Source organism: Xenopus laevis, chromosome 4S (assembly GCF_017654675.1).
Source record: "Xenopus laevis strain J_2021 chromosome 4S, Xenopus_laevis_v10.1, whole genome shotgun sequence".
In the NCBI taxonomy this organism is placed as follows: domain Eukaryota; kingdom Metazoa; phylum Chordata; class Amphibia; order Anura; family Pipidae; genus Xenopus; species Xenopus laevis.
This window is the reverse complement of record NC_054378.1, coordinates 101,148,116-101,292,294: the sequence shown is the minus strand read 5'-3', so window position 1 is coordinate 101,292,294 and position 144,179 is coordinate 101,148,116. Positions and strand designations below refer to the sequence as shown.

General features: G+C 39.7%; 4 protein-coding genes across 6 annotated transcripts in view; 3 read left to right on the top strand and 1 right to left on the bottom strand.

The window, feature by feature from the left end:
- Nucleotides 1-20,640, bottom strand: part of eif3l.S (eukaryotic translation initiation factor 3 subunit L S homeolog) — a 24,192-nt gene extending 3,552 nt beyond the window's left edge. Inside the window, exons 1-11 of one of the 3 annotated variants that reach the window (XM_018261246.2) lie at nucleotides 20,469-20,640; nucleotides 17,759-17,807; nucleotides 16,587-16,797; nucleotides 9,166-9,245; nucleotides 8,491-8,552; nucleotides 4,488-4,557; nucleotides 4,281-4,354; nucleotides 2,970-3,141; nucleotides 1,824-1,978; nucleotides 1,527-1,697; nucleotides 98-231 (exon numbers count right to left, since the gene is read on the bottom strand). In XM_018261246.2, coding sequence (XP_018116735.1) covers nucleotides 98-231; nucleotides 1,527-1,697; nucleotides 1,824-1,978; nucleotides 2,970-3,141; nucleotides 4,281-4,354; nucleotides 4,488-4,557; nucleotides 8,491-8,552; nucleotides 9,166-9,245; nucleotides 16,587-16,797; nucleotides 17,759-17,807; nucleotides 20,469-20,495 — 1,205 coding nt within the window. In that variant the 5' untranslated portion in view covers nucleotides 20,496-20,640. Of the gene's footprint in view, nucleotides 1-97; nucleotides 232-1,526; nucleotides 1,698-1,823; nucleotides 1,979-2,969; nucleotides 3,142-4,280; nucleotides 4,355-4,487; nucleotides 4,558-8,490; nucleotides 8,553-9,165; nucleotides 9,246-16,586; nucleotides 16,798-17,758; nucleotides 17,859-19,178; nucleotides 19,226-20,468 lie in introns of those variants that run through there. The other 2 variants (XM_041561651.1, XM_018261245.2) reach the window with 2 other exon arrangements.
- A 3,655-nt stretch (nucleotides 20,641-24,295) lies between these two features.
- On the top strand, nucleotides 24,296-37,511 carry ankrd54.S (ankyrin repeat domain 54 S homeolog). The gene is made up of 9 exons (XM_018261244.2): nucleotides 24,296-24,503; nucleotides 27,058-27,170; nucleotides 29,383-29,430; nucleotides 29,812-29,910; nucleotides 31,399-31,470; nucleotides 33,517-33,564; nucleotides 34,171-34,295; nucleotides 34,794-34,901; nucleotides 35,973-37,511. The coding sequence occupies exons 1-9, from the start codon at nucleotides 24,409-24,411 to the stop codon at nucleotides 36,045-36,047; spliced, it is 783 nt and encodes a 260-aa protein (XP_018116733.1). The 5' UTR covers nucleotides 24,296-24,408; the 3' UTR covers nucleotides 36,048-37,511.
- A 7,258-nt stretch (nucleotides 37,512-44,769) lies between these two features.
- hmgxb4.S (HMG box domain containing 4 S homeolog) lies at nucleotides 44,770-56,174 on the top strand. Its single transcript, NM_001089277.2, is given in 11 exon segments — nucleotides 44,770-44,839; nucleotides 45,333-45,410; nucleotides 46,695-46,843; nucleotides 47,357-47,429; nucleotides 47,817-48,643; nucleotides 49,140-49,221; nucleotides 49,522-49,586; nucleotides 51,892-51,997; nucleotides 52,824-52,993; nucleotides 53,749-53,871; nucleotides 56,014-56,174. Coding segments are annotated over 10 exon segments (1,662 nt in total). The 5' UTR covers nucleotides 44,770-44,839; nucleotides 45,333-45,388; the 3' UTR covers nucleotides 56,059-56,174.
- A 5,879-nt stretch (nucleotides 56,175-62,053) lies between these two features.
- On the top strand, nucleotides 62,054-120,391 carry tom1.S (target of myb1 membrane trafficking protein S homeolog; the record flags this gene model as incomplete). Its single annotated transcript, NM_001093257.1, is given in 16 exon segments — nucleotides 62,054-62,176; nucleotides 78,169-78,253; nucleotides 79,121-79,199; nucleotides 83,887-84,036; nucleotides 84,399-84,533; nucleotides 86,215-86,385; nucleotides 86,895-87,011; nucleotides 87,493-87,626; nucleotides 88,685-88,733; nucleotides 89,852-89,925; nucleotides 89,928-89,948; nucleotides 112,248-112,368; nucleotides 115,779-115,854; nucleotides 116,302-116,361; nucleotides 118,000-118,039; nucleotides 118,956-120,391. Coding segments are annotated over 12 exon segments (1,131 nt in total). The 3' UTR covers nucleotides 112,312-112,368; nucleotides 115,779-115,854; nucleotides 116,302-116,361; nucleotides 118,000-118,039; nucleotides 118,956-120,391.
- Nucleotides 120,392-144,179: the final 23,788 nt, after the last annotated feature.

The window sequence follows — 144,179 nt, the reverse complement described above, 5'->3', positions numbered from 1 at the left end:
CACTCTCTAGAAACCAGGGTTTACAAAAGATTAAACAGGACAAGCAAAAAGGATTTCAAAGATTTCAACAGAGTACAATGACCATCAAACTACTCACCCTTTCTGCATACGAAGCATCTTGTCCCCATATTTCTCTCTAAGCTGTGTGTGGATGCTCTCGTCAATTCTCATGGGGTACATGGTGAGGGCGATAGCTAGAAGGCCATGCATCTGCTCATTCTGTTTGTTAATCTGTCTCAACAGAAGATAGATTAACTAGCATGTAAAGGGCAACAAACTGAGGGCAGAAGGAGCGAAGAATACTGCAGACTATAAATGTATTCAGCTATGGGAAAGATGAATTAGCCGTAAAAAGATACTTTCATTTCCATGATAACCATGGCCAAAATCTAAAAAAAATTTGATATTGATCTCCCCCCGCACACACACTTAAATCTGAAAATAAAGAAACATACAAAAAAATTGAATACTGATCTAATACCATATATTTACAAGAAGCCCTCTGATTGGGTAAGATCACAATTGGCTCTTATGTGTGCAGCAAATCATCTCAGTGTATGGCATGTCCATTCAGTCAACTTGGGCAGCTGCACTCAATAATGGTTCTTGATAACTGGAACCATTTACAGCAGGGGTCCCCAACCTTTTTTACCTGTGAGCCACATCCAAATGTAAAAAGAGTTGAGGAGCAACACAAGCTTTAAAAAGCCCTAGGGGTGCCAAAGAAGGGCCGTGATTGGCTGTTTGGTAGCCCCTATGTGGAGTGGCAGCCTACAAGAGGCTCTACTTGGCACTATACTTCATTTTTATACAATTAAAACTTGCTTCCAAGCCTGGAATTAAAAAAAAAAAAGCACCTGCATTGAGGCCACGGAGAGCAACATCCAAGGGGTTGGAGAGCAACATGTTACTCACGAGCTACTGGTTGGGGATCACTGATTTACAGTAATGCTTGAATGTCAGTTCAGTGGCATTTATTATATAGTGTAACATAGTTGTAGACTGGTTAAGTCTGAATCCATCTAGGGCACAATCTGAAGAGAGTTTGTGATTAACACCGTCAAATACATAAGGAACATACAGTTACTCTGGTTTCAAAATTCCAAAGCTGGCTGTACTGTGTGTGTGTATGAATGTGATAAGGATTCAGATTGTAAGCTCAACTAAGGCAGGGGCTGAGGTGAATGGTATATAATCTGTGAAATATTTTGAAAAATCTTTGCTGTATATAAAATGATAATAATGCAAACAATAAAAAGTTCTGAGGCTCTATCTAGAAGCCGATCTATACTAGTAATAATTTAAAGGGGCAGTTTGGCATCAACACTTACCTTTGGCTTTCGTTTCGTTGCCAATTATACATGACTTTCACATTCAAATTTAGACACCATGCCTCAAATGTAACAGTAAAAATGATTATATTTTTCTTGGGGTGCAGGGTATTATAAAAAGGGGATAAACAATAATTAGATTAGCTTTAAAAATGAGAAGAGGCAGCCAGCGAGTAAATAATGAAAAACACCTACCATTTCATATTTGTATGTGGTCCTTTGAAACATGCTCTTTGTCCTCTGGATATAGAGCAGAATGTTAGCAAACACACGGATGGCATCCTGATACCGCCTCATCATGAGGTATGCAAAGCCCACATAGTAATATGTAGTGACCTGGCACTCAGGAACACGAGAATACATGCTCTGTCAAAGCAGCAGGGAAAAAAAACATAGAAAAGAAACGCAGGTTATTACAGGTGATGTACATATGAAGAGGAGTCTGGGAGCTCCAATTAAAGGCAGAAACTTTTGTGTATTCAGGTATATTACCTTTTTGTTAAGCTCAATATTCTCCAGCACCTTGATAGCTTGGTAATAATCCCCTAGCAGGGAGTGGAGGCGCAGGAGTCCAACAAGGCTAAAGTAACCCAACATCTTATAAAGAGAGTGTCGTCCATATTCCCCAGCAACACTTTCAGGGTCCCCTGCAAACAAAGAGCTAATCAGAAACATGTTCTGTGCAATTACATTGAGTCTTCACTGGGGAGATTCACTACTTCAGAATCAACCACTTTGATCAAATGAAACTATGAGTGTTCTCTAAAAGGAACTATAACTTTCTTTACACAGATTCACTTACAGTACATAGAGCATTTTTAAAAAACGCAGAAGCAAAGCGCTAAAAAAAAAGTAGGTTTTACACAATTTTTACAAATAAACAGAACTCCGTTATTTTTTTAAATGAGATTAATAAATAAGGCTTGCACTGAATATAATGGAAAGTAACTGAAAACATTAAGAAAAATCTATCATTATTACTTATTGGGCAAACCAAAATTGGGGGTTGGGTTGTTCATACAGAGGTCATGATCTGTAGTTCATTACAGGGTGGGTAGTAAAGGTGAAAACAAAACAATGCTATGAATACTTCTTAACAAATATGGATTTTTCATTAAAAAAATTGGCAGAATGGCCAATACATCATATTGAAAAAAGTATATGATGTATTAAAATGTTTAAAAAAACGATGAAAAGGCATTGAAAACTGAAAAAAACTAAACGTTGTCAAAAAGTAGCCCCTTGCTGAATTGCTATATTTTTTAATAAATAAGCTTGAAAAAAAAATAATTTTTTGCAGTTTGCAACCACCACATTGGTTCCTGCAATGTCATCCAGCTTCCACACTTGTCCATTCTGCACATTGACCATGCCTTCAATGTGCCCGAGATGCTTGTGTCATTATAAAATAAAGAAGAATACATTTTATGCGTAGAAATTGTGATGGACGCTATGCACATGTGCTCAATCTAACAGCAGGAGTGCTTGCAAGATTAGCAAAATTGCAATTGAGCTGCAATGAAAATCATGTATATTTTAGCAGCTAGGTGAGCGATTATGCACTATTTTTGGCCTCACTAACAGCCCACGATTGTTGCGGAGGGTATAATTTTTACCAAACAGAGCACTTTTGCTTACCTCCACTGGTATAGACCTCCAGCTGGCGGTTGATGTTGGACTTATCAACCAATGAATGTAGAACATTGAGTACACTGTGAACATTCCAGATCTTGGGGTTGGAGCGCAGGAATTCAATTTCCTCCTCTGTTTTTTTAGCTGTTTTACAACGATACTGACTGAATGACTGGAACTGAAAGAATGAACAGGAATATAAGACAAACGTGCTTAAAGGGAGGGTTCACCATCAAACAACTAGTTGCTTTCAGATAGATCACCAGAGATAATGACTTTTTCCAATGACTTTCCATTTTCTATGTGTGACCGTTTTTCTAATATTGAAGTGTAAACTGTAATTTTTCACCTTCTAAAGCAGCTCTGGGGGGGGGGGCTCGCCGACCCTGTACACTGTTTTAAATGGATACATTTAGTTGATACATTTCTTATCTTGGTCCCTGCTGAGCAGAATCTCTGGGTCTCTTTACAGGCAGCTGTTAGAATTGATACAATAGTTGTTAAATCTTCAGTGAGGCTGTTTAGAAATGTATCAACTCAATGTTGCAAAATTGTAATTCAGAGTCTGCGCCTGAATTACTGAGCTGCTAGACTCAAACACCAGAGACACGTATATTCAACTATTAACTTAAATTTTATAAAAACAGTAAAAAATACATAACGGGGAGAAATCTAAAAACAACTGAATTGAAAAAAGTGTTTGGAAGGTGAACAACCCCTTTAAAGGGGAACAGTCACCCAAAAATCCTATTTTATCACATTAGTCAAGCAAAATGAACTTTAATAATTACACTATATAAATTATTTGAATCTTGTTTCCTTCAGTCTGGGAATTTATAATTATAGCAAGCAGGCAGGAGCCATTTTGTGGACACTGTTATTAAGACAAGCCTTGTATCATCTCAGAACCTTGTTTGTGCACCAAATGGGGGACATGATGTCCATCCCCATGCCCTGGCTACACAATTAAATGGTAAAGAGAACGGGGAAATGTGGGGAGAGCAGCGATTTCCAGGAAGTGCTGAATGGAAAGTGAAAGAAATTGTCTGCCCCACCTCTATGCCCAGGGCATAGAGGAGTGACAGACAATATTTGATTGACAGCTGAGATGTGTAAATGAGCTCACAACAGCTATGAATGCTTTAATAAAATATAAAAATTGGATTTCATGTTTAATTTGAAAAGGACTTTTATTATACAGATTTTTGTGTCTGGATGACAGGTCCACTAATCTCATTACACTATAGAACAGAACACATGTATTGTGTGGTCATCTGGATGTTTTCAAATTAGACATACTAGGAAGAAAATACAGACCTGGTATATGAATTCGTCTATAATGTCCCACAGCCATTGGTTTGGAAGCTCTAAAGGAGCAGGTCCATCAGCATCTGTGATTACAATACACATTAAAACCCTGCTTCACTGTTACATTCAACCCATAAATCAAGCAGACACTCTCTCCTATCAAACACAGCAAACAACCATCAGAATTTTGCACAACACACACCCATATACACTTACTGAGTATGTAGTTGAAGAGATTGCAGTAATTATAATAAGATTCAAAGCGCTGTTCCAGTGTTGGCCCACCCTGAAGAAATAAATTAGCTTTTTACTACAGTGTAAAGTCACAAAGAATGTTGTTTAGCAGAAAGAATAACAAAAGCACCACAACAGTTAGTAAGATACCTAAACAATCCATGCTCTTGCAAGGGGTGGCACCTCTATCTAATGAATTCATGTTTGTTTTGCTTTATATTTGCTGTTTATTTTTTAACAATGTATGTTATTTGCAGCTACAGGTTCACAGTTCTGTCTGCTGTATTGCACAACTAAAACAAAGAAATTCTAATTAAAGGGGAAGTAAAGTCTAAAATAGAATAAGGCAAGAAATGCTGTATTATGTATACTAAACATAAACTTACTGCACCTCAAGCCTATTTAAACAAAATGATTTATGCTTTCAAAGCTGGCCCCAGGGGGTCACCATCTTGTAACTTTGTTAAACATTTACAAGACTAAGACTGTGCACAAGCTCAGTGTGGTCTGGGCTGCTTAGAGATCCTCATAAATTATCAAAAGAGCACAAGTCAAATAATTTCTGCCAGAAGACGATCCAGCAAGACTGATTGATAATTAGAATATGCAGACTGCACAGGGTCCTGTGTTGTCATGTACTCTAATGTTGATTTTATAGTTTTTGTATTGTTTAATACAAACTTTCTCCAACTCTGCAGAACCAGTGGCTGCAGCAAAATAATCCCCCAAATAGAATCTCTAAATCTGGCTCCATGATCTTTATCCCTACAGCTGGAGTTGGAAACCGTAAAGGGGATGTAAAGGCAAAAATAAAATACAATACAAATCTCTACACAATCGCCGACTGCTCTACAGGGAAACAAACAAAGCTGCTTCAGTTCTGCATGGCTTGGAAGACAAGGGCTCCCCCTACTGTTCATAAGTATGATTGTTTCCCTGCAGAGCAGTTAGGGACCGTCTGACAATTTCTATCCACAACAGTAAATAAAGGGAGAATTTCACTGCATAGTCAGGTTTTTTTTTATAAAAACGGTAGACATTTTTTTAAAATAAGTATATTGGAGATAGGTTTATTTTTCATTAAAGAAAGTAAAAATGGGATTTTATTTTTTTGCCTTTACATGCCCTTTAACTAGATATTTTATAAACAAGGGGTATTGTAAATAAAAGAAATTTTTGTACTCAACGTTAAATATTTTTCTCTTGTCCTATATTGGGGGACACAGGCACCGTGGGGGATGAAGATCCTGCAGCTGGAGAATGGACACTAACTTGGTAAACGACTCCTCCTCCTGCTCTGGCCTTCATCCCCTGCCTCCTCCTGCAATCTCCAGTTTCGACCAAAGAAGGAGCATAATGACCCAAACCAGAAGAGGAGTACCTCAACCCCCTCAGAACATTTGAAAAAACTGTATATGACTCCCAACGTAGAGTAGACGAAGAACAACATAGTTGTAAAATCAGTGTCGATACAGGGAGGGAAGGCCTGTGTCCCCCAATAAAGGACAAGAGAAAAAGATTTAACAGTGAGTACTGTAGGGATGTCCCAAAGCAACCCATGAGGGTGGGACACTGAGCCCCCAGTTGGTGTTTAACGGATTACAGCCTGTATCACCTTCCTCCCAAAGCTGGCTTCAGCTGAGGCCTGTGTCTGTAGCCTCTAGAAGCGTGTGAAAGTGTGAAGGGACACCCAGGTGGCCGCTATGCAAACTTTTTCTGCCGATGCTTGATGCCGAACTGCCCATAATGTGCTAAATGAGCGAGTAGAGTGAGCTCTCACTAAGTGGTGGCTGTTTTCCATTAACTGCATAGGCTCTAATGATGGTAGCACGAATCCACTTGGCTAACGTAGTTTTGGCTGCTTTGAAGCCGCACTTAGGCCCGTTAGGAATGATGAATAGGGCATCCGTTTTCCGGACATCCTTGGTAGCTTGTAAATAGGAATCTTTTACTCTAACTACATCCAAGTTGTGTAGTTTACACTCGCCAGGATTCTTGGGTTCCTGACACAAGGAAGGCCCCACTTTATCCTGGTTAAGGTGAAATTCTGAAACTTTTTTTGGTAAAAAGTCCAGAGTAGGTCTGAGAGCTTCCCTTGGAATGGAAGGCTGACCAGGGAACGTTTAGATGTTAGATCGGCTGACCAAGTCTTCAGCCACAGGAAACGATGAGCCGCCACAGACTGCGCTGAGGCCTGGGCCACCATCTTTGCTGCATCAATTGCAGCGTCCCCAATGTAGTTGGTAGCGTCTGCTATTTTGGAAAGAATATTGTCGGTAGTCGGGTCTCCTCTGACCCTATGTGCTGCTTGTTCCACCCAGACATCCATGTCCTTTGCAACCCATGCAATCTCGAAGATTGGTCTAAAAGTGGAACCGGACGCTGGGAAGGATGACTTGCAGAACCCCTGAGTCGGGTTACCGGAGTGGTTCTGGAGGGGAGATGCCGGATAGGAGAGTAAGTAGTAGTAGGAGCCGTAGAGGAAGGGTGGGAAGGCACTCACCAGCGTCGCGTCGGAGATACCACGGAGGGGGAAGTGGAAATGCGTTCCAGGGTGAGACGCAAGGGAAATGGCGCCAGAGGGCTTGAGCCAGGATTTCACGGGAGGTAAGGGGGTTGAATGGTGGAATTCTACTCAAAGTTGCCAGCTGTTCTGTGCCATTTCACGAATTCTCCCTGTCACATACACAAAGATATCTGTGAAAAGCCCCACATATATAGATGTCTGTATAAGGGTATACACACTTTGGGTGTATAGCTCTGCTGCAGGCCTCTGGGGAGCGGGAAGACATCGCAGGGAGACAGGAGCAAGCCTGCAGACCTCCGTAGAGCAGGAAGGCTATAGGGTAGAGAAGGTTTCAGCTGGAGAGGCTCTTGAATAAAGTCAGTGGCCCCTTAGTGTGGCGTGATCATAACTCGGAGTCCTGATCTTTTGCTCAAGCCACTACAAGATGTGTCTTCTCCTTCTGAGGACACTAAACGAAACTGGAGATTGTAGAAGGAGGCAGGGGATGAAGCCCAGAACAGGAGTCAAGTTTAACAAGTTAGTGTCCATTCTCCAGCTTCAGGATCTTCATCCCTCACGGTACCTGTGTCCCCCAATTAGGCAAGAGAAATAACATTCTCAGTCATTTTCAAAGGGGAGGTCTTCCCAATATTTTTTTTTGCGCGATAAAACAAAATGTCATTCTCAGCAACGTTTTAGTATACATCAATGTAAAGTTCAATGAATTTGAACCCCCACACAGGCGAATAAGTGGATGAATGGGTATTGAGGGGCTGACCCAAAAGCTTGTTTTGACCTGTGCATGGCCTGTACACTTCATTTTAAATGTTTCTGTTTTATGTCAGTGAAGGGATGTGTGGATTGGATGGCAAAGTAACTGCATTGTGTGTGTATGCAAATTTTGTGCCTATGTTTAACCATTCATGCAGGAAAGAGAAAGACTGCTGAATTATGAAGGCATCTGATGGAAATGGAGGTCATGAACCAATTAACATAAAGAAGGACATGTTATTTAGACTCATTTTTATCCACAGTTCTGCTATCTACAAATGGAAACTTTACCCACTTTTGCATAGCTGCATATATTTTTCACGCCTTTTACCCTGCTGTGATTGCACATCACGGAACAATTTGAGAACATGCAAGGCATTATGGGAATTAGCTGGGGGGATTGGACTAGTACTATATGGTTTCAACAGTATGTGAGGACAGGAGAAGTGGTACAGAGGATAATAATGGGCAGATGCACACATTTTCACAAAAAAATTAGAATGTTAAGGTGGGAAGAACTGCATTTTCGTTCAGTGTGCAGAATTTTGCATTCAGTATATGGTTTGAAATCCTCTTTAGAGGTTTGTTACTATATTACTTCATGATTTCTCCGAGGCCTTTGTAAATATCTCCAGTAATACATCCAGCAACACATTATTGCCAAAACAAACAGAAGCAATCAACACTACTTTCCACAACGATACTTACAGTGACTTTAGCATAAATATGCCTGTAATATAGTTCTTTATATAAAATCAGGAACACTGCATCTGAAAGATGACCAGTAAGGTTTGGTTAGTGTATTTAAATTTACTTTAACAATGAAAGTGCTAACATAAATAACAAAAGGGTGTCTTGTTGATTTAAATATAACGTTCATCTAATCAACACGTTCTCAAATCTTAATAACATTTACAGATAGGATTCCTTGCTATAGCAGTGGCTTAGCTTAGCACATAAGCTAGTTGGCACACAGTGATCTTAGCACTAAAAATTAATAAGTCCAAATAGAAAAATAAATATGTAACTTTTTTTAAATGAACTTGCCAACAAAGGAAATGCACTATAAACTTTGATGCATCACTAGTATCAGAGGGAAATTATTTCCCTAAACTTTATTTAAAATATATAACATAAAGCAGCCCACATTCAAAAACACTTTCATATAAATAAAGCCTTTTGAGTAAAAATATATTTCTATATATGTCAATGGATAAAGCCATAATTTGATAAGATTCTTTCATCTTTTGGTTAAGTTTTAAATCAGGAGAAATAGTTTTCCTTTATGGTGGAGCACAATAATTAAGCACCATAACATGCACAATCTCTATGGATGCTGGACTGTAAAGCACCCTTCAGCACCTGCTGTGCAAAACTACTTACCATTTCCAACTTGAGGTGCAATGGCTTCTGCTTCAGGCCAAGGGGAATTCTTGAAAAAGCGCTCTGTGAGTTTGGTCCAACTGTGGGATGAAAGATGATTTAGGTGTAACAGATTTAGAAAGGAACAAAGTTAATATGATCAAATGTATCTAATAACTAAACCTAACAATTCACCAAAAAGGAGATTTTGTGTACTCAATGTTAAATCACTTTCTCTTCAGTCGCTTGGGGGACACAGGGACAGTGGTTATAGCTGGCACCACAAGGAGGCAGGACACAATAAAAAAAAATAGAAACTTGATCCCTACTCCTCCTGCTATACCCCTCCTCTGTAGGCAGAGACACTCAGTTCGTACCAAAGGAGAAACAGGAGGTTATTAATAATCAACAGAAAAACTGATAACTAATTACAAGAAGAACAGATGGTTGAGTCAACCAAGTCTCAAGCCAAGAAAAGGCCTCTTATCCAGGGAGGGAAGCCCTGTGTCCCCCAAACGACTGAAGAGAAAGAGATTTAACGTTGAGTACACAAAATCTCCTTTTCTCTAGGTCTGCTTGGGGGACACAGGGACAGTAGGGACGTACCAAAGCTGTCCCCTGAATCAAGGGTGGGAAGTAGAGGCCTACGTGGAACCAGCCACTGCAGCCTGAAGTACCTTCCTGCCGTAGCCAGTGTCAGATGCTGCAAAGGTGCCAAACTGGTAAAATTTGGCAAAAGTATGGATTAAAGACAACGTTGCAGCCTTGCACAATTGTTCCACTGAGACTTGGTTTCGAAAAGCCCAGGACACACTCATTCCTCTGGTGGAATGTGCCCTGATTGAGTCTGGAGGAACCTGACCCTGTGATTAATAGGATCTCTGGATGGCCTGTTTTATCGAGCAGGATATGGTGGTCTAAGTAGCTGGTGTGCCTCTGAGAGGGCCTGAGGGAAGGATGAACAAGGAGTCCGATTGACGGATGTCCTCAACCCAGTGCAGGTAAAACTTGATGGGGTTAAGGGTGTGCAGTGCCGCTTCCTTCGCATTGGAAAGGGATGGGCAGAAGGTAGGAATCGTAATTTCCTGGTTGGGGTGGAAAGTGGAAACCACCTTGGGAAGAAAAGAGGGAGAAGTATAAAGTACTGCCCTGTCGTTGTGGAAGGTCAACAGAGGAGTCCTATAGGAGAGGGGAGATCTCAGATACTCTCCGTGCTGAGACAATAGCCAGCAGAAAAACGGTTTTCCATGTGAGCCACTAAAGTGGAATAGAATCCATGGGCTCAAATGGAGCACGTTGCAGGGCACGTAGGACTAGGGTTAAGTCCCAATTGGGCACCGGTGAACGTACTTGGGGCATTATGTGGGCCACTCCCTGAAGAAAAATCTTAACATCGGGGAGCAAGGCGAGACATCTTTGGAACAGGATGGAAAGTGCCAAAAACTGACATTTCAGCAACCCGAGGGACATGTCCAGGGACAGTCCCTCCTGTATAAGTCCAGAAGGTGTGGAGTGGAAAACTTCAGTGAATTGAAACTATTACATTGGCACCACCGATGGTAAGTGGACAAGACCGGATGGTACGTCTTGGTGGAGAATGGTTTGCGGGCTGCACGCATGGTAGAATGACTGCGTTAGAGAACCCCTTCCGTCTCAGGATTGCGGTTTCAGTAGCCACACCATCAAATTGAGGTTGGCAGAACAAGGGTGAAGGATTGGACCCTGAGAGAGAAGGTCCTGGATGAGAGACAGAGTCCAAGGTTCCGCTACTGAGAGATGTACTAGATCCAAGACCCAGGATCGACAGGACCATCTTGGAGCTATGAGGATGAGAGTAGTGTGTTCTCTCTGAAGCTTCTTGATTGTTCTTGGAATGAACACAAGATGGAAGTCCCAGGGAGAGGTGAGGGCGTCTGCCGCCAGCGCCAGAGGGTCCCTGGACCTTGCAAAGAAGAAATTAACTTTTCGATTGTGACGTGATCGACCTCTGGAGTCCCCCATCTTTGAGTGATCTTATGCAAGATGTCGTCCTTTAGAGGACCGGGATCTAGGGATTGTCTGCTGAGATAATCTGCTTCCCAGTTTAAGAGACCTGGAATGAAGATGGCTGACAGGCGAGTCAGATTGCCCGTATCTCAAGAAGGTTGATGTGAAGACGTCGTTCCGATACAGACCAGCGACCCTGCGCTGACTGACCCTCCAGCACGGTTCCCCAACCGGAGAGGCTTGCATCTGCGCTGAGCAGTCGCCATTGTGGATCCCCTAGGGGTCTGCCCCATGTCAGGTGACCGGTTTGCATCCACCAGAGAAGAGAGACGCGAGTCCTGCGGGATAGACGAAATTCCAGGAGAAGGGATTTGCGCCTCCAGGCCGCAAGAATATTCCACTGAAGCTCCCTGAGGTGATGCTGGGTGAAGGGAACTGCTTATATCATCGAAATCATAACTCCCAACACCTTCATGTAGAATCACGCAGTGTGGGGACTTCGAGTGGAGAAGCTGCACGAGGGTCCGTAGATGCTGGACTCTGTCGCTGGGACAGTTTGTATCTGGGTGTTGAACTGCATCCCGAGGAAGACCATGGATTGGCTCGGGGTTAATAAGGACTTGTCCAGGTTGATAAACCAACCCAACTCCTGTAACCGAACCATGGTGAAGTGCAACGCCTGCTGAGCCTCTGCGAAGGAAGGTGCCTTGATCAGGAGATCTACAAGATAAGGAGTTATGGAGATCCCCCTGGTGCGGTTTAGAGCAGTGGCCACCGATATGATCTTGGCCAAAGTCAGGCCAAAGGGAAGGGCCGATTTTGGAAGTTAAATCGCAAGAAACTTTGATGGGGACGGAAAATTGGGACATGAAGGTAGGCGTCCTTTATGTCCAGAGAAACCAGGAATTGGCCTGGGGACATGGCCGCGATGACAGAACCTTTGCGGTCGAATGAATGTATTGAGTTCCTTGAGGTCCAGGATTGGCTGAACAGATCCATCCTTCTTAGGAACTACAAACAAGTTAGAGTAATAGTCTCGGAATCCCTTTCTAGGTCGGAACAGGGATGATGACCTCTGAACGGAAAATATTGTCGATCGCGTCGTGCAGCGCCTGTGGCTTTTGATGCCCCTGAGGATATCTGGACACGAAGAAGCAGCATCCTTGGATAGCCGAGAGACAGGTGCGTCCACTGAAGGTGGGGAGGTCAACTTTTCCGTTAGATCCTGTGGAAAAGGATATAGTTTTAGAAAACGGCGGTTAGACTTTAAACGTCTCTCTGGCTTGTCCCATTCCTGTTGGATAATTTGCTCGAGTTGAGCATGAGAGGGAAAGGAAGGTGAGGACCTGCCGCGGCGCTTAAACAAGGAGGTGGAAGTACTGGAACTAGATTCAGGCTTCTGTAAGTGAAGGGTCTCTAATACTGAGGAGATGAGGGCATCAATGGCCTTGGAGGAGAGTTTGGGGGAATCCTCTTCCTCTTGGTCGGAACCGTGAGATAGTTCACCATCAGACAGGACTGGATCCTCCTCAGAGTCAGGCGGCAGGGGAGAAGAAGTGATGGACTCCGCCTCACACTCATCCTCGGAAGGAGAGGGGGCACTAGGTTTTGGAGGCTTAGGCCGAGGATTATCTCGCCGCAAAGGCAGTTTATCAAGGGAGAGAGACAATTTAGGAATGCCGGCGGCAAGCTGAGATGCCCATTCTGGGGGAGGCTGGGGGTCCAGGGGGGTGGAGTCCCGGGCTGGCCTGATGGGTCCCCATGGGAGGCTTGGCTTACTTGAGAATGGAGTTCTGAAGTTTCCAAAACGGCCTCAGGTGGCTTGCACGTGGAACACAGAGGGTCCTTGTGACCAGATGGCAGGCGTTTGCGGCATTCGGCACAAGCTAAATACTTAAAGTGGACCTGTCACCCAGACACAAAAATCTGTATAATAAAAGTCCTTTTCAAATTAAACATGAAATCCAATTTCTATTTTTTATTAAAGCATTCATAGCTGTTGTAAGTTCATTTAAATATCTCAGCTGTCAATCAAATATTGTCTGCCCCTCCTCTATGCCCGTGTCTACACACATACATACATACATACATACATACACTGAAAATGCCGCCCCAGGGTACTGCAAAGCCTTGGAGGAGTGTAAAAGCCTGATAAGGCAGTAATTACAAAGCCTGCTGCCCTGTGGCAATAACTAAAAAAACCCACTTTGTCAGAAGTACTGCCCTTTTGTGTTCTAAGAAAAAACAGGGGGGGGGCTGCGCTGCAGAGAAGCTGGGGAAGAACTCTGCCCAGCGTGGCGAGTCTGCTAGTAATGGAGACTGGAGCATTGCCGGAAGAGGAACCTTCTCCACAATCAATGGGATGTAGGTGCCTGGGCGCGCAATTGAAAGTGCAAAGAATAGACCCACCACTAGCAATGACGCATGGTGCCGAAGCACGCCTTAGAAAAATGTCTCCTAAGGCACCGGGTGCGTGTACAGTAAGCGCAAAATCTGCCTCAGCTGTTGCCTCCCTGGGTAGAGTGAAGTCACTCGTAAAATAGTGGTGGGCAACCGCAAGCCCACAATAACTCTCTTGCGCTGCTGACAGTGAGGACAGTAGGAAACATTGCCATTCCCATTGCCTGCCTGTGTGTTTGGTGGAGGCTGTTTAACATACTGCCTGGGTCTGAACTAGTGACCTGCAGGTTGCAACAGGTCTCCTATACTGCTGTGCTATAAAGGCAGATGGATTGTGAAAAGGGGAAGGGTGCTCAGAGTGAATAGGCTGGCTATTAAGGATATATGCTTACCTTAAATGAGCCAAGGCAGGAGTTCCCAGAGTGCTAGCGTAGGGATCCTAGAGGCATATAAGGAGGAATCAGCCACAGGATGAAACTGGCTACCTCAGCCCTGTGTCCCGGCCAGTGCATCCTCACTCTGGACGACAGAGGGAGGAAATCAATGCTGGATGGTCAGTGGTATAGCAGGAGGAGGAGGGATCAAGTTTCTATTTTTTTTTATTGTGTCCTGCCTCCTAGTGGTGCCAGCTATACCCACTGTCCCTGTCTCCCCCAAGTAGACCTAGAGAAAGTAGCCTTTCCACGATACGGCAACTATTAAATCATACAGAACACAAACATGAACCTGATACTAACAATGAGTGGCACTGGCACTAATTAAACACATGTTTAATTACACATGCATTCAGTTTAAAGGAACAGTTGAGTGTACAAATAAAAACTGGGTAAATAAATTGTATGTGCAATATAAAAAATGTTTCTAATATAGTTAGTAAGCCAAAAATGTAATGTATAAAGGCTGGAGTGACTGGATGTCTAAAATAATAGCCAGAACACTACTTCCTGCTTTTCAGCTCTCCAACTCAGTTAGTCAGTGACTTGAAGGGGAGCCACATGGGACATAACTGTTCAGTGAGTTTGCAATTGATCCTCAGCATACAGCTCAGATTCAAAAGCAACAGTTATGATCCATGTGTCCCCCCCCTCAAGTCACTGATTGGTTACCAGGCAGTAACCTATCAGTGGAAACCAACAGAGCTGCAAAGCAGGAAGTAGTGTTGTGTTCTGTTAGACAGCGTCACTCCAGCCTTTATACATTACATTTTTGCCTAACTGACTATAATGGATACATTTTTAAATGTTGCAGTCTATAATACCCAGTTTTTTATTTTTACCCTGAACAACTCCTTTAAAGAAATGTTGCAAAAACAAAAACCACAGTTGCCATGATATAAGAACTGCTTATTGTGAAGTCTGCAAAGTATTAGGCCAGGGGTGTCCAAACTACGGCCCGCGGGCCAAATGCGGCCCGATATCCATTTTTAATTGGCCCGCAGCGTGCAAAAATCCCTCCCCCCTCTCAGCATCCAGAAAAAAAAGTTTCCTACCACGGCGTCATTGAGGGGCGGAACCTACAGTGCTTCAGTGTAGACTCGAGGAAGCTTGTCCTAAACTCCGCCCTCCCCGTGACTGGAGTTTAGTGTAGTGCGGGGAGGGAGGCGGTGCCGGTAAACAACTGAAAGCATGGCTGGATTTCGTGCATCGGATGAACTGTGAGTAACTACTAGGTGCTTGGCTTGGGGGAGGGGTGGATTTAGTGAGGCTGCAGCCGGGCAAGGGAGTCAGTTACAGATCGAGTGTGTGAGTTACTGTGTGTGTGTATCTGTCTGTATGTGTTTCACTGTGTGTGTGTCACTGTATGTATGTGTTTCACTGTGTGTGTGTGTGTGTCTCACTGTATGTGTGTGTGTCACTGTGTGTATCTGTCTGTATGTATGTCACTGTGTGTGTGTGTGTGTCTCACTGTGTGTATCTGTCTGTATGTATGTTACTGTGTGTGTATGTGTGTGTGTGTCATTGTTTGTGTCATTGTGTGTGTCACTGTATGTATGTGTTTCACTGTATGTGTGTGTATCTGTCTGTATGTGTGTGTGTGTCTGTCACTATATGTATGTGTTTCACTGTGTGTGTGTGTGTGTGTGTCACTGTATGTGTGTGTGTGTGTGTATCTGTCTGTATGTGTGCCACTGTGTGTGTGTCACTGTATGTATGTGTTTCACTGTGTGTGTGTGTGTCACTGTGTGTATCTGTCTGTATGTATGTCACTGTGTGTGTGTCATTGTTTGTGTCATTGTGTGTGTCACTGTATGTATGTGTTTCACTGTATGTGTGTGTATCTATCTGTCTGTATGTGTGTGTGTGTGTCTGTCACTATATGTATGTGTTTCACTATGTGTGTGTGTGTGTCACTGTATGTGTGTGTGTGTGTGTGTATCTGTCTGTATGTGTGTCACTGTGTGTATGTCACTGTGTGTGTATGTGTGTCACTGTGTGTGTGTATCTGTCTGTATGTGTGTCACTGTATGTATGTGTGTCACTGTGTGTGTGTGTCACTGTGTGTGTATGTGTGTCACTGTGTGTGTGTATCTGTCTGTATGTGTGTCACTGTGTGTGTATGTGTGTCACTGTGTGTGTGTATCTGTCTGTATGTGTGTCACTGTGTGTGTATGTGTGTCACTGTGTGTGTGTCACTGTATGTATGTGTGTCACTGTGTGTGTGTGTGTATCTGTCTGTGTGTTTGTATGTGTGTGTTACTTATTTAAAATTTGTAAAATGAACATGGTAATCAGGGGGTGTGGTCACAAAATGGGCATGTCCACAGTGAGTGGCCCGGCTGTTTGTATATATTACCGCATATGGCCCTTGGTGAAAAAAGTTTGGACACCCCTGTATTAGGCTATATAACTGCTATCATGAAACTTGAAATGCAGATCAACTGCAGAGGCCAATTTGTGACCCCTGGTGTAACTGGGTATGTTTTGTGACTGTATAAAGTAACTTCAGAATGACTTGGCAATCTCTTCTTCAAAGGACATGTTTATTGTTTTGAAGATCTTACATTTTAAAGTGTTTCAAATTTAACGTATTGGTGACAGATAAGCTACAATATTCACCTGTTTTCATAGATGTCCTGTATTTCATAAACCTTCTGATCAATTAAGTCGCTGGACACTCTGCTGGCCTGCAGCTCGTACACTTTTTGGTCAATGAGGTCAGACACAGTCTTGTGAAAGTACTGAATGAAATTTTTAATTACTTCGGGGATAACTTGATAAGTCTGCTGCTCATACTGTCGCTCATAAGCCAGGTCTTGCTTAGGATCACCTATAGGCAGAGGCATACATTTTCAGAAAACAACAAGTATTTTGTCACTGCAGCAACCTACCCCCTGTACAGAATGCTCATATTTGTGTGTTTCTACCCTTATTTGGATTTTTTTTTAAAAAAAGTTTTTATTTATGCATTTGTAACATAAAGCAACATTAAAAATACAACATTAAAAATACAACATTGGTTCTAAAACGTCTTGCATTCTTGTTTCCAAATATCTCTGATACACCTGTATTAACCAGACATTAACAGTTTATTTCTTTTTGCAAACTAGTAGATAAGGACTCGAGTTCCCTCCTTACTCTTAAAGGAGCAACCAAATGGTATTAAGTTTATAGCTTCAACCCACTCACCCCAGACTTTGTCATATTTGTGCGGACAGCCTCTTGCCATATAGGGGAGTTGTATCAGTGGGAGGTGAGCCCTAATTAGATTGAGCCAACTGATAAGCTTTGGAGATGAGTGGGCCATCCATTGAAGAATAGTTTTTTTATTTGGATTTTTAGTATAAATTAATAGGGCACATTTACAGTGCAAGTGCAAAGGTTAGCTTAGCCTCAAAATTGAGCACACATCGATGCTATGTACAAAAGGTTTCTCCTGGAGGGTTTGATTTATGTACTGTTACTGGTATGCCAGAAGTGATGCAATAATGTCTCTCCAAAATGCTGGCCACAGCTTACAATCAATTTGTTACACTCAAAAGTAGGTGCCCACAACATTATAAATGTTCAAGATGACAATAGTATTCTGGGGGAAGGGGGTAAAACATAACACATCGTAGGTAACATGGTTATTTGTATCCAAAAAGTGCATCTTATAATGCACTCACTTATAAGTAAGCCATGTTGTCTGTAAATACCAAAAATAAACAAAAAAGGAAGTAAAAACTGTCATTGCAGTAAAAAGAGATCATAGAAAAAAGAAAAAAAAAATTCACAAACAATGTACCTACCGGTATGCATATCATAATCTGCCTTGTAACTGTATGGATCTTGAGAACCCTGTAAAGAAATAAAATAGTTAGCAGGATATAGCATAAATATGCAAGCTTTATTATTTTTTCATAGTCCGAAGTTTTAAATGAAAGAAGTGTTAGGCTGGAGCACTTTCACACATGCAAGTTATGACATTCAGACCAACATATTCAAATAAACTAGGATAGCAGGAAAGCCAAAGCATATTCTGTAAAGCCCTGCAGCTGCTGCTCTTCCCTGTGTTCATTTATGAACTGTTATACTGCTGGAAAAATAATGACCGGTAAAAGCAGTTCCCAATACAATAGCTTTGTTTTGGTCCATTTAATATCCTCACCCCAATGCAGTGGCTGGCTGCTCAGATATATTAATGAGAATCACACTCTCACTTGTATAGTAAGAACGACTCCATTATACATAAAAAGTCAATAGAAATGAAGCAGCACTCGATTCATTGAAAATATGTGCGTATTAAAATTGATACATCACCATAGCGACGTTTCGGGCCAGCTAAGTGCCCTTTCTCAAGCCAAGCAAAAGAAGGCATTACCCAAATGGAATTTAAAGCCCTTGTTTTGCTGTACAGTGCTTTGCCCTCAAGGAGTGCTATACAAATAAAAATATACATACATACATTATGTTCTAAATCTAAAGGGAAAGGAATTTGTTCATCCACATACTGGAAAAACAATCCAGTTATGTGGACACTACACATGTGTCTCTAAGTATGCAGCATATGTACTGACCTGTTCTCGTGGTCTCATCTATGTGTGTGTAAGACCATGTAGATAATGAAGTCACGTATTTCTCAACATTGCTCAACTATTAAAAGGGACCCTTCATGAAAATGTTTTTTTTTCAAAATCCTATTTTATCACATCAGTCAAGCAAAATGAACTTAATTACACTATATAAATTATTTGAATATTGTTTCCTTCAGTCTGGGAATTCATAATTATAGCAAGCAGGAGGCATTTTGTGGACACTGTTATTAAAGGAATTGTTCAGTGTAAAAATAAAAACTGGGTATATAGATAGGCTGTGCAAATTAAAAAAAATGTTTCTAATATAGTTAGTTAGGCAAAAATGTAATGTATAAAGGCTGGAGTGACTGAATGTCTAAGTAAAATAACACTACTTCCTGCTTTTCATCTCTCTTGGTTTACACTGACTAGTTACCAGGCAGTAACCAATGAGAGACTTGGGGGGGGGGCGCACATGGGTCATACCTGTTGCTTTTGAATCTGAGCTGAATGCTGAGGATCAATTACAAGGAGAGTGACTGAATGTCTATGTAAAATAACACTACATCCTGCTTTTCATCTCTCTTGGTTTACACTGACTAGTTACCAGGCAGTAACCAATGAGAGACTTGGGGGGGGCACACATGGGTCATACCTGTTGCTTTTGAATCTGAGCTGAATGCTGAGGATCACTTACAAGGAGAGCTGAAAAGAAGGAAGTAGTGTTCTGGCTATTAGATTAGACATCCAATCACTCCAGACTTTGTACATTACATATTTGGCTAACTAACTATATTAGAAACATTTTTTATGTTGCACAGCCTATTTACACAGTTTTTATTTTCACACTGAACTGTCGATTTAAGATATATCTGAGTTGCATGAATCTTGTTTGTGCACCACAATGGGGGACCTGTTGTCCATCCCCATGCACTGATTACACAATTAAATAGTGAAGAGAACGGGGGGAATATGGGGAGGGCAGTGACATCTAGGAAGTGCTGAATGGAAAGTGAAAGTAATTGTCTGCCCCACCGCTATGTCTAAAGCTGGCCATAGACGCAAAGATATGATCGTACGAATCAAGGATTCGTACTATTTTCGGACCGTGTGTGGAGAGTCCCGACATTTTTCGTCCGGCGGAGATTGGTCGTTTGGTCAATCGGACAGGTTAGAAAATTTCTGTCGGCTGCAGATACAATCTCTTCGTGTATTGCCGATCGTATCATTTTCAGTGGGAGACTGTCAGCAGCTTTTGTCGGACATAACTTTTGTACGATTGAGGTCAGGGGCAGAACATTGGCTGATCTGTTATTTTACTACTTTATTTGATCTGAATGGTAAGACTTTGATCTGAATGGTTAGTGGCAGGTCGAGAGATGGGGAAGTCCGATGGTATGATGATTCGTACGATCGGATCTTTGCGTCTATGGCCAACTTAAGGCATAGAGGAGGGGCAGGCAATATTTGATTAACAGCTGAGATTTTTAAATGCGCTTACAACAGCTATGAATGCTTTAATAAGAAATTAAAATTGGATTTCATGTTTAATTGGAAAATGACTTTTATTATACAGGCCCACTTTAATTTAGGCAATACAACATTACCTGTAGCAAAACATTTTGAAGAGAAAGGTCATACATCAGACCAATTGAAATTGACGGTATTGGAAACTGTTCCTGCTTTAAAAAGAGGAGGCAACTGGGAACTTAAGTTAAAGAAAAAGAGAAGCATGGTGGATCAACAAACTGAAATCACTATATGTGTTGGGTCTCAATAGGGATTATGATCTAGTTCTGTTTATTAAGTAATGAAATACATTCTGTATTGTTATGCTGAGTGCTGACCAATGCCTTCCCTAGCTATGGAGCACTGCAGCGCACACAACAGAACAAGCGTTCACTGTTCATAGCGGAAACATGTCCTAAAAGCCAACAATACTCACTTCGTATTCATCGTTGGCGTAGGACATGGTTATATCGTGCGAATAGGACACCGACCACCGTCACGCACAGAGCGCACACTACACAGTCAGACCGGAAAGGAAAGGGGGAGGACTTCCGGCGCCTTTCTAACACGTCATGGTGTGCTGAAAAGGGTTGTCAATAGATGGCGATGAAGAACCTTACGGTTCCATAAGTAGAACATGAAAATTGGGAAGGGGCTGATAGTATTTATGTATCAATAAAGAGACGTTTAGTCTGCCCTGTAATTATAACAGCAGCCACCTTACTGTATAATCTGCGTGGAAAGGGTGTTGTAATTGCTATTTGTAGTTACTCGCCATCATAAAACTGTCCTTCACTAGATCTCCCCGTAGGCACCTAAGTTTGGCGCCCTGCAGCCACTGGCCACCTGTGTGGGACTTAGGGGCAGATAGATCAAGGGTCGAAGTGAATTCAAGGGAATTTTCAAAGTAAAAAAATTAGAAATTCAACTTAATTTTTTGGATACTTCGACCATCGAATAGGATACTACGACTTCAAATTTACTTCGACTTTGATTCGAAGTAAAAATCGTTCGAATATTCGACCATTCAATAATCGAAGTATTGTATCTTTAAAAAAACTTTGACTTCAATACTTCAATACCAAATTAAACCTGCCGAAGTGCTATGTTAGCCTATGGGGACCTTCTAGACCATTTTTTTCTTCATATATCGAAGTAAAATTGTTCGATCGTATGCAAAATTGTTTTTTTACTTTGATTGTTCCATGGCCAAATTTTGTGCAAAATACTTAGATATTCGAAGTATTTTAATTAGATGGTCGAATTTCGAAGTATTTTTTACTTCGAAATTCGACCCTTGATAAATCTGCCCCTTAGTCTAAATACCAACAGCACTCTGTAGTAATGAAGTAATTCCTTCAGCTTCCAGTGAAGTAGTACAGCTAATAGACTGGGGCTACATTTGTGCCCTTTAAAGGAATTGTTGAGTATAAAAATAAGAACTGGGTAAATAGATATGCTATAAAGTTAGTTAGCCAGAAGTGTCAGCTATAAAGGCTGGAGTGACTGGATGTCTAACATACTAACATAATGGCCAGAACACTACTTCCTGCTTTGCAGCTCTTTTGGTTTCCACTGATTGGTTACCAGGCAGTAACCAATCAGTGACTTGGGGGGGGCACATGGGTCACTTTTGAATCTGATCTACATGTTAAGTTTTCCATGTGGCCCCCTTTAAGTCGCTGACTAACTCAGAGTTAGAGAGCTGAAAAGCAAGAAGTTAGATATCCAGCCTTTATAGATAACATTTTGGCTTACTAGTTATATTAGAAACATTTTTTTGTTTTACACTGCTTATTTACCCAGTTTTTATTTGGATTTCTCCAAAAAACAAATAGGAATACTAAGAAAAAGTGAAACCTCAAGATTCACTGTAGTTCGGTAAAAAGTTGTCCGTGCCCATTTTTTTTATATTTAAGACATGCCCATTAATCAGGACTTTTCCTTTACTGTTTAAATAGTCTAAGTCAACAGTGGCAAAGGGCCCACAATCACTGCTTTTATCTGCAATTCATTTATATTGTTTGAATTATATTTTGCAGAAAAAAACTGGGTTTCCTGTTTAATTACAGCAAAACAGTACCAGTGTTCTGCGCATGTGTGTGATATAGGATTAGCCCGTGCATCTCCTGACCCTACATCACACGCATGCACCAATCACCAAGTCAGGACACTTGCATATGCGTGTGCCCCAACATGGATGTGAACACTGAACTCGCTCTGGGTTGGGGGATGTTTCCAAAACATTTATTTCCCCTTATTTATAGTGTTTTTGGTTGATAGGTGCCCTTTAAAGGAGAAGGAAAGGTTAAACCACTGGGGGTGCAAAATGCACTCCCGTTAAGTATAATTACTTACCTGATACCCCAGGCTGGTGCTCCTGTTAGCAGAAAACTGCACCGGGCCAGGGTATTTCTGTTCCAGTACCACTGAGTGATCCTCTTTTTCCTTCTTCAATTACCCCAGGCTGATGCATGCACAACAGAGTGAAAAAGCTTGCTTTTTGCTTACAGTTAGGCTTTTTCAATCTATTGCACATGCTCACCCAGTGCAAAACAGGAAAAAGATCTCTCTGTGGTCTGACTCAGAAATACCACAGGCTGGTGCAGTTTTCTAACATGAGCACCACCATGGAGTATCACATATGTGATTTTAATCACTGGGGTGAGCCTAGGGTTGCCACCTTTTCTGGAAAAAAATACCAGCCTTCCTATATTTTTGCCCTTTTTTCCTATTAATAACATTAGTATCTGACATCATTTTTACCGACCAGGCCGGTAAAATACTGGCCAGGTGGCAACCCTAGGTGAGCCTCACATTTGGCACCTCCGGCCAGGTGGCAACGCTAGATATGTGTTGGGAAAATCAGCTGCACAGAGTTGGTTTATAACCAGTTCATATTCAGTTCATGGGCCTGAGAACAAAATAGTTTTGGGCCCCCTAAGGGCTCTTACACATGGGCATTTTTTCATGTGTTTATTATGCGTTTGGCGCACGTTAAAACCCAGGTTTAAGAGCGGAAAAAACGCATTCACTAATTAATTCTATTATATTCTGCCAGGCTGTCCTCATGAGCGTTCTGAGTTCTGTTTTACTCTGTTTGTGTTTGAGTGCGTTTGTTTAGACACAGCATCCTGCATTTTCTTGCACTTGATGCATGTTCGGCTATCAATAGAATAGAGGGTTGTGTTTGGAACGGAAAAAAACAAGCTTAGCTGTGGCAAAAAAATGTGTTTAAACACAATATATGGGTTTTACGAGCTCAGCGTGCGTTTGAAAAACACAGAAGCAAACAACCATGTGTACGAGCCCTTAACCTGAGGAATAAATAAATATTTCTATGATATAATATATAGTGAATAAAGTACCCCCTCTTGTAAAAATAAGGATAATATAAGTTACCGAGGAGTTTCATGATCATATAAAAACACGAGGCCGAAGGAACTCATGGAACTCCGAGGTAACTTCTAATATCCACATATTTTGCAACTGGGGATACTTTATTTATTATAATACACAAATTTCAGTGAGTCATGTGACAGAAATGACATCAGAACTCACTGTTTATAACTGATGACATCAGAACTCATCGTTTATAAGGATATCATTTACAAGATATTCATAGCTTTTGTGTATTATTTATTGATTATATTGTGTTGCAAGGCAAAGTAATTTTTTTTTCTCCAGTTGTCTTGGTATTATGTTTCAATAAAAAACTTGGGAAGAGGTCCCTGACTTGAAGAGCTTGCAATCTATATACCTCCTGGGCTGGGCCTCAGCAGTCACAACATTCCTTTAGTTACTTCCCTGTTCGTATTGCAAAAATGGTCTTAACTACTCCCCTTCTCCTGTGTCCATTTAGAAGCAGGGTTCATAACCTAGCATCTGAATGACTATTCTAAAAGTAAAAACGGAATACTATAATGGTATCAAAGGCTCCTCGTTTCACTAAAATCCCATTTTTGTTCCACAAATGTTTTCTTTGCCTTTAGAATTGAACAAGCAGCAGTAACGATCATGTGGAAACCATTATTATCAACTTGACACTGTCGGGAAATTTGTAGTCACGGTTTGTCAAAAAACAATTTCCCATAATGCACCAGGGCTGAATCGTTTAGGATTACATTATAGCCTGAAACGTTCCATATTACGATTCCCCATCAGTTACTGGTAGAAACAACTGTCTATCAAGATCTTTCGACCAATGAAAGGGAAGTTATGCCTTTTGCGGCTTGCTGTCAAAGTCTGTTCACGTAGGCTGGCCGGAAAAGTCAGATGATTGGTCAAGATTTACGCCTCTAAATCTTCGATTGGCTGCCGCCTTCCATTGCTATGGTTACTGTGGCCTGCTGGTCCTTTAGGAGCCTGTGAAGCAAATGGAGCTTGAGGAGCAGAGCAGCAAGGTTGTACCGACTGAGCGATGTCATGCGCCCACGGCAGGGGACTTCTGTGTTTCCGAGGTACCCGAGCTTTTAAAGAGGACCTGTCACCTTGAGATATGAGTAATATATATCTTTCCCTCCTTAGTTAAACCCTATAGTCAACTGTTTTTGTTTATATCTAAAATGGATTAGAAAATATCCTACATGTAAAAAGTGTTTCATAGGTGCTGCCATCTTGAAACAGGACCCCTCTGTTTAGTGTGTGTGGGCTGTGCCAAACTGCCAAATCTCATGCATGCTTAACCCTTTCCCTGCCAGCTGTTTTGCCCTAGATGCGAATATCTACTGCCAAGCAGTTTTTACCAAGGGCCTTTCCTGGGGGGGGGTCTTTTAGTTTACCAAGGAAAGCAATATATTGTTTTTTTCAGGACAACCTGAACTTTCAAAATATGCAAGAATTTTGGTGTAATTCTACTTCTGTAAAAAAATATAGGCTTCTAAGTGTCTAATAAGATGGAAATAATCATGTTTATCTAGTTTTGTGGGGAGCAAAAATAGAAAAAAGTAAGTTCACCCCAGAAAAGCATATATTTTTTTGGAAACTACACATTACACATTACTGCGTTAATATCAAGGGGTTAATCAGTGCAGCATTAACAGCATTATATGACCTTTAATATGGTGCAGAGAGGGATTTTCTGAGAAACTTTGCAATTGTTTTTTTCATTTTTTTATTTGCAGTTTGAGTTTAGCTTTTTATTCAGCAGCTCTCCAGTTTGCAATTTTAGCAGTCTGGTTGCTAGTGTCCAAATTACCCTAGCAACTATGAATTGATTTGAATGAAAGATTATAATCTGAATCGCAAAGAGTCTGATTAAAAAAAAAGTACCAATAACATGTTTATCCTTACAAGGCAATGCTCTTTATATGGGTGCAGTGACCCCACATTTAAAAGCTGGAACTGGGGACTGTTCCTGCTGAATTGTGCTTAGTACAGGGAATACCTATATACCATAGTTTTATGGGATCTCTCTGTACAGACTATGAGCAAACTTAGGGGCTGTTCCTGCTGAATTGTGCTTAGTACAGGGAATACCTATGCAGCCATAGTTTTATGGGATCTCTCTGTACAGGCTATGAGCAAACTTAGGGGACTGTTCCTGCTGAATTGTGCTTAGTACAGGGAATGGCCCAGTGTCCTGCTCTGATGTCTGCTATGTGCCACCAGGTTATACTGATAAACAGGAGAATTGTTTTTAACAGGTCTTTGGTATATGAAAATCATGAATGACACAATGAATTTTACTAGAGCTCTTACATGCATTTGCCTATTTATAGAATCAATTCAGAATGAAATGCAATTAATTGGTTGAAATAATTTATTGTATATGAATGTATATTGATTAAATTGATAGTTATGTGATTTATACATGAAATCCAGACCCCTCTTTTGCTCAAATTTTTGTGCAAAAAAAGCAGCCACAGTGTCATCTCAGTTCTGAGCTCAGCCACAGCTCCTTCATTCTATTAACAGCACTACTCTGCAGCAGAACAGCTTCAATCCCCTCTCTCTCCTACACCCCTCTGGAGCGCACTCTGACAGACAGAGAGAAAAGACAAGTTTTGGAGAATTGGAGCACAGACTGACTAGGTTTACCTAGTTATTAGGTTTACCATGTGGTCGTAGTGGGCGGCGGCACACTGCAGGCTGCAGCAGGCATTCTCTCCCTCTCTGTGTCTCCCCAGCCCCCACACAGTCCGACTCCAGCCAGCAAAGCCACGGGGGAGGAGGCGTACATGACATCCACACTCTGTCTCTCCCCACACACCCAGTCACTTAACTTTATTTGCACTTGATCCTTACAACAAGCAGCACAAAATGCTGTGACAAGCAGCACAAAAAAATGAGGATGGAAATCTGACGGAGTGCGGAGAGCTTGGCTGTTATTGTGAGAGGCAGATAATGTGAGGCAATAGGTGAACTTCCACTCACAACCCCCTGCCTCCTCCTGATCTCCGTCCCTCCCGGTCAGTGCCCCTAACCTCTTATGTGTGTGAATGGGCTCCCGATCGGACACAGTGCACAAGCAGAAAGAGTGAAGGGTCATGATGCCACACCCCCACACCACTGAGACGTTTGTGTTAAATATTCCTGCGTCCCCTCAATAACAGCAGGCAGCAGTGTCAGGGCGCCACAACCGATTGCCTTTTGGGAAGCAGCTGTCCGAGGTAAATCATTTGAAGCTGTGCTGGCGTTTTAATGTGTGCGGTGCAGCTGTGAGACGGAAGTCAGTGCTGCTTCTGAACGGAGTGGGGGGGGGCTCACAGACACACGGAGAGAGGGAGAGAGAGAGACAGACATAAGGACGGACGCACCGGCATCTTCCTCTGTGTTTCACTTCCGGAACACACACCCCCCTGCTCCGGCGTGCACAGTCCAACCTTCACCAAATCTCACGAGATCTACATATTTTCCCGTGAGGCTATGCGCACCGACTTTCACAAAGTCGGATCTTGTGAAGTCGCGTGCGCATTGTTAAAAACCCTGCATTCATTTCATTATTACAAAAAAGAATCAATGTATGTAATACCATTAACTCTTTCCTTACAAAACCACTACAACTGAAAAACTGACAGGTTTCCTTTAAGAGCTATATGGGAGGAACCAGAGAGGCCATGGAGAAACCTTGGAGGTCGCGTTAAAACTCATCGGCAGCACCGTCACAGACTCTGTCCTCTGGGGAGAGAGAACTATGGTAATATGTTGTACCTGAACCCCGTATAGTGGGAAAGTACAGGAGTATTTGTTACCCAAATAACTTTAGGATATAGGGCAGTTTTGAAATAAATACAATTGTACCGCTAGTGAATAAATGATGACCTTTCAGCCTTTTCTGCCTGACTGACAGCAGCAGCCCTGAGATTATTGTTACTGAGGTTCATACAATCAACCTGACTAATCTCTGTTCTGCTTCTAATAGAATTATCAACAAATAACTGTACAACCATTGCAGTTGTTTAATTCACGTGTACTGGAAATCAGAATAACATCAGAATGACATTTTCTTTTAGTATGAGCAGTGATGCCCTTTAAAGGAGACATATAGGATAAGTTAAAAAAAAACAAAAAAACTAATTTTGTAGGCAATTATAAGTAATATATGGTGTTGCTTTTACATGGTGCTAAACATTATTATCTTTAAAAATAGCCCCTTTATTGGAGCTCCCTATAGATGTTCTCTGGTCCCTGTCTGTGTTTCAAATGAGGGGTGGGCGTGTCCTAACTGTCCCTGCCAGAAGCACAGTAGAAGGGGAACAGCCAATCACAGCCCTGCAGTCACACACCGCACAGACAGGCTTCAGTTCCCTATCAGGTCCTGCTAGCTGCTGATTGGTTCCTGTCCTACAGTACAGTGAGCTGAGAGCAGCTGACTCCCCTGCACAGCCTGGGAATTCAGAGTTGAAAGTGGAAGGGAGGGATTATTTGGGTTTTTGCAGAAATATTAAATAAATCAGCCTGAAACAGCACAATTCTTCTATATCTAAATGATTATAATGCACTGGTACATTCTTTTTTTTTTTTTTTACACAAAATGTCTCCTTTATGAAGTCCTAGCATGGAAATTGCTGAACTGATATGTCTACCTGGTTTTCTGTGTCTAGCTGCTTTCTGGGTAAACTACACTGACATTTAGGGAAAGCAAATTGTGTTTAACATTGGAAGTATTAAGGGATTGGTGGATATTGTGTACATGAATGAGTCCCTGTGACCCAGTATTTGTTTAGAGAATTTGTGGGGCTGAAAGAAGGCCATAAAGATTTCTATTATCACCGTTCTGCCAGATGGGAGTATAGAAGGGGGATGTATAGGTGAATGGGGAGTATAGATGTTTTCTGTGAAACAGTACTAGGAATCATTTGGTAAAGTCTGCTGATACAAAGGAAAATGAGTATAATTATAATGAATATGAAACATTTATTTGTGGTTCACTGCACTGTTTATCTTGTATTTCCTTAGTAGACGCTCATTCAGATTAGAGTAGTAGTGTGTACAGGTCTTTCATTATACAAGAAATACTTGTTAGACATCTATGAAATGCCTCACAGTTTGGGCGGAGCCCTGCAAATGGACCGTATCCCACGCCCAGAGTCATTTTCTGAACTGCTTAAGGAGAACTAAACCCTAAAAATTAATGCCTAAAAAATGCCATATTTTATATACTGAACTTATTGCACCAGCCTAAAGTTCCAGCTTGTCAATAGCAGCAATGATCCAGGACTTCAAATTTGTCACAGGGGGTCACCATCTCGGAAAGTGTCTGTGACACTCACATGCTCAGTGGGCTCTGAGCAGCTGTTGAGAAGCTAAACTTAGGGGTAATCAGAAATTATCAAGCAGAAAATGAGGTTGTCCTGTAATATAAGCTGATGCTACAGGGCTGGTTATTAAATTCTGATGCTAATTGCACTTGTTTGTGTGCTGCCATGTAGTAGTTATCTGTATTAATCAGCCTTATATTGTGACATTTCTATTCTATGTGTACTGTATATTGTGAGTAGGTCCCTAAGCTCAGTAAGTAACATCACAGAGCATGTGCAGTAAATCAGGAGAAAAGAAGATGGGGAGCTACTGGGGCATCTTTGAAGACACATATCTTTAATGCTAAAGGGCTGTTGTTGCCTTGGGCTGGTACAGAAGCACAAAACACAATGCACAACATTTCTAGCTACTTCTTTAGTTATAGTTCTCCTTTAAGAATTTCATCTGAAACAGATAAGCATGTTCCTGTACTTTGCATGTCCATTACTCAGCTGGGAATCCTGGTAGCTTTGGTTACACGGAGGAGGTGTTGCTAAAGAGCGTTTAGACTGCTTGCCATTGCATTAGTGTACATGAGACCAGACAGCAAGTTCTGACCATGTGCCAATAATAAAACTCATTCACTAAACTTCATTTTGTATTTTCAGCTTTAAGGAAGTTAAGGGAAGCAGCCAATGGAAATGATTTGGATACAGGTGTGTATTTTACAAGCTTGATGAATTATTGTACATTGAAATAAAGGAATAATAAAGTACATTACTTACATTCGTGTAATTTTTAAAGATAGTTTACTATGACATAAGAATATCCACGGATTGGATTATTTGGACAAAATGGAGTCTATGGGAGACGACCTTTTCGTAATTCTGAGCTTTCTGAATAACGGGTTTCCAGATAACGGATCCTATACTTGTACACTGAATGCCCTCCTGTAGCATCACCTAAATTGCTTGTGATTTGTTTCTTAACATACAGAATGACCTCATATTGTCAAAGTAGATCCAGACTGGATGAAATTTTAATGAGTATACATATCTTCCCATGCAATTAAAATTGACCCCTTTGCTCTCTTTCAGTACAACAATTGCTAGATGAGGGGGCAGATCCATGTGCAGCTGATGACAAGGGACGGACAGCAATTCACTTTGCATCATGCAATGGAAATGACCAAATTGGTAATAAGATGGATGGGGAACAGTAAAAAAATCATGTTTGCTTGCTATTGGCAAATCTCCATTACTGATATTTAATTTGAGGGCATAGTACTTTTACTGACATAAAAAATATCATGTGAATATAAAGTATAGCAAGGAGTTCTCTAGACAATGGGCCTCATTTTTTTTTTTTTTTTTGTGAGCCACAAATGTAAAAAAGTGATGGGGAGCAACACAAGCATGAAAAAAGTTCCTGAGCCATATAAGGGCTGAGATTGGACATGGTAGCCCCTATGTGGTGTGGCACTGATAGCTCTGTCTAGACTATGACAGTTAGATTTAGGGATACACTGAATCCAGGATTCCGTTTGGGATTTGATCAAGATTCAGCCTTTTTCAGCAGGATTTGGCCGAATCCAAGTGCTTGGCTGAACCGAGTCCAAATCCAAAAAAATCACATTAATTTTGCATTGTATTTACCAACTATTCTACAGCTATAGGCCAGGTTGTTTTAAGTTTTCTAATTGTTTTGGTTTATGTAGTTTGACTTTGATTTAGAATTACCAAAAGATGTGGTTTATATTTTTTTAGCTTTGGCAGTGATAAAATGCCTTGTATGTTGTGTACTAAACTTCTTTCAGTTAACATGGAAAATACATTAGTATACAGTAGAAACCCCATTTTAAGTTTTTTTCAGGGGACCAGAAAAAATGGTGTAAACTCCAGGAAAATGTAAAATCAGGGAAATGTATTATGCATAATGTATTAAATGTATTATGCATAATATATTGGTGGGACCACAAAACAACAATGTAAAATGAGGGAAAACTTAAAATCAGGGGATGTAAAATGGGGGTTCTACTGTATTAAAGAAACCCTAACACCAACAGTGCCTTAAAGTAATTAACATATAATATAGTGTTAGAATGCACTGGAAAAAGCTGTGTGTTTATACAGGTTACATAACAAATAAAAGATAAAACACCATTGTATTGGAAATGGCTTTTCTGATATCTGCTATGTAACCTGTGCCTTTTTTCCAGCTTGAAGAGCTGCCCCGATGGCTTCGCAGCAGCTTGTTTATATAAGTAAACACGCTAGTTTTACCAGTGCAGAGTAATACATTATATTTTAATTACTTTGATACACTTTCAGTTTTTGTTGTTACAGTTGCTTGAAAAACAGAGGAGTCGGAGGTAACATAAAATGAGGAGTTGGAGTCTAAGGTTTTATGTACCCACTCCACAGCCCTAAAGAAGGCATTTTAGCCCTGTTTGACATCACACAGAATGTATCAAACTAGCCCCTGCATTATTGTTGGTAGTTATTGCTGCATTACAAATAGTATTTATATATATATATATATATAATAGTATAAACCGTAAATAAAATAAAGTGGAAAGCCCTGGTCAACGACAAAACTTGTGTTTTTGTTTATATAACCCAATAAAAGCCTTTTTTTTTTTTTTATATATATATTTTTTTTTTTGGTTTTTCTTCACTTTTTAGTAAGATTACTTCTAGACCATGGTGCTGATCCAAATCAAAGAGATGGACTGGGAAACACACCATTGCATTTGGGTAAATTATGGTATTTAATAAATAAATAAATAAATGACTTCTACTAATTATGAAGATATTAGATTAACTTCATTGTATGTATGTATGTATGTATATCTTTATTTTTAAAGCTGCTAAGGAACCACATATCCGTACAATATATAAAAGTAGACACAGGCAAGACAAGTCACATAATAAAAAAAATAAATATACACAGCACACAAAGCTAATATAAGGACACAGAGTTTAGTTCTATGTGTTAAGCAACACAGTAGGAAGGAGGTCCCTGCCCCATAGAGCTTACATTCTACTCGTTAATACACATCAGAGTGCTGGTACAATTTCCATTTTGGAGACGGGGTGTAATCAACCTCCCTTCTGAGTCAAAGCCAAGACATGTTTTTGAGTAAAAAAAAAACCTAAAACAAAGTAGTAATTATATGAGCACAGGCTGAAACTTGATGAGTCTGAATTTTTTTCACTTAAAGCTACTGTATCCTTGTAGGATGAAGGGGGTTCCTAAGAGGTAGGTCAGTGTCTCACTTATCCCAATCAAAAACTGAACTTCAGCTATTGATTGTTTAGCCATATACAAATTCTTGTCTTATAGAAGACAGTAGTTTTTTGTATTGTCAGTTATGCTAACCATACATTATAAAAGCTGCTTATTTAGTGAGGTCAGCAAGTACTGGGCTGAGCTTATCATTTGGGCCAACAACTGGGTCATAATTGCTGCTTTGCAGGTCATTGGACTGAGGACTGCATCAATGCGCAGATGCAATCCTCGATCAAACCTGCTGATCAACAAGTGCCCAATTTTCCTCCAGATAGTAGTTTGGTAGGCCTGTTAGAGGGCCCCATACACAGACAGATAAGCTGAATTGGCAGCCTAAATTTGGCCATCTTTAGCAACAGCAAAATGCAGCTTAGAACTACACTCCTTAGTTTAAGGTTTGACACGCGCAAATATTTGTAGTTTTAAAAAAAGGGGTGGTTCACCTTTAAGTTAACTTTTGGTATGTTATAGAATGGCCAACTTTAAATAACTTGCCTTCTTCTTCTGACTCTCTCCAGCTTTCAAATGGGGGTCACTGACACCATATAAAAGCAAACGCTCTGTAAGGCTACAAATATATTGATATTGTTACTGTAATTACTCCTCGTTCTATTCATACCCTCCCCAAATTCATATTCCAGTTTCCCAATTGCAAACGGGAGATCTTTAGAATAAAAAGCTAACCACTCAAAACCCACAAATAATAAAAATTAAAAACTGCAAATTATCCCAGAAAATCATTTTTTTTACATCACACTAAAAGGTAACTTAAGGGTGAACCACCCTTTTAATGATAAGCATTTATGTTCTTTATATTTGTCCAGAAGTTTTAAAATGTAGGCTAACACATCTTTATTTGCCTCCCAGAAGAACACCGTACTCACGGCTGGAGGGAAGAAGTTTCTTTCCTTCAGCCTAAGGGCGTCATTCTCCTTTAAGTTAACTATTAGTATGATATAGAATGGCCAATTCTAAGCAACTTTCCAACTGGCCTTCATTTACATTTTTTTTTTTAGTTTTTGAATATTTGCCTTTCTAGTTTCTAAATAGGGGTCACTTACCCCATTTAAAATATAAATGCCCTGTTAGGCTACAATTTTATTGCTATTTAATTAATAATAAAAATTATTATTTATATTTCCATCCATGCGCTCTCCTGTTCATTATCCTGGTTGCTAGGGTAATGTGGACCCTAGCAACCATATAGCTGTTGAAATTCCAAACTGTAGAGCTGCTGAATAAAAAGCTAAATAACACAAACCACAAATATTTAAAAAAAATAAATAAAACCAATTGTAAATTGTCTTAGAATATCACACTCTACATCACAATAAAATTTAAAGGTGAACAACCCCTTTAATTGCAGTTGAGTGCTGCCAGTGATTTGATTTTAACCTGATGCTCCAACTCTCATCAGGCAAAAAAGCTTAAATTGCCCCTATTCAGTATTCCTAAATGATTTGTAGTTTAATCAAGTTGTTTGGTAATTATACTTGTCTCTTTTATTCTAGCTGCCTGTACCAGCCACGTTCCAGTAATCACAATGCTGCTGCGTGGGGGTAAGTTGTCTTTTATCAAACTAATGGCTAAATTACAGTTTTATGTGAATTTATAATTTATTAAATCAATCTGCAAATTTACTGTGGTTGTTTAATAAATCAGTATCACAAGCAAATTAATAGTATAACAATTTAAAAACTGCTAATATCTAAAAAAAGAAAACTATTGTAAATTGCATATCTGCTCGGAAAACAACTCTGAGTAACTTTACAACAATTAATTTTAACCTAAAAGTGCAACAGAAAATAGTATATAAATACTGCACGTTATGTTTTGAGATTCTGCGACAACCACAGCCCACTATCAGTGAAGGTAAACATACTAATAATTCCCCTTTAGTTAGAATATTTAAGTATTTTTAAAGTTACTAATCAATAGTATTTTATTTAATATGCTTTACTTCTCTGCATACACATATATAAAGCAGGCTGGGGATTAGACCACAAGCACCATTATAATTAGCTCAAACGATGCAGAATCATGCAGAAATGTATTTCAGAGTACTGCAGAGAAGTACTGCTGTACAAGCATCTGCACTCATTTCTATTTATGCTTTCAAAAACAGGACTTGTTTTAATGACTTAAAATGTTCTTTTGCTTGCAAGGTGCCAGAGTAGATGCTTTAGATCGCGCAGGTCGCACCCCCCTTCATTTGGCCAAATCGAAGCTTAACATCTTGCAGGATGGAAAGTCGCAGACATTGGAATCGCTGCGACTAGAGGTGAAACAGGTGAGAATATAGTAGTTATGGGTACTGAAAATTAACTCAGGTATCGGGTTGGTGATCCCTTGGTTGAATTAAAAACAAAAACAGAATAGCAGTAGTCCATGTGTCTGTTGTATGGTTTTAATTACAGATATCCAAACTTAAGACCAAGGTGTTGCAAAAAAACTGCTACAGGTATGAGATCTGTTATTCGGAAACCCATTATCCAGAAAGCTCCAAATTACAGAAAGGCCGTCTCCCAAAGACTCCATTTTAATCAGATAATCCAAATAGATCCATTTTAATCAGATAATAACTCTGTAATAAAACAGTAGCTTGTAGATCCCAACTAAGACATAATTAATTCTTAGTGGAAGCAAAACCAGACTATTGGGTTTATTTAATGTTTACATGATTTTCTGGTAGACTTAAGGTATGAAGATCCATATTACCACAAAATCTGTTATCCGAAAACCCCAGGTCCGATTTGGCATAACATTAATTTACCTTTCCAATCCCTAGATCATCCAAATGTTGCGGGAATACTTGGACAAACTTGGACAGCAGGAGCAAACAGAACAGTTAGACCAGATCTGTTCTAGACTGCAGCGAACTAGCACCAAGGAACAGGTAATAGTAAGAGAGATAATAAACTGAAAAATATATTCTGAAAAACACTAAAATAAATTTTTTACTTTCATTTTAACTGATGGAATGAATGTGTATACTAATACTTGGATATAAAAAGAACAGCAATGCCTCTTTGTACCTGTCAGGGGGCCTATCGGCTCCCACCAGGGAGTAGTCAGGACCAAGGAGGAAGCTATAGGTTTAAGGATCCAAATACACAGTACAGAAGGGTTCAGGCAGAGACGAAATCCAAAAACAGGCTAGAATTCAAAGGCAGGCAGCACAGGTTCAAAACAGGGTTCAGGCAAGGGTCAAGGTCCAGAAAAACTAATATAATATACTAAAGTACCCAGGAACACTTAGCACGTCGTTCCTATACTTGGGCAGGAATTTGGTGTACTGGGCGCTCTTTTATTACAAATTTGGCGCCAATTCGGTGCAGGCGTTGTGACGCAGCGCGCAGCGTCTGACACAGCGTGATGTCGTCATGTCGCCGATACCCACGTGGCGGCCATGGGTGCCGCCATTTTAGGAGCGACGCGGGAGGGAGAGGATGTGCTCCAGGCGGCGACCGTGACCGTACCTTGTATTTTTATTAATTAAACACTTCTGTATGGTCCAAAATTTGTTCAGGGTACCTAAGGTTACTGATGTTAAACACTGTTGAATCAGTTTATTTAAAAAGTGCTAACATAGTGCTAGCATTGTTCATCACAGACATCAGTCGCTGCCCCATTGCAGCTAGCTTTGTCATTGTCTTATTCAAAGCCAGTTAACCTTACTGTATGTTTCTGGAATGTTAGAGGAAATGGGGAGTATTCCGACTATGCCGACAGAGCTACTGGGTGAATATAATGTTTGCAGAAAGTAGCATTATCAACTGTGAGACAATGCTGCCCACCTATTGTTATTTCTGAAAGTAGCATTTTGAGTTAAATGATGATCTATGCATATATTAATTATTATTGAACTAAAAACACCCCCTATACAGCTTTTTTTACATCTGTTTAATAGCACAAATATGTTTGCAGCTGTCATTCATAGTACATAACTTACTTACCCCTCTTTCAGGTGGATGAAGTAACAGAGATGTTAGCTAGCTTCACATCACTCAGCCTCCAGATACAGAAAATGGAGAACAGGTAGCCAGACCTCAGTTAAGAACTGTGATGTCTTTCAGTGACATGGACAACCTGGAAAGATGCAGTACCAACATATTGCGCTAGCTGTCTTTTTTTTAATGTAAAAGGTAATTAAAGGTACAAAGACTGATAGTGTTTTACCCATATCTAGTCATTTTTCATTTTAGAAGTGCTTATCCGCTGTCATTAAAATAAAAATTGTATGTGCCTGAAAACAATGTTTAATGGATGGGAGTAATGCTGCTGCAAAAAAATCAGATTTACTGCAGTTTTCAATAATATATAATACTCTATTAAATCAATCTCAAGCAACATGGTTTGCAGTGCCTCTAAAGTATTATACAATACTGCAATGAAAGGGGAACACCACAAAAACATAACTTTTTGAAAAGTAAACATAATTTCAAGCAACTTTGCAATATACATCAGTTAAAAAATATGCAGATTTTCATGATTTTAATGGTTTCTGGCAGTTCCCTGAGCCTAGGCCCCCCTGCTGATCTGTCTGACTACTTTGCTGAGCTGGTTGACTACTGTTACTTTGTATCAGCAGCCAGCTGTCCTCAGCCTGCATCCTCCAAACCCCACAATTCCCTGCACACATGATTTCAATAAGGAAAGGAACATCATGGTGCAATGCATTGTGGGTTATGTAGTTCCTGCATGCTGTCTGTAAGCTGTGGAGAAGTTGTTACAAAGTGTTTAGTCCCTCCTTCCCTGCCAGGATTTCAAATGATGCAGAAAGAGAAGAATTGTTAAACAGCTGGATTGCAGCATAGAAAATGGCATTTATTCATACTTTTTGAAGAAACAGGTAACTGTGGTGGATATATTAGGGGTTTCTGTGTTATGCGGGCCTCTTTATCAAATTTTGGTTTGGAAGCCGGAGTTCCCCTTAAAAAAAAAGAACCCTGCAAAACCTTTAAGGTAATTTCACAAGCAGAACACCCATGACTGTCTCCTGGAGCTCCCACCGATTAGTAAATGTACAAAAGTGTAGATTGCTCTGTGAGTGCTCATGCTAGCCCTTTGTTGTGTTTCCCATTAAAGCATAGGTGGCAGAGGATGGATACTGGAATTGTTCATCTGAGTTATCTGAAATACATTGCCTGTGTGTGTGGCATTAGCCTTAAAATAATCATTATAAGAAAATCGGTGGATTCTGGCAAATGCGAGAGGGGCTGCTATAAGATGTCATAGATGGTCACTATTTAGTCGGCTACTGGGAGCTGTTTGAGCCTCTGTGTACTTGAAATGCCAGATCATATTTTAAATCCCAATCTAGTCCTGCCTGTTATGCTATTTGCCTTGTTTATTATGCAGGTAGTGCTAATATATACATTTTTAATGTTTGCTTGATCTGCACTTTCAAAAATCCTTTGTTTCAGGTGTCATTTAAAGGAATTGTTCAGTGTGAAAATAAAAACTGTATAAATAGATAGGCTGTGCAAAATAAAAAATGTTTCTAATATAGTTAGTTAGGCAAAAATGTAATGTATAAAGGCTGGAGTGACTGAATGTCTAACATAACAGAACACTACTTCCTGCTTTTCAGCTCTCTTGGTTTACACTGACTGGTTACCCTGGCTACCAGGCAGTAACCAATCAGAGACTTGAGGGGGGGGGGCACATGGGTCATATCTGTTGCTTTTGAATCTGAGCTGAATGCCAAGGACCAATTGCAAACTCACTGAACAGATACTGTATGTACCCCCCTTCAAGTCACTGATTAGCTCAGAGTTATAGAGCTGAAAAGCAGGATACATTATATATTACATTTTTGGCTAACTAACTATATTAGAAACATTTTTTATTTATCTATTTACCCAGTTTTTATTTTGACACTGAACTATTCCTTTAAGGAAAAGCAGAAAGACCTAAATGCATAGTACGCTTGAAACCCAGTGCTGTGCAATTTACCACCAGCAAACTAGGGATGTTACTATTAGGGGTTCAACTAAATCTGAAGCAAATTTAAATCTTCATCACTGACGGAAATTGCATGCTGCAAATTTATCAAATTTTGTAGTGTTTGGATTCAGTTTAGCCAGGCCGTTGGATTCGGTTCTGACTCGGTGAACACCAGTTTGTGGGACTATACCAGAAACTGAAGCAGTTTTTATGGCCTGCCGGATAATGTTTTTCACAGCAAGATAATCATCTGGGCATTGTGAAATATGTACTATGTGTGTATTTGAATGGGGGAGGGTAACTCACAATGATTGTTGCCAACTGACAAAGGGTAATTTTCAGATATTTTGTGTACAGTGACATTTGCTCACACATATCTGCTATCATTTGTTTGCATTTTAATGTACACAGTATTTTTTAAATAAAAAAAATAAAAACCAGTAGAGTTTGCGGTTTCTTTTTGATCAGAAATGTACTTGGTTTATTTAATGCTCATGTAACTTTGTGCTGCTTCGTGTTTCTAACACTTATAATACGCCCAGATTTTCAAACACAGAAAATGTAGCACTGTGCAGGGAACAGGAGAAGCAAGCCCATCCAGTGAGCTTTCTTGTGGCCTGTAAAATTACTCATGTTGTGGGGGACACAGAAACAGTGAGGTTAAGAGCCACTCCTATAAAGAGGCAGGATACTTCAGTGGTGTCACAATTGCAAATCCTCCCTCTCCACTTTCACACCCTTACTTAGCCAGCAGTGCTTCAGTTTTTTCAGTGACCTTGTCACAGGAGGTTATAACTGTATTCTAGAAAGGCCCTGCACAAGGACAAGGATGTTCGGTGGTTAGCACTACAATAGGGGTGAGACCTGAGCCAGCATCATCCCTGTGCTCTAAGAGTCAGCCTCTGCACCAGTTTTTAGCGGTCACACTCCCCGAGTACATTATCCTGGCTTGATGACGAGGTGTATGTTCTGGAGCTCAGTCACATCAGAAAAGGTGGAGCAAGGTGTGATCGCTCAGATTTCCCAGCTAGTCGCCTATGTTTTAGAGACCATTGCCTTTACAGTAGAAGCTGACATGAATACAGCTAGATTAGTAGCTCTCTCCTCTGCCCACAGCTCATAGATCCCTCTGGTTGAAGCTGTGGTTCTCTGACCTCAGCTCCAAGAATTCCCTGATATCGATCCCCAGTCATGACTCCCATAATTACAAGAGTGTCTCACCAACTTTCGGCCGAAACATGTTGTGCAGTAAATGTCTGCAAATAAAGAGATGACCTTTTAACTAAAGAAACAAGTGCTCTCCGGCTATCCCTTTACAAGAAGTCTCTTCTTGTGATGATTCCTCTTCATAGGATGAAGAGGGGGATCATCATGATATAGCTGTTGTCTTTTATCTAAAGCATTTAAATTCATTAAATAAGGCTATTAGACATACCATGAATATTGAACATAAGGAACAGCCTCCATCTTCCTTAACTCTCTTTTCTAAAAAGAAAAAAATAGTTTTTCCTCTCCATAACAAAATCAAAGATCTTATTCATTTAGAGTGGAATAAGATATCTAGGAGAATACCAGTGGAAAAGAAGGTTGAGAAAATGTATCCTTTCTCTGGTGAGATTTGGGATTCTCCTCCGGCAGTTGATGCTCCAGTTGCTAGACTTTAAAAAAAAAAGACTTTACCAATTGATGACATTGCGGCCCTTAAGCATCCTATGGATCGCCATATGGAAACAGAACTTAAAAAGTCATACATGTCCTCCGGAGCAGCTTGTAACACTGCTGTAGCTCTAGTCTCGGTAACCAAAGCCAAAGGGCAGAGAATTTAGAAGTATCTGTGAAAGATAAGATGCCTAGCTAGAAAATTTTAGAATCCTTAGAGATTGTTGCTTAGTATCTAACTTGTGTCTTGAAGCAGCCTTGGATCTCACACGACTTTCAGCTCAGTTTTTAGATTTTGCAATTTCAGTGCTTTGGGTTTGTTCTTTGTTTGCAGATACATCATCTAAAAATATGCTACTTAAAATTCCTTATGAGGGAAAAAGATAGTTTGGGAAACCTTTAGATGACAAAATATCCAAGTCTACTTGAACAGTACATTTCTACCAAGACTTTTTTGAGATCCTTCCAAGAAGTAATTTGAGTCCTTCAATAGGAGATGGGTTGATACTAGAACCTACCGCTCTGTGATTGGTGATGATGTAAGTTGTCTTAATAATTGATCACACCCCTATATGGGCATGTTCAGGCATGTGCTCATTAGCCTATGAGTAAGTGCCCTAATATTATGTCCTAATAAACATTTTTGTACTTTTTATTACTTTTTGATAAACTATTTTTGAAGGGACTCACAATTATTGGTTTTCTTATGAATATGCACCCATGGACAGGGGTGAACTGTGAGTATACCCTCCTCTCCATATTTCATTGTCTTATATACACTATTGATATTAAATTTATAGTGGTAGTGCTTATATTGGCTTTAGGCAACCTTTTGTTATAGCTTCCATAGATCTTAAGGATGCATATCTTCATGTGCCCATAGCCTTGGAACATCAAAAGTATCTGAGGCTTGCCCTCCTCAATCAACATTTTCAATTTCATTGTCTTCCATCTGGATTAACCAGCTCCCCCAGAACTTTTTCTTGATTGCTTGGATATATACCGATTAGTGCTTTTCTCATGTTGAAGGGGAGGAAGGCCAGGAAAAGAAAATCTCAGTAAGTATGAATGTTATTTTCTATTTTTTGACCACAGCATGGGAAGGTCAGTTCCCTGGAATATTGGGGGCAGACTTTGTTTTCTTTGCAGAGACCTAGGCCCATCATACCGCTGACACCTTGGTTCTCAAAAACAATCTCCTCCATACTCGAATACTGAAGTCTTCCTCCATGCTTTCATGTCATGATAGAAACAAGTGCTATTGTCCCCATTCCATCATCACAATTCCACAGGTTCTACTCAAACTTTTTTCTTGTTCCCAAGAAAGATATATTGACAGGCACTGGATGTCAAGCAAAGAAGAGGATCACTTACCAAAGTTTCAATTAGTTCAGTCATTCATTCCTTGGAACTCAGGGAGTTCTTGGCATCTTTGAATATCAGAGATGCCGATCTCTATGTCCCAACCGCCTTCCAGCATCACCAGTTTCTGAGATTTACTAATCAGAACTATCACTATCGAAATGTCGCCCTGCCCTTTGGCTTGTCTTCCAAACCACAGGTGTTCACAAAAATTATTGCTGTCTTGGTAGTCTCTCTCTGTGTCTGTGGTTTATCTCTCACTCCATATTTTGATAACCTTCTAATCAAGCCTCACTCCAAGGAAACAACCAAACATCACCTATGTTTAACCATTTAGGCTCTGCAGTATTTCGGCTGGACAATAAACACCCAAAAGCCCTCTCTCCCCGTCAGCACATAACGTTCCTCGGATTATGGTTCAATACACCAACAGAAAGTGTTTGTGCCAGAAGAGAAACAATGCAAATTTTAGGGAGGAGACTCCTATCATGAGCTTGGCGGAAAACATCGCTCTGCATCTGTCCGCCATCAACATCCATGGAGTGTCCAACTGGGGGGCAGACTTCCACACTTCTGTCACCTTTAGATTCTTCAGAAAGATGGGATACCTTATTTGTGCTCCCCTGAGGACCCCCAAAATCTCTCTGCTATCTGGCAACCACTGCAAGACCATTTTAACCGGACCGTGGGAGCTTCCTGAGCTCACAGAAATATGGCATCTGCTGATCAGGTTTGCAAGGTGGCTACTTGGGCCTCCTTACACACTGCATCAGTGCAGTGTCCACCCTACTGGTGTGAGGGGCCCTTTATTCCATTGTTTTGTGTACCCAATACAATTGGAGAGAACTTTAATGGTGAGTGCACTCACATCTGCTCTGATGTTTCTCTGCACTGGCATGTACTACATCGGCCAGTGCACAGATAATAAGAGAAATGCATTTTTGCATATTGGCTTCTCTCTACATGGAAAATGCAGACAGAGAGAAGCCAAGGCACAACCCAATATTTTTGTTATACCTTCTACTCTAAATTTGCAGCTCTCTGTGAGTTTTGCCTTACATTAACTTTCATTCACCCCAACCCCGTTTTCAACTTGCATCCATTTTTTCCCTTCTTCTGTGATTCTGTGTGGGAGCCACCAACACCACTGTAAAAAAAGAGCCTTTAAAATTACGATTGCTGTTGATACATTAGATTTAGACTAAAGTAGCCCGTGCATTATCCATAAATTGTAAAGATATTTTCCTCGTCTTTACATAGAACACTGTATCAAGGCTGTGAATACTTTGACTCCTCTTTTCCATGTTGAGTGAAAGAAGTTCAGCAATTTTAATGTTTAATTACAATTTAAAGTTAAAAGGAGTTGGTACATTTTTGGCAACTCCGACTCCAGATACCCAAAATTGCTTCTGACTCCGACTCTACAGCTCTGCATATGCACGTGTCATAGTTATGGATAGCTTATGAACTGCTTCTTCTGTTATCTTCTTTTAACAGGACTTAACATTATTTATTTTCAGTCAGCGAACTATTCAATCTGTGTCATTGATTCTTCGAGACAAACTCTTACCTGTGTTTAAGCATGAAAGGTTTAACGGTCAGTGGTGTAGCAGCTTACTTGCCCTACTGCTACAATAAGCCTTATGGCAGTTCCTACAGGATACAATGGGGTACAGGCCTAGTTACAAGACTGATTATGGTCAGGTCTGGGAGTCAAAATAGGCCCTGGCATTCCAAATATTCAGAGGCCCAACTAGTCCTCCACCAGCCTACTAAATAGTGATTGTCTATGGGACTTTACAGCAAACCCTCTGGCATTTGCAGTCCAGGCCTGCTTACTGTGTTTATATCTTTGTAATGCATGTCTGTTTTTTTTAATCTTCGTATTGTTTGTCAGAACCCACAGGTAGGCAGTCCAGGTCTGCTTACGGTGTTTATATCTTCGTAATGCATATCTGTTTTTTTATCTTCGTAATGTTACCAGAATCCACAGGTAGTCAGTCCTGGTCTGCTTACAGTGTTTATATCTTCATAATGCATGTCTGTTTTTTTATCTTCGTAATGTTTGGCAGAACCCACAGATAGCCAGTCCAGGCCTGCTTACGGTGGTTATATCTTCATAATGCATGTCTGCATTTTTATATCTAGTATAGGTAAATCTAAAAACAATTGGACTTGCTGAGTAATTACTCAGCAAGTCCAGTTGTTTTTAGATTTACCTATACTAGATATACCATGACCCGGATGAATAAAAATCTTCATAGTCATCTGTTTTTTTATCTTCATAATGTTTGCCAGAACCCAAAGATAGCCAGTCCCGGTCTGCTTACGGTGTTTATATCTTCGTAATGCATGTCTGTTTTTTTATCTTCGTAATGTTTGCCAGAACCCAAAGATAGCCAGTCCCGGTCTGCTTACGGTGTTTATAGCGTCGTAATACATGTCTGTTTTTTTATCTTCGTAATGTTTGCCAGAACCCAAAGATAGCCAGCCCCGGTCTGCTTACGGTGTTTATATCTTTGTAATGCATGTCTTTTTTTTTATCTTCGTAATGTTTGCCAGAACCCAAAGATAGCCAGTCCCGGTCTGCTTACGGTGTTTATATCGTCGTAATGCATGTCTGTTTTTTTATCTTCGTAATGTTACCAGAATCCACAGGTAGTCAGTCCCGGCCTGCTTACAGTGTTTATATCTTCATAATGCATGTCTGTTTTTTTTATCTCCGTAATGTTTGCCAGAACCCACAGATAGCCAGTCCAGGCCTGCCTACGGTGGTTATCTCTTCATAATGCATGTCTTCTTTTTTATATCTAGTATAGATAAATCTAAAAACAATTGGACTTGCTGAGTAATTACTCAGCAAGTCCAGTTGTTTTTAGATTTACCTATACTAGATATACCATGACCCGGATGAATAAAAATCTTCATAGTCATCTGTTTTTTTATCTTCGTAATGTTTGCCAGAACCCAAAGATAGCCAGTCCCGGTCTGCTTACGGTGTTTATATCTTCGTAATGCATGTCTGTTTTTTTATCTTCGTAATGTTTGCCAGAACCCAAAGATAGCCAGCCCCGGTCTGCTTACGGTGTTTATATCTTCGTAATGCATGTCTTTTTTTTTATCTTCGTAATGTTTGCCAGAACCCAAAGATAGCCAGTCCCGGTCTGCTTACGGTGTTTATATCGTCGTAATGCATGTCTGTTTTTTTATCTTCGTAATGTTTGCCAGAACCCAAAGATAGCCAGTCCCGGTCTGCTTACGGTGTTTATATCGTTGTTATGCATGTCTGTTTTTTTTTATCTTCATAATGCACGTCTGTGAGAAATTACAATGTTACTGACATATTGTTTAATAAATAACAAAAAAAACAACAAATATCGCTTTTCCCGAGTTTGAGCAAAAACTTTTCTATTTTTTTGAAAAATTGGGAGAAAAAGGCTGGTTTTCGTCCTGGTTCCATGACACAAGTCAGATCTCTGAGCACAAAATATCAATGACTTCTGAGGAAACTGTGAGAGCTGATGAAGCGGAAAGCATGACCAGAAACCAACGCGAAAAAGAAGTCTTGCTTTTACTTTATTCTAAACAGACTGTTAGATGAGTTACCACAACTCTCATCTGTGTAACTATGAATTATTACACCGTCTCGTCACTCCCACAAGGCGGCTACGTTTTACGTCACTACGCTTACGTGTTAGTCAGGACGCCAGTCTCGCGTGATGAGAATTCCAGCGTTGGGATTTTCTGTAAAACGGGAGGAAAGCGTTTAACAGTTTTGCAGGAAGTGCAAGTAGGGGACCAGGACTGCAGGCTGAGTGTGCAGGGGAATTAACATGCAGGGACTCTAGCAACACAGTCATCCAAGTAAGTGCAGCGCAGCCGCCCCCTAGAGACCCAAAACCCACTAGTCTAGGGACTGTCCCTCCAATAATAAATTCACAGTATAATTTCACGGTGTTAAATAGTCAAGACAATTTCCAGCGAGCTTTACTTCATAGAGATGGTATGATCTTTTCATTTTGAACAGCTAGTGTCCCCAGATCATTTTCCTCTTAAAAAAACATCATTTTCCTCTTAAAAACAACCTAAATCTTTCACTGTTTGTCAAGAGCTTTCTAGATATTTCAGATAATTTATGTCCCTTTTGTAATGTAAGTGTTACTACATATGTTTATAAAGAAGAGCATGTTGCTTGTATTTAGTTTCCAGTAAACAATGGCTTGATATATTAATAAACAAAACAGATCAGATCCTCCTCACACCACTTACTTGGTTATTCAGGGTGCAATTGCCGGCGTATAGGTGTGCTCCTTCCATACAATATTGATGGTATATTAATATACTATTTCTCCGACAGGTTGTGTCCACAAAGTGACGTTTACATTCTTGTGAGAAACTGAGGAAGGCTTAGCCATGTCCTACCGTGATTTAAGAGGTACGAGTGAATTTTATCTCTGTGAAGTTTTTTTTAGCCCATGCGATATGAAAGACACCAGGGTTGACCAAGTACAGTTATGCACAGGGGTACAGAACTTATTTTAGGACATCCTGCGGTGAAATACCCTTCCTTCCTGCGATGTCCTATGCCTTCTGAATGGTGCATCGGGTGCGTTTACTGTCACTCATCGACCAAAACTGCAGTCAAACCTCTGTCCTCGCTTCTCAGCCATCAGTCATGCTAACTCCACCCTCAGCCTTCAGCCCTCAGCCTTCAATCCTCAGTCCTGAGGGCGGAAGGAAGAGGACTGAGGGCAGAGTTAGCATGACTGACGGCTGAGAAGGGAGGGCAGAGGTTTGACTGCAGATTTGGACGATGAGTGACAGTAAAAGCACCCGATGCGCCATTCAGAAGCCATAGGACATTTTAACAAGAAATGTGTAGCCTTACAGAGCCTATGTTTTTTAGATGGGGTCAGTGACCCCCAATTTGAAAGCTGGAAAGAGTCAAAGGAAAAGGCAAATAATTAAAAAAAAAAAGAAATGACCAATTGAAAAGTTCTTTCGAATTGGCCATTGTATTGCATACTAAAAGTTGGTGAACCACCCTTTAAGTGTGCAGGGGATTACACCATAGCAGACTCCGCAGTCCGCCATAATCCTGATTGAACAACCTGGGGTTCCTCGTAGCCTTTTAGTTGGGTAACAGGTTGTCTGCCCATTGCATAAACGTAAAGGGTTGTTCACCTTCCAAACACTTTTTACAGTTCAGTTGTCTTCAGTTTATTCCCCAGAAATAAAGACTTTATTCAATTACTTTCCTTTATTTATTTATTTTTTACAGTTTTTCCAAAATCTAAGTTTAAAGTTGAATGTTTGTGTCTCTGGCGTTTTCTGGCAGCTCAGTAATTCAGGTGCAGACTCTGAACTGTTACAATTTTGCAACATTTAGTTGATACATTTCTGGAGTATTTGCAACTGTTTTATCAACTCGATTCTGCGTAGAAACACAAGAAATGTATCAACTAAATGTATCAATTAAGAACTGTTTACAGGGTCAGCAATCCCCCTCCAAGAGCTGCTTTAGAAGGTGAAAAATGCAACTTTACACTTCAATATTAGAAAAACCAAAAAGAAAATAGAAAGTAATTGGAAAAAGTCGTTATTTCTGGTGATCTATCTGAAAACAACTAGTTGTTAGAAGATGAACAACCCCTTTAAATATACAATCTGTTGGCAAAATTTTAAGCATGTGCTAACTAACTGCTTTTCTGGTTATTAGAATGCATAGATTCGGAGCGTGGAACGGAGGATGTAGGTTTGGCTGCTGGCAGAAGCCAAAGGGAAAAGAAGCGATCATATAAAGATCTGCTGCGTGAGGAGGAGGAAATCGCTGAACAAGTCCGGAAGTCCTCCAAAAAGAGATCCAAGGTACCGAATTCAAAGACAGTAAAATTACCTTTCGTTCATTGTAGGGTAGTGAAGCAAGGTCTTAGAGTTGTATGGTACTTTTTATCACAATTATTTGTTCTGTGGTATCAAATATCGGTGGTCCCCAACCCCATGAGCATCATGCTGCTCACCAACCCCTTGGATGTTGCTCCCAGTGGCTTCAAAGTAGGTGCTTATTTTTGAACTCCTGGCTTAGAGGCAAGTTTTGGTTGCATAATAACCAGGTTTTCTGCCACACAGAGCCTCCTGTAGGCTGTTCACATAGGGTCTACCAATAAACGCTCAAAATCTTTATTTGGCATCCCCAGGAGCTTTTCTCATGCTTGTGTTGCTCCCAAATTTTTTTTTACATTTGATTGTGGCTCTTGGGTAAAACAAAGGTTGGGGACCTCTGATATAGATGATGGCTATGAAACTATCTTTTGGGATCCTTGGTGATTGTGACTTTAGGTTTGCCTGATTGACATTCTGTGCAATTATTTTTTTTTTCAGGAATTAGATTTATTTTCGGGAAACGAATTGCACAAAAAGAAGAAAAAGCATTCTTCAGACGACTATCATGCAGGTGGGACTTTTGTCTTCTTACAAAATACAGTGCAAGGCAGTATGATCTTATTAGCCTTCCTATCAAGTATTTTCCTCTTTCCCAGATTCCCAGCACATTCTACCTACATTTACCAAATGCTATCCACTCTTTCTATATCCCTAGCTCCTCTCAACCTTATTGGATCTGTTATCCATTATCATTTGCTGTCTTTGCATTGGATGTCTCCAGTCTGGTATATATTTGTACCATACCACTAAATGTGATCTAATTGCTCTCAATATATAATGTAATTCAAAGATTTCATATCAGTATTTTTCTTTTCTGCCTGTTTTAACCTTCTTACATAGTCACTCTGTTCTTTCTATTTCTATAGGTTAACTGATGATTGTCTGCTTTGTACTTCAGATCACTCTACAGATTCTGCAAAGAAGAAAAAGAAAACTTCACTTCCTAGTCCTTCTTCTTCAGACACGGCTATGGATCTTCTGAAAGCCATTACCTCTCCCCAAGCAGATACCTCCACCACACACCCCTCCAAGAAGCCAGAAAAAATCCTGGCGACTCCCATCAGCTTTTCATCCCCCAGTCAGCCACCTCATAAAGACTATCACAAAAAAAGTGGAGAAGTATCTGGGGATGATTCTTCCCATCGATCAAAGAAATCAAAACCTCTTACTCTGCGGGAGCCAGATGGCTTAAGAATGAAACTAATTATGTCTCCCAATGAAAAGAGTGAAGAAGAGGCAGTCTCACCACAAGGGGGTCCAGGACATAGTGATAGTGCATCTTCTAAGAAAAACAGTAAGAAATTGGGAAGAGAAGAAATTGAGAGCAGGTCCAGCCACAAGAAACACAAAAAGCAATCCTATACACCACGGTCTGGTGGTACGCCTGATTCAGCATCATCCACTGGTGGAGAGCTGGACGCTGGGGAACTGGTCATTGATGACTCTCTTCGCGATATGAAGAAAAAGAAGAAATCAAAGAAAAGCAAAAAGAAAAAAGATAAACACAAAGATGAGAAACACAAGAAACATAGCAAAAGTAAACGAGAGCATGAGGTGGAGCAAAGTCAAACACAAATTGCCTCTCCTGGGCTGCCTTCACCTCCTCCTCCCCCTGCTACAACACCACCAACTTCACCACCATCCATACCTCTTCAACCACAAGCACTCGTTACTCACACAGAAGAGCAATCCGATAAGAAGAAGAAAAAAGAGGACCCAGAGAAGGTGAGCTTGAATAGCCACAGTCATTCCAAATAACCCTCTATTACTGGATTATTTAAAATGCTGTTTATATAAGGAACAGAATGGCCATTGGTTAGTAACAGCACAAAGCACATAGCATCATTGGGATGTTTGGAATTTTTTTTTCTTTTGAAACAAAATTTAGCAAGCTTTGCGGTGCACTTACCTGTCTAGCTTGAGGCGGATACTTTTTTAGCCCTTTTTTACTTTTTTAGAAATCTGGTCTCCTTCTGCATGTCAGGACATTGAAATATGAAGGGGAACTGACCTTTCTCTCCGTGTTTTCCCTGGCAGATAGTAAAAATCTCAAGTTATTTTAATTTATTTGGCCAGCGAGCACCCATACAGGAGAAGGAATCAACAGTTTCAGAAACGGCTAAAATTGAAATCTGAGTTGTCACTAGGGCTATTTTAGGGTGAGAAAACAATATACATTTTCTTAATCACTTATTATTATTGTTTGCTTATCTACCACCAGCCCAAGAAGAAGAATATGTCTGCTTACCAGGTCTTTTCCAAAGAATATCGAGTCAGCATCATTGCAGAGCACCCAGGAATTGGTAAGAAGCAGGGGCTTATGTGTTTTTTTATTGGTTTCAATAGCTAGAATGAAGCATTTTGTGTCTGAGCATTTATAGTTTTGTTTGTAGTCTTACGTGATTTACCCAAGAGCCCAACCTGAAGGTCAGCTGGGGTGAGCTTTAAGCTTTTGACTGAGGAATATATATTATATAGATATATATAATCACATAGGTTATGGAAGGGTATACAGTAAAATGTGAATACATGCATCTTTGTATATTTGTTTTTTTAACTGTACTTATCTCTTTTACTGTACTTACTTTTCTTCCTGTTAACAGACTTTGGGGAGCTAAGTAAGAAACTTGCTGAGGTTTGGAAGCAGCTTCCTGAAAAAGATAAACTTGTGAGTTCCCTTTCTGGATATAGTAAGGTTTATACAGAGTCTATAAATATTTCAGTCGAGTGCCTGTGACTGTGAGGTACCTATATTCTGGTTTAGTTCAGAAAGACAAACCCATACTAGAGTCAGGCTATACCAGAATTGAGAAGGGTTCATTAAGCAAAACATTGTGGCATTAGAAGGCTTCAGTGTGTCGTGGTAGGGGATTTAAGCTATGATGAGGAAAATAAACGGAGTATTGCCCGCTACCTTTCTAGCTCAAAGGGGTGAGTTTTTCCTCGGTTTTGCTTGCTTGTGCACCAGGGTACTTCATAACCTTAAGCGTGGTGACAGGTGAACTTGTGTTTTTATCTTAAAGGTCAATAAAAGCAGCTTTGTTCTTCTGGGCAAAGTTGGTAGCTTGTTGGCCCACGTATGGGACTAGCCCTGACTGACCAATATCTGTCTGAAATTGGGCAAATATCCTTTGGCCTGCCAACTTGCATATGTGGCAATAATAATCTGATTGTTGGCCAGGGGGAGAGGCAAGGGCCAGACCATCAGATCACCCTGATATTGCCCACCTCAAGGTAGGATTTAGATGTATGACCACCTTATCAGTGTCCGATGCTGTTATTGCTGCAAGAAATGGCTATATTAAAATGTAAATGCTAGCCACTTTTGAGTAATTTTTTTTAGTGGCATATTTAGTTTATTTAGAATGACTGGCCGTTGCCTTTCAAAGCACTGAATGTGGAGCTTGGAGGTCAGAGTAACTGGACAGCCGTTTTGTTCACACTGCACAGTTAGTTTCTAGCAATGTGTATGTTGGCTACAGTCACTTGAACAGAGACTGTGGTAATGTAGGTGGTGGGTAATTCAGGTGGAATTTTATTTTATATTTTTTCATATATGTAGTAATAAGTCAAATCAACTGGACTTGCTGTGTGTTTCTTGAAGATGTTTTCAACTGGCTTTCTCAATCCAGAATGACTTGTAAAAAATTTTTTCCTGGAATGTTGCTCCATTCAGCATAATCTGTTTATCATAATCGGCAACGATCTCATGAAGTTAGGTGTTTATTGTATTAGCATGATTGCTAATACAGTTTGGTTTCTCCCACATACAAATCGGAGCTCTCCACACTGCACTGCTTACACAATGTTACTCTTCTTGTGCTTTGGGGTTGGTTCTTTTGGGTGAACCAGTTGCTGCCTCAGTGTGTTGCTGGGTTTAAAGAAATTGTTCAGTATAAAAATAAAAACTGTGTAAATAGGCTGTACAAAATAAAAAATTTGTCTAATATAGTTAGTTAGCCAAAAATGTAATGTATAAAGGCTGGAGTGATTTGATGTATAACCTGTCAGTCAGTACTCTACTTCCTGCTTTTCAGCTCTCTTGGTTTACACTGACTGGTTACCAGGCAGTAACCAATCAGAGACTTGGGGGGGGCACATGGGTCATATCTGTTGCTTTTGAATCTGAGCTGAATGCTGAGGATCAATTACAAACTCACTGAACAGAAATGTACCATGTGGCCCCCCTTCAAGTCGCTGACTGACTCAGAGTTATAGAGCTGAAAAGCAGGAAGTTGGATTCTGGCTGTTTTATTAGACATCTGTTCACTCCAGCCTTTATATATTACATTTTTGGCTAACTAACTATATTAGAAACATTTTTTTATTTTGCACAGCCTATCTATTTACCCAGTTTTTATTGTCACACTGAGCTGTTCCTTTAAAGACCCAACCCTAAAGCACAAGTAGAGTAACATTGTGTATGCAGTGCAGTGAGTTCTCTGATTTGTATGTGGGAGAAGCCAAACTACAGTTACACCAGTATACAGTACAGAAGAGCCAGCGCCTCTGGTCAGGATTCAGCCATGTACCTACATCTAAAAGTAAAAGGACACACGTTTGAAGACTGCCAAGTCCAGATTCTAGACAGGGAGAACGACTGTTTCAAAAGAGGTGTTAAAGAAGCAATATATCTAAAAACTGAAAACCCGGCGGGGTTGCAACATCTATTGTCTGCCACCCTGGAAGTTTAATAACACCTCAAATGCTCAAATCATGCCGATAAAATCAACACCTAACTTCATGAACTCCTTGCTGATTATGATAAACAAATTATGCTGATTAGCGCAACATTCTAGGGTATTTATTCCAGAAAGATTTTTTTTTTACAAGTCATTCTGAATTGAGAAAGCCAGTCGGGTGAAACGTCTTCAAGAAAGTCCAGTTGATTTGACTTATTTCTACAGATATAATGACCTGGATGAATGAGAATCTTCACAAACATTTTATTTTTTTTCACTTGCAAACTTTAGGTTTGGAAACAAAAGGCTCAATATCTCCAGCACAAGCAGAACAAAGCAGAGGCCACTACTGTGAAACGTAAATCCAGCTCCTCTGAGTCTGCTCCAAAGAGCAAAGGTATTGTCCAATAGATGTCTAGAACTACCAATTTACATTACATTTTTTTTTACTGTGCTTTGTGTTTTTTGTAAAACCATAGTTGTTAAAGTTACAGAACCTTAGCATAGTTTTATTGTACTTTCACCCAGTATGTGGAGAAATCTCTGCCACTTCACAGTGCTCGATGCTAAGACGAGGACACCTAACACACAGGCTTCCAATGCAGTTAGTGTAGCCAGCACACACAGAAAGGAGCTAGGAGCTATATTTTTTAACATTGAGACTAAGTGGAGGTTTACATAACCAAAAAGTACACTTCATTGTGTGGATCACAACATGCTTTGGGATACCTCCTTTCATCAAGAAACCTGTTGTGATCCACACAATAAAGGTGTTCTGCAGGTTGATGCGTTGTCAGCACTTTATCATTAATTTTTGATTACAAAAACACATTGACAGTGAGTGCAGGAAAATTATGATGATTAAGATACAGGTCCCAAACTTCATTGAGGTTTACATAACTCCCCCATTGTGAAAATGGAAAGCATGAACACTATAATGCCTTGTTAGTATTTACATTCTTTTGACATACAAATGGTTTAATGATTAAAGGGATAGTTCTACTGTTGCCATCTGTTTTACAGCATAGCATACAGAAATAGCACAAATCATTTTATGACAGACTGTTGCTAATACTGGTTAAGCAAATTTACATTTCAGTATGACTTTTTATTTTTAAGATGATTTCTTTTTTTCTTTTTTTTTTAATGTTTTGATGTTTTTTAGAATAAGGCTGTTTGTCTTATTTAAAGTGTGTAATCCTTTATATATTCAAATTTTTCAGGCTCATCTTCTGGTCTTGTCTCCCCAAACAAAAAGTCACCAACCAGTGTTGCCTCCTTCTCCACCTCTCCAGCCAAGGTCCCTGACACAGAGCCAATTGATGTAGCTGCACACTTGCAGCTGCTAGGTGAATCTCTGAGCCTGATTGGACACCGTCTTCAGGAGACAGAGGTTAGCATTTCAGTTATATAGCTAGTAGTATGGTTAGCTTTCCAGGCTTTTTTAAGCCAACAACTAAAGTCCGCTTATAGATGCTAGTATGTGTAGGATTATTAGAGGTTTTAAAATACTGGATTAGAGGATGCATTTGCTTTCTATAAAAAAGGATATTTATTGGTTATTCAGGCACATCCTGAAGTCAAATTTGGCTGCAACACCTATTTGTTAGCACAATGTTTTTATATATCCATAACTAAAGTAGGGTTTGTGAAGGTAGGCCAGAGTCCTCGCATTTCTTAAATGTTGGTTTACTGAATGTTGCCCCAGTGTCTTTATTGGGGCTGCTTCCACCTTAGATAACAACCCCAGGCAGCAGCATTTGATTTTTAAGGATGAAATCTGCTAGTGGTGAAAGGTTGTTGCCATGTAAGATAGCAGCAAAGGGCATGGGTGATTTTGAGCATGAATACTTTTTATTTTTGTGGGTGAAAAGAATACTTGGCATGCCATTAGCCTAAAGCAGGCCATAAGCCTACTGATTTCAGCACATGCATGTGGGCTGGTGTTTACACATGTATTGACAATTGTAAGGTCTCTGTCTTTTTGGCCCATGTGTAAATCAGTCTGATACTAAAAAGTAAACGCTATGAATTGATAGTTTGAAAAAATTACTTTTAATTTAACGTAACATTTCGTACAAATTTTCTTTGACTTATCATACCTTATCATGTTACCTGCCTAACCATTATGCCTTATATATTGTAAAGGGAATGGTTGCTGTGTCTGGCAGTCTGTCTGTGCTACTGGATTCCATCCTATGTGCCCTGGGCCCATTAGTATGTCTCACAAGTCATGTGCCTCAGCTGAATGCCTGCCCCAAGCAAATCCTGGTGAGTATAAGAATGAGGGGAAATTGTGTTTAAATTGCAGGATTTGGAAACACACATACAGGTATGGCATCTGTCTTCTGGAAACCCATTATTCAGAATGCTGGGAATTATGTGAAGATCGTCTCCCATAGATTTCCCTTTTCTCTGCAATAATAATAATAATAATAAAACAGTACCTTGCTTTTTATCCCAACTAAAATATCATTAATCCTTATTGAAGGCAAAACAATCCTATTGGTTTTATTTTTTTAGTAGACTTAATGTATGGACATCCACATTACAAAAGACCCCTTTATCTTGAAAACTGCAGTCTCCGAGCATTCTGGATACCGGGTCCCATACCTGTATTACAACTGCCTACCTGTTCTATTGCATCACTTGAAAGTAAAACTTTAAGATTTCAAGTATTACAGAAACTGCGTGCAGAGAGATTTGTTTGTGTGTTTTGTTTTAAGGGCACTTGACTGTATTACTAGTCCATTAGCTAAGAGTTTGCCAAGTATTTTTGACATTACAGTGATGAAATTGGGAGCTGAGTGACTGCATTCCAAAGATCTTAGAGAGTTTACCAAGAAAGAGTAAATAATGATTACAGGAAATATCACTCCACCAAACACACACAAGACTAGATGAAGATATAAGTCAATGTAAAAGTACAGTAAGGATAAAGGACTGTATGAAACTTTTATCGTAACAAACACCTTTTATTAAAAAAATAGAACACTTTTAATGCCTGTGTATTTTTTTTGTTTGCTGTCACATTAAGCCTTATGTCACACAACTTTTTCATTTTTTTCTTTTTTAAGTTTTTAATTAACATTTTTTAAGTAAACATTACATAGCAAAACAAGGGTTAGAAACGGAAGGAAAGAAGAAAGACGAGAGGAAGGGGTGAGCCCAGTTATTTGAAATATAACTGGTTCGGATTAGCTGATCAGGCCCTGGAGTATTATGTTCTAATCAAGGGCCCTAGATCCCTTCAAATTTTCCAGGCCACCCTGTGCTGTATATACTAATTTTTGCTTGGCCAGAAAATCTAACAGACATTGTAAACTATGGTATTAAATCCAATGCCTCTTCCCCACATTTCCTTATCCAGCTCTGGAATGTTTTCAGTCCACTTTTATTTAGCCGTAATCAACTTATTTGGGTTGACACAGCATTTTCTCCACCAGTAGCTATAACACCAATACTGCTCTGAAATGGAGGCAGCATTTGACTTAAATGACAACTGTCTGATACTGTGCACTAGGGTGGTTGCCATTAAAGTTAAATCCAATGACAGAATCTGGAAAGTTATCTGCATCTTATCCACCTATGGAGAAAACATATTTTGTGCTTCTGTCATTAAAGGACAATTCAACCCGTAAAGGAACAGTAACACCAAAAAATGTAAGTGTTTTAAAGTAATGAAAATATCATGTACAGTTGCCCTGCACTGGTAAAACTGATGTGTTTTCTTCAGAAACACTACTATTGTTTATATAAACAAGCTGCTGTGGAGCAATGGCGGAAATTGAAAAACGGCTATATGGCACAGGTTAACTAATGGATAACAGATAACACCGTTAGACAGACAGAACTTATCTGCTATCTGCTGTGTAACATGAGCCTTTTCTCCTTTGAATGGCTGCCCCCATTGCTACACAGCAGCTTATTTATATAAACTATAGTAGTGTTTCTAAAGCAAACACAGCAGTTTTACCAGTGCAGGGCAACATTGCATTATATTTTCATTACTTTAAAAAACACTTATTTTTTGACGTTACTGTTCATTTAACTAAAAAAAAAACCCTTAACCTCAAAAATTCAGAAATTAAAAACCTTGGTTTTAAATATTAAACTAGTAAATAATTTTGAGGTCAGGGAATGCAGTATATGTGACTTTTATTTAATTTAGCCTTGGAGTGCTCTCACAGCCCTTTTTGTATATCTGTCTCTTTGCCCATGCTTCAAAAATAGATTCCTCGAAGTACATTTCCAGTGTGAATTTATTAGTTGCATTCAATATTTGGCATCACCACCATACAATTGAGGGCACCTAACATGTTTGATAATTTTCTTTATAAGCATTATACAGAGATGTATCTTTTTCCTTAAAATTCTCACTTAAATGTTTTATTCATATGCTTCTTCCTCAAGTCGAATACATTGGACAACATCGCCTACGTGATGCCGGGCTTATGACCGTGACCGGGACTTGCCAGTAAAGAAAAGAATAAATAAAGGGCATCAGATGCCAGATTTTATAGTTGTACAGTATTGTATACTTTTTGCGTCTTTTAGTTCATTTTAGAAGGCAGCTGTGTATACTAAGCGTTATTTTATCACGAATAATTTTGCTCCACTCATCATTGCTAAAGGTTGTCAGTTTGCTCTGTTACATAGTACAGGTATGGGATAAATGATCTAGAATACTCGGGGTATTCAGAATAAGGAGGTTTTTCAATTAAGGGATCTGTAGTTTGGATCTTCATATACTGTAAATCTGCTAAACATTAAATTAACTCTATAGAGTAGTTCTGCCATCAATATGGACTGATGCAGCTTCATTACCATCAAGTACAAGGTACTGTTATATGATTACTATTATATTATTATTATTCTAATGTTTCATTCTTGTAACCCTTAGTTGTTAAAGGAGAAGGTAAGTCTTCTTGCGCTTGGGGGTGCCAAATGGTAGGCACCCCCAAAGTGATTGTATTTACTTACCTGTAACCCCCGGGCTGCACTCGGCCAGGGTTATACCAGCGAGCACCACGGAGCGATCCTCTTCCGGCTTCTTCTTTCTTCAAATTTCACGGGGCAGACGCATGCGCAGTAGAACGAAATAGCCGACTTTTTAGTTAAAGTTTGGCTTTTTGCTCTACTGCGCATGCACAGCCACGCCAAGCGGTAGACGGAAGAGGATCGTTCCATGGTGCTAACTGTTATAACCCCGGGGCGGTGCAGTTTTCTGCTGATAGGAGCACCAGCCCAGGGTTTCAGGTAACTAAATACAGTCACTTGGGAGTCCCTAACATTTGGCACCCCAAGTACAAGAAGACTTTCCTTCTCCTTTAATAGAAAGCCTCTGTTTGCTTTGCTATTACTGCTATGCTATAAAAATGTTGATACTTGAACACTTATTTTATGTGAGAGCTTAAGTATACCCAAAAAAGTAATATTAAAATAATTTAAAAAAATATACTCTAATTCCTGTTTACCTTATCCGAGAGCAGCCTTTATTCCACAGAGAGGCAGAAAAGAATAGTAATATAAAGACTAATGTGAATGACCTGTAGCATAGTAAATTGGATTGCTTCTTTGTACCAGGAAAAGTACCTTTTTTTTGTTTTATTTTTTTGGAAACCTGTTTGGGAAGCTCTTATCTAGAGTGATGTAAAAGTAAATTAAAGTTGGGAGTAACGTTACAGCTTAAATGCTGGTGACTGCCTCCTGCACCTCCCACTTATAAACACTTATTGAACACCTGTATTTGTATCCTTGTTATTAGCTAAGGGGGCCTACAGGAAAGACTGGCCCTCCAAGGCAGTGCTCTGTATCTAACCATTTCGACTAATCAGGGTGAAAGGTACAGTAACTGGAGCAATGTGTGGGTGTGTGAGAAATCCTTTTGTTGGTATAATAAACCGTGCTTTTTGTATTGCATGTATGAGATGTAGAAAAACGTATTTCTTTTTGTATTGTAACATTACTTATTGATCTTGATCGTATTTGCCTATGATGACCTGGAAGTGTAAATAGTCCTGCATTGTCTTTTGTGTATAATTTTAAATTGTTTTTAAATGTTTTTTATAGTAAATAAATAAACACAATGAACATAATCTCCTCTTGTTTGGATGTATTTATGAGTTATCTGTCTGTGAATTTATTGTTCAGAAGAGTACTTCAATCATGAGCAGGGAGTTACTTATTGCACTTTCCATCACAGACAGGACATATGCCCTAGTGTTCTGGTTATTTAATGATCACCTTACAACAGTGATCCCCCAACCAGTAGCTCATGAGCAACATATTGCTCTCCAACCTCTTGGATATTGCCCCCAGTGGCCTCAAAGCAGGAGCTTATTTTTGAATTCCAGGCTTGGAGGCAAGTTTTAGTTGTATAAAAAAAAAACAGGTGCAGTGCCAAACAGAGCCTCAATGTAGGTTGACAATCCACAAAGGGCATACAAAATGGCCAATCACAGCCCTTATTTGGCAGCCCAAGAACAGTGTTGCTCCTCAACTCCTTTTACTTTTGCTCATGGATTCATAAGGTTGGGGATCCCTGCCTTATAACAACAAACCATGGTGTAGCTTCAATTTCCCTGTTCTGAAAGTAAAACCAAAAAAACTTTTTTTATAATTAAAATAGGCAGAAAATACAGTATGTTCAGCTCAAGCCTTATTCATACAGTTTGAAAAAGTGGCATACTATCATGAAAATGTAATACATGCTTTATCTCATGGAAATAAGAATATCTCTGAATACAATCAAAATTCAAAAATATTCCAGTTACACTTCACTGCTCCTCTCTTCATTCTCACACCACTCAGGGGTCAGATTTTGATTGACAGGTAGGTCTAATACTACTTTAAGGGGGGTTGTCATTCCTAGCAGATGTGTTACAGCTATTTCAAGTAACCAACAAAACTGAAAACAATAATGGTACATCCTTCGGGTAAAGCGAGAGAGAGAGTATTCCTTTTTATTCTGAAAGAATGAAATCTAATACATCCAACCAACGATGTGAGAAACATTCAAATGTAAAAGCTGGTGAGCAACACAAGTATCAAAAATGTTCCTGGGTGGTGCAAAATATGTGCTGTGATTGGCCATTTGGTAGTCCCTATGTGGACTGGCAGCCAACAGGAGGCTCTGGCAGTACACCTGGATTATAATTTGCCTGGAACTAAAAAACAAGCACCTGCTTTGAAGCCATTGGGAGCAACATCCAAGGGGTTGATGATCAACATGTTGAGCGGTAAGCAGTAACTTAATTATTTCAGAAACAATTTTAATAAATTATATTTTTAAAAAGTTTTATTTCACTGAGCTGAAGCTTATGCAGGTATGGGAGCTGCTATATAAATTGCTCAAAACCTGGGGGTTTCTGGATAAGGGGGTTTCTGTTATTTGGATCTCCATACCTTAAATCTACTAAAAAAACCTTTTAAACATAAACCCAATTGGATTGTTTTTCCACCAATAAGGATCATGTACAAGGTATCGTCATTATTACAGAAAAAAAGGAAATCCTGTAAAAAAAAAAAAAAAATTTGATTAAAATGGGAGATTATCGTTCGGGAGAATGGGTTTTCAGATAGAGCCCATACACAAATTACATTTTCATTATAGTTCCACTTTAAGGGTCTGCCCCAGCGACAAATCTCCTCTTCTTCGGGGCAACAATCTCCCCGAACTGCCTTCCCCCTGCCCTCCGTTGGCTAAAATGAAAATCGCCTGGGTGAAGGTGCAAGCGGCGTGATTGTGTTAATGATGATGTGGTCCCTAGTAATAGAAAAAGGTGTATTGAAAGCTATAGATGGCATTTGTGTGACGCTGCTACCCATTAACCCCACACAAATGAGATTTGTAGCCATGGGACTTTATCACATGCTTTGCCTGTCAAAGTTTCCATTATCTTTGAAGCAAGTGAGAATCTAAACCTGTTTGCATTCAGTCCTTGTAGAGGGGATGCAAATTGCAATGACCATCTAAATGCAGGAATGCTGTGTTCAGGGTGTGTGTCTATTTTCTAAAATGGGTCCCACTCCATGCAGAAGTCAGGGTCAGATTTTGATTGACAGGTCGGTCTAATACTACTTTAAGGAGGGCTGTCATTCCTAGCAGATGTGTTACAGCTAACTCAACCAACAAAAACGAACACGATAATGGCACATTCTGCGGGTAGAGAGACTTTTTATTTTGAAAGAATGAAATCTAATACATCCAACCAACAATGTGAGAAACATTCAAATGTAAAAGCTGGGGAGCAACACAAGTATGAAAAATGTTCCTGGGTGGTGCAAAATATGTGCTGTGGTTGGGGTCATTAAGCTCCAGAAGAGAGCAGCACTGCCAAATCTGGGATTTCATTTGCTTTTTTACATACGTGTATGATTATTATATCCCTTTTATTTGTACAGTAGACACCTGCGCTGGCCTTATTGGGTACACTCACAACCCATATCTGCACTTTCAACCTGCGTTTTTATCCAGTCTGACCAGAAACTGGTTGAACTACAACTCGGCAAATAGCTGTGTCATTTAATGCTGTTAGTTATGATGCTATTTATATCTGGGAGTAACTATGGCATTTAATGATGAGAGTCCCGGTCCTGTTTGAGGCCATGAGTCACGGTGGAATTTAATTCTAGAAATCTTTGTGTCCTTCAATGCTGGGGTCACTGTGCATATTATTGTTTAATAATGGGATCACTGTGCCATGCATTTCTGGTGATCGCTGAGCCATTGTTTGGTACAGACAGGACCGTGTTTGTGGTTGGAAAATGAGTGTGGTCTATGCACATGTGCTCCTGCCCTCTTATAATTTCACAACCAATCAACATCCCTGTTACACAGTTTATACTTATATACAATAAAGGGAAAGCACTGGCACCAATTTCCCCCAGCTTTCCAGGCATTATCTGTACCTTAGTCAGACTTTCAGCCTTGGTGCATGACCAGTACAGAACTCTCTGGAAAGGTTATGTACTGGCATAGGCGGAGGGTGATTTTTTTGTTTGGGTAGGCTAAGTCTAATGTTACATCAACAGTTTATTCGTCTGTGATTTTTTATTATTATACTTCTAGTGCCAGCAGCCCTACAAATCAGGTGCCACCTTTTAGCCCGGTGGAGACCGGGCAGGAGGCAAGGCTGTGACGTGGAAGGATGGGGCTAAGTCATGGAGGGGGAGAACCGTGACCAGGGCTCTCTCTCCCCAACTGCTGCTGGCATTTTCTTCACCTATTGCACTCCTGTGCATGCGCACAGTCCATTTTTGTGCACGCGCGCAGGAGCTAGTTCCATTTGCGTGCACGAGAGTGCTCCATTGTGCACATATGCGCATGAGCGTCAATTCGCCCGCGTGCTCTCAGCCGGCGCCGGGGACAGACAGGCTGCCTAGGGCGCCTGGCCCGGCTCTGACCATGACATCAGGCGTGGGGCTATGACGCAGCGATCGGCCGATCCTGTGTCAATCTTAAATTGGCCATAGACGTTAAAGGAGAATTCAACCCTAAAACCCTACCCTTAATAGACCCCCCTCCCTCCAGGCTAAGTGTTACCCCGGGCACATGCCCTAACGTTTTACTTACCCCTCGGTGCAGATTCAGGCACTGGTTTTCATGGGCGCCATCTTCTTCGGAATCAATCTTCGGAATGAGACTGGCATGTCGGCGCATGTGCAGTTCGAGCAATTTTCTGTTTCGCGACAACTGCGAATGCGCCAAAAACTCATGAAAATTGCCGAAGCGCCGGTCTCATTACGAAGACTACCAAAGCGGCTGAAGATGGCGCCCGTGAACTCTGATGCCTGAATCTGCACCGAGGGGTAAGTAGAACGTTAGGGGCATTTGCCCGAGGTAACACTTGGGCTGGGGGGAGGAGGGAGATGGTCTATGTAGGGTAGGGGGGTAGGGTTTTTTTAATTTTAGGGTTGAATTCTCCTTTAAGATTTTTCTCTCTCAAACGACCAATTCGGAGAAATCCATCAAATTATCGTGACGTTAGTGGGAATCGAACAGTCGTGCATCTAACGATTTTCAGTCCGGCATCAGTCAGGCTAGAAAATTTTCATCGGCCACAGTGAAATCTATCCATTGTCCAATTGTTTGCAGGGCCAAGCACCTACCCAGTCAGGCTGCCATTTTAGGAAAATACAGGAGCTAAAAAGCACTGTTGTACTATGCTGATTTAAGAAACACTATAAATATGTGAGTATATTGAGGTTTTAAGCGCAAATATTCAGAATATGTAAGAGAACAACCAAATCCCGCTGTCAGCTCCCTCAAAGCGCCACTGGCCTAATCCCTGTGCCTCAGTAACCAATAACCATACTGTCTCAATGGCAAGTGATCAGACTCAGCTGACAAGACTCGGGATCAACAGCAGTTTCCGGAATGGGCGGAACCAAGGCAGTGGGCGTACCCCGCCGAGCTCACTAAGCAGTTGGGCGTGTCAGCGAGTGAGGCAAGCAGTGTCACATGATCAGTCCTCCTAGCAGAGACTAGAGTGGTTGGTGCGGAAGAGTTGCAGTGTTATCATGGACTTTCTGCTGGGAAACGCGTTTGCAACCCCAGTGGGGCAGCGAATCGGTGAGTCCCGCGCAGTGCGACTATGACGTGAGAGGGTTTTGAGGTACATGGCTTTGCGACCCTTTAAGAGTCGTCTCTTTCAGCCAATTGAAAGTTGTCTCGTTTCTGGGGGTAGCCTATCAGCGAATATTGCGATCAACAATAACTCAAATAGCAGCCTACCGGCATAGACATAGAGTCTGATATGTAGGTGGAATTTGAGTCCAATGAGCTCTCACAGTACCTGTCGGAGGGGCGGGTCGAGGGTTGTCATTGGCTGTGCAGTGATGGGTCACATCCAGGTGTTTTAATTCTTTATCTTCCCCAACTTTCTGGCACTCAATCAAGTGTGGAGTTATTGAATTGCATAAGCTTATGGCAGTGCATGTGGGGAGGCTACAAGACAAATAATTCTAATATTCCAATGTCATATTTGGTGTCACATTGCCCATATTATTTACATAGTGGTTCTGTTCTGCTTCTCACTCTGTATAATGCTGTCACACTTACATGGACAGTGATCATTCTGTTACATACTGTCTAATGTACATGGCCAGTGATCACTATGTAAAATGCTGTCTTACACAATTACATGGCCAGTGATCACTCTGTATCATGCTGTCTTACATAGTTGGCAGTGATTTTTATTTGTTTCTAGCTACCTTACAGACTTACATGGACAGTGATTACTCTGCATGATGCTGTCTTACATACTTAGGCATTGATAGAACTGAATCATGTTGCTTTACAATTACATACTTACTTGGCCAGTAATCAAGATTTCCCCTTGATAAAGGCTTTCACGCCGAAACGTCGGGGTGATTCTCATTCTCTGACAGGGGTGTCTGTTTGCTTGTAGGCTTACTTTTCTTGTTCCAGAGTGGTGGTATGTAATAATTACGCATTGTAGACTTGATGTTACATGTTTATGACTTACCTTAATTGTAGAGAAAATTGTCTATTTTTGTATTGATTGTGCATTATATACTCATATATAAATTTTTTTTTTACAAATACCACTGTGTGAATATTAGTATTAATTGCAGAGTGTGCAGGTCCAAAATATTGACAAAATTGTATGTTTGACCACCTTATGGGAGTGGTCACGGACGTTTCTTGCACCTCCCTAATCCTTTAAAACTTTAATCTGATTGGTGTTCCCTCCATTCATTTGTTTTCCACTGGCCAGTAATCACTCTGTAACTTGCTGCTTTACATACTTACTTGGACAATTATCACTCTGCAACATGCTGCTTTACATACTTACTTGGCCTGCGATTACTCTGTAATATGTTGTCATACATACTTATTTGGCCATTGCTCACTCTCCAATTGCTTTATTAAAACTGCAGTCACTCTAATTGGCAGTGTTATTTACAGGGTCTGTGCTCTCTCTCTCTCTAATAGAATTACTTAATGCTCATCCTGTAATTGGATTGCATTTCATACTGACACAGTACATACCCAGAGCTTGTCTCCCTTAATTACTTGGGTTCTACCTACCCTTACAGATCCCTTACAGGGGTGTGCCCAGTCTGTATGTGGTTGCCTGATGGGAGTTCAATTTGTGACTGATACTAAGTACACCTATTGTTTGGATGCCCTTACAGGAACTATGCACTCTCCATTTAAATTATTCACTTTTAATAATGTACTTACCCTGTATTTGGCTGTCCTGAACTATCTGAGTGGGTTTAATATTTATTGTTGGGTTACTTTACTTTACTGGGGTTTAGAGACCCCAAATGAAGATAGCACATACAAAGTGTCCCGGAAATCACTGAATAATCAACACATTTACTGCATTTTTGCGAGGTAAAAATGTAAAAAGATACATTGACCCCCCCCAAATCATATATTTTTGGAAAGAACACATTCACGCCGAATTTAAAATTGGTAACCTTGTTGTCTACTCTAAATAACGGAGTCGCAATGCTTTCCCAAATTTGTTGGTTTTGCTGAATTTCCTGAAAATCTCAAAGCTTCCACTTTCTAGCATCTTATCTCCCACATAAGACACATGTCTGCTGCTCCTATGGGGCCCTTGGGCGACCTGGGGCCGCTGTAAAAGCCACTCCCCTGCCCAGAAGTGCTGCAGAACATAGAATCTACCTTCTGGGGCACTTTTGGTACTTTTATCCACAGAATGTAGATTCTACGTTCTGTGGCACTTAAAGGGTCAATATTCCATAAGTAAATATTTTTAATGATTTTAAAGTTACTGGCATTGAATCCATTACCGAAATTCTTGGGACCTGCGGTTTTCCATATAAGGGAACTTTCCATAATTTAGATCACAACTAATTTAGATTACACTGTGTTTCCAGTTTATTAACGTTCCATTTTGAGTTTTTTCCAGCGATTCAAGGTCTGTTGCAAAAAACCTCACAAATATGAATTAGGGTTTCTGAAATTCAGTGGTATGAGATTCATTAAGCGCAAAAACACTCAACTGTAATAATTGAGCATCAGAAAACGGAACATTTTTATAAACCATTTAAATATGGAACCCAATAGGATTGTTTTGCCACAAACAATTTGTGAAGCCTAGTTTGGATCAAGTACAATTTTTTATTATTTCACAGGAAAAAATAAGAATTATCTGCTTAAAATGGGCTCCCTGGGAGAACTGCCTTCACATAATTTGGAACTTGCTGGATAATGGGTCTCTGAATAAGGGATCCCATACATGCATTTGAAAACATTTTATTTTCTGTTTCTCTGTACTGTTCTCTTCTTCTTCTGCAACGTTATATCAGTAGTCAGCACTCCTTCAGCCAAGACTCTCATTCTCTCAACATGTCAACAGACCTACAATGAAGACTAGCCGAAGTACGCAAGGCTTTGTGAGAACTGGATTTATGATACACTGTTTCTGTAGTAGTGGCAAACTAAGCCAGCAAAGCACAGGCAGAAGCTCATTGTCATTTCATTTACTAATGGAAACATTTTAAATTATATTGGAAAGTGTCTTATAATTATATTATCTTTAATTTTGCAAAGGGGATACCTCTCCACTATAGATAAAAGGCTTCTTTTTTCAAGATGCTTGGAATCATTTGTTCCAATTAGAAATGAAAGTAAAGCAAAAAAAATAATTAAAATATGAGCAGTGTAAAGCTTTTATTCCATAGAGCTCTTGTGGCTGATTAAAGGACCAGTAACAGCCATAAAAAGTGTTATGTATGCATTTCTATATAATGGACTGCTATGTTGCATATACTTCAGCTATTACAGTTTATATAAATAAGCTGCTTTGTTGCCATTCTGGTTGAAATTGGTAGGGTTGCCACCTTTTCTGGAAAAAAATACCGGCCTTCCTATATTTTTGTGTTTTTTCCCTATTAATAGCATTTTCATCGAGTAACATTTTTACCGGCCAGGCCTGTAAAATACCGGCCAGGTGACAACCCTAGCTACAGGGCACAGGTTTACTTAGCATAATCAGAATCATGATCCTACTGCATGACTGCTCTTCTCTTGATATTTGAGTTTGCAAAGCAGAGCAACACTATTGATTTGTGTGCTCTCTAGTTCATTGACATTTGCTGTTTTCACACTCCGGTTAGCTCTCTTTAGCAAAACTAGGCACTGTATGCCTTCGTTTGAGTTGCTGTAAATCCACGGTAAATGCACTAGACTAGTGTTTACTGTGTCTTCAAGAGGCATGGTGAAATCCATACTCCCTTGCTTTGCAAGGTTTACCTTGTTTGTATGTGGGAAGGGCAAGGTCTGCAGGTTCCCAAAATCTATATCAGTACAGTTGCCAGTTGGTCATGTATATCTGCGTTGTTAATGTCTGGTGCTGTCAGACCACTCTCTGTTGTTTGGAGCACCTGTGCAAATCACCCTGTCTGATGTGCCTGTCTTGTAGTCTCTTTTTTTTGTGTGTTTTTGTAACCTGTTTATGCCCATATTCCATGCACACAGAGCGTCATGCATTTGTTTTCACTTGTAATAAGGTGAGACATCTGTTCTGTCTGTATTTAAAAAGTTGTATAGCCCCTGGATATCTTATGCACTCATTACTCTTCAGCCTCAGTGGAGACTTACCCCATGGCACCTTTTCTACGTGTCGGATATTGATCTAATTGTAGCTATACTGAAACTCACTCTGAAAATAGAGGATTAAAAAAAAACATGGATGCGCTTCTTGACTCTACCAGGGACTATTGTGGCAGATTTGTCATCTGGCCTGATGTGTTTCCTGACTCATGTTGCTGTTCACATCTCATTTGAGATCCCTCTGGACTTTGTGCAAGTTCATGCGCTGGTTGTATGTATCTGGTTACATTACAGAGATGCCTGCTACACACTGCTCAATTTTCCAGCAGCAAGAATGTATGCTATGCTTATACAATTTTATCTAGACTCTGCTAAGCCATTATCCTTTAATGTGTCACTGCACACTTCTGCATTTTTAGCTCCAAACTTAATAATTTAATGCAATAAAGTTCTTTGGAGAGCTGCATGTGGCCGAGCGTCCTCAAGACATTTGTGGTTATTGAAAAGATCCTGCCACCTATACAAGCACTTAAAATAATAGCCACTCACCCATGGTTGCTACTGACTTGGCTCTTATTAAAACTGCACTCCCTTGAAAATGGACACACACACACACATTCACAGGCAGATAAATGAGTGCAGTCTGAAGCACAGAGCTAAATGATCTGTGTATCATTTAAGTTTAGTTTGCAGTAGAGGAGGCAACCTTAGCTTTCCTCCTTTTATGAAAACTTGATGTTGTAAAGTCTCTAAAGTCATGTTTTGTTTTCTCACGAACCAGCTATCCATCGAGCAGATGTCCTATGGTACATGTGTGTGTTGTCATTGTTATACATTCAAAGGTGGCTTATGGCTGGTCTGTAATTGCTTCTAGACATTCAATTTGATGCCAGAGAGACCAGTTGCTGAGGGTTCATGGGAAATAGAAATGGTTTGAAATTAGTATTATGGTGCCTCTGCTATTTCAGCAGCAAGTGTGCCTTTTAAGTGGTCAATATACTCCCCTTTTTCAACATGTGTTCAATGGGCTTGTGCTGAACATACTTTTTGCCTAATGTGTTAATTATATATCTGTTTTTTATATCTTGCACTAAACTTGGCACAATTTTAAATTGAAAGTAAAGTCACATTCTACTTCCTGTTTATAGGAGCATAATCAAAATACATTTTAAGTCCATTCAGAAACCCTCTGTATAAAGAATCCCCACACTTTATTGTACTGCAGCATTTGTTAGGCTTTCATATAAGGAGAGGCTTATTATATAGAGGCTTCTCAGGGGCACATCCTTTATTTTGATTGAGCTTGGGCCAAACAGGAAGTACTAAATGAGTTTATTTTCAGTTTGCTATTTTGACCGGTTAAGTACAAGAAATATCAAAAAGCATGGATATTTCAAAATGAAAAGATTAGACAAAATGTGTGTTCAGCACATTCATTTAACCCATATTGAAAAGAGGGTGGTCATACGGCCCCTTTAAACATTTTGCTTACAGTTAGGCAAGCTATTCTGTTCCATAAGCTTTCTAAACTAGATGCATATAAAGTGATGTGTATGTAGCTCTAATATCTTGTTCAGTAGAATATATAGGCTCTAGTATCAGAGCCGAAACGTCGCAATAAAACTTTCTTTCATTCATACAAGTCCTGTGTGTGCGGTTTTTCCAATCCTTATATTTATATATATATATATATATATATATATATATATATATATATATATATATATATATATATATATATATATATATATATATATATATATATATATATTTTATCCCACAGCACCAGCACGCAGATCAATATATAGCAGGTGGTGCACGATCAAAGTTGCATTAATAGTATAGAGAGGATCAGCACTCACATCGTTGTAGATGAAGAAAAAAGTATTTATTCAAGTGGATATATATATGTAATTAAATGTAATTTTCTTCTTTTTTTGTACAATTCTTTATGTGATTGGGTTTGTTTAATCTGGGATATTCACATTAGTCGCGCTTTAATGATGGATACGTCATCCCCAATTGGCCAAATTTTTTCCGCCAATCTGGGTATTTAAGGCATTTGTGTTAATGTATTTGTAACTTTGAAAAAGGCCTCGGAGGGGGTCGAAACGTTAGACCCTTGCAATAAATTTTCTTTAAATTTTATAAGTCCTGTGAGTGCGGATCTTACTTGTGTATTATATATATATATATATATATATATATATATATATATATATATATATATATATATATATATATACCTAATTTTGCTGATCTTTCAGCATGACCTCTTTTTTTCATGGGGTGCCATCTTGGAATACAATAGCTTAATACAGGAGTGCCCATACTTTACTAATGCGGGGTCTACTTTTAGTGATGTTGTCCCATTAGTGTCTACATCCATAATATCATGTTCGCAATTGTGTTCCACGGAAAATATTACTTACATTTTATATTAATTTATAAAAGAATTTATATTACTATATTTAAAAAACAACTAATTTTATGTAGCCTTAACAGAATAAATGTCTCAATGAAAAGAATGAAACAGAAGGGTGATTTAGACAAGATGTTTGTTGACAGTGTCTTGAGATCTACTGATCACAAGCTAGAGGTCTACTGGTAGATCCAGATCTACCTTTTGGGCACCCCTGGCTTAATACCATTGCTTACTTAAAGCAGTACACTTTGCATAATGGCCAGTTGGAACGGCCTCTCCAGAAAATCCAAAAAGTCAAGTGTTCGGTGCATGGGGGTATCTTAGAAGCAAAAGGCAAAAAATTCCCTTTTAAAGGAAAACTATGCCCCATGAACAATGTAGGTCTCTATTTAAAGATATTGCATAAAACTGCTTATATGTAAAACCCTGCTTCATGTAAACAAACAATTTTCATAATAATATACTTTTTTTAGTAGTATGTGCCATTGGGTAATCATAAATAGAAAACTGCCATTTTAAAAAATAAGGGCCGCCCCTGGGATTGTAGGATTCACGGTGCACACAAACAAAACAAACCATACATGTTAGGTCACACAAGCCAATTCTCCCTATTTGGTAGGTATCGGAAGCACTCTTTTTTCTCCCACACTTCTTCCTGTTACAGTATAGTATTTCTGGTCAGGTGATCTCTGAGGCAGCACACAGACCATCATGAAATGGTGGTTCAAGGCAAGAGATATAAAAGGGCAATATTTACTTTAAGTATATATACCTCCCAACATTTTGGAAATAAAAAGAGGGACAAAAACATTTTTTTTGGCCAAGCCTATTTTTGTGGCGCCTAATTACCATGTTAATTTTACAAAATTTGGCAGGTTATGAAAGTTTGAACACATTTCTGTGTTTTTTTTCAGTTATCACTGTTTTGCTAATGAAAGTGAATTGCCCTTTAAGCTGTGAATCTAACTTTTCCCAAGAGACCTGTTATCTTATATTGTTACAATTACTTATTTGCTTATCTCAAAATTGTTACAAAAATATCTTAGCTGTGGCTGTTCTGGGCTCTCCGCTAAAAGCCAATTAAGTTTGTTTCTTTTTCTGGCTGTTCCGTGCAGAGAAAACTGTCGTTTCCAGTACAAATGAGGGACTGCAGGTTGTGCTGTCAAAAGAGGGACTGTCCCTCTAAAAACGAGACAGTGGGGGGGGGGTATAGTTTTCCTTTAAGCTCCATATCTCAACATGCTTTCCAAACTGCCCATTGGTTATTCTCCAGTAGCTGTTGTATTTGTGTTTCAGCTTCTGACTTGGATTGAGCTAATTTAGGTTGCAAAACCAGTCTCATAGCAGCTTGGTATTTCACAAGAAGTGCACAGGGACCCACCTCGGGGCGTGGAGGTTGTTTAGTGAGAGTCACTCTACTGAGTCAGCTTAGAATAGGTAATGGTAAGAGAATTTTGTCTGATGATATGATTTTAATGGTTATGGGACATGGGGTCTCCTGTGTAATTTATTTATATCTGTGCAATACTCTGCGGAAAGCTTTTATTCTTTTCTACTTACAACAACTTGTTTGTGTTCCCGGTACCATTTCACTGTGCTATGGTAACACCCATAAAGCAGCATATACTAGGGATGCATATCAAATCCAGGATTCAGTTTGAGAAGTGCCTGGCAGAACCACATCCAAATCCAAAAAAAAAATCACTTGACTTTTTGTCTCACAAATAAGGAAATCAAATGTTTTTTAACCATGTGATGTGCGTACAGTTCTCTTTTTCCATCATATCCCTAATTTACAAATGAAAATTAGGGTTCTGGTTCAGTTCAGTCCTCGGCCGAATCTTTCGCAAAGGATTTGGGATTTGGTGTTACCCAGACTTAACCAGTTAAATGAAACTGACAAGTTCTTATGAAAATTATAAGGAATGTGTCAGTGTTACTAGGAGATTGGAGGCATAAACTTTTTTTCCTGTAGAAAGCCTGGGCACTGTTTAGAGTTTCAGTTTAAGTATGTGATGCTGATGATTCAGACTCTCTCTTGAAGTGTCAGTACAGGTTTGGGACTTGTTAACCAGAATGCATGGGACCTTGGGTTTTCTGGATAACAGATCTTTCTGTAACTTGGATCTTCATACCTTAAAGGAGAAGGAAATGCAATTTACACTTGAGTGTGCCAAAAGTTAGGCACTCTAAGTGATTATATTTACTTACCTGACACTCTGGTGCTCCTATCAGCAGAAAACTGTACCAGCCGAGGGTTCTTCCAGTGAGCATCACGGAGTGGTGTTCAGAATAATAGCAGTGTATTTAAAAACTGAATAAAGCTTAAAATCCTTATAATAGCTTTTATTTCCATACACACAAATGCATTGGGAATACTGCACATTCTATTCCAAATCAAAACATGAAAAAAATTGATCAAATCTGTGTTATTCCTTTACAGAAAGCGAAGAAAAGGGAATATTAGTCTGTTCCAAAAAAATAGCGTCTGCATTCTTCTTTACAAACTCAAACATTTACTGTATAAACTGAAAAATGTTTCAAGATTTTAACATTTAACATGATATAGAATGACCAATTCTAAGCAACTTTTCAGTTGGTTATCATTATTTAATTATTTTTTTTATAGTTTTTTCAATTATTTGCTTTCTTCTTCTGACTCTTTCCAGCTTTCAAATGGGAGCCACTGACTCCATTTAAAAAAACAAATGCTCAGTAAGGCTACAAATGTTTTAGTTATTGGTAATTTTTATCACTCGTCTTTCTATTCAGTCCCTCTCCTGTTCATATTCCAGTCTCATATTCGAATCAATGGACCCTAGCAACCATATTGCTGAAACTGCAAACTGAAGAGCTGCTGAATAAAAAGCTAAATAACTAAAAAAACACATAATAAAAAATTAAAACCAATTGCAAATTGTCTCAGAATATCACTCTCTACATCATGTTAAAGGTGAACAACCCCTTTAAGTATTTTGATGTGTTGAAACTGATCCATGATCCCTGGTATGTGATAAATAGGCCCAACACCATAGTATGAGAATCATCCCCATATCATGATGCTTGTGTCACCAGCTTCACACTGTACTGTGGCTTTAATTCAGTGTTTGGGGGTCATCTGACAAACTGTCTGCAGCCGCTAGACCCAAAAAACTTTCATCAGTCCACCAAATGTTGCACCATTTCTCTTTAGGCCAGTCAATGTGTTCTTTGGCAAATTGTAAGCTCTTCAACACGTCTTCTTTTTTTCAACAATGGGACTTTGCAGAGGCTTCTTGCTTCACACAGGCATCTTCTAATTGTAACAGTATCACAGGTAACTTTAGACCTTCTTTGATCTTCCTGGAGCTGATCATTGGCTGAGTCTTCACCATTTTGATTTTCGTTGCCATTTTAAAGCATTTAAGATAATTTTAGCTCTACAAGCTTAACATTTTCTGCACTTCTTTATATGTTTTCCCCTCTCCAATCAACTTTTTAATCAAAGTACGCTGTTCTTCTGAACAATGTCTGGAAGGAGCCATTTTACTCAGAGAGAAATGCACTATAACCAGCATGCACAATATTTGCTCCCTTCTTCCTTAAAGGGATACTCTCATTGGAAAATGTTTTTTTCAAAATGCATCAGTTAATAGTACTGTTCCCACAGGATTCTGCACTGAAATCCAATTCTTAAAAGAGCAACCAATTTTTTTATATTGAAATTGAATTACATGACTGGGGGCAGCTGGGAAACTGACAATATGTCTAGCCCCGTGTCAGATATCAATATTTAATATAAAAAAAATCTGTTTGCTCTTTTGAGAAACGGATTTCAGTGCAGAATTCTGCTGGAGCAGCACGATTAACTGATGCGTTTTGAAAAAAAAACAAATTTTCCCATGACCGTATCCCTTTAAACAAGGTTATAATTGACACCTGTTTTTTCACAGAATGAATGACCTCACTAATTGAACTCCACACTGCTATTATTTGGAACAAGCCATTATTATTTTGAACACTGCTTTATTTGGAGCAAGCCTCAATGAATGATTCAGTGACACAGAATCAGCAGCATGCATGTCATAACTGTTGGGTCTGTTGGTTTTCTATGACTCTACTACATCTACTAGTAAATTATTTGCCATAAAGAAATATATGAAGCAAAAACAGTGATTGATTAGGTAATGGACTGTTATTATTCTGAACACAACTGTATATGGATAATACAAATAGTCAAACATACCCTTGACAGCCTACAGAAAATACAGGTGTACATACATTATACTGTATTCAGTACTAATTTGATACTATATCAACAAATTCTACAATTCCCCTTTTAATTAATAACTATATGCCTGTCTGTGTTTAAACCTCATAAAGCACTGCATATGTTTGTGGTGCTATATAAATACTTACATGCATAAATTGTATGCAAAGAATAAACACAGTCTGCGCTAGGCTTAATGGTAAGGAGAGAATGTTCTACAATACATTATTAGCAGAGTGTTTATATTATAATTCAAGTTGATTGATTCATCATGCTAGTAAGGTTGGAAATAAATTGGATATATGATACTTCCTCACACTGCGTTTCTGTTCTAATTGGAGTTAGCTGTTGACATTTGAATTGTATTCTAATTCTCTGGATACAAATTGATTTTTAGCCACCCATTTAAGCATGTCATGCACACAATAAAAAATAGTTTGTTTGGAAGCACCTAAAATGTGTAGAGCATGAGGCATGGCTTTGTAGTTGTTACAAGAAAGAGGTAGTGGAGGGGGCCCATCTGAAACACACGTGTTGAAATTGCAGAAGTGGGTTATTCATTTAAGTGTATTTTTGTAACAACACAAAGCACCAGTTGTCTGAAAGATCCAACAACAACAACAAAAATCTTTGTAGTAACTGGAAGATGCATTTCTACTCTACGGGGCCCATTTACTTAGCTCGAGTGAAGGAATAGAATTAAAAAAAACTTCGAATGTTTCAAATGTTTTTTTTGGCTACTTCGACCATCGAATTGGCTATTTCGACTACGACTTTGAACCGAACCGATCGATTCGAACTAAAAATTGTTCGAATATTCGACCATTCGATAATCGAAGTACTGTCTCTTTAAAAAAAAACTTCGACCCCCTACTTCTCCACCTAAAACCTACCGAGGTGCAATGTTAGCCTATGGGGAAGGTCCCCATAGGCTTCCTGGCAATTTTTTGATCGAAGAAAAATCGTTTGATCGATGGATTAAAAATAGATTTTTCGTTCGATCGAACTATTTGTGGTATTCGAAGTCGAAGGATTTACATTCGGCAGTCGAATATTGAGGGTTAATTATTCGACCCTATGTAAATCTGCCCCTACATGTATCAATGGGGAATTCTGAAAAATGTAGATGCATGGGCCCTCTCCAGTTTCTAGCTCCATGGTAAGGATTGCTAATCGGAGCAAGTTCAGTGGATGAATTGAATTGGTTTGCACTGCATGTTCTCCTGCTTAGTGATCAGAACTGGGAAGCCAAAAATCAGAAGTAACAGGGCCAAACATGGTTCTCTACCACCCCAATGTTTAGCTTTGCATTTGGAGTTCAGGTATGAGGACCAGGGTTTTTTTCCCCCCAAGATTGCTTTGATGCAGTTTGGTAGGGTGCAAGGGGTACTTACATGGGCATGAATAGTTAAATTATTATGTAGTGGCTGTAGCTGGAGTCGGACTTGGCTGGCGGGACACTTGGATAAACCCGGTGGGACCCGCCTGCCTAGGCCCTCTCCTTGCACTCGCTCTCCTACCTCCCCCCAGTTGCGCTGACGTGCCGTAAAAAGTATGCGGTTGGGGGGGGGGGTGTTTGGCGGTGTCTGAGAGGCCTTTGCGGCAGGGGGCCCAGGGGTTGGTTGGAGGGCCCCTGAGGCTGCAGGTCCGGTGGGCACAGTAAGACACCGGGTGTAGTTCTCCTTTAAATAGACAGTCTAGCTTGTTTAGTATGATTTATAACTTTATTTTCCTGAATACTCTCAGTACACATGCTAGCAAGGGCTATTCTATGCAACAGGCCTTATCTGTATATCTTTACCTAATCATATCAGCGTGTGCAATCTTAATTGCTCCAAAGTGGTAAACCTTAATAGATATTACTTAAAAAGTTTTCCAAGGCAAAACTGTGAGTTCAAATTTCAATCCATGTTTTGTGAAAGATGTGTGTGGTGTTACTAGCCCAGTGGCTTTTGACTATATGTGTGTACAAGTAGTATTATAACCAATGTTTCCTCTAATTCCTTCTCAGCTTTGTGTGCAAAAAAAAATATTTTTTGTGCACATTTTAAACTTGTGTGTGGAGGTTTTAAGACCTGTGTGCTCTGTTCAGAATTAATACAAAATGTTGCATTTCTACCAAAAATTTGTTGTGCGCTAGCCTCAAAATTTGTGTACGAGCGCTTAGAGGGAACATTGATTATAACCATTTTGACTTTCTCCAGTGAGCCAGAAATGATTCAGCCAAACAAGGTTTCCTCCATTGTACTTTGAGTTTGAAAGTATGAAAAACCCTGGCACACAGGGCATGCTCTCCATTGCCAGAGAAGCACTAACATAGGCAGACTGCTTGTCTTTTGTTTTGTTTTAATGGAATCCATGGGTGTCAGGTGGATTTTGGCCTAAATATGTTCATTTGAACATTTTCATATAGAAAATCATTGCTGATCAGGGCATGCTTTACTCTTGGGTCTGGAACCAAAGAAGAACACGCTTCTTGTGCAAGGGACCTAAAGCAGGAGGTTGGGGGGGGGCAGTTGTGTTGGGGGTAGGAGACCCAACAACAACAATTTTCCTGATATTTAAAGTTATTTATTTTTACGTACCCACATCTGACAGCCTGCTGCTTGATTCTGTTGAAATCACCTTAGTCTGTGGTGGTGTGGGAGCCAATCAGAAATCGGTATAGAGAGACGTCACTGCTAGTTGCCTCTTCATATCTTGTGGTTCCAGTTGTTTGGGCTGTTGACCTGAATGAACAGAACAATAGTAAAGCCATTTGTACAATCTCCAATCAGTTGCATAATAATGAGTATCAGCCAGTGTTTGGCAACCTTTACTCTTGTCTACCATAGAAATATGCAAAGAATTCCAGCTGGCGGCTCACACAATAATGGGTGTTGCTGGCCTTACAATGAAATAAATAAAGTAGCAGTCGACCTGATCATGTGCTGTTATGACTGCAGTTTTGTTCCATCTGACTATAGAGTAACTATGTACTGTGTGTTGCCATGTGTGTGTGCGTGTGTGTGTGTGTGTGTGTGTGTGTGTGTAATATATATATATATATATATATATATATATATATATATATATATATATATATATATATATATATATATATATTCTCCCCCCCCCCCCAGCGTGTTAGTGTGTGTTTGTGTGTGTATATATATATCTGATTATGATGGTATAGAAGCCTGCAAAACATTTCTGGAAAAGCATGACATACCATCCCAAGCAATATGAAGAAGATCGGCAAGCACTCCGGAAACCTCTCTTTTGGTAAAATTCAGCTTTTATTTCAACTAGTTAAAACCATTACATCCTGACGTGTTTCGTATCTAAACGATACGTAATCATAATGAAAAAATTAATGGAAACTTTCAAGAAGGGACTAAACACAATGAAGCTGTGTTTAAAAAAAAATATACAAACCTGAGAAGAGTAATAGAGTTTGTTTTGCATCAGTTTGTGATGCAAGTGTGTGTTTCACTTGCCCCAGAAAAAACTGTTGATTTAAGGTAGGGATCCACAAGACTGCATCTTTTTTTTTTTACAAATATTCAAGGAATTCACCAAACTAGATTAATTGTAAGCCAGTTGTATTCCATTGCAGCCAATCAGCAATTGGCTCTGATCAGTTGGAGCTTTTTAGAAGATGCTGTTGGTTTCTTCTACGCAGTTAGCATTTCTCTAGTTTTGCGGCTCATCTATTACAGGATGCTTGTTTTTGTCTCCAAATACTGGAGACAACTATACTGATATTTGGGGTTTATACAGGGATCGTATCGTTTTCCTGGTGATGTAAAGCAGGTCACACAAGAGCAACTTTGTCTGTCAACTCAGACCAACAGCTTATTCTCCCACGTGTAAAGGTGAAATGACTATATTGTTAGCCAATATACAGTAGCTATCACTTCTACAATACTTTTTGTATTTGTTATTTTTGCTACTGGCTAACACGGTACCACAGTTTTTGTTTTGTGCTTAAGGTGAAATTTAGAACAGGTGTAACTGTAACCTTTCAATAAATACGTGAAGAAAGGAAACAATTTGCTTTAACATGAATGCTTTGCAAATGAAAAACAATAGTATCAAAGCTTTTATCTGTGCTGTTAGAATGACACTATGATTTTAGAGTTCCCCACCCAGAAAGCATGCAATTTCCCTGCCTATCTGCAACCTGAGCTATAGCTGGAAACCAGTCCACCCTGTGCCTATGATAGGTGGAAACCACTGTTGTCACAGGTGCTTTGGAATTGGGGGGCCTTGTAACTTTAGTTTGGGCAATGGTATAACCGGTGCTTTTTTAAAATTGTATTTGTTGTTTGCATATGACTTCCAGACAAGTGTCCTAAATGCAGCTAATTATATAACTTGGATCTGGTCTCAATCTGGGAAAGGAATGTTCTTGGCTGGTTGCTGTGTGTTTTTATATTGTGTATCCACCCTATGTTCAGTGCTACATTTAAGAAAGGGCAGATAGGACATTTGCTCTTATATCACAGGACTATTAAGTGTACAAAAGGATAAACAACTTATTAATACATTGTTTATTCCTTGCGGGGTATTTCCCCCCCCCCTAACACTACATGTGTATGCAGTGCTTACAAAGCATAAACACAAACAGGGTGCTTAGTAAATATTAAACTGAGACTAAATAAATAAGTACTAGGGTTTTCAGTTTAGAGTTGGGATGAAATTACTGCCGCAAAGATTATAATGATTATCTGTGTGTATGTACACATATATATATTTTTATTTGTATTGCGCTCCTTGAGGGCAAAAGAATATATTAGTAGTAACAAACAAGGGGTCACTGCAATAATAAGTAACAATAAGTACATTATTAGAAAGATAATTCACATAAATATTAAATATAATAACAATACAGATTAAGTGCTCAGTGTCAAGGAGACAAAAAGATGGAGTACCCTACCCTGTGTAGGGCTTAGTGTCATTCCTGATTTATACTCATCTACTAAGGGATTGGGCAGTTTTAAGAGTTTCATCATCTGATGCAGCCAGTGCATCCACATATGAGGAAGTGAAGGGGAGCTGCATTTATTCACTTGTGCAAATGGAGTCCTGCAGCATCTGGTTTAATATTTAAATATACATTAAACCAGATGCAAACCCTTACATAATGGAACTAGCTGCTTGCATCCACTCAAACCCAGATATCTAAATATAGTGGCTTGCTGTGCTCTGTTTTGTTTATAAAGAGCATATAAACTTATAAAGCTCTAAACCTCAGGGAATATATTTGAGCCAAGCCTCTGGTTGCTGCATTTTGTAGTCTCACAAAAGTTACCTTCTGCGTCATCACAGCCCATATTTTATCATTCACAGAGAAAGCCACTGATGGATCTCTTCGTTCGGAAGACTGGGGTCTTAACATGGAGGTCTGTGATATTATCAATGAGACAGAAGAGGGGTAAGAACATTTCCCACATTGTCAGAGGGCTAAAATATGGTGTATGTGAATTTACAGACTGATACTGCGTCATAAGTCTGTTGTAGCATTTGCTCACTGCCAGTAACTGTTTTATTCCCTCTAAATGATATCCTTATAAATGGCATTTCATGATACTATCAGAAATATTAGAATATATGGGATCTGTTATCTGGAAACCCGTTATCCACATAGTTCCGACTTACGGAAATGCTGTCTCTCATAGACTCTGTAATAACCAAATAATTTTTAAAAACTATTCCCTTTTTCTCTGTATTAATAAAACAGTAGCTTGTACTTGATCTAATCTAAGATGTAAGTAATCCTTATTGGAGTAAACACAATCTTATTGTTAAAATTATTTTCTAGTATGAAGATCCAAATTACAGAGATCTCCTTTATCCGGAAAACCCCAGGTGCCGAGCATTTTGGATAACAGGTCCCGTACCTGTATTATATGTTTTCCTCTATGGTCAAATATAAGGATATCAGAAGTCCTGGGCATTTGGCCTCCTGCTTTCATATCGTCATGGAATTTCCCAGTAACTTCTAATATTTTTATGTTTTACAATTATTTCCTAAGGAAAGGTTACCAGCTTGTGTCCATTATTCAAATGCAGTCACTTTGTAATTGGTGCAACCAAGCAAATTGCATTTATCTTTTACACTTATATTATTTTGGGACAGTTTGGGATTACTATAACATACAAATCTCATATAGGATTTTCACAATCACTTGTCTTTACCTTCTATTCTCCTGCAAAAGTTACAGCTCTGAGCGAATGACAACCCTCGTTCTGCCTTACTTGACTTAATTGCCTCACTTCTGGTGACATCTTGTTTTTATAGGCCAAAAGATACCATCCGAGCTTTAAAGAAGAGGATTGTGGGAAATAAAAACTTTCGGGAGGTGATGCTAGCATTAACGGTGAGACATTTTCAGACATTATCATTATTAGCCATCCGTTCCACTTACTGAAATAAGTTCTAATACGGACTATTGAAGGGCATATTATCTTCTCATCATAATGTTCCCAGAGTTTAATTGGAGCGTGCTCTGTGTATCATTTACTCATTCAGATGAGCCCGGGGTTAATATGTTATTAGTAATCATTAAGAGTGGCACATTTTCCATGGTGGAGCTTTTCATGTCCTTTCAAAAAATCATTATATAAACAGGAGACATTATCATTATATCTAGGCAAAAAATGATGTAACTAAAGAGAGTAACTAAAAATTGGGATTTTACATGCAAAGCACCAGTAGATAGCTAAATTTATTTTTACAGGAGACTTTGTTACTACAGGTATGGGATCCATTATCCAGAAACTCTTTAGCCATAAAACCCTGTATTATGGGACGGTAATCTCCCATAGACTTCATTATAATCAAATAATTCAGATTTTTAAAAAAAATTATTTACTTTTTCTCTGTAATAATAAGAGCTAACATACTGCTTCTGCTGATGTATAAGGAAGTATAATCCATGATGGGCCAGTGGAGAAATGATTATAAACTTCAATCATCATCATCATTTATTTATATAGCGCTGTCAAGATACGCAGTGCTTTACTGCAGTTATAGCAAACAGGGAATAAATAGTGGATAACAAACAAGGATTACAGAATACAATAGGGTTAGAAGGACCTAGAGATTAGAGTTTACAAACTAAAAGGTTAAGGTACAATTGAGAAGTTAGGATTATATAAACATTTTGTCATTTTTGATACAGCAATGATTAATTAAGGTACACCGAATAAGCCTCTTTAAACAGGTGGGTTTTTAAGTAGTGCTTGAAAGTTTGGAAAGAAGGAGAAAGTCTGGCAGCTTGTGGCAGAGAGTTCCAGAGAAAAGCAGAAGCCCGAGAGAAGTCTTGTAGACGAGAATGGGCAGAAGTGATCAGAGGAGAAGTGAGGCGAAGATCAGAAGCAGAGCGTAGGTTTCGTGAAGGAGTGTATTTGGAGATAAAAGATTAAATATAGGGAGGGGTTTCATTATTAAGGGCCTTGAATGTGAGTGTAAGTAATTTGAATTTGATTCTAGAAGAGATTGGGAGCCAGTGAAGAGACATACATATGGGAGCAGCTGATGTTGAGCAGCGAGCTAGATGAATGAGTCTAGCAGCCGCGTTTAGAACAGATTGGAGTTTTGAAAGGTGACTTGTTGGAATACCTGTGAGGAGTAAGTTGCAGTAATCAAGGCGGGAGATGATGAGAGACTGAATCAGTGTTTTAGTTGATTCTGAACTGAGATATGGTCGTATTAGAGCAATGTTGCGCAGTTCAATATGGCAAGATTTTGCAAGTGTTTGAATGTGTGGTGGAAAAGACAGATGAGAGTCTAAAATAACTCCTAGGCAGCGTGCCTGTGTGGTGGAATGAAAGGCGATGTTGTTTACGGTGAGTGATATCTGAGGGACAGGGGAAGATCTTGGAGGAAATATGAGTTCTATTTTTGAAAGGTTCAGTTTCAGGTGGCGCTGTGACATCCAGGAGGAGACAGCAGAGAGACAGTCTGTGACTTGGGAAAGGACAATTAGAAAGATCAGGAGTAGACAAGTAGAGTTGGGTGTCATCAGCATAAAGCTGATACTGAAGTCCAAATGACTGAATACGTTTTCCTAGGGAAGTTGTATAGAGCGAGAACAGCAGGGGTCAAGAACAGAGCCTTGAGGAAGTCCAACAGAGAGTGGGAAAGTAGTAGAAGTAGAGTAAAGGTGGCCATACACGGGCCGATAAAAGCTGCCGACAGACCGTGTCGGCAGCTTATTGGCCCGTGTATGGGGGCCCCCGACGGGCTTCCCCGATCGAGATCTGGCCGAAAGTCGGCCAGATCTCGATCGGATGGGATTAAAAATCCCGTCGGATCGCGGCCGCATCTGTTCGTTGATGCGGTCCCGCGATCCGACCGCCCGTTTGGCGAACGCTAGGATCCGATCGTTGGGCCCTAGGGCCCACGATCGGAATCAGCCCGATATTGCCCACCTCAAGGTGGGCATATCGGAGGGAGATCCGCTCGTTTGGCGACATCGCCAAACGAGCGGATCTATCCGTGTATGGCCACCTTTAGAGAAGGAAACTTTAAAGGAACAGTCAGACAGATAAGATGTAAACCATGAAAGAGCAGTGTCCTGAATGCCAGCTGAGTGTAGAATGTCAAGGAGGAGTGTGTGGTCATCTGTGTTAAAGGCTGCAGAGAGATCTAGAAGGATTACAATGGAGTAGTGACCTTTAGACTTTGCCAATAGAAGATCATTAGTTACTTTGGTGAGTGCAGTTTCAGTCGAGTGTGATGGGCGGAATCCAGATTGCAAGGGGTCGAGGAGGCAGTTGTGAGTGAGATGCTGGATCAGGCGTTTGTAATGCAATGGAAGAAGGGAGACCGGTCGATTGTTAGTGGGAGAGCTGGGATCAAGGGAAGGTTTTTAGCGGATAGGAGTGATTAGTGCTTGTTTGTATAATGATGGAAAGGTACCAGTAGAGAGTGAAAGATTAAATAGGTGGGTAAGTGCAGGAGAGAGTGTATCAGAGATTGGGTGGAGGAGGCGAGAGGGTATGGGGTAGAGGGAACAGGTCGTGGGTTTTGAGCAGGCTAGAAGTTTGCTAACTTTATCTAGAGTTGCAGGGGTGAAGGAATACAAAGTAGATGTGAGTGGACTGCACGTTGGTCTGAGATTGTTGTCGGACGGTATGCTCAGCCTAATGAGATCGATTTTTTCATTAAAGAAATGAGCAAGGTCTTGGGCGGTAACATTAATAGGTGGAGGGGGTGGAGGGGGGCATAGGAGTGAGTTAAATGTGGCAAACAGCAGCTGTGGTTTGGAGGACATAGTAGATATTAGATAAGAGAAGTATTGTTCTTTGGCTAATGATAGAGCTTGGTTATAGCAGGAGTCATGAATTTGAAGTGGATGAAGTCAGGATCAGTTCATGACTTTCTCCACTGTCGCTCAGCTGATCTACTACATCTTCTGAGGTACCGTGTTACACTAGTGTGCCAGGGTTGGGGTTTAGCTGGCCGGCTGTGATGGGTGGTAGAAGGTGCAAGGGAGTCAAGTGCTGTTGAAAGGGCATCGTTGTAGAGAGAAGCTGCCATATTGGGACAGGAGAGAGTATTAATATGAGATATGGATTGTGCTGATGCTGTTGATAATTGTTGTGGTTCAAAGGCATTAAGGTTTCTGTACGTGTGGGTAGAGAGAGATGGTTGTGAAGGTGCAGATGAAAGCAGTATCTGAAAGGAGAGTAGATGATGGTCAGACAGAGGGTAGTGAGAGTTAATTAAGTTGGATGGGCAGCATGAGTGGCAGAATATAAGGTCAAGAGCATGACCCTCGATGTGGGTAGGTGAGTCGGTCCACTGACAGAGACCAAATGAAGCTGTTAGAGAGAGAAGTTTAGAAGTGGCAGCAGAAGCAGAGTTGTCAATGGGGATGTTGAAGTCCCCTAAAATGAGAGCAGATGTCTCACTGGAGAGAAAGTATGGAAGCCAGGCAGCAAAGTGATCCAAGAAGGTGGAGTAGGGACCAGGGGGGCGATATATGACAGCAACTCGCAGAGAGATTGGAGAAAACAAACGTATCCTGTGGACTTCAAAAGAAGTGAAGGAGAGAGAAGTCGGTGTAGTTAGATTTTGAAACCTACATTTGGGGGAGAGAAGAAATCCCACCCCACTGCCATGACGGCCATCCGGTCTAGGAGTGTGACTATCCATAGCAGAGGGCAGCAGGTGAAGCAGTGTCTGAGGGGGAGAGCCATGTTTCAGTGATTGCAAGAAGGTGAAGGGATTTAGATAGAAAGAGGTCATGGACTGCTGTTAGTTTATTGCAAATTAAAAAATATTTGCTTGGCTTTACGAAGCAATATTATTCTGAGAAACACTTATCAGCTTTTTAAATGAATGAGTAAATGAAAATGTATCAAGCCTTCCTTGCAACCACAAATGTGGGCACGCTAAAATTGATGCAGATTTGTGCCTATTTTGACATTTATTTAAGGTAATTGTGGCCAAACAGACTGCTTGCAATTCTGCATAGTTACACTGAGCTGCAATGCTCCTGCCTGCTCTAATCAAAAGTTTAGAAGTGTGCCTACTGACACTGGTGAACCCTTGAATTACTGTCACCTTGAATATGGCAGTCGTTCCACTGCCGGGTTGTTTCAATAGACATTACTGTCTTCTGCCTTGTGAATCAAACACAAATGCTGTTTTTGATGCTGTGCATTCCTTTGTGTGCTGGAAGTGAAGATATTCAAACGACTTATTTTGCATTTTGCACAATTAAGCCAGGTTGCTGCAAGTTAATGTATTTTACTTGCAGCAATCTGAAGCTTTTGGCAAGGCATTTTCTTCTTTAGGTTGCTAAGGGATATTCAATGTATGTGTATCTGAAGCCTAATGAATAGGTATCTGCTGTGTGATTAACCTCTCTGTGTACTATGTGTATGCCAGTTCATGCACATTACAGTGTGTATATGTAGTGTGATGAGGGTCACTAATGTGTGTATGTATATTGTGCAGAAGACTACTTCTGTGTGTACTTGCAATGTTCTGAAGTTTACTGCATGTACATTGCTGGCTCATGGGCTCACTTTACTATTTCAATCACTTCCCAGCTCTTGGAGACTTGCGTGAAGAACTGTGGTCATCGATTTCATATGCTAGTAGCTGGCCAAGAGTTTGTAGAAGGAGTTCTAGTGAAGACAATTCTTCCCAAAAACAACCCTCCAGCCATTGTCCACGATAAAGTCCTTAATATAATACAGGTAAGGGTGATGATGGGGAACATTCTCAACACTGGACCCCAAAATAATATTCTGAGATGTAATTATATTGTGGGATATTGCCTATGAGAAGGCTGAACAATTCCAGTTCTGTTACTCATACTGGCTAAGAGTTCTGTATACATTATGCTCTATTCTAGGGAAGGATTGCACCTCTCCACAGTACAGTTCATGAGGGACTATTGTAATCCATGTATGTAAGGACCATTGTAATCCATGTGTCTAGAGACTATTTGTAATCCATGTGTGTAGTTCCATCAAGGACAATCTGCCTTTTTTACATTAGGTGTCATATATTTTGTACCAGAATTTTCATTTTAACCTTCTAAACTTTTCTGTTGTAGGCCTGGGCAGATGCCTTCCGTAGCTCTCCAGACCTGACTGGAGTGGTCAGTGTATATGAAGATTTAAGGAGGAAAGGGTTGGAATTTCCAATGACTGATTTGGACACTCTGTCTCCTATACACACACCGCAACCAGTAAGGAACTTACTAAATAAGTGGGTTGGGGGAAGTGGGTTCCAAAAGCTAAAAAGTCCCAGAAGAATATTTAAAAAGCGCCTCCTTAACACTCTCTATCTTAAATACTGATAAATAGGAGCATGCAAATGGATATAGCAGCAGATATTCGATAAATCCCAGCTGGCCTAGGTTAATCCTCTGTTTATCTCAGTAATGTACCTTTACTGTTGTTGTTTATACCACATCCCGCTGGAAGTCTTTTACAAGCACCCAGGGATATAATTATAGCTTGAGCTGGCCTAGGTATTGATGGAAATTGTGGCTGCTAGACTGTGGGAAATACTGTTTATGAACCCTTATATTTATGCACCTTTTACAGCCCCCCTGATGCCACTAATTGAAGACTTAAATGGTAATAAAGGTATAAAAAGTATGAGCTATATATATAATTTATTGTTTTGTTGTACAGTGCTTTTCCCTCAAGGAGCGCTTTACAAATAAAAATATACATACACACACACACACACACACACACATATATATATATATATATATATATATATATATATATATATATATATATATATATATATATGTATATATATATATATATGTGCTTTGTAAGAAGCGTAAAAATTAAATAAAACTACCTACCTACTTCTGTTCTGTAAAGCAATGTTTTCTAGTGTTCCCTGCTATACTATACACTGATTTTTTTTTTGTCCTTTTTTTAATCAGTAATACTCCAAGCATAAACCATTATTGATCCACTTGGTTTACATTTTAGAAACCTCTTACTACAATTTCTTTGTCCGGAATCCTCTAACGCGCAAGCTACAAAGCATTGAATCTGCCATTTAAGATTTAATACTTAGATCTATTTTAATAGCCACTTTCTATAGCCTCCAACAAATCAATATCCTTCTGTAGATGAACACCTATATATAATATTGTATCCTTAGAGTGCTTACATTGTAATTAGGTAATTAAATTACCAAGAACAGGATTCTGCTATGTGGTCAACCCTAGTGGACCAATGATACTATAAAGAAACAAAACACTATAAAGAAAATTTGTAAACTTTCATTGAGGCTTTTTTTTTAGGTTACCTTCTAGTGAAGTCCCAACTGGGTGTAAAAACACCAAAGGTATATTACTATAGAATACACTGTAATGGCAGATTGTATATCTTCGTGCATAAGAGCTGACTCTCCAGAACAATTGATTCACTTTAGGATTCCGTGATTGCGCTTGGATTGCTGGTATGTGTAGGTTACAAACATAACAGATTTTTAATAGATTCTTACTGACAAGTATTTTGTTATGTCACTGAATCCTGCAATACTGCAATTGAATTGTTTTTTAATCAGTTCCCCCACTTTCATTGCAGATGGTTGTGGTGTTCTTTTTTTTTTGTCGCCACACTATGGTGATCTTTTGAAAATGAGCATGTCGCTGGTGAAAAAAGAAGGCATATACAAGAAGTACAAAAAAAGAGCTGTTGCATTAAAGTCACTTTACAAAAAAAAAAGTAAAATACCTTTATTTAGATTACACTGAATCTAAATAAAGTTTTTTTTTGTGGCACATTTTGTTAGAGAAAAAGGTGTAAAAGAGGATGTAAAGAGGTAGGGTAAGATCACTTTGTCATGCTTGGGTGTTCTTTATATTCTAACATTGTCATTTCTTTTCTCCTCAGAGTTTCTCTGCACCAGAACCACCTTCTCGACAGCCAGAACCACCTTCTCCACAGGATTGTCCTTCCTCTGCATTTCCTCAGAGGGGCGGGTCAGTACGTTCTGCACCCCCTCCTTACACTGTTCCAGATATAGCGCCTGGCAGCTCAGCTATTACCCCCACACCTGATCAGGTAAACAAATATTTTATTTATCTTTATTAGAAAGATGCCTAATCATTCCCTGGCACACAGTTCTGAACAGTTCTAACTGGTTCAACAGAAAGCTTTCTTTTTGTGAATATGAAGAACGGATTATCAAAAATTTCAGTTTCTAAGAATAGATATTAATAATGTATCACTGTTTGGTCTCGATGATCTAAATACAGGTATGGGATCCATTATCCAGAAAGCTCTGAATTATGGGAAGGCTGTCTCCCATAAACTTCATTTTATCCAAATAATCCACATTTTTAAAAATAATTTCCTTTTTCTCTGAAATAATAAAGCAGTACCTTGTACTTGATCCAAACTAAGATATCATTTTTAAGTTAGATTTAAGGTATAAAGACCCAAATAATGGAAATATCCGTTATCCATAAAACCCTAGCTCTCAAGCATTCTGCATTAGGGGTCCCATACCTGCATACCAGAGTGTAGACATTATGATGTGGCCCCCTAAATGGCATTTCTGTTTACAATAGCTGGCGAAGCTGCACAGTGAGCTGGAAGTGGTGAATGGCAACGTGAAGGTGATGTCGGAGATGCTGACAGAGCTGGTCCCTCAGAAAGCCAAACAGTCGGATGTGGAGCTGCTACAGGTGGGATTGGTGGATCTGTTTCCTTCCCAACAGAATGGTACACTGAAATTCATCATAGTCCTATGTATATGCGAATAGCCATATGGAAAGCTTTTAATGCTCTTTGAGAGGTAATCGCTTGACCCATGGGTTTCAGGTAATTACCATTCAAATTAATGGGGAGCACAGTTTTTTTTTTTAAAAGCTTTTATTTTTGAATATTTTTCAGACATCGCATCGTCCAACCCAAGGATGTCTTTTTGCTGCAGGGCACAATTTAGAGATTTTGTCACCCGCCCACCATTATGGAAATCACAATGCCGAAATGCACCAAATTGCTTCTTGTGTCAGTGCCCTAGAGAGAGTTTGAAATGTACACTGTAGAGAGGATTTGTGACAATGTTATTGAACACATTGAGCTGGAATCACATTTAGGTTATACACATGACAGCCCCATTTTTTTGTGTTCCATAAAAGCTACAATTGCTTTTCTTTTGTACAGGAATTGAATCAGACCTGTCGAGTAATGCAGCAGCGAGTTTTGGAGCTAATCCCCCGTGTAACCCATGAACAGCTGACTGAGGAGCTTCTTATTGTGAATGATAACCTCAATAATGTCTTCATTCGCCATGAAAGGTATTTGTTCTGCTGAGCCATATTGTGAGGGCTCTAACTGTGATTATTATTTTATTAATCTGTTTTTTTCAATGTCCTGAGGGGGCCACATTATTTTACCTATTTAGAATTCAGTCATCTGAAAGGTGGCAGTGCTAGGGCTTTTAGCGGTTTATGTGAGATAGCATGGGCAAATTTAAGCAGTATGCCACAAAAACATTTTGGGCCAAACACTGGAAATCTGTTCCTTGGCCTTAAGGCTAGGGACAGACAGGGCTGAAATCAGCCTTCTGAAATCCGCAGGCTGATTTCACACCTTGACCTCCAGCTTTGGGTCGGCTTCATCGTGAACACACTTGGTGGATTTTGTCTCGGAATGCAAGATTTTGCATTTTGCTGCAAAATCTGCCGTACCTGCAGAAGAGAAGGGAGCAGTGTGGCAGAGGATTCTCCGCCTGCAGAGAATCGCTATCGTCTGGCCCTAGCCATAACCTGTAACTTAAATATCACAGCCACAAACAGAGATCCCAATGCTGTTTTTCAGATTCAGTTATGATTTAATTTGGAAATTAACCCCTTTCTGCTTGTTTGTAAATGAGCCAGTTGTATTTCTCTCACTTACTTAATTACTATTGTTATCCTAAAACTAAACCAAAGTCCACAGATCAATAATGCAATCTAATTAGGGTTGCACTGAATCCAGAATTCGGTTCGGGATTTGGCCAGGATTCGGCCTTTTTCAGCAGGATTCGACTGAATCCTTCTGCCTGGTCGAACTGAATCCGAATCCTAATTTACATATGCAAATTTGGGACGGGGATAGAAATTTCTTGACTTTTTGTCACAAAACAAGGAAGTAAAAAATGTTTTCCCTTTCCCATCCCTAATTTAGAATTCGATTCAGTATTCGGCCGAATCTTTTGCGAAGGATTCGGGGGTTCGGTCAAATCCAAAATAGTGGATTCGGTGCATCCCTAATTCTAATACATTTGTACCGCAAGAGAAATAGTTTATTTTTCTATTAAACAAGTGTACAAGCTTTCCAAATATAACCTGCCTAATGCAGCTTTTACTTACAGGTTCGAGAGGATGGTCTCTGGTCAGCAAGGCCCAGTAGCGGAGGCGCAGGTAATTATAACAAGTTACAGGAATTGATTCGCTAAATGATCTATACAAAACACAAACATATCTAGTGCTGAGTTACCATACCTACTTCCCTTTGATTTATAAGTAGGATCTACCTATACTGCGTCTGTGTGTAGCAACAGAATGCTATTATCGTATCTCCCTACTTTTCCAAATATACTTTGTCCTTACTTTCCTTAATAATTATTTCCTGCTGCCTCTTCATTTGACTTACCAGAAAAAGGACAGCATTTATTTTACACACCATCAATATACAAATTATTGCATATGTTGTTTTTCAGAATCTGCAACTGGCCATTACAATGTCAGCTGTACAGACTGTGTGCCACAGAGATTAAATGGGGAGCTGACAATTTTCTCTGCATGATGAAACACCATAGAAATCTCTTTCCATAATACTCATTTGTAATGAATATGTGCTTTTACCTTGTTTACCGATCCTCCTGCACACATAGTCTTTTTGTTTAAATAATCACTCTAATTTTACATTATGTAACATACAGATGGTGAACTGAATTCTACCATTGATGAGAAGAGTGGGAATTTTAATAGAAAAGATTAAAACAAACACACCGCAATGTGCTGTGCCATTCAGAACAGCCTGGGCTTGTCAGTGACCATTTAAATACCAAGTTGTGGAGTTCAAAGAAGGCTTTTAAAATTAATTGAAACCACCATGTATATGTACAGTCCTTTATTTAGATAATGATTCTGGAAAAATTAATTGTATTCCTGGGTACTATCATCAGTTTTAAGAACTTTTGCCGTCAAGATGATCTTTTCTGCTAGCAGTTTTTTCCCAGTTTGGTCAATGAGAATCATACTTCCCTCTGGCATATGGTGTTATTATTGAGTGAACATCTCCTTGGAAAATGGAAGTCATTCATTATGAACTTAATGACGATGCTGTGTGCTACAGAGTAGCATATATTCCATTAAGGTGAAATTACTTTGGATGGGTATTTTAATAGCCATAGTCCTCCACAAACCATTGTCAGGTTTTGCTCCCTGTGTTTTCAAAATGTTTCTCCTGACACCATACTTTTAGGCCTGGAACCCAGTGGACTTGTTGCACTAACTCCTCCTATCCTTCTTGGTAGGTTACAGGAAACCAGGATCTCACGCCATCTCTTATTGACCTTCAGGAGACACCCTCTAATTCAGCCCCAACCCTTTCTGCACAGTTAGAAGGAATCAGTAAGTCGTCTATTTTTTTGCTTTTTATCTGCTTGTTTATTACAAATCCTTTTTGCAGCATCATTTGCAAAGGAAGGTCAGAGCTTTCTATTATATACTTGGCATATTCTAGTTTTTGGAACTCTTAGATCAATGTTGTGAAACTGGCAGCCAACATCATTGCATGTTGCTGCTTATTGGCAATGCGTTCCAGTGAAACATCTTATTGTTGCCTCCCTCATTATGATTAGGGACTTATTTGTATTAGAGCAGAAACATGAAGGGGTGAGCTTGACAGTTTATATAGGTATGCATAGGAGTTCAGTGGGATAAAAAGAGGAGCAGGGGAGAAGAATGTAAGTATGAATATAGGAAAACATTATTGGACAGAGAAATTAAGAGCATACAGCAAATGGAAAAGGAGACTAAGTTGCATACTAGGAGAGAACAGAAATGGGTTAGGGTAGAAGGTGAAAGCAGAATATAAATTGGTGGGAGGATTGGGTACAGACAAATATTGAGCATGAAAATAAGACAAATGAAAAGTGGAGCTAGGAATATCAAATTGACAGGCTAAGAAAACAGGGTAAGACAAGTAGTGATAATAATGTACAAAGAAAATGGATTTGGGAGAGAGATGAAAAGAAAGACAAGGAATAAATGGAAAGACCTTTTTATGTTGGCACTCCCCAGTGATTTAAACATCCCAAGTCCTTTAAAGGTGACCTACCCTTTTAATAAAGCCATTTTCATTTAAAAGTATGTTATTATAATTATGGATGCACAGAATCCACTATTTTGGATTCGGCCGAACCCCCAAATCCTTTGCGAAAGATTCGTCCAAATACCGAACCGAATCGGAGTTCTAATTTGCATATGCAAATTTATGGTTGGAAGGGAAAACATTTTTTACTTTCTTGATCTGTGACAAAAAGTCACATGATTTTCCTCCCCGTCCCTAATTTGCATATGCAAATTAAGATTCGGTTCGGCCTGGCAGAAGGATTCGGATGAATCTTAAACCTTGCTTAAAAAGGCAGAATCCTGAACCCAATCCTGGATTCGGTGCATCCCTAACTATAATGTAGTGTTTTAGCCTGTAACCTTCATGAAACCCAAACCTAAAACACAAATGTTGTCCATACGTGTCTGTAGTGAGCAGTGAGAGGTGTATAGGCTAATTTTGACCCCCACTTTTTTACACCTGAACATAGCAGTTGTCAAAATGACCCTTATGCCATATGGATAATGCATAGTGCTCCAGGTTACAGGAAGGGTTATGGATAATATATTGCTTGTCTGTATTAAAATAAACAGGATTTACTAACATCTGACACTAGGTGGCAAAACACATCAAAAATAGGAAGCAAAGTATGGAGCATTGATACTTCTGATTCATATGAACCTGCTTGTGGTAACTTGCATGGCATGCGTGTTATTGTTCTGCTTTCTGGCAAGTAAACTGCATCTCTAGCATATACACCACTGAATGTGTCTTCTAGTTTATTATAAATCTTGGTCGGTGGCAGCTGCATGTGATGTTAATACACATAGGAGGTGGTGGTAACTCCAGGGTACCCCTGCGGCAATAGGCGCAGCCAGTGCCTCATTCTGAACATAAAAAATGCCGGATTTCTAGGGCGGGCATGCCTAGCGCCCACACAAATGACTAGGCACAAATGACTGCAGGAAATTGCAGATGTTAATGAGATTTAAACATTTTTGTACTTCTATGGCTGTGGCCCATTGCTCCAGTGAGGGTCAGAGAGCTGATAGATGTTATCAGACAGCACAAGTTTGTCATGGAAGAGATTGTTAGTGCAATGTCCTGCCTTCATGTGTGAGTGTCTTGTCTAATCTCGCCAACTAGTAACGCTAGCATTAATTTTGGGTAACTCTATCTACTCGGCATTCTACTGTACTTAATGGGGAACTCTGGCTTCCAAACCAAAATGTGTTGAAGAGACCCACATAACACAGAAACCCCTAATATATCCATCACAGTTACCTGCTTCAAAAAGTATGAATAAATGCTATTTTCTATGCTGAAATCCAGCTGTTTAACAGTTCTTCTCTTTCTGCATCATTTGAAATCCTGGCAGGGAAGGAGGGACTAAACACTGATGTTACAATTTGTAACAACTTCTCCACAGTTTACAGACAGCATGCGGGAACTACATAATCCACAATGCATTGCTCTATGATGTTCCATTCCTTATTGAAATCATGTGTGCAGGGAATTGTGGGGTTTGGAAGATGCAGGCTGAGGACAGCTGGCTGTTGATACAAAGAACCAGTAGTCTGTCAGCTCAGCAAAGTAGTCAGACAGATCAGAAGGAGAGCAGGGGGCTAGGCTTAGGGAACTGTTCCAAACCATTGAAAATCATCAAAAGTCTGTATATTGCTTAGTTGATGTATATTGCAAAGTTGCTTGAAATTGTTTCTTTTCAAAAAGCATAAGTTGTGTTTGTGTGGAGTTCCCCTTTAAAGAAGCCAGTGTTATCATTAGGAAAGAAAGGTAAGGCAGATTGGAAGGCTGGTATTTTTCCAGAATATGTGGCAAATGGCAGCAGACATTAAAGTGTGCCATTCTGATGTCATCTTGTTCACTTTGGGCCGTGTACCGGTAAGCCCAACCAGCATCTACTAACTAACATATCTGGCCTTGGCTGCCCCAGAAGAAGCTGGAGGGGACAGTTGTCATTGTCCACCACCTTTATCTGCCGTATGTACTAGTGTCTCAGAGGATCAATACCATATCACTGGTGCAGAGGTATTGTAAAAAGCCAACCGCAGAAGTGTGTTGTCTTGAGAAACCAGTGTCTTGAATAATGCGTTGAAGTTGAATATAAAATTGTGCCTATAACCATATGCACTTTGGCATTAATGTTGCATGACCAGGAAAGCATGCACATCTAATTTAGTGGGAGCAGTGAAGAAAATGTAAAGAGGAGTATGTGCAGGGTGCTCTATGCTATATATTTTAAATTACATTTTAATTAAGATCTGTATATCTGTATGGGGTACTTCTTGCCCTAAGCATGGGACTGCTTAATATCAGAACCCTATAGTGTGCCAGGACTCTCTGTTGTGATCTGATGTAACCCTTTCTGTTAACACATTGGAAATTGTCAAACACAATAGCTTATGTTAGTTTTGCTCCAACATATTACATCTCTCATCATTAAGCATATTTGAATAGGACAGTTTATGGGCATATAGCAGCTTATGTATAAATACTCTGCCCCAGTCCTGTAACCCATAGCAACTAAACAGAGATTTGCTTTCATTGTTATAACTGCAATATACCAATTAAAAAAACAATAAGTTACAATATATTACAATAGTAGTGCTATATGGCCTCATGCGTAGAAGGCCCAATTGTACCAATTAAGTAGAATTTAATGAGTATGTTTACACTAGTGGATGCATGTCTGCTATTGGTTGGACTGGCACTGTACTACTTGCTGCTGGTAATGGATAATTCAGAAGTAGTGTGGGCAGTCACCGTGCATCACTACATAGGATAGCGGCAGAAGGCTAAACAGTTTGTTTGGATATGCTCTTGTATGCCTTCACTAGCACATTTCTTATTTTGTTGGATGGGGGCACTGAATCAGAAGTACATGCCTGTGGCGAATCTCAACAGTCTTGTCCTTAGCCAATGACGGCAACCCTTGAAAGTTTAAGTTTAAAGGGGTTATAAACCTCAAAATAAAAAGCTATCCCAGAGCCAGTAGTATATATCCTTGACACTTCATCTGGGTTCATTCACTGTAGAGCCAGTTCTATAATAAGACTCAGGGATGGGGGGTAGCACAATACATCCAAAGCTAAAATTGACCTGTAGAGTGTATTTTGATTCTATTTATTAATATGCTTAAATGATTGTGCACAAATGCAAAGTAGAGAGTGTCTTGAGAAAGTAGAGAACTGCCTTGAGTCTACACCGGCAGATCTTTTGAACAGATGTATTTGAACACAAATCTAGGAAAACATGGTGATATCAGGGGGGCTTTAAGAACCCTGGCCAAGAGAGCCCTTAATTTGAGACTAATATATGAGTATATTATCTGTAGTAAGATTCAATCAGGACATACCCCTGTACAGTTTTTAGTCAAGGAAACTGTCATGTTGGTAAGCCATGAACCAGGGGAACTCTGTCTTCATGTGCATTTTCTGCCATTTAGTTGAATTTGGTTTTCAGCCCGGTCCTTACCTACTCAGATCCTGATAGGTTTTGACTTCCAGTATTCCCACAATGGCAGAAGACGGTGCCAAACACAGTTTAAGGTATCATAAACGAAATTTGACAATAACAGAGTTGTGCATGGTGAGTATTCAACAAAATAGGCACTTTAGTATTAAATGAGTGATGTTGGGCTGGCGGCGAGTAGGCAAGGTCCAAAGTGATAAAACAGCATTAGGCAGGCACAAATCCGGAACGTCCAACAGAAGTAGAATCCAAGAGCCAAAGTGTCCCTGCACGACGCGAAACGTGTCAGGCATTATCCTTTTAGATGTAATGTAAAATAAAGTATTATATTTTTTTATACTCAATTTTTGGCTCTTGGATTCTACTTCTGTTGGACGTTCCGGATTGGTGCCTGCCTAATGCTGTTTTTTTGGGAGTTACTCCCCTATGCTGAAGGTCTGGGGCATGAGCACCCTGACCCAACTGGGAAAGCGGTAAGCTTATCCTAATGATACACTAGATTTATGCTTTTCGTGATATTTTGGTTTATTGTATAAGGTCCAAAGTGAGTGTAAAGTTAATCAAACAAAGAGGACATAAGAAGTAAAAGCAATGTAAGTCAGAAATTTGGATTCATTTTACTTGTCTAAGTCTATAGTTCTGTAAATGTACTTTACAGCTGATACTGAGAAGTGGCACATCTCAGAACATGTTATAACGTAATTGTTTGGTTCTGAAAAAGTCAAGGAATCTTTGTGTTGAATGAAAGAAATTGTAAAGTGTTCGTATTTTGAGTCGTTGCAGCCATTGATGAAAATAATAAGGATTTATTGCAAATAACACATCTTGAAAGGCTTATGGATATGCATGTTCTTACATATTCATCCCAATGAGAGAAATGGTGATGGGTATGCTTGTAGCCAGCATTCAGTACACAGCCATTCTAAAGCAATCCACTCAATAAAAGCTGCTTTGGCTCACAGACAATAGAATATGAGTTGTGTTTTCCCCCAGTGATTTACCTGTCTTTTTCCTATTTTAATCTGGCCATGGAGCCCAGTCTGAATTGCAAATGAATGTATAAGTGACAAGCATTCTGGTAACATTCACAGGCTGGAAGAACTCTGCCTATGCGACAAAAGCTTCTTACTGCGCTTTCCCATTTTTAATTTTTTTAAATTCGTACGACACAATTTATATTTATGACTCTTGTCATTGAAAATGCCAGTTTTGGTGATTATTCACATAGTCGACTTGAAACGGGTGACATTTAAGAACTCTGACTGATTGATTACCGTTTCATACTTGCTCTTTTGTGGCCCTTTTGAGATGTAATGCCATTATTAAAACAGAAAGGATTGTGAAGAAGGGCTATTTTGCCTGCAGCAGGTTCACGGCAAATAGCACGATACTTCATATTTCACATTATGTTAAGCACTCGGCCTCACTTTCTATAGTATGTGGATACATATCAATGACCGGGAATAATATTCAAAGCAGTTCCTGGCATTTCAAGTACACAGAGCCCCAAACAGCCCCCCCCCCAGCCCTTTAAAGCAGCCCCTCTGTCCTTTTCCCTGAATACAGATCTGCCAATCTGGGCCTGTCATTGCCCTCAGGGCTATATCTTTGTTTGCAAACATTATTTAAATACAGGTATGGGATCTGTTATCCGGAAACCTATTATCTAGAAAGTTCCAAGGGCTCAATTTTCAAGATTTTTTAAAAATGATTTCCTTTTTATCTGTAATATTAAACCAGTACCTTGTACTTGATCCCAACTAAGATATAATTAATCCTTATTGGAAGCAAAACTATTTAATGTTTATATGATTTTTTAGTAGACTTATTATCAGTAGACTTATACTAATATCCCATACCCCCTAACCTACATAGACCCCCCTCCCTTCACCCCCCCCCCTAGCCAAGGTGGTACCTTTGCGAAATCCACCTAACTCTTTACTTACTTGCAGATTCTGTCCAGCAGAGTTCACAGGCGTCATCTTCAGCCAATTCGGTAATCTTTGGGTCTTTTCCAGCTCTTTGGCAATTTACATGACTTTCGGCGCATGCGCAGTTGTCACTAAACACAATTGCTCCAACTGCGCATGCGCCGATACGACACTTACTTCCCGAAGATTACCAAAGAGAAGAAGATGGCTGCCGTGAAATCTGATGCCCTGAATCTGCACCGAGGGGTAAGTAAAGAGTTAGGGGCATTTAGCAAAGGTACCACCTAGGCTGGGGGAGCAGGGAGGGGGTCTATGTAGGGTAGGGGGTTAGGGGATTTTATTAGGAAGGGTTTACTTCTCCTTTAAAGTAGAAGTTCCAAATTACATAAAGATCCATTATCCAGAAAACCCCAGGTCCCAAGCATTATGGATAACGGGTCCCATACCTGTATGTGAGGGTGATCTAGTGGTGTCCACCACACTAGAGGGATTGTTTGACATCTACATTTACATTGTTTGGAAAGTCCGCACCCTCTGGTACATTTTCATAGCAGGAAAAGACCCCAACATTTGAATTGATAAGGTTATTACAAGGTTGTACCAGGTCTGTTTAAATGAGAAGAATATAAGATAGGATCTTATATAATGAAATAAATCCTGCTACAAGGGCTAACAAATAAATCTTCATATTGTTTTAAGAGGGATAAAGGTCATGACAATTGCATGCTTTTACTGGCTAAGTCGCTGACCAGTTTATTTTATACAGAGCTCCATTGGGGCATTTCACACATAGTACATGTTATTAAAAGTAACACCTTTTACTCTTAGAATGATGTAGAGAGTGATATTCTAAGACAATTTGCAATTGATTTTCATTTGTTGTTTATTCAGCAGCTCTTCAGTTTGTGATTTCAGCAATAACCATAAATTTGTAGCCACTCAGACCATTTGTTCCGAAAGCTTGAAATAGTCAGAAAAAAAAATAGTTTTTTTTAGATGGGGTCAGTGATCCCCATTTGAAAGCTGGAAACAGCCAGACGGAAAATCATTCAAAATATGTAAAAAAAAAATAAGGCCAGTTGAAAACTTGCTCAGAATTAACCATTCTATAACATCATAAAAGTTAACTTTAAGGTGAACCACCCCTTTCATCAGTACCCTTATTTTTATTTTCACTTGGTGGAGTTTTATAGTTCATATGGAGATAGGGAGTGAAATTTACACCAGGGGGCAGATTTATCAAGGGTCAAATTTCGAAGTAGAAAAAGCGAATATCGAAGTCGAAGTTTTTTTTATATCGAATTTGGCCATTTGCGGTTGAGGTAAAATCGTTCGATCGAACGATTAAATCCTTAGAATCGAATGATTCGAAGGATTTCAGCGATCTATTGAACGATTTTACTTTGACTTTCAAAAACTTAGAAAACTGCTCTAGAAGGCCCCCATAGGATAACATAGCACTTCGGAAGGTTTAATTTGGCGAAGTATTGAAGTCGAAGTTTTTACTTCGAATCAAATTCGAAGTATCCAAAAAAATTACTTTTTTTGAAAAATTTATATTTTGAATTTTTTTACTTTGAAAATTCCCTCTAATTCACTTCGACCCTTGATAAATCTGCCCCCAGGTGTCGGTAACAACCCAAGTAATCCACACATACATAGAACTCAAAACAAATCAGTCCATAAATGTATTTATATGTAATAAATTGGAATGACACAGGGAATAACCATTGAACAAATGAAGAAAAAAAGGTGCAAAAAGACATGGAAAGCCAAGAAACCTGCTGAAATCTGTTCGTATTTAGAAAGCAATCCTGCCCCCTATCAGAGCAAATTAATATCAGCTGGTTTAGTCCTAATTGATTAGCAAGGTATCACACATGAAGCATCTCATGATGGGTAAAAACAAAGAGCTCTCTCAAGACCTTCACAACTTTGTTGTTGCAAAACATACTAAGCTTCTGTATGTTCCACTGAGCACTGTTGGGGGCCATAATCCAGAAGTGGAAAGAATATAATTTCCACCTAAACCGGCCATGACCAGGTGCTCCTAGCAAGATTTCTGACAGAGGGAGTCAAAGTCGCAGAAAGCTTCAGAAAGACCTTGAGTTAGCAGGTACAGTTGTAATGCACTCAAGCAACATGGCCTCTGTGCATGCTCACCTCGCAAGACTCCACTGCTGTAGAAAAAGCATTTGGACAAGCCAATGAAATTCTGGGAGAATATAGTCTGGTCAGACTGAATTTTTTGGATGTCATTGCACACACGATGTTTGGAGGAGAAATGGCACTGCACATCACCCCAAAAACACCATACCAACACTAAAGTTTGGAGGTGGGAACATCATGGTGTGAGGATGTTTTTCAGCATATTGTACTGGCAGACTTTATATAATTTTAGGAAGGAAGGATGAATAAATGGAGAAATGTACTGGGACATTTTTGATAAGAATCTGGTGCCATCTATAAGATTGATGAAGATGAAACAAGGGAAGAAGTGCCCGGTGTTTGGGGCATGAAACGCGTCATTTGCTGTACACCCACCACAACTGTACCACCGTGTTTTAATGAAGCCACATTTCTAAAATTATCACTCTGGCCTCCCGTGGATGAGTCTGTCAGCACTGTGAGCGGGTAACAATAGTGTGTATGGCATTTAGAGGAACCCTGGTGAGTGATCTGATGAAGACCGTTTTAGGAAAGTTCTTGTGTTTTTAAGTGCTTTGTAAGAGATCTGCAGGGGCGTAACAGGGCCCGCAACCCCTGGGGGCCCTGCTGTATGGCCTGCACCCGGGCCCGACCCTCCTTCGTTACATTACTGGAGATCTCGACCTTGCCTTTGAATTTCGATCTTTTGAGCAGATTCATTTATTATATCACGTGCAGTGGTTACCCAGATTTGATATTTTTAAATTTATTTTTATTCCTATATATTTATTTATATATATATATATATATATATATATATATATATATATATATATATATATATATATATATATATATATATATATATATATATATAGCAAAAAAAACGCACTCACAGGACTTTTAAAGGTGCAAAATCAAAAAATGATCTTTATTTCAACGTTTCGGCTATTCACTTAAGCCGTCACCATAACCAGCACCTAGGCAAAAGCGTTTGTTATGTGTGCACCAGAGTTTGGACTATATATATATATATATATATATATATATATATTATAAAGCTTACAAACGATTGGGGGGAAAAATTCAAATTTTTAAGTAATCTCTAGGTGCTACTTTTCCAGCCCTGCTTGTAAGCTCCCAGTCCCACTGGCTTACTGAATTACACATGCATATAGAATTCTTTAGTCTGGATTGTGTACATGGCATGTCTGATGTCCTGTCATTTGCTTTTGCCATCAATGCTGAAGTCAATGCTTTTTCTACCCTCCTGCTGACTTTGTGAGGTGTTATGTTATTTGAGCCTTCAATCCCTAAGTAAGGTAGCCAGACCCAAATAAATTAACCAGAATATTGTGAAAAGGCAGCAATATACTGTATAGTAATGTGAAGGGTTCAGAAGGTAGAGGCTAGAGGTATTAATATGGTGGGAATAAAGTAGGGGTAGCTAGTGCTAATACTAATGTCGAGAAGAGTTTTATAGAGTAACGGTGACATCTGTCAGGGAAAATAGACTGATATTGCGGAGCGTGTACATGTGAACCGTGTGTTTGAGCAATATTTCTTGTGTTTATCTTTTAAAGTCAGATACAGATTTCCACACCTGCTGCAATCATCCCGTTCTTAAGCAAAATGAAAAACCTATTGCCAGGGGAAAAAGTAGAATTGTTGCAAATCCTAGAAATTACATACACAGAAATCATAATCTCCAACAGTCATAGACTCATATGTAGTGACGAGCAAAGTTTTTCGGCAGATTTTGCTGTGACAAAAACTCCCCAAGATGCCAATGTATTGGTTGCAAAAAAGGTTGCAAAGTTTGGAAAAAGTCACTGCAAAAAAAGCCCATTGACTTCACAAATTTTCACAGTTTGGCATTTATCCATGACGGGCATCAGATTTCCCCATCACTATTAATATCTAATGTACCTCTCTAAAATACAGTACAACAAAAACGTTTACAGAACTCGGATCTGAATTTTTGTATTAGCAGTGTAATTGCTGATAATTTGTTAAAACTGGCCTCAAGACCCAATTTTTTGGCAAGGCAAATTCCCAGGGGTAGGACACGTGCCGTTTGCAGATGCCCATGCACCTAGTCATTGTGTACAGACTTAATCTTGGGAAACTGTTGCTTTTTATTGATGACTTTGTGTCCCCCCCCCTTGGAAAATTTTGAGTGCATGCCCCTTGTTGCTGTAGAAACAAGGAATCCAGCATAAACAAGATGCAACTCCTGTACAGGGGAGACAAAACAATAGTAACCACAAATACAGTCTGACTATCAACTAATACAACTGCCCTTTGCCTTCCTGTCAGCCATTCCTGCATTAATGATGTACGTTATATTTATTTTAACTGTTTGCAACAGGATATTAAACCATGCTTCATGATTATGAATGTTTTATGTGTTTCTGCTTACGCACACAAGGCGTAAGGCCAGCACATACAGCTAACAGTGCAGAATTTTGTGTGAAAACACAAAATGTTACATTTATTCCGACACATTGAGCACACAGTTTTTTTAAAAATGCACACTCAAGTTTAACATGTACACACATAAAATGTTTTGGCACACTTAGCGAATTACAATTCGAGAGAAACGTGTTAATTATATCCATCTTTTCAGCATTGTGAGTCAATTGTACTATATGCTAGTTTTAAGGGTCAATTTTAATATAATTAAATGATAAAGTCAAATAAGAAAGTATTTGATCCCCAAGAGATTTTTATATACCAGATGTGCTCAAAAGCTCCATAGAATGTAGTAGGTAGAGAAGGTGTTATCCGGAAACTAGTTATCCAGAAAGCACTGAATTATGGGAAGGCCATCTCCCATAGACTCCATTTTCATCAAATAATTAAAATTTTAAAAATGGATTTCCTTTTTCTTTGTAATAATAAAACAGTACCTTGTGCTTGATCCAAAAATATATAATTAATCCTTATTAGAGCGAAAACAATCCTGTTGGGTTTAATTAATGTTTAAATTGTTTTTTTTAGTAGATCCCTTATCCAGAAAACCCCAGGTCCTGAGCATTCTGGATAACAGGTCCTATACCTGTATTATTGTTATTATTCTTGATATATAACAACATAGTCAGCACCACTTTATTTAAGTTGTACATATACCTACATATACCTCAGCCAGAGAGTTCTAGGACATTTTCAAAATGGACTGGCTGTGCGTCCATCGTTCCTTGTGAGCAAATATAAAAGATATTTTCATAGAAGCAGTTTATCAATCATTTTACTATAGAATCAGAAGTGACAGCAGTGTCAGTTAAACCGGCAGTCTGGAAGGCAGTGTTGGCAGTGAAAATTATTGTGTCATAACTATCATACTCCTAAATAAGAAAATCTACTCATAAATCAGATTGCCTTGCTGTACAGTGATTGATGCGCTTAATGTGTCCACGGATGTCAGAGCTCAGTCGTGTCTTGCAAGCAAATTGCAGTGCTTCCATCTATTGTAAACAATAACTACAATTATTCTTTGCAGAATTCGTGGGAATTTTTAGAATGCTGACCATAAATGAGACAAAAATAAATTATAGAAAAAGGATATACATAGTGCATCACCTTCTTTAATTGCACAAACTACTAGTATTTTGGGTTATTCTGCAGAGCAAATCCTTATCCCTTTCTATCTTCAGCCCTCTCTCTGAGGTCTCATGTGACAACTAGCATCAAACACTGGCAATAAAAATGGCTGCCTTTCTTAAAGGGACTATAACTCTTTTGAAAATAGCCATTTAATGCTTATTTAAAACTGTCTTTTCCTTTTTCAAAGGGGTAGGTTTGCCTTGGCAGTAGCCTAAAACTTACCATACACGAGCCAACTTTAAGCTGCCAGTATGCCCCTTTAACCTGGACAAACCTATGGATCTTAATATGTATGGTCAGCTTGACTGTAAACCACAGCTAGGGCTTTCTTGTCTGTATTCTGTTGACACTTGACAGAGATTTTTTTCTGGTCATATTCGAACAATAAAAGCATACAGGCATTTCAGGAACTTTTTAAGTAGCCCAAAAATATGGCCCAAAGTTCCCAATGGTGCTCTTGTAGATTTGCATTTATAATGCCTTTAGGTGCTTATGCCAGCACTTGTAAGATGTTTGTGCATTATTTTCTGGGCACCTATTGCCTGACAATTGCAGATCAATTTATTAGGATTTGTTTTTGAGTGCTTTGGTACTACAGTTCTAAGGCTATTTTTAACTGCAACATTGAAAGCATTCAAAAGATCTCCGTGTACCATTACCCTAAGGAGTTCATAAAGAAACTCTGCTCCAAATTGCTGTGAGGCAGTGATAAAAATACTGAAGAAACTGCATTTTCCACGGATTTTACCGAGGCACTTGCCTGTAAATTCAGAAACATTCATATTTATAAGTTACAAATTGTGTTAAAAACTGCAACTGCAAATAGCATGACAGGAAACCTCAATTAAGAGTCATTTAAGTTATCACTAGAGTTTCAAATTAAACTGGTGACAGCAACTCGGTTTCTCCGAAATTTTTGCCTTAATTCAGACAGGGGAAAAAAAAACCTCTGCCTTTAGTTAATCTTCTCCTATATGTTAACTCTTCACTTGATCATGCAAAGATTAAACAAATTCAATTAATAGCCAAGGTCTGGCTGTCATTCCTTATAAACCGCACTATCTTCAAGGCGTCAAGTATGTCCCCCACTGAAGATGTCAAACGTACAGGTCTATAATAGTTAAGCTCTCGCCATATTCCTTTTTTCATGTGAACAAATTTCTAATTGTGCCTCTAGCAAAAACCACATAGAAACTGTACAACAAGCAGTACTTGTAAGAACATCATTAACAGAGTAAAGGGTCTGCATCTTTCCTTGCTTACACACACATGCTTGTTTTTATATTCCTGTCAAGGAAAGGCACATGGAGCGTGCAAGTACTGAAAAATCTTTTAGTTTGCTTGATTAAATGAAAGAATGTAGGCAGTAAGCCTTTGAATGATCTTGTTTTTTTTATTTATACACGCTGAAAGCGATATGAGCAGAGAGGCAGCTCAATATGTTCTCGTCTGAAACACCGTTAATCTTTAAAGATCTGTCAACTCTGTATCTTTTGTTTGCCTTGGATAGAGATGCACAAGGAATACTGGTTCAGAGATTACGTGTACAGGTATGGGACCTGTTATCTAGAATGCTTGGGACCTGGGGTTTTATGGATAACCAATCTTTCTGTAATTTGGATCTTCATAGCTTAAATCTACTAAAAAAAATCATTAAAACATTTAATAAACCCAATAGGCTGGTTTTGCCTCCAATAAGGATTAATTATATCTTAGTTGGAATCAAGTACAAGGTAATGTTTTATTATTACAGAGAAAAAGGAAATCATTTTTTAAAATGTGGATTATTTGATTATAATACACAAAAGCCATGAATATCCTGTAAATTATATCCTTATAAACGGTGAGTTCTGATGTCATCAGTTATAAACGGTGAGTTCTGATGTCATTTCTGTCACATGAGTCACTGAAACGTGTGTATTATAATAAATAAAGTACCCCCAGTTGCAAAATATGAGGATATTAGAAGTTACCTCGTGTTTTTATATGGTCATGAAACTCCTTGGTAACTTATAATATCCTTATATTTTACAAGAGGGGGTACTTTATTCACTATATAATGGCATCTATGGGAGACAGCCTTTCCATAATTTGGAGCTAACTGGATAACAGGAGTCCGGATTATTGATCCCATACCTGTACAGTTAATATACAGTATATGCAATGCATCTCCCTTTTAGATAATTGATATCTCAGTTCACATAGTCTGCATAGTGAGGCTGATTTACTAAGGGACACAGCACACATGTTGATCCCATACACTGTCATAGTTTTTATGATGTGTTTTACTGGCATTCTGCATCTTTTTGTGAGGAGCCGGGAATTAGTAGCTGTAGATATTATTGCCCAATGTACTGATGCATGAAACACAAAGCTAATGTCATGCATTTCAGTGCTATAAGTTACTGAAATTGGCCCCTGTCACTTCCCATTGTGTGTTCAAAAGAGAATCAGAAGATCCAGTGCTGTCACTTACATGAGATTCCAATTAAACACAATAGGTTGTGGCTAGGGTTGCCACCTGCCCAGTAATTTACCAGCCTGGCCTGTAAAAATGAAGCTTGATCCCAATGTTATTAATAGGGAAAATGCATAAAAATATAGGAAGGCCAGTATTTTTTTCAAGAAAGTGTGGCAAACCTAGTTGTGACAGGAGACCGGGTTTGAAGGTTTGATATATTGTTTTTAAATGCTGAAAAACGCAGCAGGCCAAAGAATGACCCCTGCACCACAGATCTGTGGGCAAATGTGTTTCCCAGTTCCCGTTTTTGGGAGAGGGGCAAAATGGAAAACATGTATTAGCATATGGATAATTTCCTTCAACTTCTATAACATCTCTAGCTGAGGAGTATGGGAGGTGCAAGAAAAGATGGTAAAGGGTAATTTATGGAATAGCACATAGGTCTCATTAATGGATTTCTATAGTTTTGTGCCACATGACATGCTCTGCGCCAGGTCTGGACTGGGATTCAAAATAGGCCCTGCCATTACAGTACAAAGAAGCCCAAACATCCCCCAACAGCAGCTCAATAAATAGTGACTGTCTATGGCATCTTACAGCAGTCCCTCTGGCATTTGCCAGAACCCACAGATTTCCAGTCCGACCTGCTCTGTGCTTCATATTAATGATGGGTGCAGTTAGTTTGTATAGCAGGGGATGGTATTGAGATATGTAGTGCTGGTGCACTAATCCAAACTGCACAGGCACCATGTTTGCCCACAATAGCCCAGTGCTGCCTTAAAGAATGGCACCTGATCTCACTTGTGACATCATTAGCACAGCATCTCATTAGTATATTGTGCCCTGTTTAATATTAAATATAATGAAAAATGGTTCTGACTTTAATTCCAGTGTTGTTCCAGTGACAGAAGGAGAAAGTGATGCAGTTTAGCTGAATATTAGTTACCTGTATTAGTTGGCTATGGTTGGAATGATTATTTTCCGGCTATGGTATTCTTTGTTCTAGCATTAAAGGGAACCCCGCCAAATGTTAGTCTCCAACAATATTAAAACACCTGCACCAGTTTTTTTCTGGCAGGTGCAGGTGTTTTAAGATTATTTAAGACTTAATTTGGCGGGGTTCCCTTTAGTGCTATAACATTAAAGCACTGTCACATACCTCCCAACTGTCCCTTTTTCGGAGGGACAGTCCCTCTTTTGACAGCTCAACCTGCAGTCCCTCATTTGTACAGGAAAATCCCTATTTTCTATGCACTGAAGAGCCAGAAAAAGAAACAAAGTTTCTAACTTAATTGGCTTTTAGCAGAGATCACAGAACAGCTAGTAGGTGCAAATAAGATACTTTGTAACAATTTTCAGACACAAAAAAACAGTTTAGATAAGGAGAAATATTTTCAGACTTTCGTAACCTGACAAATTTTGTAAAATTAACATGGTAATTAGGGGGTGCGGTCACAGAAAGGGGAGTGGTCAAAAAAATTTGCTGCTCTACATACGTAAAAAAAATTTGTCCCTCTTTTTACTTCCAAAATGTTGGGAGGTATGCTGTCACCATGCTAAAGTTCTGATAATACGGTAGATATCAAATAATCCTTAAACCATATCCAACTAATAACTAATACTGGTAACCAAGTAGCTGGCAAATAATCATTCAACCATATTCATATCTCTCCTTAAAAAAGGTGACCGTTTATGTGAATAGTGTGAAAATGCCACTATTAGTAGCTATTAATGGTTGGGAGAAAATTTAATAAAAAAATTGGAGTTGTTTTTAATGACGCATTTTTAACCAGAAACAATGCAACAGAAATACACCATTCCCCTTGGTATTCCAGTTTGTTCCAGTTTGTAATTTATTTAATAAATTAATTTCCATTTTCTATTCAAAATGCTTGAGTTTGTACTTTTTTTCTAATGCTAAACATCAGTGCAAACTGTGGTTCGATACATTGCCTTACAATTTAGGATTCATTTATTCTAAATTGTTATTCACATTCCCCAGCCTCCTTTTCTTCCCTTGTCATAAAATTATTTTGTGCTCATGGAAATGGTGACATGCCATTATAATTCATATAAAGCACTCCGCCGTCTGCTTTATTTGCATTGCCTTTTGTTAGACTGGGATTTCCGCCCATTCTGTGTAAATTATATAAAATTCTTGGCATCGGTATTGCAAGAATTTACACCTTTATGGATCTTCTACCGCACACTGGGCAAACCTCCCAGGTAACTGACCAGTACTTTTGGGTTAGGCTGTCCCTACTTTTATCTGCCTCGACCTGAAGAGAACTTGCTAGATATGCCATATGTTAAATATCACACTTATTGAACAAGCCTAAAGATTCAGCCTTCAAAGTTGCCACCTGAGTCTCCCATCTTGGATTTTGTTAGTGTCTGTGACATGCACATGCTCAGTGAAATGCAGAAAAACTATGATTGAATGTTACTAAATCATACCTCCAAGTTTGCAGAGGGACGAAGAAAGGTAAGATAGATGGCAGAGCAGTACCTTGTAACTTTTTCCACTAGCCCAGTACAGTGTTTTTCCAAAAGCAGAATTAGACCAGAGAAAAACTTAGAGGCCTATCAAAATTCCAATTTGTGTCTCTTTAGAGGCTTTTTTTTTTTTTAACCTCAACTAAAAACCCACATTTTAAAATCACGAATGTCTACTTATTTCTTAAAAGATCCAAAGATAAAAAGCAAGAACAACTAAAAACGTAGAACGAATCCAAACAAGAATATGAAAACCTTGAAATAACCGTTTTTTTTAAGAAAAAATAAACACCCTCTAAAGGTGCAAAGAAAAAAAAATGTCAATTGACAGCTCCCATTAACTTTGAACATGACCTTGCCAGTTTTCAGTGATTTTTACACAATAAAAATTGAATATTTTACACTACCTACTTCTTGATCAGCATCGTGTATGTGATTGTTAGATAAAATGAATGCAAACAGCAGCATTGTACTGTAATTCATAGCATTGCACTGAATATATTGCTTTATGCTGGAACAAATTAACATTTCATATGCAGTTGTAAGATTTTCCTAATGTGCCAATTGTTTTAATTCTGGAACCTGTTACCACGATAACTAATTTACCTGGATTCAAATCTAATTAACACTTTTTAGTATAGTACCTTGAAGAAATGTATCATACGCCTGTCCCGCAGCACCCCAGTCCCACTGGCTTTTTGAAGCCCTTTCTATGGCAAACTGAACAGCCTATCACGAAGGGCTAGCGCAGTGCCGGGAAATGGTCTTAGCGTATGCGTTGCTAGGCAATGTGCCTCTGCTCCTGTTCACTGAACTGCCTGATGCTTATTGAAGTTCCGGTCCGTCGCTAGCAGAATGAAGGACAGGTAATTCAGCCGTTACCTCGGCTCCTCACTTAAGCTTTGCTTTTCTCAGCAACTTGGATGTTTCGTTCGGGAGGCCCCTTCCTAATGTAATATGTGGTTTGTCTTATGCCTGAGATACTGCTTTTACCCTTGCACTGTCACGCTTTCCTTGTGCATGGGTTGCTAGGCACCCTAGCAACCACATTTTGGCGCTATCTTGACATCATTTAAAAACCCTGCACTGCACTGTTGTGTTCTATTTTCTTTCCCTGACGAAGGTTCCAATAAGGAACCAAAATATAGGATTACAATAAACTGCCATGGTTTCACTTTATTGTGTTGTAATTTTTCCTGCGAGTGCCATCACCTTGGGATTTACTTTATTGTTTATATATAGACTGGCAACCATTGAATTAATGGTGTGCGCTCCATGAATGGAACACACACACACAAAACATTAGACATTTTTATAATAAAAAGCAAATAGTCCACCCAGGTTCCATTTATACAAATCTAGAAAACCTTTTATTATAGCTTGATTGATATCTCTTAGCCCCTTCTACCAATAACAACATACACACCATTCATAGATGTTGGCATTAGTTTTATACAGACTCTTCTTGAATAAATTAATCTGTTGTGCCTCGAGATAGAAGATCCTTGTTTATTTTTTTGACAGAGACATTTCTTAGCTAAGCTAAACAAATTCTTGAAACACTGAACCTCATTACTCTGGAAAACCAGGACGGAAAAAAATGTTTTTATTTACATTAGAAGAGATTTCAAATACTTGACTCTAATTAGTCCATATGGAAAAGTATCAATAATTTAAGAAAAACTGGCAAAGATGTGATTTGGGAATTAGCTTCATGGTGATTAAAAATGTATTCATTTCTGTACCTCAGAATTACTTTGTACAGAATCGTATGTAAATCTTGCCATTTTAGATTTATTACAGTAGACTTTACAGTGGAATTTATCTACCATCTCCCTGTAAGTTTTATCCTGTTCCATGGATGTGAATTTAGCCATTGTAAGGATAATGGCACTGCATAGTCTTTGTTAAAGTCCTGGTAAAGGCATCAACGTGGTCTCTGTACAGGTAATGGCACGTGTGATTTGTAACCGCACTGATTATTATTAATATTATCTGTCTAAAAAAACACTTCCCTGTGACTTAATATAACTGTTCTATTGTCAGTGGAGAACACACTGTGATAAAACTAAGCTCATCGGGTGTTGCCCCGTGCATTTGTCCTTCTATAAAAAGTTATGATTGCTTCTAATTGTATTACAGAATGGGAACTAATACCCAGAACTTCTGCCTTCCATCCTTCGCCTTTTGGCAGGAATCTTCACCTTAATGTGCTTTTTTTGTTCATTTTTTTTATTAAGGAATAGTTATTCTTTAAATGCATTTGTATTATTTTTATCATTGAAATCCTCTTGCTCCGTCCTCTTGCTATAGTCTTCTAAATGTTTGGGTGATGTTATTTAGGAAGTACTTTTTCAGCTGTGACTATGTCGTCCTGCTCTCTGCTTAACTTTCCTATCATCTGTGCCAAGTAAAATATTGCCAGAGAGACAATCAAGCATCCAGATCCAAAGAAGCAAATCATGATCATCATTATCCACTTAGAGTAAGTCATTGAACATCTCCTTGATCAGCTGCATTGAAGCTGTAGACTTGGTCCCCACCACCTGAAACAGGACAGTTACAACAATGAGAGCGACCAACAGCTTCAACTTCTGCCTCCTCACATTTTGCAACAGCTATTTTTTGTTTATTTTTCAACCACAGCCTTCTCTGTGCTCTCATGCATTGAATAATAGACTTATATTCTACTGTTTTACCCTTTCCTTCTATACTGATTTCCATGACCTGTTCTTATTCACCACTCTCTTCCCCAATGCATAACCTTGTCTGCTATGGTAAACCCTGTAGTATGTGACTGATTTTCATTCTTGCACACGCCTACTAATCTATTTAGAAGGAAGTTCAGTATTCACATCAATCTAGACCTGGCTGTCCTTCAGATCCAACATGAAGTCTGTTCCATAAAAAATACATTTCTGTTTAGAACAATTTCTTAGAAAAGAACAGCATTCAATTCATAACCTTCTCTGCAATCGGTTTTATTGTGCCTCCATGCACAATGTATATCGGCACGATAAAACCTATTGCAGAGAAGGTACTGTCTGTATTTTTCAAGCTTAATGAATGAACTTAATGAACTTCATCTTAAAGGAGAAGTAAAGCCTCAGTGCTTCTGGGTCCTTGCATTTGAACATTCAGCCACTGTCCCTAGTTAAATAGTTATATTGTGAAGTTGGGTTGAAAAAAAGACCAAAATCCAGTGCATACAAATAATCCCCAGTGCATATATACTGTATATATACAAAACATTTATACTGACCTAACTATACACTCACATAAACAATATCTATACTAATTGCCTTAGCCTTGGATAATATGTTGTCCAGGAAATCATCCAAGCCCCTCTTAAAGGAGAAATCAACCTGTAGGGGGAAAAACTCCGTACCCCCACCCCAGGTAGACCTCCCTCGCCGCTTTGGGAGTTTGGCTTCGGCTGTTTTCGTTGCTTCGGGTCTTTTTGCCGCTTCGGGACTTCGGCTTTTTGGCACTTCCACATTTCGGCTGTTCAGGACTTCGGAAATGACTGCAGGGTTTTGACGCTGTCAAGGGGGGGGGCCCGACTCTTTCGAAAGTGCAGCACTGCTGGGCCCGGGACACTCGTACCCCCTGTCCCCCCCTGATGGCGGCCCTGGGACTAGCTTGCAAGCTATTTATCAAGTCTCCCTTACTTAAAATGTCATAGTTTTGAGATGTTGTACCGTGTTAGCCATTGAAAAAATACAGAAAATGTAAAGTTTGGTGATACCTTTTATTGGCTAACTGAATAAGTAACATTTGCAAGCTTTTGGAACCCACAGGCCCCTTCGTCAGGCAAAAATTAAAATGCTGTGTGACTAATAAAGGGGTAATTTGCAGCTAGTTAATGTCTGAAGCCTGTCTCTTGCATCATTTATACCACTTCTGGCTTGAAAATCAGCTGATGGGGTGTATCTGAAAAGATTTCTAGAGTCACACATGCCATTTTAAGGAACAGTTTTAAAACTGACATAGCTGAACTGTAATTATCTTTATTCCTGTGTCTAAGGGGTAACTTTTGTATATACCATAGCCATTGTCTGCTAGCTTACCTAGTGCTTATGATCATTTATCACTTAAAATGTTTATCTCTCACATCGTTATTTAGATCATACTACATCATTCTATCTTCATTTTCTTATGAGCACTTTTTTGCCCTTAATTCTGGTTAAAAGCAGAGATGCTGAAATTGCCTTCCAAGCTGAGGAATCTGCCCCCTTTCTTCATTCTGCTCCCCCTTTGAAAATGCACAATATGGATTGCTGTGACCTTACCGAGCTTTGCCTTAATTACATTCCTTCCAAGGCATGCCTTGGATCTGAACTACTCTCTCAACTTCCATCAAACTCACATTATCTCTGCTTTTATCATCTAATTCATAGAAGAGGTGTCTTTATGTTACATACTGTAAAGGACTTTTAGACTTTGCTTGTACATTCTCTCCAGCCTGAACATTTTCAAAGTTAACTTTAAAATACACACCCACAGCTTACAATGCAGTAATACTCCAAACAGCCACTTTATGATAGAACATTGAAATTTGGAGAATACGGTTTAAGGGTTCTACATTATGTTGGTTATCCTAGGTTAACTGGCTTACGGTACCTACAGAAATGTAGGACTTTTGCTGGTTTGACATAGAATTTGGGAATGTTAGTCAGAAGAAAGGGTTGCAGGTTGCAATATAAGCTGTGGGTTAAATAGTTAGTTAAATTGGGTTGAACGTTCATCAAGTTCAACCCCTCCAAATGAAAACCCAGCATCCATACACACACCCCTCCCTAATTTCACATAATATATATATATATACCCATATCTATACTAATTATAGAGTTTAGAATCACAATAGCCTTTGATATTATATTATTGATAAGAAATTATCCAAGCCATTCTTAAAGGCATTAACTGAATCAGCCATTACAACATCACCCGGCAGTGCATTCCACAACCTCACTGTCCTGACTGTGAAGAACCCCCTACGTTGCTTCAAATGAAAGTTCTTTTCTTCTAGTCTGAAGGGGTTGCTGGTTGTATTGTGAATAAAGCTGTTGCAAGTCAGGTTGGGTAGCTTGTACACGCGGATAAAAATGCAGGTTGTGTGATCTGGTTGTGAGTCTACGGGTTGGTTGTGGGTCTCTCTGATTAGATGTTCACAGGTCTCCAGTGCAGGTTGTCCATGTCTGGATGAATAAATGGATACATTTAAGCTTTTCTCTAGCTGCTTTACTGCCTGTATATGTTGATCCATGGCGAAGAGCAGTGTATATGTGCTTTTAGGTATTGTTGCTGGTTTGCTTGTGGTGTATAAAATGTGAACTTAGGTCTTATATTTGTGTTTTTATCCTTTGTTCAGAAATGACTGTATATATGCTTCTCCTACACACATTTTACTGGCCACACTCTAGATATGATGTATCATTTTTATCCAATCTTTCTCTCTCTAGACTTGTCTTCCGGGTCTGTGAGTGGAACCCTGCAGTCCTTGGGTGGAACCAAGAAACCGGATGATGACTTTGATATGTTTGCAGTGACCAGGGGAAGCTCTTTAGCAGACCAGCGCAAAAGGTGAGTGATCTGTAGGTCTGGATCAGGAAGCTTTACATGGTATTAAATGTGGTACCAGTACCTGACAACAAACCATGTAAATAAGTTGGAAATGTTTTATGTTAGAATTGTTCTTCACACAGAAGCTACTCTTCCTAAATGTTAGGAACCTTTTTCAGATAAGAGTGATAAATGGAACATCATCAGGCAGGGCGATACTATACACCAGCAGAAGACTAATAACATGAACCATGTGTCACTCTAGGGCCCACCAGTGAACCTGATATTAAAGGGCCCCCCATCCAGTATCGAGCCATAAAACATCTTCTTATTGCCAATAAACACACTGCTTAATTCATTTGAGATATTTGGTATTAAAACTTTACTGCTTTTTAACAGCAAAGTGGCTGCTGTTTTAAAAATAATTTTTAAACTAGAGAAATGATTTATACATGGAGATATTTAGCGCCTCAAAAGTATATACAACCCCATTCATTCCCATACTAGGGTTGCCACCTTTTCTGGAAAAAAATATTGGCCTTCCTATATATTTTTCTTTTTTCCCCTATTAATAACATTGGGATCAATCATAATTTTTACTGGCCAGTCCGGTAAAATATCAGCCAGGTGGCAACCCTATCACATACCTACAGTATACTTCAGATTTCCATTTCTGTTAACACAAGTACAATTATATTAGACCCTGTGCTTGGTGCTTTGGGAACATTTCTCTTTTATATCCAGTTAATCCCTCCTTGCATCTTATAGGCTTGCTGGCATTCTCCATGTTCGCATGCAAGGTGCCCCCCAACACTTGATCTGTGCTCTGTACTTTAGCCTTGAGTACAATAATCCCTTAATTAATTTTTCATTTCCAGATCTTTGTATACTCCAGTCTTAAATTTTTACAACTATGTGTGCCAATTCCCCTTATTAAGTGCACAATGCTGACCCTCCCAATTAATTAGGTGCCTGTGATCCCTGGTGCAACCCTGTGTCCTGTTCAATGAGTGCTTTTCTCTTTTTCCATATTTAAGTTCTTTCTATTGACTGGAGCATTTCTCCCATATTTTCATATTATTGTAAAGTCAGTTCTGAGCTTGGGACACTTATTGGTGTTATCAGTGGTGTAACTATAGAGCAGGGGACCTAAAACTTTTTTACCCGTAGGCAACATTCAGATATAAAAGGAGTCAGGGATCAACGCAAGAAAGAAAAGTGTTCTTGGGGGGGTGCCAAATATGGGCTGTAATTGGCCCTTTGGTAGCCCCTATATGGACTTTCAACCTACAGGAGGCTCAGTTTGTCAGTGCACCTGTTTTTATGCAATCGAAACCTCCAAGCCAGAAATACAAAAAGAAGCACCTGCGTGGAAGCCACTGAGCGCAACATCCAAGGGACTATAGCCCCCAGCTACTATCCAGGATGCATAGGGTAGCAGAGGATTGGGGAAGGAGGGAGCGTGTGTGGAGATGGGTAGGGGCTGCTTTGTGTGCCGGGCCCCTCTGAACAGTTTTTGCAGGGGGTGTGGTACACTGCAGTTACACCACTGGGTGTGGTGCTTGAATAACATGTTTTATAGTATTCTGTCTACTAAAGTAGCAGAGAGTGCTACCGTGTTAACCATTGATTAAAATAGGACAGCTTAGGCATGGTGCCTGCCACAGTTCTGCAGTGTTTGTGCTTGCTGTTCCTTTTGCCTCTTTATATTTATTAATGTTTGTTTCTTTATTGGTGCCCTGTATGCCCTTATTCCCTGTACTATCTAGCTGTTATGTTTGTTCTTATTCCCCATATCATATATATTATAGTTGGTTAGTTTAATGTATGTTCTGAGTCAGCCCAATTATATGTCATTGTAGCGTGTTTTCTCTAAGCTAATGCTATTATCTTAATTATCTGTATGATGCTAGTGTAGCTATTGCCTTTACTCGCTTGTTTGATGTGAATGTATCTGCTGAAGGGTTTCCCACTGTTCAGGTCTGTCTGTATTTGCTTGGTGCAGGGTACAAAACTCACTGTTGGAACCATGATTGTGGTAGTAAATGGCCCCATATCAGTGATCATATCACTCTATGCGGCTCAATAGATTTTTTTTTTCTGCTGTGTGAGGCTGGGGCACTTGGCTCTGTCCCCCCCCCCCAAGCACAACATCTGCCCTTCATTAACTCCTAATTTTGTATGGTTTTATTGTTGATTTTGAATTTGGAGCACTAATTATATTTTTCTAAATCATGACATGACGTGTTTTGAATGGGCGCGCTTTGTGTATTATATGAATAAAGTACAATATGTGTATAGAATCTTTTGCGATTATCCTCCTTTTTTTGCATGATTAGCAAGCCTCTTCTGTACATGGGGGCAGATTTTAATAGGTAATTGGCTCTTTGAGCGCTGTGATTCATAAGCCTTTAGTTATGCCACTGCAGGCCATAGCTATGTACAGATATTTAATTCCTTTTGCCCAGTGCAATGACTTGGAACTGTCAGCAGACGATCAATCTCTGAGAAAGTCAGTGTAATGTTACATGACTAAGTTACTTGGAGTGAACAGCAGAACTTTTCATAAAACTCCAGTGTGCCGTATGACTAAGATACCAAGAGAACACCCTGCATAATATGATCCACACTGGGTGGAGGTAGTAGGCCAGGTGCCAAGTTTTTGTGTTAGGTGGGGGTAACATCAGATTACTCCTGTCTTGATGCATCTTCTATTTCTGCCCCCTTTCTGCTCATACAGCTCATTCTCCTCAAGAAGTTCACCACTCTGTCGGTTTGTACACACATTCAGAAGGCCATCAGCTACCTTTTGCCCTTTTTTTTATCAGGCTGGCCCTGTTTTGCTTTTGCCTGACCTCCTTTCCCCTGTGATTTGCCATGGAACATGCTGAACATTGTGCCTGGTGCAAGCACTTAAGGTCTTTTTTGCCCTTTTTCTTGATCAGCGCTCTGGTGGTGAGCCTCTATTTTATACTGGAGGCTATTGTGTTCAGTGGACCATTCTCTGATGAACATTTCTTCGATAAATTTCACCCACCTCATCCTAAATTGATTTTTCTGAACAAGACCCAAGACTGAAACATTCCACTCCTTTAACTTCTCCTCCTCCTCTCTAAATATCATCCAATGTAGCATCTGCATGACTGTCTGCTGTTGGAGCTGCAGTAAGTGGGGGCTGTTATGTGATTGGGAAACTTTATCAGGTCAGGGATTTGCCGCAGTATAAGCCCATTTCAAGCAATATGTGTGGTTTGTTTATTTTGCGCAGTAACAATCCACTTAATAATTCACAAGTCTTGTAGTGTTGTTAGGCCTGTGCTGCTGACTGATATTAATGAGATATCCAAGGTCCTGCTCTGATATGATTTCGTACCATTTGTCTGGTTTTTCAGCCACTAACAGACTTTCTTATTTCAATTGATTGTTCACAGTGTAAAGTATGAGGAACCACAGGCTAGAGATGGTCTGGCAGGGGCTTTGGATACCAGACAGCAGAACACTGGAGCTGTAAGTGCCTGACAGTTTGTGTATTTCTGTGTTCTGTGTTTACAGTAAATATGCCATACTTCCCCAGGTATAACTGTATGATAAGTCATAGGTATAACTATAGGAGCTCCCATAGATGTGTCATACTTTGCGATGTGCAGCTCTAAATTACTATACATGTGCTGTACTTTTGTAGCTGAAGTACATGAAACATAGCTCAGTGGTTTGTTATAAATGTTCCATACTTTCTGATTTCTCATAGTGTGCCATTTTCTGTAAGAATGACTGCAGTCTCTAGGTTTTATGCCCCTGCATTTATAGCCTGACATTAGTACAGACCATGTAGCACAACATGTTGTACTTGAAGATTGTGTCACCTTGTTTGGTGTTAATTTGTCCCTCAAACAAGAGCAGACCATGGAACCCCACAGGTAACGAAACAATCACTGGTTCTTTTGTCCCGTTCAGATTCCAGCTGCCCAAAACAACTTCATGGATGACATTGAGAAGTGGCTGTCGACAGATGCGGTGAGCATGGGGGGGGCAACAAAATAAATGGGTTACGCCGGATACAGTGTGTATAGAACCGCAATACTGTGGGAGATTCGTACAGACATTTATTAGTGAGTTTTATTGCTGAAACAAACAAAAATGTCCTGCCTAATGTAGGATACTAATTCTGCCTACTGCAAGTAATTGTCTTATATAGTAGCTAATTTTGAACTGAAGTGGAATTCCAAGTAAGAGCATTAGCTGGAGCGGTGCTGTCCTACTTCTGAGGGCCAAGATTTCCAAGGGCCAGATTTTTTCTAGACTACGTGGTGGAGGGCCAGTAATGGAAGCTAATGTTGACCACTCCCTGTTTGTAAACCACACCTACTTTAAATTACACCCATGTTACCACAAGAACTTTAAAGACCGTGTCCACATTAATGTTGGTAGCACACACAAAAAACAAATGGTTGCTGCTCACTGCAGGGATATCATTCATATGCGAAAAATGTAAGTAATATTAAAACATACCCTTAAATCCATATGCCTCTTCCCCCCCCCCCCCCCCCCGTGGATAACACAGCAACACCCAGCACATGATTAAACACATTGTGTGCCCCGGGTAGCATAGAGGAGGCAGAGTCTGGCACACACAGGGAGCATAGGGAGGCAGATTATGGCACACACAAGGAGCATAGGGCAGACAGAGTATGGCACACACAGGGAGCATAATGCAGGCAGAGTATGACACACACAGGGAGCATAAGGCAGGCAGAGTATGTCACACACAGGGAGCATAATGCAGGCAGATTATGGCACACACAGAGCATAGAGCAGGCAGATTATGGCACACACACGGAGCATAATGCAGGCAGAGTATGGCACACACAGGGAGCAAAAGGCAGGCAGAGTATGGCACACACCGGGAGCATAGAGCAGGCAGATTATGGCACACAGGGAGCATAGGACAGGCAGAGTCTGGCACACACAAGGAGCATGGGGCAGGCAGAGTATGGCACACACAGGGAGCATAAGGCAGGCAGCGTATGGTACACAGAGGGAGCATGGGGCAGGCAGAGTATGGCACACACAGGGAGCATAGGGAAGAAGGCAGAATACAACAGGAGACAGGGAATCCTATCAGCAGTTCTATGAGGTGTAAACAATGTGTGCCAAGGCCAGTTAATCTCTGTAGTGATACCTTTCAAAGTTTACACAAGGTAAGCAGTCACAGCAGGCAGACATTCATGTGAGGGCTACACAATGGGGAGCCTGTGGGCCGCCAGTTGGACAGCCCTGAGCTGCAACATCCCCATATAGATTATTTTTGTCACTGTGTAACCCATGAAGCTGTTATTTTGAGTTTCCATAAAATGATAGCTGCTATATGTGCAGAGTCTATTCTCATAGCAGTGCAAGTATTTTAAGCTTTAGAACAAAATTCAGATCTTTAAAATGGAAGTTTTATTCCATGGAATTTGCTGGCAATTTGTAATGCTTTTATGAATAGACCACCATTTGTTCTTGCATTCTTGGATTATGCTTTTTGTTTCACATAAAATTTTTGTTTATTGCCTTATGTGTTCTTACAATGTCAAGCAATATTTTGTGCATGTATTACAAACTGATGCCACTTTTAACTTTCTTCCATGCCACTGCCTTCTTCTCACTCAGGGTGAAGAGATAGAGGTGGAGGATGGCGTGACCAGTGAAGGTAAGGACTGAGACTCAGTCCATAAGCAGGAGATACACTGTACCAATAGGATTGTAGTTATAAGGACTGTTGATTGCAAAAAAAAAGGAAATGTCATGCATGTTTTAATATAGGAGAGGACAAGGCCAATAATTAAATTCCCCTCAGTAGAGAAGTTAGCGCTGCACCTGAAATATATTGTACTGTTAAATAAATTTCAGTTTATCAAGGAAATCCTAATGACCCACATGGGGGCACATGTCATACATAGTATACATTTTAGCTGTATCTTTCAATATTTATCTTCAGAAACATATGTCTGGCCGTTGTTAAAACACTAGTTCCAAAATAATTAGGCAGCCACCTGCCAGATAACTAAACAGCTTGTTAAATTGCTGCTCAGACAGCTGGCAATTAGCTGAAGATCTTTGTGTTGGAGTTCTGTAAAGGCTGGAGACCATGGGGACTGAAGTGTCATTCCACAAGAACAAAGAGCCTCGTCTGTATAAATTACTATGTCATTTATCATTTATGTTCGATTAATGCTAGTGGCTAGTTTATCTTTTAGCAATCTTTTTCTGTTTATTTATATCTACCATCGTGTTTACTGCTGCTGAGCCAGTCTTTCTTTTATGACAGAACAGCATAATCTATCTGTCCTCTTGGGATGAGATTCTGCTCAAATTTTGGGTATGCCAAGCCAAATGGGAGTTCCAGAACCTAATGAGAAATATTATTTTAACATGGTGATGCATGTCCTAAAAATGTTTTAAAGGAAGATAACATCTACATATGATTTATCCCCCCCCCCCCATTAAAGTACCAGGTTGAGACTTTTAAGAGAGTAGGTGGGTTTTATATAGACATGGCTGGGTATAACTGGGACTGAGTGAATGTAGTATAGCTTGATACAATATCACTTTACCTTTCTTTACAGATTTCAATAAGTTTCTTGAGGAGCGAGCAAAGGCAGCAGATCACATTCCATCACTGTCGTCACCAGGAACAGAGCCCCCCAGGGCAGCGCCAAGCACAAAGAGAGACAAAAAGGAAGAGGAAGATGCTCTTTTTGCCTTGTGAGTTCCCCCCATGTTGGGTGGATGTGTTGCTCTGAATAGAAAGAGATTATAAACATCTCCACAATTGGCAGTGATGTTCTCGCTGTTTCATGCTGGAGTTTGTTTTAGAAAATGAAGACAAACTTTATTGGGGTACGAATGTGTTCTGCAATCTGGATGCCTCCTCACTTTATCCCTGGAACTGTGGGAACCTCCTTTTGCTTTTCACAAGTGTCTCTTTGGTACTGGAACCAATTTATTTTGCCAGAATATTCCTGCTGGTCTTTTATATTCCTGATTATCAACTGCTCCTCTGTTATGATCCCAAATGATCTTTTATGAGAACTCCGGTGAGGACTCTGGAGGCATACCTTACTACTACATCCCCACGCTTATCTGAATATGCCACTGTCAACATCACATCACTTGTGTCTGTTCCCACATGGTTATGTAAAATGTTTATCCAGACTATTCAGTATTACAAAACAATAAGCAGTTTGATTTGCATTAATTCTCGTTTTAGCATAATGTCTGACCTGTAATTGTTGTTGAGATTGTTAGGGAGTGATGGTAGTCCAGCAACAGCTCCGGGGTCACAAGTTGGCATTCACCATTTTTTTTTTTTTAATTATGAAGGATAACCATAGAGAATTGTGGATTTTGAATACGGTCCGAAGTGCCTTAATGGTTAGGTTTCTGCAAATGCTCAATGCAAACTTATTGTAGGAAATAAGGCCCATGCCTATGGTATTTAGTCAGTTTTAACAGATTAGTAACCTTTAGCCTATGATTTAAATGAATGTTCCAAGTTCTAAGTTCTGTATAACTATATATATATATATATATATATATATATATATATATATATATATATATATATATATATATATATATATATATATATATATATATATATATATATATATATATATATATATATATATATATATAAATATTATTCTGCCCTAGCACAGGGCACTTAAAATGCACCAGCTCTAGTTTGAAAATGACAGCTCTATCTTATTTAAAGGGATACTTTTGTGCATAATGTGCTTGGGTGGGAATCTTGGTGTTAACCTGTTTGGCAAAACACAGCAGTTTTTTACTTTGCCAAGCACCTATCAGGATTAAAAAAATGTGTTTCTCAAACAACATGGCAGGAGCAGTTCCCTAAGCATGCTTAGTTGAGGAAACGTAACAAATTAACTTTTAGGGTTATGGCACACTGCAAAAATTGGGGCTTTTTGCTGCACATGTAGGTTTTATCTCAGTGGATGGGCAGCAAAATGATCAGATTTGCTTCTTCATTGACTTACTTGGTGATCACCCTGAGCTGTGTGGCGATTAGCACTTTGGAAATACTCGCTGATAATTGCCTGATCCATGGCTGCACCAGCAGGCACAAAATGATGGGGGTCTACGAAGAGACAAAATAAAGCCTGCCAAGTCTTACCTCTAAGGGGCAGATTTACTAAGCTCGAGTGAATAATTCGAATGCAAAAATATTCGATTTTCAACGTAATTTTTTGGGTACTTCGACCATCGAATTGGTCAAATTCAATCAAATCGAACGATTCGAAGTAAAAATCGTTCTACTACTTGACCATTCAATAATTGAAATCCTGTCTCTTTAAAAAAACTTTGACTTCATACTTCGCCACATTAAAGCTACCGAAGTGCAATGTTAGCCTATGGGGACCTTCCTGAGCACTGTTCTAAGTTTTTTTTGATTGAATAAAAATCATTCTTTCGATCGCTTCGAATCATTCGATTCTAAGGATTTCATCGTTCAAACGAATTTGAAGGAATTTACATCAAGGGTCGAATTTGAGGGTTCTTTAACCCTCGAAATTCGACCCTTAATAAATCTGCCCCTTAGTGTCTCTTATTTCTTGAAGTCCCCTGTGTAAGAGCGAGGCACCTGTTCCCAGCCAATGTGCTGCACCCAGGATCCGTTAAAGGATATGGAGAGCCACATTGGTCAAAGCTAATTTATGGGTTACCTGGGCCTGGGGGACACTGCCTTTAGTGGCTTTGGGCTGCTGGCCATGATAAGCCATAAGAAATGCCAAAGGGGCTGCTGTAAGATGCAGTAGTCATTATTTATTGGGCCTTTAGGGGCTGTTTTAGCCTCGGTGTACTTAAAACACCAGAGCCTATTTTTAATCCAGACCAGGCCTGGCCGTACGATATATTAAAATAACCCATGATCATTTAAGCATGTAGCTGAATTTTAAAGCACATTAAATTGAAATTGATCGCTCTATCTTGTTTCAGTACAGAAAATAGAACCCCACTAACAAATCTCGTGTAACATAATCAATAGGATTTTAAAAAGGGGTGGTGGTGCGTATAAAGACAGTAGCCCTTTAAATCATATGGCATTTTGCACCGATTCAAAACATTATCATATATCTGGATATAGTGATCGACAGAGAAATGTATTGTGTGTACTAAATCCTTCCACGCTGTGTAAATTGAAAGTCTCTAACTGCTAATTAATCAGATGCTTGGAACACAGGGAGCAGCTAATTCCTTTTTTATTCTGCTTAAATTATTAATGTAGTCTAATTACAATGCGGGGATCTAACTGGTTCTTTGTATTTGTTAATGCCTAACAAATTCATCCTAAACATACAATAACCCTTTATCAACACACAGGGACTTCCAAGCTTCACTTCTTAAGGTGATACCGACTCTTCCCATTATAGGAAGTAAACCACTGTTGTTTGAAACCTTGCCCTGATATTCTTCAATAAAAGTCGGCTTATTTGCTCTCTCTTTAACCTTTCGCTACCAGTGGGTACTGGACTTTGCCCTTCTGTTGGAAGGAACTCTTGGGGTTCTGTATGAATCGTGCAGGTCTGTGCATATAGCACGGCATTTTACCTAACGGGAGGGCTGAAGTCCGCGCACACAGGGTCAGATCTTCTTTCTTTCTTTCTTTCTTTCTTTCTTTCTTTCTTTCTTTCTTTCTTTCTTTCTTTCTTTCTTTCTTTCTTTCTTTCTTTTTCTTTCTTTCTTTTTCTTTCTTTCTTTTTTTCTTTCTTTCTTTTTTTCTTTCTTTCTTTCTCTCTCTCTCTCCAGGTTTCTTTTTTTCATTGGATAGTGACACTTTGTCATGGGAACAATATCTCTCTATAAAAGATAAATACTTTTATAGCTGATACATTTTTATTTTCATTATCTGCATATACAACATATTTCCTGCCAGCAATAGTTTATTCTGCATAAGAATATATTCATGCTATAGAGACATTTGGCCCCTGTTTCCTCACCATGTAAGTACAACCACCATTGTATTCTAAATGCAAATGTGTTTTCTCTGTCGTCTTAGGGGGACACAGGGACGATGGGGTTAAGCTCCATCCTCCAGGAGGCAGGACACTTAAATAAAAATTAAAGGGGGCGTGCCCTATTGGGCTTAACCCCGCACACTGTGCTCTAGCCTTCAGTTTTTTAAGTGTCCTGCTACCAGGAGGTTGGACTACGCACTCTATCTAGGAATAGATGATTCTACGGTCAGCCCTGTCTGACACCTGGGGTGATACTAAGAGCAGGGTTACCTGTCTCTTCTACAGTTAGCCCCCAACATGGAGTAGCACACCGGGGTCAAATCCTAGCCTTGAAGGCTATAACGACCATCCAGACGTTGCCTGCGCCTCACTGGAGGGTAGAGGGTCTGGCCGGTGGTAGCCCTTAGTAATTATGGGCAGAGGGCTCCAGCGGTGCTATTCTGCTGCAGAATTCCCTCCCTCCTAACCCACCTCCGAAGAGTTTTCCCCTGGTTGCGGGTTAAACCTCACTTCAGGTGACGGAGGACCAACATGTCTGTCTCCTTCCATCCACGGAACAGCGCTCAACTGGTCCCTCAGTGCCGGCTATTACCTCTCCTGGATGGCTTCCTGCATCATGCCGGTCAGTAATCGAATGCGCTGCTAGCATTCATATCGCCAGGAGAGGAGGCGAGGTGAGCGTCTTCATTCTGGAGAGACTTAGCGTTCCGCGCCATTATGCATTGCCGCGCGCCGCTGGAACGCATATGCGTTCCATCGGCCATTTTGAAATAATAGCGGCGCAGAGCGGCTGCTTCCTGCATATTTACCGGTCGGTAAACAAATGCGCTGCTAGCATTCATATCGGCAGAAAAGGAGGCTGAGGTGAGGTCCTTTACTCTGGATGGTCTGAGAGTCCGGCGCCATTTGCATTGCCGCACGCGCTGCTGGAACGCAAATGCGTTCCAGCGGCCATTTTGTAAAAATAGCGTTGCACGTCGGCTGCGAGCTGCATGGGGGTGTTTTGGCTATGCAGCTGCTGCCACAAAGATACCGAGCACGTTCTGGCGGTGCAAAAAGGTCAAATCCGCAGTGCCTAAGGCTCTCCTGTACCAGCATCAGTTATTCAACTCATACATGCATGATCACCAGCAGGGGCCCACAAATGACAGCAGGTAGGCCAGTGGGCTACAGCTAAGCCCGGGGAGGAGAGAGAGTACCCCCCACAGCACGGGTGGTTATTGCATGTGCGGTGCTGTTCAGTGGGGCAAGGGGCCAAATCTGCTTCAGATAGCAACCCCAGTCCAGTAGCAGTACCAATCAAGGTATTCCACTAAAGACTATATACAGGAACCGGGAGGCAGCTATGTTGTATCACCATAAGATTCTTTTGGCAAGTCACCTCCCTAATTCCTTAGCATCACGACAAGGATTGCCTGTTTTTTGCTGTAAATTTAGGAAAAGACTGGCAGTCATTAGTCATCAGGTAGCACATGAACTAACCCTAGGATGACTTCACTGTAATTATCAGTCAGGTCAATTCCTGACTGGGCATTTTCCCTGTGGGGGAAAAAACTTTCACCTTCCAATAATTCTGGTAGGGAAGTATAAATTCATGATGCGAGTAAGGAAAGAGAGAGTCAATATGAAATTGACGGAATCATAAAGGTGTGTTTGAGATTCTAAGTCTCTCATAAACAGTCTACTGCAAGAGGAATGTAATGCTCCTGAGAGAAAATTCCGAGCTAAAATGAAGTTGTAATATCCATTTCCAAAGGAACTGGTAGGCAAGTAGCCAGATCCCTTGGCAATACGAAGGCTCCGTATAGATAATCCGGAATCCAGACTGTAAAAATTACCACGTGCCAATAACTAAAGGCGGCAGCATCAGGGACCCAGCAGTTAAACGGTTAAAATGCTGTTAAGAGCAAATTATCTTCGTGTCAGCACTACAATGAAGGATTCTGAGAAGGGAGTACTGAGAAGTGATCTGTAAGCCACTCAGGAAACAGCAGATGCATTGATTTATCTAGGTGTTACCTCCTTAGATACTTCTCAAAATATGGCCCGCATTTGGTTCTGTCTGTTGCTGTGGGAAGAACCTGTGCATCAAAAACTGCTCAAGCAGACCCCCGTTCAAAGACATCTGTCATTTTCAGTCCTAGGGCAATGGTTATGTGGAGAAGAACTTGCGTAAATTATTGCTCAATTTACAGGCGAACTACCCTCCTGGCCCAACCTAGATCCAGATTTCCAGGATCGGCTAAGCGTCAAAATTGTTGTGGCCAAGGTGCATTCAAGTACTCAGAGAACAAGACTACTTCACGACGGGGCATCTCCTTCAAAATCGGGGGAACAGATATGGGGCAAGTTACTTCCATAACAACCGACCATCTAGAAGATCGAAGCCTTCATTCCTTGGTTGCATGAGTCAACAAAGGGTGACAGAAGGATAACTCCTAGACGTCACATCCCTAAACCCCACCCCTCCCGGAAGTTCATTTACCAGGAGGGCCATCGCACCCCGCCTCCCCCTCTTTAAACTTATTGCCAGGATGGAGCAGTCTAGAACTATTGTACAGGTACCACAGCCGAAGAAATCTGGTGGTGTAAAACCAACGCTTCATAGTTCCCAACTGTGGTTCGGCTTCAAACAATTGAACAAGCTCATGCGTTCCAAAATGGAAACCTACAATAACTGATTCAATGCAACTAATGATGTCAGTAGACATCCAGGGGGTTTATCTGCACGTTCCCATATGGCCATCTCACCAGAGGGATATTCGATTTTCCTCGCGAATCGCCACTACCGGTTGGTAGCACTACAGTTTTGACTCTCTTCTTATTCTGATGGCAAGATCTGCAGAAACCTTGCGACTGCAGGGGAGTTCTGTCACCCACACCTGGACGATCTTTTTTCAAGACCAGGTCGGAAGACAAGGCCAGGAAGGCTCAGTATCCGAACCATGCTCAGGAAGTCCAGTGGGCTATCAAGCGGTAAAGAATCCAACTTACAACCCAGCTCCCAGATACCATGTCCACAACACATTTACACAGTCGCTATGTTTCCCATGGGACAAACAGGACAGGGTCAGACGTCAAATCGTTTTCACTGTTTTTTTCCATTCAGAGACCAACAAGTCTCTTCGTAATGAGAGAGCTGGGGCCAATGGTCTTGACCACAGAAGCGGTTCCATTCGCATAGATACACTTGCGTCCTCTTCAGACAAAATGAATCACCATGAAAAAGGGGATCCTCTGTCCAGAATCATCAACCTGTTTCTACTAGAACGGCTCTCCAGTAATGGTTACAGCCAAACAACCTAACCATAGGGCAGTCTTCAAATGGAATGTGATACCCACATGTGCCAGTCTGCAAGACCGGAATTGCAATATAGAACAACCTGTCCGCGCAGGTATCCAGAAGAGCTCATGCTGACAATCAATACCTTGCCGTTACGAGCTGTAAAACTAGCACTAAACATATGGGCACATCGGTTACAAACAAAACTGGTGTATGTCTGCAGCAAAGACGTCACCATTGTAGTCTACATCAATTCACAAGCAGAAACGGGCAGCAGAGAAGCACTAGCAGCAGTGGACAAAGCCTGAGCTTGGGTGGAAGGAAGCTTGTAAGACTATCAGCTATACACATGCTACGAATGCCCGACATTGTAGCAAACTTCCTCAGACGAAACCAGGTATATCCAAGTGAAGCGGAGCTTTAACCAGAAGCATTCTCGGAACCTGCGAATCGCTGGGGACAGTCTCAGATATATCTACCGGGTTTCAATGTCAACAGACGACTTCCAGGATTCTCACTGGCTGCCTAGATACATTGGCATCTAGATTGGATGCCATGACACTTCGAGGGGGAGTTTGATCCAACGCAATCCTCCCTCTTCTCACTATACTACCTCGGGTCCGCTAGAAAATCAGACCGTTATCTCCACGGCATTAGTAGTAGTTCTATACAGGCTCCAGACACAACGTGTTGCGGATTGCAGTACGGGCATAGGTACAACCTATCTGACGAGAGGGCAGCACTGAATTTCCTGTGGCAAGGTCCAATGTACCTCACTCCGGGTCTATTCGCCTTGACGGGATGTCTGCGTACAGCTGGTGAAGACAAGGGCAAGCAGAAGAATTCTATTATGCAATACTCATGGCACTCAAATCTACTTCTCGAGATCCTATTACAAGATGTAGCACTTGTACATTAACTGATGTGAAGAGGCTGACTTGTCCTTCCTGGAACTCCACATTCCATGGGTATCATTATTTTTGCAGCGGAGTTTACAGCTAGCTCTCTAAGGTTACAGGTATCTGTCTCACCAGCCTCTGTTAGCGGTGACAGATGCATTGTGCATTTCTGCAAGGAGTAGCACATGTAGCTCCGTCCTTTTTCGCCCACCTGTCAAAGGTTAGAATCTTATCTCGTACCTAAGTCTTACTGGACCCAGCATTTGAATATCGGAACTCAATCTTTGTAAATGGCTCATCTGCAAGGTGGCATTTTTGTTGACATTTCATCAACCAGGAGAGTGTCTGAGCTGAGGGCACCGTTCCATAATCCAGCTTCTCTGGTTCACAAAGATAGAGCAATAGTACGTACAGTTCCTTCATTCTTCCATCTCATATTAATCAGGAGATTTTAGTGCCATCGCTGCGCCCAACTTCTACAAACAACGAAATCCGAGCACTCCGCGGATAGAGGAAACGGTTACGTTCTTCCGCAATTCACACTCTCTCTTCTTACCAGCGGGACCTCGCAGAGGTCAGGCAACTTCCATGATTCCTTTGCCAAGTACATCCGATTATCGCTTATCAGACATATTTTCTAACTAAGGTCTCTACTAGAAGGTATCCGAGCCCTTTTAAGCAGTGGGATCTTCTTGGGCGTGATACATTCTGACCCACTGGGCCACAGCTACAAGGCAGCTGCCTGGTTGTAGATACCTGCAAGATTACAGACTCAACACTCCCTCCTGAGCCCAGGCTTCCCTCGGTCAAGAGTGTTACAGTCTACCTTTCACTATTGGGTCTATTTAAGCTCGTTCCCACCCTGCGGTTCTGGGACTGCTTTGTTAAGTCCCCATCGTCCCTGTGTCCCCCTAAGACGACAGAGAAAACAGGATTTTTGATACTCACCGTTAAATCCTTTTCTCTGTAGTCAAAAGGGGGACACAGGGCTTCCCGCCCATTAGAACGAGCTTAACCATTGTTCGTTCCAGGATAGTTCCTGGTTTACCTCGGCTTATGGTTACTGTTCTTATTGTTCTGGTTGCAGAGTCTTTGGGACAAACTGAAGGCTAGAGCACAGTGTGCGGGGTTAAGCCCAATAGGGCACGCCCCCTTTAATTTTTATTTAAGTGTCCTGCCTCCTGGAGGATGGAGCTTAACCCCATCGTCCCTGTGTCCCCCTTTTGACTACAGAGAAAAGGATTTAACGGTGAGTATCAAAAATCCTGTTATCTGCTAGGCAGGACCAGCCTCCACTGCTGCAAATGAGCTTATTTATAGAAATGGTGGTAGAGTTTCTAAGGCAAATTCACTTTCTCGGTTTATTATGAATTTTGAATGTATGTGAAGCCCTTTTTATCTTTTAAGGGGTTATTTATCAAGGTCCGAATTTATCTCATTATTTCTAAGTAAGAAATCCGACCGATTGCCCGAATGGACCTTATTTATGAAGAAAAAAGTCAGAAAAAAATAGGATTGGGTAAGCTTGGGAGCTTTCCTCGAAAACTCTGAATTGTTTGTGGTTTCTGCACAAAAAACTACGAAAAAAATCGTAGTTTTCTGAGTTTTTTTGTGCAGAAACGACAAACTCATCAGATATCGGTATGGACACTGGGACCTTGACTTATCCAGGACCTCGAGAGCTTTTAGATGCCAGGGTTTCGAATTCTGAGTTTTTAGACCATCAGACTTTAAGAAAATTTTTTTGTTTTTTTTCTCTCCAAAAACTATGAATTATTAGAGGTTCGGATATTCAGAGCTTGATAAATAGCCCCCTAAGTGTTAATAGCCCTTTAAGAGGTCAATAACTTTTTTAGACCTGTCTGTGGCAACCTTTTGTTTAGCTCAAACACCATCTATCACATTATCACAGGGAGCTTCAGTGGGTTCAACAGCAACTGGAGGGCCCAGATTGACTGCATTGCCCAGGGCCCACCTTTCCTTTAACTTCATACCCTGGGCATTCTACTGCTCTGTCCTATTCTTTTCTTCATCCTTTCCCTTCTGCTCACAGCCAGACACTACATGACTGGAGAGAAAGCCTAAAACTGTATTTGGGTCAAATCCCATTCATTTTTAACTTCTACTTTGTTGAAATATTCTGTAAATAAAATCTGCAGACTGGATTTGGTTTGGTTGGTTTTTGCAAATGAAATGTACAATGTGCAAAATATGTTGGTGATTTATAAATATTTGATCGTAAAAGTTTCTCTTTTGTTTCGTTCTTTCATGTTCTTTTCAAATGCTCAGGTCATGTCCAGTCTGTGGACTTCAAAGGTTGGTTTCATGACCATGGCACACGTGGTGTTTGGTTAGCACCTTGTGTTTTTAAGCGCTACTAATGGTATTCCCACACATTCCATAGTATATCATCTGGACCGTTACAGCTGCTTTAGTCAGTCCTATAGGCAGCGCCAATCAAAACCTTTGTAATGGCCCCAACTCCTGAAGGCATTGGTAATACTGGTACAGGAATGGGACGTGTTATCCAGAATGCTCAGGACTTGTGGGTTTCCAGATAAGGGATCTTTCCATAATTTTGATCTTCATACATGAATGGGATCATAAGAGTTTTTTTCTACTTCGAATAAACTCATGTTAAAAAATAAAAAAAATCTAATGTTTATTTATGTAAAAACCTAGATTGAATATAATTGTGAAAAAAAAACTTTTTGAGTTAAAAAGCTCAAAAAAAAAACTTGAATGAATAAAGTTGCTTAAATTTGCCCAGGACAACTCCCATTGACTTCTACAAGAACTGGCAAGCTTTATGATGCTGACGTTTTACAATCAAGTTTTTCTTAATAAATACCAAACATTAATGTTTTTAAAAAAAATATATAATTTGGATTTTTTGGTGTTACTGTTCCTTTCATAAAGGTCTTACTTTTTGCACCCCACCTTGTGTTACATGTACAGGTGTGGGATCCATTATATGGAAACCTCTTATCCAGAAAGCTCTGAATTACTTTTCCTATAGACTCCATTTTATCCAAATAATCATTTTTTTTTTTTAAAATGATTCCCCATTTCTCTGTAATAATAAAACAGGACATTGAACTTGACCCAAACTAAGATAAAATGAATCCTTATTTAAAGCAAAACCAGCCTATTCAATTTATTTAATGTTAAGTTATTCTCTAGTAGACCATTTATGACATTTTATCTGGAAAACCCCAGGTCCTGGGCATTCTGGATAATGGGTCCCATACCTGTACTCTAAAGTCAAGGTGCCATATCTGTGAAGCTGAATGAAATATGTAGGAATGCTGCAAGTTGAAGTTATATAATGTGCTGCAAGCTGGGGATCTGTGTTATATAGCATTTTTTTTTGTAGGTATAGTTTTCAGACCAACATGGGGAAGATGGGTGGGAATCTAAAATGTAGGAGGCATGGGGACTGCTGTGTACGTGGGTAATAGGGCAAGTGGAATAATTCCTTTATATTCAAATCAAAATTGCTTTTTTATATTCCAGTCAGAATTGCCTTACTTAAAGTATTTAGGAACATGTCCGTTCATAAGTTGTTCTGGCTATTGAAACTGCTGGTTCCTACTGATTTAGATGCCCCTTTGGGGAGCCAGCTGCGCAAGATGGCAATGCCTGGAATATGTATCCGAGTTACTCAGCAGGCTTTGATTTCCTACTTTTTCTATAATTATTATCCTGTTGAGTTTCTCCCTCTCCCTGTCAGCAGGGCATGACTTTCCATTGCCCACATTTCCTCCTTTCTCATGCATGGATTTACTCCCTTGGTACATTCATTTGCCATTCCGCTGCTCTGTTGGCATTAATTACTCAGCCTGATTCAGCATCTCTAATATCTCTTAAAAAATTCATAAATTAAATTGATGTTTTTCAACTGTGTTTTGTCAAGAAAAATTGTAATTAGGCTTAGTGACCTATTCAAAGATATTCCTACCAATGTAATATTTAGAATTTTATTGGAATATACATTGGAAATACAGTTTGTAACATAATCATTTGCTTAGAGTTTGTTCCAAGTCTATTCACCCACAGTTGTCCATTATGTTTGACTTCAAGTGGTCAGTAAATGCAGCCTGCTGATTGGTTGCCACGAGTTAGTATTAGGGATGCACTGAATCCAGGCTTTGGTACAGTATTTGGCCATTTTCATCAGGATTCTGCCGAATCCTTGTGCCTCTTTGTTTCCCTCCCCCTCACTGATTTGCATATGCAAATTAGGGTTTCCGAATTCGGTTTGGTATTCGGCCGAATCTTTCACAAAGGATTCAGGGGTTTGGTTGAATCCAAAATAGTAAATTACATTCAGGTTTTATAGATCGTTAAATCTATGGTGCTGACAGTGCCAACTCTAAATTCTACATTTCTGGGTTTTTCTATAGTCCTCCATATTGATCTCTTCTGGTTTTATGGAGTATTCCTAACAATAAAAAAACTTTTCTATCGGCTAGAAAGCTGACAAATGGTATTCAAACACAGCTAAGGGATTCTTCATTCTTTCCTCACATTTTTCATAACTTACATAGTTACATAGTTAAATTGGGTTGAAAAAAGACAAAGTCCATCAAGTTCAACCCCTCCAAATGAAAACCCAGCATCCATACACACACCACTCTCTACTATTAACTAAATTCTATATACCCATATCTATACTAACTATAGACTTGACGGCTCCTATAGGAAACAACCCTTCCTGTACGGATGATGAAACCTCATTTTATCCCTTCACTATGGCTGCCTGCTTGTCGCCTGCATGTGTTTGCACATTAGCATTGTTTCCTAAAGTAACACAGTCAATTTGTAAAGCCTTTACTTTTTAAGTTTAGTTAATTGAGATAATTGTTGGAATTATTTCCATGACACCTATACCCTTCTAACATACGGTTGTGCTAAAGACAGGCTGGCCATACATGTCATCTGGTGAGAGTGTAGTTCAACTAAGGCTCTGCACACCCTTAGTAAATGACAGATAAATGTTAAATGCCAAATTAATGAAAGGGAATGTGACATTTATGACCCCTGCCTGAGATTAATAAAATAAACGTTAGCACTCACTCAGTTTCTCAGAGGGATGGGAATTCAGGCCCTTGAAGGTAACTCGCCTCTGTTAAAGAACTACTAAGAAATTTAAATAAAATAAATCCATCAGAGCCAGAATCTTAATTAGTCTTCAAAGCTTTAATTTGAGTTTCCACTACATTACCAGGCCTCCTAGTGGCTTGTGGGCTTCATTAGCTGGAGTCTTAAATTGATTTTTTCCTGAAAATTACCCCAGTGTTCTGAATAAGGTTCATTTCAAAAACTTTTAAGAATAGGAATAAAAACTATTTCCATGAAACCTTGCTTAGAAGAAGGTTTTAAATGATTGAATGTTGGACTGAGCCCAAAAACTATAAAAGCCATTTATTAAAATTGGACAAATAGCCACAATAAATGGTCCAGCTACCCAGCATGAATTGCTACAATTTTTTTTACTAACAATGTAGAAAGTTCTATTCAGTCAGGACCAATGTGGGACTGACCCACTGGGAAACCAGGAAAACTTCTGGTGGTCCCCACTACTCTCCCAACCATTGGACCTTTGATGGCTATACCATTGTCATTTCTCATTTACAATATGTATGAGAACATCAAGTAGGATATGAAGAATATGATAGAATATAGCATATAAAAGGAAGGCACAAGGAGAACAACGAATCTAAGAAAAGAAAGTTGGAAAATAATTTGCAGGGTGGGCCTTTCATCAAAGGGTTTTTTGGTGGGCCTCTAGCATCCCTGTTCAGCATTTCCAAGACAGAGGCTGATGGTGTTGGTCATAAAGGGAGATTCGTACTGGAGAAACAAAGTGCAATAAGCTGTTTCCCTTTAGCATCATTGAGGCTTAATTAACAGCATGGTGAAACAATATGCAATATCTTTACTGCAAATGCCTGATTTCCACCAGCATGAGACAACAGAGTAGGTCCCAGAGTCAGACTAATTTAATTGCCTTTTATGAGGAGATGAGCAGGAACCTTGACTGGAATGGCAGTGGATGTGATCTACTTAGACATTTGATACAGTACCACACAGAAAGTTACTGGTTAAATTAAGGAATGTTGGCCTGAGACATAGTATTTGTACCTGGATAAAGAACTGGCTAAAAGATAGACTACAAAGAGTGGTGGTAAATGGAAAATTTTCTAATCTGACCAGTGTTGTTAGTGGAGTACCGCAGGGCTCTGTACTTGGTCCCTTCTTTTCAACTTGTTTATTAATGACCTGGAGGTGGGCATTGAAAGTACTGTTTCTATTTTTGCTGATAATTGTGCAGAACTATAGTTCCATGCAGGCTGTTGCCTCTTTGCAGAGTGATTTGGCTAAAACTGGGCAGCAAACTGGAAAATGATAAATGCAAGGTTATGCACTTTAGCGGAAATTATATACAGAGTTTAGAATAATAACATTCCAACATCACTAACCTGATCAATCACTGTTTTTGGTCGAAATTATATTTCTACATGGCAAATAATTCACTAGTAGGTGTAGAAGAATAATAGAAAGATAGAAAAATAGCCCCAACAGTCATGACATGCATGCTGCTGATTCTGTGTCATTGAATCATTCATTAAGGCTTGTTCCAAATAATAGCAGTGTTCAAAATATTAATAACTTGTTCCAAATAATAGCAGTGTGGAGTTCAATTAGTGACGTCATTCATTCTATGAAAAAACAGGTCTCAATTACAGCTCTTATTTAAGGAAGGAAGGAGCAAATGTTGTGCTGCTGGTTATAGTGCATTTCTCTCTGAAAATCTGAGTAAATGGGTCCTTCCAGAAATTGTTCAGAAGAACAGCGTACTTTGATTAAAAAGTTGATTGGAGAGGGGAACGCATATAAAGAATTGAAAAAATTGATAGGCTGATCTCAAATGCTTTAAAATGATAACCAGACGTGGAAGAAGACAGGAAACTACCATTAGAATGAAGAATAGACAAAATGGAAGAATAGACAAAATGGGAAAGACTCAGCCAATGATCAGCTAAAGGAAGACACCTATGTGAAGCCCCCACAAAGTCCCATTGTTAAAAAGAAAAAGAAATGATGAAGAGCTTACAATTTGCCAAAGAACACATTGAGTGGCCTAAAGAAAAATGGCACAACATTTTGTGGACTGATGAAAGCAAGATTGTTCTTTTTGGATCTAGAGGCTACAGACAGTTTGTCAGACGACCCCCAAACACTGAATTAAAGCCACAGTACAGTGTGAAGCTGGTGGCACAAGCATCATAATATGGGGATGTTTCTCATACTATGGTGTTGGGCCTATTTATCACATACCAGGGATCATGAATCAGTTTCAATACATCAAAATACTTGAAGAAGTCATATTGCCTTATGCTGAAGAGGAAATGCCCTTGAAATGGGGGTTCCAACAAGACAAAGACCCCAAACACACCAGTAGCACACTGCTATTATTCTGAACACAATTGTAAATGCAAGTTATACAATAAATGGCTGTGTTTTAGAAGTTTACTTAACTGAGAAGGATCTCTGGGTTTTTGTAGGTAACAAGTTGTTTAATTCCAGGCGGTGTCATTCTGTGGCTACTAAAGCAAATAAAGTTCTGTCTTGCATAAAAAAGGGCATAAAATCCAGGGGTGAAAACATAATTTTGCTTCTATATAAGTCCTTGGTAAGGCCTTACATGGAATATGCAGTGCAGTTTTGGGCAACAGTCAGGGCTGGATTTACATAGCTGGCGCCCCTAGGCCCTGTGTTATTCATCTCCCCCATCTCCTCCCTTTTATTCGCTCAAATTTTCATCCGGACCAGAGCAATGGGGATTGGCGCATGGGCAATTGAAAAAACCATCGTTTCTCCTACGCATCCCCAGTGTTGCTATGTGGGTGTGGTTGGGCAGCATGCTGCCCCCTAAAATCCTGTTCCCTATGCCCAGGCCTTGGTGGCCTCTCCACAAATCCGGGCCTGGCTTCAGAGAGTACAGAGACGTGCAATTTAACAGGTTAAAGGGATGGAAGATTAGTAAATTAGATTATCACGGTTGGGGTTGTTCTCTCTGGAAAAATACGCTTGAGAGGGGACATGATTACACTTCCTACACTAGCAATGTTGCCCTTGTCTAAATGCAGAAGAGCTAAGTACGAGGGGAAGGGGTGGCATTAGCAAGTCTGCTGCCTTGGAGGGCAGAAAGTCTAGGGCTCTCCTGCTCAGGCCCAGAGCATGTGTTGTGAGACAGAAGAAAACAGACTGGGAGCTATGGGGGCAAAGACAGGCACAGATCTTCACTTTTGTTAAAATAATCGAGATTCTCTATAATAAAATAAAGAGATGAATGCTGATGACATTTTCAACCTCCTTAAAGCAGATCAGTATTTTTTTGGGAGAAGATAATTGGAACATTTCTGTGCTTTCCACATGGCTCTGGAACAATCTGACATTTCTCTTAAAATTAATGAATGGAAAGCCTGAATTTTATGCACCTAAATATAATAAAATGTTATTCTGCACTGTTAAAAAAAACCTTGCATTTGGTTCAGAAACACTTAACAGTATATATGTATCTATAGCTCTATCTATATCTATCTATCTATCTATCTATCTATCTATCTATCTATCTATATATATATATATATATATATATATATATATATGTTTTTAACTTATTTTTGGTGACCTCTGTGGTTTTTTGAGTGCCTATTTTAAAGTTGATGTACAGGTATATGGGATTTCCACTTCCCTTGCTCAGGGTCTGGGGCTGGTGCATCTGAGCTACGCTTTATATTTGGTGAGTTATTATTTAACATTTTTTTCCCCCCTACTCACATACTCACATACTGTGGTTTACTTATCAATATAATTTTTTTCTGTAAAATACCCCCATTCCCCTGGGATCTTCCCTCCTGCTTGCACCTGTGCCATTTGATTAGTGTTTTTACTAGCACAGGAGGAGGGAGTTATGGTAACAGAAAGTGGAAGGGCTTCCAAATTTGTTTTTTTTGTTGAGTTTCTTTTTGCCCAGGAATGTCAAATAACTGCATATAGTAAGAACCAGCAGATTAGCAAAGGACTGATATTGCTTTCAATTTCACTAACTTAATTCCCGGATTTTTTTTTTATATAAACTGTAACCCCAAATATAAAATTCCGCCTACTAAAAGAAAGACATGTTTACCTGACCTGAATTCTTGAGAAAGTGTGTTTTCTGGAAAAATATGGTTTTCTGGCCCTGAAGTCTAAAGTATGTGCGTTTCTGGTGCTGTCCTTGGTGCTGACACACATCAGGAATCTCTATAAATCTTTATTAATGCACTTGGGAGGATTTGCGGCTTTCCAAATCAGTTGTATTTTCATGCAGGTAAAACAATGTTTGTGATAGATTGCTCTACATTGTTTAAAAAATAAAAGTTTCTATTTAATAGGGCAATCTGTGTTCCTTATCATTGGAGTGATAAGATAATTATATAACTGCATATTTTAAGTAACAGAAACCTCTCCAGCACTATTTAAAAATACTGAAAAATAATTAAATAGAAATATCTTCTTTATAAACACATGATCATAAAACACTGTAATAATATGTTGGATATATATATATATATATATATATATATATATATATATATATATATATATATATATATATATATATATATATATAAATAAAATACACAAAAGCCATGAATATCTTGTAAATTATATCCTTATAAGGGTAGGGACACACTGGGCGATTTGGGGAGATTTAGTCGCCTGGCGACTAATCGCAGCGACTTTTCTCCCCGAATGCCTCCCCTCACTCTGCGCCTGGATAAAATGAAAAGTCGCCGGCGCTAATCACACACGGCGATTCGTTTTCCGAAATCGCCCGAAGTTGCCTCACGAGGAAACTTCGGGCGACTTCGGAAAACAAATCGCCGCGTGTGATTAGCGCAGGCGATTTTTCATTTTATCCAGGCGCAGAGTGAGGGGAGGCATTCGGGGAAGATTGGTCGTGGAAAGTCGCGGCGATTAGTCGCCAGGCGACTAAATCTCCCCAAATCGCCCAGTGTGTCCCTACCCTAAACGGTGAGTTCTGATGTCATTTCTGTCACTTGACTCACTAAAACTTGTGTATTATAATAAATAAAGTACCCCCAGTTGCAAAATATAAGGATATTAGAAGTTACCTCGGAGTACCTTCGGCCTCGTGTTTTTATATGGTCATGAAACCCCTCGGTAACTTATAATATCCTTATATTTTACAAGAGGGGGTACTTTATTCACTATATATATATATATATATATATATATATATATATATATATATATATATATATATATATATATATATATATATATATATGTTTATACAGGTCATGGAACTCCGAGGTGACTTCTAATATCCTCATATTTTCCAACAAGGGGTACTTTATTTATTTATTATAATACACAAGTTTTAGTGAGTCATGTGACAAATATGACATCACAACTCACCGTTTATAACTGATGACATCACCAGTCACCGTTTATAAGATATAATGACTCACTGAAACTTGTGTATTATAATAAATAAAGTACCCCCTGTTGCAAAATATGAGGATATTAGTAGTCACCTCGGAGTTCCATGACCTGTATAAAAACACTCGGTCGAGTGTTTTTATATGGTCATGAAACTCCTCGGTATCTTATAATATCCTTATATTTTACAAGAGGGGGTACTTTATTCACTATATAAATGTTTAATATAATTGTTTGGAGGGTTCATAATACCACTCTAAAAGTTGGAAATGAGGTTTTAAACACAGCTAATAGGTAGTAGAAGATATGATGTACAGGACAGGCTTCTAAGTGAGCTCAGTTAGTGGCGCAGTAATGGCAGCTTAACTATACAATGGGAAATCAGCAGAACTGCATATAATGATCAGTCATATACTGGGCATGGGCACGGTATAATCCAGTTCAAACTGGGTGACTTCATTCAATGAAACAGGGTAATTTCCCCAGTGTTGCTGTGCAATTAATAATATAATCTGTTCTTTTCTTATTTTACAGATATTTAAGGAAGAAAATTCAGTCCTGGCACCAAAGTGGCCAGAACTGCATAACTGGGAGAGGGATGAAAGCTGCTTATTGAGTCGGTAGAACAAAAGCTGACATCTCATTGTGACATGCTCATAGGCAGGTATAATAAACAAAAAACAATATGGTATGGAAGGTGAAGTTAACATTTGTTTTTTTTCCTTGCCACATTTCTGTTACTGAGAAATCTGTACTTCCACAGGCAGATATGCCTGCATTTGGGTTTACAACCTCTTTGAAAATTCAGAATCCTCCAGGGGCCCCAGACTCCTGTATCCTGAATGTTAAACATAAGTAGAATCTCAGCTATTATGCATGGCTGCTTTTTGAGAAAAAGGAAGTAGACTAAAAGGACAAGTAAACCATTTAAGGAAGTGAATGTAAAATTGACGAGAGTGCTATTCTAAGCACTTTTGTAATTTACAATCATTATTTTTTTATGCCAAGATATTAAGGGATACGTTAATATGAATGAATTTTGTTACAATATCGCCACCTGCTGTTCAGTTTCAGACCAGTCTGACCACCAAGTAGTCAAGGAAGTTGTCAAGAGAAAGAAAGAGCCTGCTCTGATGTTCTTCTGGTTAGGAAAGAATAGAAACCTTTCTCACATCTTTCCTAAGCAGAAGAACATCAGAGCACCCTCTTCCTTGACTACTTGGTGGTTAGACTGGTGGGAAACTGATCAGCAGGCAGTGCTGTTGTAACAAAGTTCATTCATATTAACAGTACATGTAACCCTTAATGTCATGGAATAAAAACAAAATAAATAATACATGTATATTGCAACATTTCTTAGATTAGCACTCTCATTAATTTGACATTCACTTGTTTTAAAGGTTTACTTATCCTTCAACCATTTCATCACATTGTTTATAATTTTATGTTATATTTTTTTACCAAATCTCCATGCATTGACCTGCCTTCTAGTTGTGTGACCAGCTTACACTAACATTTATCATGGCACACTAATGGCACTAGGTCCTAGCAGTCTCACAATTGGTATCAGAAGGAAGCAGGGTCGCCATTCATTTCTCTAGGGCTCCATGGGGCTGTGTGCAAATAGATTTCTATGACAGTATATAGATATGACTTTCATTGGACGGCGTGTATCTCGGTACATTCAGATCAGATTAATTGGCAGGAAATTGCATGATGCAGCTGTCACATTACAATCAATGTTGGATGAATTTCTCAGTTGGACAGTTATAGCAGCAGTAGGAGGCAAATTGCCTTCATGCCGGAGGGTCTAACAGGCTGGTATTGCTGTGACGGCTGTACCACTCATTTCCAGTATAACAGAACTGTGCTTCGGGACAGGTTTATACAAAGTGCCAACAGATGTGCATTACATTTTCTGATATTGTGTAATAACTATTTACATTATATATTTTTTAAAATTAAGGATATCTAACCCTCAATATTATAACTATTACTTATATACATCTTTCCCAGACCAAGCTTGTGGAATTAAACGAGTTTGGCTGTGTTCCAAAGTCTGTATAATACAACTGTGCTGTAGAATTCCTATATGCTGTATACAGTAGAGTTTGTTCTGTATCTTTCTGTAACAACAATGTATCCTGTTTATTTCACTTCAGCGGAGCTGGAGACTTTACTGTGCCTAAGGGCATGCAATCCATCCAAATGACTTTTAGTTTTGAACTTCATAGAGGGCTAATAAATCTTTTATTTAGTTGAGTATTTTTCTTTGACATCCCTCACTACTTGGTTACCCAGGACCTTGTCTTTTTTAACTCTAGCTAAGTGCCCTGCAGTGCTGACCGGCGTATTTTTAAATCAGTCAAGCATGGGCGTCCACAGAGGGGGGCAAGAGGGGGCAGTGCCCCCCCCTGGGACTGTGCACATAAGTTTCCACCTGTTCGTGCATTGGCCCCAGCTTACTGTGGTTTCTGTCGCGATCCCTCGAAGATTTTTCTTCTGTGCAGCAGAGTTTCCTTGTCACGGTGCTGCCGGATGGTATTACTTCAGCTGTGACAGAGAGAGAGAGCAGCCAGGGAGCATCTGATTGGCCAGTAGCACAGATTGCAGCGCGGGAGAAAACGAAGGAAGGAAAGCCCTATCTATTGCAGTCTGCAGCCTTGTACTTGTGAGTTCTGGGGGTATTTATACAATTACTTGCCCCTGTGCCATCTGTTTGTGTGTTCTGCTGGTATTTATGAATGTACTTGCCCCTGTACCATCTGTTTGTGAGTTCTGGGGGTATTTATACATGTACTTGCCCCTGTGCCATCTGTTTGTGAGTTCTGGGGGTATTTATACATGTACTTGCCCCTGTGCCATCTGTTTGTGAGTTCTGGGGGTATTTATACATATACTTGCCCCTGTGCCATCTGTTTGTGAGCTCTGGGGGTATTTATGCATGTACTTGCCACTGTACCATCTGTTTGTGAGTTCTGGGGGTATTTATGCATGTACTTGCCACTGTACCATCTGTTTGTGAGTTCTGGGGGTATTTATACATGAAATTGCCACTTTGCCATCTTTGTGTGAACTAGGGTTGCCACTTGTCAGACAACCGGTATTTTGAAGGGTTGCCCGGGTCAAAACTTCCTGGATGGTTTTTCAAATTAGGGAAACTGTGCAGGATTCCCTTGATTGACCCGGCGATCGGCTGATCGCCATGGCATAGCTCCACCCCCTGATGGCAGTGACACACCCACCTATCTCACAGGCCCGCCCACAGATGCCTCCTTGCCCCACCCTGGAAAATTTTCTGCGGACACCCATGCAGTCAAGGGATGGTGCCCGCTGGTGCTTATTGATTTAGATATTTAACAACCTGTTGCACCCTCTTTTTATAACTTCTCTGGCAATTATGACGCCTCTGCTTCCCTGGTTTACATGTCAGAACATTCAAAGGATGGGTCAGTAGTAGCCCTGAGATAGGTAGTGATATTTTAGGACATTATGCTGGGCTGTAGTGGAATCTATGAAACCCTGCAATGCATGTATTGCATAAGCAGCCGCTCTGTTGGAGGATATGGCTTATTTATGCTGCCCTGCTCTGAGCTACAACTACTACATTCTGTAGGTTTAAATGACATTAACGTATAAAGATCATAACCTAAAATGTTTAAAAAAATCAAAGGAAGCCAAGCTGTGAGTCTGGATTTTTCAGGCCACCAAATATGTAAGATATGATCCTGATCCAGCATAAGCCAATACCAACTGAGACAAAGGGAACATGTCTAACCACAATCTAATGCTGGACAAAGACGAAAATATCTGCCTTCTGTGTGGTCTGGTCTCAGAATAAGCAGATCTTTGCCTGATTTGTCCACAATTCATAATAAAAGCCTGTAAAGGTCTAATGGAAGAGGATATAGTAAGTTAGGTTGAAAAAAGACACATGTCCATCAAGGACCTGTGCAATTCTTCTCTGATGTGATTTTAAACCTCCCCCAACAGATATTACTTAGCACAATACTCTCCAGGCCTGGATGCAGCTTTTTTTTAAAGGACCAGGAAAGTTAAACTAAAGAAGTAGGTAGAAATGTTGTACATTATGTTTTGTGCTTCTTTACCAGCCCCAGACAACCAAAGGCCATTAGCAGTAAAGATGCCCCAGTAGCTCCCCATCTTCTTTTCTTCTGATTCACTGCACATCTTCTGTGCTGTTGTCAGTTACTGAGCTTAGAGACAGACTCAAAATATACAGTACACATAGAATATAAATGTCACAGTATAAGGCTGACTAGTAATTAATATGGATAATTAATGGCAGTACAGAAACCAGTGCAATTAGCATCAGAATTTAATAATCAGCCCTGTAGCATCAGCTTATATTACAGGCCAACCTATTTTTCTGCTTGATAATTTGCAACGACCCCTAAGCTTTGCTTCTCAACAGCTTCTCAGTAGTGATGGGCGAATTTATTCGCCAGGCGCGAATTCGCGGCGAATTTGCGCGATTCGCGTCCAGCGAATAAATTCGCGAAACGCCCGCGAAAATTTGCCGAAAAAATTCGCCGGCGTCAAAAAATATTTTTTCGAAAAACGGGCGCCGGCGTCGAAAAACGGGCGCCGGCGTCGAAAAACGGGCGCCGGCGTCAAAAACGAGACGCCGCGCCGTTTCGCGAATTTTTCGCCGTTTCGCGAAGTTCTACTGAGTACTGGGTCTGCTTAGCTTCTGCTGCAGGACTTGCCTATTACAAAGCTGAGAGGCCTGTAAGATATAGACTGCCTTGCCTCTGGCATACCCTCTGACAGGATCCTGTTACTCCTACAATTTGCTTTTTCCACCAGCTGTGAGGCTGCAAGTGCATTTATGTACTGCTGCCAGTTGCCAAGCTATGTTCAAATATCCTCCGCATTGCTTTATCCCACTACTGTGTCAGACCCTATTAAAGGAACATTAACATCAAAAAATTAAAGTGTTTTAAAGTAATAAAAATATAAGGCTAGGGGCACACGGCGCGATTTCGCCGCGATTCTGCGCTGGGCGAGTTGTCGCTGCGTTTTTTAAGCCGAAATAGCTTTGCTAACTTTGGCGCTGGCGTCAATGCAAATCGCGGCGAAATCGCTGCGCTAATTCACACGCGGCGATTCTTTTTCTACTGTCGCCCGGAAACGCCCAGCGAGGCAACTTCGGATGACAATAGAAAACGAATCGCCGCGTGTGAATTAGCGCAGCGATTTCGCCGCGATTTGCATTGACGCCAGCGCCAAAGTTAGCAAAGCTATTTCGGCTTAAAAAACGCAGCGACAACTCGCTTAGCGCAGAATCGCGGCGAAATCGCGCCGTGTGCCCCTACCCTAATGCAGTGTTGCCCTGCACTTGTAAAACTGCTGTGTTTGCTTCAGAAACACTACTATTGTTTATATAAATAAGCTGCTGTGTAGCAATGGGGGCAGCCATTCAAAGGAGAAAGGGCTTAGGTAACACAGCAGATAAGATCTGTAGAACATAATGTTATCTGAGAGAGAGATATATGCGAGGGTACAGTTATATCAATATAAGAATGTGTACAGTATAAACTATATTTGCATATTATATTGTTTTTTTATTTAGAGGGGTTGACCTTGATGGACTTTGGTCTTTTTTTCAACCCAACTGAACTATGTAATTATATTTAAGTACTTAAATCAGTGACCTATGCAAAGCCGAAAGGTACAGAATGGGAAATTCTGAAGACAGAAAACAAATAACAAGCATCACCTAAGAAAAAACATTTCCACACACAAACTAGGCTCTATTATAATCATTATTTTGTTGTCAAATTAATTATAGGAAAAAGAACGTTTATGTGGCATAATGTGTTACTGCATAACAATTTCCCACTGGCAATTCATTATCATCCCTGCCCAAATCCATTCATTGAAACTTTTTTTGTTTTTTGTAACCTTTATTTTATTAATTGAACGATCTTTAAAAATATACCCACATAAACTGAGTAAAATAAATATACTGTATATGACGACTTTTTTGATGAGAAGAGGGTAATTGCAATAATTACTGCTGCAGAATCTCACCTAAGAATGAGAGAGAGACAGTGACAAAGCATTTAGTGACGCACAAGTCATGGGGAACGGGGTTTAACTAGTGGCAAATGGTTTTCCAATCTGTTACTATGCACAGTAGAACAATAAGGATGATATTGCATGGGGGGCACTGTCTGTGTTTCTCTGTTATTGGGCACCAAATCAATGGCTTGTGCACAAGAGACACTTGTAGGGATTAGAAGAATAGGGATCAAACTTGCAGTGGTATAAACAATGCTTTATAATGAGTTATATCAATAGCCTATTTCTACTCTGTGAAAAAGCATTCCTGTGTGTGTGTGTGTATATATATATATATATATATATATATATATATATATATATATATATATAGTGGATAGTGTGGGTATGTTTTTAAAGTGAACCTGTCATCTACACATAAAAAGCTGTATAATCAAAGTCCTTTGCAAATTAAACATGGAACCCAATATCTTTTCTTCATTAAAGCATCCATAACTTTTATAAAGGTGTTATATCTGAACTGCCAATCAAATATTACCTGCCCCGCCTCTATGAGACATAGAAGTGGGGCAGTCAATTATTTTCACTTTCCATTCAGCACTTTCTACTTGTCGCTCCCCTTTCCTCCTCTATAATTGTGTTGGGCATTGCACATGGGCATTAGGTCCTCCATTCTGGTGCATACACAAGACTTTGGGGTGATATACAATTTGCCTTAAAGGAGAACTAAACCCCCCTTGTAATAAAAACCTCCATTAACTTCCTGCCATCACCCCCCCCCCCCTATCAAAACTGAAAAAAAGCCCCTGGAAAAAACCTGATCTTAAACTGCAGAGCAGCGGAATTCCCAGGCGCTGTCTTCTGGCCATTCACGTTCTTTCAGGTCTGAAAGCGGATGGTTGAGAGACACCTATGACTAAGCGCTGGAAGGTGCGAAACGCGTAAGGTGGGCCATGTGGTGTGTCAGTATGTATCTGAATTTTAATGTGAATTTAAATCAAATATTTTTTTACTGAAGGAAAAAGCCTTGGGACAGTTTTTTTAGTTTTTTTTTAA

Coding starts and splice junctions, on each gene's coding strand:
- ankrd54.S (XM_018261244.2), top strand. CDS start 24,409: ATGGAGCTTGAGGAGCAGAGCAGCAAGGTTGTACCGACTGAGCGATGT. Junction 29,911..31,398: donor CAATGGAAATGACCAAATTG/GTAATAAGATGG, acceptor TTCACTTTTTAG/TAAGATTACTTCTAGACCAT. Junction 33,565..34,170: donor CACAATGCTGCTGCGTGGGG/GTAAGTTGTCTT, acceptor TTTGCTTGCAAG/GTGCCAGAGTAGATGCTTTA.